This window comes from Triturus cristatus, chromosome 10, assembly GCF_964204655.1.
Source record: "Triturus cristatus chromosome 10, aTriCri1.1, whole genome shotgun sequence".
NCBI classification, from domain to species: Eukaryota; Metazoa; Chordata; class Amphibia; order Caudata; family Salamandridae; genus Triturus; species Triturus cristatus.
Genome location: NC_140593.1, coordinates 1,173,441,677 through 1,173,585,855, shown reverse-complemented (window position 1 = coordinate 1,173,585,855; position 144,179 = coordinate 1,173,441,677). Strand labels below are relative to the sequence as shown.

The 144,179-nt window shown below is 43.4% G+C and overlaps 1 protein-coding gene across 4 annotated transcripts; it reads left to right on the top strand.

The window, feature by feature from the left end:
• The first annotated feature begins 23,489 nt into the window (after nucleotides 1-23,489).
• Nucleotides 23,490-83,478, top strand: LOC146796902 (uncharacterized). 4 transcript variants are annotated; one of them, XM_085630256.1, is made up of 3 exons: nucleotides 23,490-23,512; nucleotides 80,647-80,697; nucleotides 81,785-83,478. In XM_085630256.1, the coding sequence occupies exons 2-3, from the start codon at nucleotides 80,695-80,697 to the stop codon at nucleotides 82,745-82,747; spliced, it is 966 nt and encodes a 321-aa protein (XP_085486382.1). In that variant the 5' UTR covers nucleotides 23,490-23,512; nucleotides 80,647-80,694; the 3' UTR covers nucleotides 82,748-83,478. The 4 variants fall into 4 exon arrangements, with proteins under 4 accessions (XP_085486382.1, XP_085486380.1, XP_085486381.1 ...); XM_085630254.1 differs by lacking the exon at nucleotides 23,490-23,512 and adding an exon at nucleotides 23,711-23,813; XM_085630255.1 differs by lacking the exon at nucleotides 23,490-23,512 and adding an exon at nucleotides 24,194-24,358.
• The last annotated feature ends 60,701 nt before the right edge of the window (nucleotides 83,479-144,179 follow it).

Sequence of the window (144,179 nt, the reverse complement as noted above, 5' to 3'; positions counted from 1 at the left end):
ATCGTCCTTGTCACAGTTAGTATATCCCACCCATCTACCCTCTTTTCAGTCCTTTGACTAGGCTTGTATAGTTACAGAAGGAGCTACGAGTGCCAGCCGGCTTTATGGCAGCTAGGTTGGGTAGTTGGGGTGTTGTAGGAAATGTAAACTATGAACACACCACAGAAAATGTAAAACACACCACAGACAAAGTAAAACACAAGAACATAGGGCAACAACAAACACAAGTAGAAAACAAGCAGGTGTACATGGGTAAAAAACAGTTTATGCCCAAGTCTTGGCAAGGGCAAGGTGAAAAAGTCACTTGTGGACACAATGGAATAAGTAACTTGAAAGGTTTTTAGTTAAAGACCAATTCATGTTTAGCAAGCATGACAATATTTATGGTGTAGAACATGAGATCACCTGCATGCACTTTGTGCTTCCAAACCGTTTTTAGCCTGTTTAGACAATGGGTGCAGGTAAATTAAATTAGCTTAGAACACATGGAGGTCTTAGATGCACAATGATTAAAGTGCACACTCCATTTAAATTACTTTTACTGCTGATACACATACATTCACAAGCAGGAGAATGCTTCGATTGTTAAGCATTCTTGGGAGTTTTTCATTGCCAAGAGGAGCCTGTGTCATTTTTTGATTTTGACTGTGTCAAGTGACTCTGCAACACTTGGTAAGCCAGGCTAAGATATCCCTTTTTGCCCCCACAAGACTCTGGAACCAGAAGACTGCCTACTCCCTGCACCATAGATCATTGCGCACTTTTTGGTGAGTTAAGCAGACACTGTGTTCCACTGAAGTGCTGCCTGTGCACAGGGGTTGGGGAGAATTCGGGGACTGCCGTCTTTTAAAAGTGAAGACAGAGCAGATAACGGTCCTGGTTTGTGTATTCATGTGTTACAAGATACAAGCTGCACACTCAAATTACTGCCCTGGAACTAATGTCCAGAAAGTCACTCCATAGTCTCAAAGACTCATGGTTGGAAAGGAATCTCCTTACAGGCGAGAAGGAAAGTGGCCTGGGGTTTCCGGTTGCATTTACGAAAACTAGAATAAAGATGTTGACTATTGCTTAGAACAAGTAGAAGTTTTCATCATTTTTGATGATGAGTGTATGCGTATGTTAATGAAACATGGCCACAGTATGAAGTTTGTGGTGAAATATTGTATAATTGCATAAACTGGTAGGTCAAAACTGATGTTTTTATGTGCATTGCAAAGATTTGTAAAGTAAAAATGGATATTGTGATGTGCACCACGTAGTTGATGAAGTCTAAAATTGTCATTTTTATGGTCATCACATAAATTGGTAAGACAAAACTGATGTTTTATGTGCATTGCATAAATTGGTAAAGCAACATTGGATATTGCGATGTGCACCGCATAGTTGGTGAAGTCTAAAATTTACATTTTTATGTTTACCGCATGAATTGATAAGACAAGACTGATGTTTTTTATGTGTATCGCATCACTTGGTAAAGCAAATTTAGATGTTGCAATGTGCACTGCATAGTTTGTAAAGCCTAAAATTGTTGTTTTAACTTGCATTACATAAATTGGGTACACTAAGGTTAACGTTTTAATGTACACCACATATAAGGTAAAGTCTAAAGTTGATGTTTTAGTATGCGTTGCGTAAATTGGTAAGACAAAATTGGATATTTTAATGTGCCCCTCATAATTGGTTAAATAAATAACTGATGTTTTAATGTGCATCCTATAATTTTCAACATCCCTGTTTTCTCCTGTAAATACTTGTGTAAGCTACTGAAAGAGTTATAGTGTGTGTCCAGATGGTTAAAAAATGGGGGTGCAGAAAGCATTAGAAACACAAATGATCATGGAGACTCCCTTAGCACATATGCAAAAGAATTTTCTACATGATGAGAGAAATTTACAACAAAGTAACTTAGAATGTTTAAAGCCACCCAAAAACAGACGTATCCCTGACCAAAATATGGAACATTCAATGACACAACAATCAAGCATATTACTACTTATTTTAGGAGTAAATATGCGTGAGTTAAGTTACATAAGAATGAAGCCATTTTAGCTCTTTGGCTAGTTTTTTGTGAAAAATCCAAACACTCTCCAAAAGTTAATGCCTCTAGTACCCCAACTGCTACCCCACCCCCATACGATATCATGGCACCTCCCCAACGTACCAAGTATGTACCCACTGGTACAAATACAAGAAGCTGCAGTAGGATTTGAGAACACTGAGATTGGGACTCCTCCACCATCTCCAAAAGCCACCCTAATGTCACCCCACGAATGCCAAAGACAAACCATGTGAGTACACCTAGGCAGCAAACCAGAGTAGGTGACTCCCAGTTTTCTGGACAGCTAGATGTGCAGTTTACACTGCATTTAGGCCCAGCCTCTTCCCAGAATGATAAAAGTGAAGAGCAAAGCCCATGAGATAGTGATGCCCAGTCACATGTATCAACAGCCATTTCACAGTTATTTTAGAGATGTGACACCAGAGGAAGGGTAGTTAGGAATCAAGTGTCTGCCCAACAACAGAGTGATGCAGATGATGCAAGATGGAGAGACTATGTGGGTAGGGCCACAGGTATGGCACAAAGGCCAATATTTCAAGGAAGAGAGAGGAATTAAGAAGTTCTGGAGATAGTGTACCACCTTGGCAGAAGAAGAAAGAGGACATAGTAGGTTCACCAGAAAGTGTTCAAGAATGGTCAGCGCAAAGTGAGAGTAGGAGAGATGCCAGCGAACAGAAGTGAAAGAGATTTCACTATGACTTTTCAAGACAAATTCAAGGAGGTTTTGGGAGAATGACAGATAGGAGAGAGTTTATATATGTGTGTATTGTATGAGTGAGATGCTTCAAACACCAAAAGACAGCTACCTTACCTATGATTATGATATTCAAGAAACACTTATTGATTTGGGCCACACAAGGAATGCAAGGAGATTGTCTAAACCTACTGATATTAGAGATGGAGGGCAGGATGTGCTTTGTAGAGGTGGGAATACTTGTGGACTAGAACTTAAGCAGTTGAAATTTCAAGGTACTCATCGCCAGCCAGACCCCAGGATGGGATCCTGTGAGGCCATGGGAGGATTGGCACTATAGAATAGACCAGCACACCAAATGAGTGTTCAAGGTGCCTCCAGTGTTGTCCCACTCAACCCATGCACTACCATTAGTGACCCTTCATCAGAGATAACAATCACTGAAAGACCACAGATGAAGTGGGAATGCAAAAGGCTTTGAAAGGAAGGATTTCTCAACAAATGCCTTCTGCTCTTTTTCTTTAACTCACTGGAGGCTGATCTTTCTGAAGGGCTAACATTTCTGCATTAAGACCTATTAGATATTTGGGCTTATACGTTACAGCTGATATCTCTCAATTGTTTCCTTTAAACTATGGAAAAACACTTACTATAATAAAAAACCTCTTAGAAAGACGGGCGCTTCTACCTTTGTCTATAGTAGGCCAAGTCTCCCTAGTTCAAATGTCTATTCTTCCCTTGTTGATATTTTTGTTTCTAAATCTTCCTTTAAAAATACCAATCTCATATTTTAATGAAGTGGATAAAGTTATCCGTGAGTTTGTATGGGCAAAAAAAAAAAGAACCTCAACTCTAGCAATCTATTTTACAATTAAATGTAGAGCAGGGGGGGCTTGCACAACCTCACTAATCTATTTATTATCAAGCTGCGTTAGTCAGTTTGCTAACTCACTTAGCGCCCCTTACTCGCAATTTGACCATTTTTTATTAATTCTCATGGTAATAGAAAGTGCAATTAAGTTACCAGCATTTTTACCTGCTACGAAATTACTTAAAAAGACAAGATATAAGGTTGTGAATATAATTGTAAATCATATACAACGGTTCTAAAAATCCTACAATGTTCCAGCATGCCATGCATACACCTCTCTTCAAGACTGTGAGCTATGGGGTCTCCAGCTTTCACAACAGGGACTGCAGTCCCATAACGATCTAGGCTTTCGTAAGTTAGGTGATTTCTATACCGGTACTTATCTCATAGCGTGGGAATCATTTGCATTGCAATTCGAACCCCAAAGTCGTGATCTCTGGTTAAAATGTAGGCAGATAAAATGCTTTCTTGCAAATAAGTAAAAAATAATTAATGAGAGTGAAAGAATAATCCTAAAAGCAGCCTTTGAGTTGCATCTAAGAGGTGTTGGAAATTGGTATCGATTACGCCGCCAGGGTACGAATAAGAGTCTCGTTGAGGCAATGCTTCCTAAAATTGCACAGGAGACTAATTCTTGGTTTAACAATTAGGAATGGCAACAAGTGTGTGAGTTCGGGAATAGGGCTCTGAGGACGGCCAATTTCAAAAGAATGTTCTTTCTTTCAAGGTGGTTGGTGTATTAGACTCCCCTCAGACTTCATAAATGGTTTCCATCAATCCCGGATGAATGTTTTAGATGTAATTGGCTGGGGCAGGTGACTGGATACATATATTTTTTACATGTCCTAGACAACAACACTTCTGGGAGGAGGTGTTTGGGTTTATTAGTGACTGTATGTCTATGGGTATCCTACCCTCAACGTCGCTGGCATTCTGTCTACCACTGATTCTGACCCTTCCATTGCTGGTCCCAATACTTACCCTCTAAGGAGGGAAGATACAACACCTTCTCGGCCCAGATTACTAGCAGAGTCAGCAAATAATCTGTTTGTAGTGCCAGGTCCCGTGAGCCAGCCCTTCATTCCTGTTACTGCTTCTGCCCATGTTTGTAGTCAATCTGGCTTAGACCACCCGTTTTCCAGTATCTCAAGGGGTTGCTGGTATTAACCATTCTTCCACCTCTACAAGGATGGTAACTGCAACTTCATTGACTATGCAGACTAGTGATATCAAACCCCCAGAAAGAGTGGCATCGAAAATAGTCCTCACTTGCAATTTCCCCACGGACAAGCTTGAGTTTCTAGTCTATGTCTTCAGGGGCAAGTATGATGTACTCAATAGGAGTACTATTTTGAAGCTGCTTGGGGTGGCCATTGGCATGGCCATTTAAACTGCTCACACTTGGAGTCTGTTGAATTTAGAGAGAACCCTGCTCAACGGGGGAGCAAAATTACTATCATCACTTGGAGCACCCTGGAGCTGGCTAACTCTGTTTGGAAGTTTGAGGATATTTTCTCCTCTTGGGGAATCGAGCTTACACCATCCTACCACCTTGTTACCCTATCCCATTGCTCCATAATTCAAGTGGTTCTCGTGCTTTGATAGGTGGAATTCTATGAGGTGCAATTGGGTCCAATTTCTGCAAGTCTCTGCCGGGGTCACTGTCAGTTATATATGTCGAAGTAAAGGGCCTTTGCTGGATGTTACCTCACAGTTTCAGACCTCCATTGAAAATCCCATAAGAACGACGGTTGTCCCTTGGTGTCCAGTGGCCAATGATTCAAGGATGGAACTCTGGATAGGCACTTTGTGGTGATCAGGTGTACCATTAGGCCCTTTTTTAAGAACAGTCTCAAGGTTTATGTGTGTTTTTCCAACATCTCCTTCTTCATCTCTTGACACTAGGTCTACAGATGGGAAGCAAGGCTAGGCTACTGCTATCATGCCTACTCAATTTTTTGACTGCCCGGCTTCAGAGACAGCATGGGAGGTACACGTGAGATAGCCTGGTAGTAGTGCTGGAAGAATCCCTTCCTCCAAAATGTCCTTGTTAGTGTGAAATGTGGCCAGAATCAACGACAAAACTGAAGTCCAATAGAGAACTGAATATGTATTCTCACTTGATTATATTTCCGGGAAACATGGTCTCTTTTGCCTATCCATATCAATGGGTACAGCACATTCAATTTACCGGCCACTCCACCGCCCTCAGGCTCATCTAAAGAGGTCTTGGCCATCTATATTTCTACTACGGTCAATGCAAAGCCCTTTCTCCATGCAGCAGATACTCATTTTAGATTCTGGGACTGGAATTTACCTCAGGCTCACAATTGGGCATTTGAATATCTATAATAACATTCTATTTGGGGACAGTGGAAGCATCCTGATGAAATGTGATCATGACCTGGACTCTTAATGCCAGAATAGGCAATGAGTTGAGTATGATCTGGGGAGGCAATTTCAATGTCCACAACTGCCCCGCCCCCGATCTCAAAGATGCTTGTGGAATTGTTGACTGACAGGAACCCCTCTCCTTATTTCTCTTATGATGCTCTCTGCAGCACTTTTAATGATAAAATTCAAACAGTGCTTTGCAAACGAATAAGGTTTGTTTCCCTTGACCTATGTGGGTAAAGGGTTAAGTACAGCAATTGATTTTATTTTACTATCTTCCACTTTAGCTTCCTGGGTTGGGGAGCAGTCTATTCATAATCTCACCATGAGCCATCATCTTCCCCAAAGCCTTGCCCTTGATATTAGTGACTGGCGGGCACGAGTGGATATCCCCAGGAGAGTCACTGGTATCACTGCCAACAAGACAAAGGGTTCTTGTATTAAATAAAAGTTTGCCAATCCTGACTTTTTTACATCTCAGTCAAAGACAATAGTGCCTTACTGAAGATCTACCTGGATGCAGAAGCTGACATAGACAGCATTAGAGATGCATTTACCAACCTCTTGGAAGCAGTCTCATGTGCACTACACATAGCTCCCAACATGGGCCCTGGGAGGGCAAAGGGCTAGTTTGAAGCATCTTGCTGAAAGTATCACAAAGAGTTGATGGCTGCACTCCATGTTCAACCCAGATTCGGTATTGAGGTTACACGCTGTATGAGATAGCAATTAGTGCCTGGAAAGAAATCCTCAGATTACAAGCCTGGGAGGTGATCCAGGAAGCATTGCTTAGGAATGACCAGATATCATTCTAGTCTATCATCAATCAGCCTTTTCTTAAAGATAACAATGCTCCCTTGATTGACTCTGCCATTACCTATTATGACTGGGCTGTTTTCTTAGAGGAGATTTATACCACCAAACCTGGCAAAAAAAGTGCTTCATCTGTTGTCCCGGTGGGGATGGGCTTTTGCCCAAATAACTGCTCATCACTGGAAGAGGTAACCATGGCCATCAAGGCCAGTCTGTGCTGCAAAACTCCTGGTCTGGATGGGCTCTCTTTGGACCTCTTTAAGAGCAACCTAGAATAATGGACCCCTCTCATTGCCAATGTCCTTAGAGTAGCAAGTCTATCCACCAAGCTCCCTTCTTGGTCTACCTCTCTTAATGTCCTGATCTTCAAGAAGGGTAATCGGGAGGACCCTGGCTGCTACCACCCCATCTGTCTCCTGGACTCTACTGTGAAGGTATTAGGCTGCATCATCCTAGCCTGCCTGGAAAACTGGGCGGAGGACAGGAGCGCTCTATCAGACATCCAGTATGGGCTCAGGAAAGGTATGGGAGCAGAAAACTAGTGTATCAACCCAAGTCTTTTAATGGGGAAATATACAATTTATCAAGCATGGCACTTAGTATCTGGGTTTATGGATTTGTACTGCGTGCTTGACCATGTATCCCACTCAAAACTGTGAGGGATCATGAAAGGTGTTGTTGAAAACTAAAACAGCGATATGATTAAGCATTCACTAAAGACATGAATTCTCTCCAGTTAAAACATGTTTCTTGTCTTATGTTGACTAATGTCCGGACTCCATCTTGTATTGTCGTGTCTCCACGTGCTCAGCATGAGAAGAGTCCTACCTTTTCGCTATTTGTTCTTGTAATCTGCCTAGTAACAGTCTATAAATAGCTCCTTTGTCCGTCTGGCGCATGCCCAGACTTGAGCACATCTGTTATCAGTTAGTCCTTGCTTGACCATGTTTTCGCGGGCTTAAGGACTGTGTTAACTCCACCCACATATTGGTTCTGTATCAAAAATAACCATACAAGGTAATGAATTCTGCTTCATGCTGTATCCACCCACTTATGAGCCCCTCTGTTGTGTATAAAAGGGGACTGTGTATGCAAGTTCTTTGTGCTACTCTATGCAATACTGAAGAGTGTTGTATAGGTTGTAGGACCACCCTTAAGGGTTAATAAACTCTGTCTTTGTACTTTGCAGTTTCCGTGCCAACTTCCTTCTAGTTCTTGTTACAGGAGAGCGAACCCTTGTACTCTGTGGGCCTAGCTGGGGCCTGTATTCATCAATTGGCACCCGTCACGTGGGGCTCATCGGCGACTCGGATGCTCGAAGGACTGGTCGTGACGAAGGTGAGGAATCTTGCCGGGGATGTGATCACTGCCAGTGGCGTTTTAGTCCTGGCATCCCGAGGTTTTCTTCCTTCCCTTCCGAGCTGACCTTCTGGGTGGCGCCGGTCCTCGACTGAGACCTCTTCTGTCGGTTAGCCGTGACAGCCGTTTGGGCGAATTTTGGAACTTGGCAGTTGGAACCTGGACACTCTTGATTGGTAAGAACCGTTGTACGGTACTTGCTCCGAGTTTTGATGCCTGGGTTGGCTATTTGAGTTTGATTTGTGATGACCGGTCATATTTTGTATTGATTACTGTGAGAATATATGCGTTGCAACACATATAGGCAGGTAATGTGGAGATATTTCTCCGGAGTTGTTTAAATCTGAACGGCGCAAAGTTTAAGTGCCATTTTTTTGATAATACTGCATATTTTGCATTATTTTTGAGCATGCCTGCTTTTAGCGCACTCCGTAAGTGGTGCTGCTGCTTTGGAAACCGGTTAAATCTTGAGGAATCTGCTCCAGCCCCCCCAGAGGGGACTCCTAATAGGGATATGTATGTGAAGCATGGTCTTTCCTCTATAATGTACAGCACAGTGTGGAGGAGATACACCAAAAAGGATCCTGAGTTACGATGGCCTTTGTATGGATCGTTTGATATGCGTAAGATTGAGTATGTGGAACAGTGTATGTGTAAACGGCGTGCTCGGCAAGACATGTTTGAATGTGTACGGTTATGGGTGAAGGAAGTGCGTGAGCGAGAGAAACGTGAGAAAGCGCTGTTTGATAAAGAGCAACGGAAAAATGATCATGTGCGAGCACAGGAAGCGAAGCGTCGGGAGGAAAGAGAACTGGCGGAGAGACAAGAGAAAGAGCGTAGGTTGCAAGTCTCGGGTCAATATGCTGTCCGCCAGCCACTTTATCCTGTCCTTACTAATCTTGAAGATGATTTTTATTTATTAGATCGTTCTCCGCCCCCTTATGTTGGCGCGTCCGCCCCGAGATCACAGGAGTGGTTTCGGATAAGGTAGACACGCGGTCTATGTTGTCAGTCGAGCGTATGAGTGAGCTTCGGAAAATTTCTCTTCGTGCACTTAAGGGCTGAATTGTTGGACTCTTTGGAAAAGTGGCGGGATAGAGAGAAGTTGTATTTTCTTGAAACCTTTTCTGATGAAGTGATTACTGCCTTTCGGAAATATTCAGAAGTTTTTGAGCCTGATGATGTAGTATTAGATGCTAAAGCATTGCGTAACGGTGTTTTTTCTCCCTCTAAGGCACCTGATGCGGTCCGGCGACTGTTTGCATTGCGGGACGCGGCGAGTGACCTTAAAGAGAGAGCGCGCCTAAAGGCAGGGGAGGAGGAGCAGTTGGATCCACGTATCGGCGATGATCAACCATCTACCTCCCACTCAGATAAGAGTGAACTAGTGCATACTAAACCGATGCGAGAGGCGGCACCTTTGTATGTTCCTCCTAAAGGAGCGGGAACTAGTTCAGATATTACTTCCGCCGATGCTAAGGGATATTTTGTGTATAACTGGGTCTATACTCCCTGGCATAGGGCTGATGTTATGGCATTAAAGAATGCATTGCCTGACCCCCGCAAGAATCCAGCGGCCTTTTATGAAGAGGTCGAGGGGGCCTTGAATTCTTGTACTATGACTTTAGCAGATATAGACTTGTTTTTTGGGCTCATATTACCACCGGATATGTGGAGATCTGTGCGGAAGGTGGATGATGTTCCCGCTTTTAAGGCTACGTGGTCCGAGATTGAGGATGAGGAGAGAAAACCCGCGCAAAAACCACCGCGGATTATTTTAGATCTTCCTGCTGCTATTTTGACTAAGCTGAAAACGATTATTCCCCCTAAAAAGATTGACTGGAATATGTTAGCATCGTGTAAGCAGAAGATTGATGAATCAGTCTCAGATTTCTTTACGCGCTTTGAGGAGACATTTCATGATTTCAGTGGTCAGTCACTTACGGATGATACGGGTCGCCATCTTTTTGTGGATAAATATGTGGCGAACTTATTACCGGGAATAGCAGCTCGTTTAAAAGCGAGTGAGAGTTCTTGGTCCACTTCGTCTCCGGCATCCCTCCTGACTATGGCTCAGTATTATAAGCGTCAGGAGCAAGAAGCGAAGGGGCAGGAGGAGAAGAAATCGAAAGATTTGAAAACAAAGGTGATGTTAGCGCAAGTGTATGGTCCGCCTCGTCGGGGTGTCGATAGAGGTAGGGGAGGATTCTATGGTCCCCCTTCGGGTCGGTCAGATGTCAATAGAAATCAATGTGCGTGTTGTAAACAGTCGGGTCATTGGGCCAGAGATTGTCCGGTGTTGTATGCATCTCGTCCGGGACGTGGTCAGGGACCGCCGAGAGGAAGAGGGGGCTTTTCGAATTATAGAGGGAAATCTAATGATCGTACTCGATTTGAGCCTAGCGTACAGCAACGGGATAGGCCTAATGTGTTTGATAGGCAACATCAGTATCAAATGTCTGGGAACGACCGTTCTGGGTATCATGACTCACAGCATGCATAGGATTGCGTTGGATGGGGGTTAGAATCAGTTGAAGTGCCGGTTGATCAAAAGGGTCCTTATGTTTCAGCAAATGTTTTGGGTTCTACTGATCGGTTCCTAGTTGATACAGGAGCTACCCGCAGTGCGCTGTCCAAGCAATTGGTTCCGAGGGCTCCCCCATCTGGCTTAATGGTTACATCGGTAGGGTTTGATGGTACACTCTCTCGAAGCCCTCTTTCCCGACCCCTTGCATTCCATGTTGCTCCCTTTTCTGCACCCTGTCCGTTTCTGCTTGCCCCGAACACGCCTGACAACATTATGGGTCTTGATGTGCTCAAGCATTTCAGAGCTACGATCCGCTGTTCCCCCGCTGGAGTACGGGTGATTTTAAACGATAATCACCCGATGACAGACCGGATGTGTGTGGTTGCGGAGGATACTGCATTAGCTTCCCTCCCTCGTTCTTTGTGGGCCACTTCGGATACTGATGTGGGACAGATGGTGATTCCGCCTGTCCACATTAGTGTCCAGGAGGGTGCGGTGCTACCACGCCTCCCTCAGTATCGTATTTCCCAGAGGGGGAGGAGGCACTCATACAGATTGTGCAGGATTTGATTAAGGCGGGGGTAGTGGAAGAAGTTCCCTATAATGTTTGCAACAGTCCTATCTTACCCATTTTGAAGAAAGATACGGATACCAGGGTTTATCGGTTTATCATTGATTTAAGGGAAGTGAACAAGATTGTGATACCTCAGTATCCAGTGGTTTCTGACATCACGACGTTACTCACTTTGGTCCCGCCAACGGCGACCACGTTTTCAGTTATTGATTTGAAAAATGCCTTCTTTTCGATCCCTATTCACCCTGATAGCCGATACCTTTTCGGTTTTACTCTGAATAATAGGTCTTATAGATTTTGTAGAGTCCCTCAGGGCTACACAGAAAGCCCTAGTATTTACAGTCAAGCATTGAAAAGGCAATTGGATTCCTTTGTTCTGCCCGAGGGTGTCGCCCTTATACAATATGTCGATGACATCTTGTTGGCGGCTGACACTCCTGAGCTGTGTGAGAAGAGTACGTTATCCTTGCTTTCTTTTTTGGCATCTCACAATCACAAAGTGTCGAAGAAGAAATTGCAATTCTGTAGACCAAAGGTGACTTATTTGGGTCACCTTTTGTCTAAGGAGGGGCGTGCACTCACACCAGATCGTATTAAAGCAATTTTGGACACGCCAGTGCCTTCCACACAGAAGGACGTGCGTGCATTTTTGGGTCTTGCCTCTTTTTGTAGGCAATGGATATTGGGGTTTTCACACATAGCTAAGCCATTGTTAGCACTTTTGACAAAAGACACACCAATTCCTCTTCCCTGGTCAAATGAGTGTGAAATTGCCTTTCAGCAATTACGACAAGCCCTTTGTTCAGCACCAGTGTTAGGTACCCCTGATTATACGAAGCCCTTTTCACTGTACGTGCATGAGAAAGATGGATGTGCATTATCAGTTTTAGTGCAGATGCACGGCGACAAGCAGTGCCCTTGTGCATACTTTTCGGCTGTACTTGATCCTGTTGCCCGAGCGTTGCCTGGTTGTTTTCGCTCGGTTGCGGCGACAGCTGTGTCAATACGCCAAAGCGAGGGAATTGTGCTATCTCATAAGCTATTGGTATTAGTCCCCCATGCTGTTGATGCCCTGCTTAATCAGACAAAGACGCAACATTTGACCAGTGCCCGTTTAACGGGATATGAGTTGACGCTTTTGGCTCCTCATATTACGTTAAAGAGGTGCGCAACGTTAAATCCAGCTACATTGTTGACGTTCCCGGAAACTCAGTGTGAAGCACGAAAAGCGCATGATTGTATTCTTGTGACTGAGGAACAGACAAAGGGTCGTATTGATCTCCAGGATACGCCCTTTACAGATGTAGATGAAGAACTGTGGGTGGACGGATCATGCCTGAAGCTACCAGATGGTACGACTTCAGCAGCGTATGCAATTACCACACTGCAAACAATAGTGGAGACAGCACGCATACCGCAGAAATCAGCTCAAGCAGCGGAACTGATAGCATTAACACGAGCATGTGAGCTCAGTGCAGGATTGTGTGTGAATGTCTATACAGATAGCCGCTATGCCTTTGGAGTAGCGCACGATTTCGGCCTACTTTGGAAGGAGAGAGGGTTTCTAACGTCCCATGGAGCGCAGATAATGTATGGGGAGTTAGTTCACAACCTTTTGACTGCATTAACATATCCAAAGAAGATTGCTATAATTAAATGTAGTGCCCATAAGAAAGTGGTTGATAAAGTTGGAGAAGGGAATGCTTTGGCAGACCGGGTGGCACGAGAGACTGCGGTGCAGCCTGGTGTTACTGCAATGTATGTTGTGAAGTCACAGGCAGAAAGATGGCACGATGCTAGGAGAGAAGTGTTGGAAATACAGAGGACCGCTTCCGATAAGGAACGGGAGCAATGGTCCAACGATGGAGAATTAGATGACGAGGGGTGTTGGAGAAATAAGCAGATGGATAAATGGAAGTTACCCACAGCCTTCGTACAACCTATGGTTCAGATGGCACATGGACTAGCGCATGTCGGAGCTTCCGCAATTGTTAAATTACTCACACGAGTTTGGGAGCATCCGGAGATCGCTAGTACGGCAAAGAGGGTAGTGCAGACTTGCATGATTTGCCTGAGGTATAACCCAGGAAAGGGTACACGAACTCCAGCAGGAGGATTTGCAACACCTACTGCACCCTTTGAGGTTTTGCAGATGGATTACATTCAGCTTGAGCGCTGTAACAATCTGAAGTATGTTCTAGTAGTGGTTTGTGCCTTCAGCAAATGGGTTGAGGCATACCCTACGAAAGACAATACTGCAATGACTACAGCCAAGATGCTATTGAAGGAGTTCTTCCCTCGATACGGTGTTTGCAGATTGTTATGGAGTGATAACGGACCTCATTTTATAGCAGACGTTATAAAGTATATCCTGAAGGGTCTAGGCATTACCCAGAAGTTCCATGCAGTATTTCACCCTCAGTCTGCGGGATTGGTAGAGAAGTATAACGGTACTCTGAAGCTTAAGATCGCTAAGATCCAAGCTTCGACTTCTTTGACTTGGCCAGACGCTTTACCGCTGGCATTATTGTCAATTAGATCAATACCGCATTCTCGGACCGGTCTCACACCTTATGAGATCGTCTTTGGACGCCCAATGAATATTTGGGGTCCACCAAAACCTAAATCACTGCATGATGTACCTTGTGTAATGATGAATGATTATCTGGCACAGTTAACGGATAATTTGGTTTCTATTCATCAACAGGTTCGAGAAGCGCTCCCTGATCGGTCCACAGGTGAAGGTCATAATCTCCGACCTGGGGACCAGGTGATGCTGAAGGTTTTCGAAAGGACGAACAGTCTGGAGCCGAGATGGGTTGGTCCTGAGCAAGTCTTGCTCGCAACGAGGACAGCTGTGCGGGTTTCTAATCGGAAGAACTGGATCCACTCCTTGCACTGTCGTAAAGTGCCGCCTGGATTGGTGGAGCCTGCTGTGTTGACCAACCATCGAGAAATCCTGACTGCGGAGAAAGGCCGTGCTGTGGAACCGAACGACACTGAGGAGCTCTTCCCGAACCAAACGATTCCTGGAGGAGGAAGATATCACCTCCGACCAAGAAAGTGATTGCTGTATCCAAAGTTGTCAGAACGGCCCTTAGGTTAGTGAAACGGAGAGCCAATGTGGCAAGGGGGGGGGGATCAGCCCTGCATTAGTGTAGCGACACCCGTCTTGGCCCGCTGGTGAAGAAATCAACGGCTGCCTAAGGGGAAGAGTTCTGACAACCTTTTTAGTTTCAGGAAGATATTGACTTCTTACTACAAGATGGAGAAGAAGAAGATTCTTTGTGCGACAAGCTTTATTATCATTGTGGCTATTGTTGGTATAACCACATGGTTTGTTGAGGATGTGACTCCTGCCCGTGAGTTGCTTGTTTTGACCACCCCAGTGCCTGAGGAGCACTACTTTTATACCCTTCCGTATCAAGAATTGAAGCATCGTCAGTCTTATTTGAATAACACTTTCATCCAGATGTTGCATCACACCCATGTTGCTACTAATGCTACGAACTGTTGGATATGTGGTATGATGCCAGCTCATCAGAAGAAAGGAGGAACGCCATTCATACCTCTTCCCTTTTCTCATAATGGCTCTTGTAGAGCATGGTACACTTTGCTTTTTGCCACACGGAAACCTACAGTGGGACGATTACTCTTTAGACTTAATAGGGAATGTCATCAAGATAAAGATGGTTATCCACAAGCGAATGGGACAATATGGGAATGGGAAGAATATCGACCAGACAATGAATCGATCCCCTACATTTTCACGAACACTAGAGACACTGTAGGGAGAGAACGGTTTGTGATTCAAGTGGCACAAGCTCAAGCGGACCTGTGTGTCCAGAGTGTGGGTTATATTCCTGTTGGTATTAGTGACTGTATCATTATCCTGAACATTGACGGGTTGAATAATAGTACTTTCTTAGCTTTCCATAACACATACTTCGTATGTGGGAATAAGGGTTATTATCGTTTGCCAGCCGGTTGGTCCGGAGTATGCTATGTAGCATTCCTATTACATCCTGTATTTTTGGCACCTGCATCTTATCATAAAGATTTGAAGTTGTTGAACAATGTGACTGTAAATAGGTATAAACATACTCTATCTATTGACGATGTTGACCAAACTGATACTAGTTTGCAGCAGTATATTGATTTTAATTTAGGATTGTTTTTCTTTGTTGGAGCTGCCCTAAATAGTAGGAAAGTTCGAAGATTAACAAGAGTTGTAGAGGCTGTGACAAATCAAACCGCTGCTGCTCTTGGGAATCTTACGGAAGAATTACAAATTACCAGAATCGTTGCATTACAGAATCGTATGGTATTAGATGTTATGTTAGCTGACCGAGGTGGAGCATGTAAAATTATCGGAAGTAGTTGTTGTGTGTTTATTCCTGACCATACGCCATCAGTTTATAATGCTATCAATAAATTACATAAAATTGCAGCTGAAATCCATACAGAAAATGGCACTTGGACGTTGTCTGGATGGTTTTGGGCAATGATCACCACATGGGGGTGGAAGGTTTTGACTGGTCTTTGTATTATTGTAGCAATTCTGTTTTCTTGTTGCATTTGTGTCCAATGTGGTCCTTTACTTTGTTCCCTATGTGTGTCATTCTGTATTCCTGATAAGAAAGCTATTGCCAATGTCACCTATCAGAAACATTTAACTAAAGAGGTAGAAGAGATGATGAAAATTGACATATATGATGATTATCCTAATAAGCCGAATGTCTTCAGTAAATGCTGAAAGGGTCGTCTGTTGAAAACTAAAACAGCGATATGATTAAGCATTCACTAAAGACATGAATTCTCTCCAGTTAAAACATGTTTCTTGTCTTATGTTGACTAATGTCCGGACTCCATCTTGTATTGTCGTGTCTCCAAGTGCTCAGCATGAGAAGAGTCCTACCTTTTCGCTAGTTGTTCTTGTAATCTGCCTAGTAACAGTCTATAAATAGCTCCTTTGTCCGTCTGGCGCATGCCCAGACTTGACCACATCTGTTATCAGTTAGTCCTTGCTTGACCATGTTTTCGCGGGCTTAAGGACTGTGTTAACTCCGCCCACATATTGGTTCTGTATCGAAAATAACCATAAAAGGTAATGAATTCTGCTTCATGCTGTATCCACCCACTTATGAGCCCCTCTGTTGTGTATAAAAGGGGACTGTGTATGCAAGTTCTTTGTGCTACTCTATGCAATACTGAAGAGTGTTGTATAGGTTGTAGGACCACCCTTAAGGGTTAATAAACTCTGTCTTTGTACTTTGCAGTTTCCGTGCCAACTTCCTTCTAGTTCTTGTTACAGGAGAGCGAACCCTTGTACTCTGCGGGCCTAGCTGGGGCCTGTATTCATCAGTGTGGGTATAGGTAGAGCAGTCATGAACACCTTCAGGGAAATTTACTGTGACTCCACTGCTGTTGTTAGGTTTGGGCTAGGTGAGAAGGGCTCAACATATTTTAGGTTGAGCAGAGGCATCAGACAAGGATGTGTCCATGCACCCTTCTTATTTTCCCTGTATATAAATGATCTAGCGAGGGACCAAGTACTAAGGTGCAGGGACATGTCCCAGATTGGCAGCCATCCTATGCCAGTGTTATTGTATGCAGACAACGCTCTCATCATACTTTGTTAGCTCTGCAGCCCCTTCTAAATGCCTTAGCCTCCTTCATGGATGGACTAGACATGAAGATTATTACCAGCAAGCCTTTTGTAATGTCCTGCGGTTATAGTTTGGGGCCAAGCATCCCGTGTCGCAGATGTAGCAACATTTAAATATTTTAGGGTAACTTTTAATTGCTGGTGGTCTTGATCCCCGCAGATAGTTAACAGTAATACCAGCTTGGAAGAAGTATTAATGCAGTCTTATTTTATGTATCTAAGCTAGGTAAAAGATAACTCACCCACAGGTTGACCATGTATCGAGCCAAATGTGCAGACCTAGCCACCTATGGTGCCTGGATGTGGGGATCTCGGGTGTTAAAGCCACTACAGATTACTCAAAATAAATGTACACAATGCCTTCTGGGTCTACCACCGTTTACCTCTTTGTTTATTTCACATAGGGAGCTAGAGCATACTTACCTCAAGGATATTCTAAGGACTCATCCACTGTTGTTGTGGCATGGGATTTGGGTGAGTGAGGCTCTTACCCTAAATAGAATGCTAATTAAGGATTGCCTGTCTCTCTCCCGGTCTTTGGAGATTCCCTGATTGATAGTTATTAGGGACTTGACATTGGCCCTGGGCAGGCAGGATTTTTTAATAGCCCCTCCGATTCCTGCCCTCTATCCCCAAAAAGACTTTGAGGGACACATGCTCAATGTTCTGGGAAATAAAAAGATGGGTAAGAGTGTCTGTACTCACTTCTGTTACCCAATATCTGCTCCTCAATCCCCCCAGGTATTTGCAAACTTTCCTAACATTTGATAAACAACATGCACTTTATTCCCCTTAGGTTTTGCCTTAATATATTTCACAGACTGGTTACCTTTCCTAAGTATAATGACTGTTTGTGTAACATAGTACCCTGTCCTTGTGATCAGGTGTCAGTCCAAAGCACTTTGCAAGTTATGTTTTTTGTACTTTTTATGCTGCTTACAGAGCTATGATTCTTCTTTTTTTTTTTTTATTAAGGACTCCCTGCGCCATTTAATGAAAGTCCTGCACTTCTTACAATCTGTGGGATCCTATGAGATTGCCTTCACTGTATATTCTTTCCTGAGGCTGGTGCCTAAAAAAGGAAATGGCATTGTGAACCTAGTAAATAGTAATAACACTTTAGTGCATTACCATTCATTTTAATCTACCTTTTGGGCCTTTTTACACTGCTTCAGGGTAGAATTGTTTTTAATCCCATGTATTGTTATCTTTTTATGATAGATGCTTGAATTTTGCAGAATTGTATGTGGAATTGACTACTCTTCACTCTTTTGAATAACATGATTTTTCTTAGGTGGGTGCTATTTAAATTGTTTTATTTTATTGTCTGCTCATCATGACCAGATAAAGTTAATTTGACTTGACATGAGTGTTCAATTAATTCTACCCAGTGCAGATCTCACTCCTAGTGAGATAGTCGCTGAAGGTGAGACTGGCTGGAACGAAGTTGTGCCACATGTAGATCATTTGGTGAATTGGACTGAGCAGTTAGCTTCACAAATTAGCCCACGGCATTCATTTCATGAACAAAAATGTTATATATCATAACACAGTTTGGGATAAAGCATAAACTGTACCCATGTACCAACGTCAAAGTCATGGTATTGTTGAGCGCCTGAACAGCCTCTTGAAGAGTAAGATCAGAAAGTTATGTGCTACATCGCACAAAAAATAGTTGTACACTCTTTTCCCTCAAGAATATACCCAGTTCTGACCATCATTTGACACGCCATCAAAAAGTAATAGGGAGGTCCAACAATATTAAAGTCCTTGTCACTAGATGTAGTGCACAGGGAGAAAGTTCTGCAGAGATTCTAAAGGATGAGATGCATATGTATTAGTGTGAACTAATGAAATGTAAATATTCAGCGCTACACGGGTAACAAAGGAGAAGTACACCACCGCCGAGGTCGACCTCCCAGCTGTGTACATTGGAGATACAGCATTTGTAAAGGACTTTGTTTGAAACTGGAGGGAAACACAATTCAATGGCTTCTACATGGTGACTCCCATCGCCCTCAAGGTGGATGGCAGGAAACCCTGGTTCCATTGCAGCCACGTTCCTCTAAACTCAGCACCTCTCCAAACATCATACACAATCTAAATGAAACAAGGGGGGGAAGAAGATTGACATCACAAAAAAAATCCCTCCACCACCACCTTTGCAATTTTTTCAAAAAGCAGCACAAAATATATGTAGTTTTGTTTTTATGCTTCTCATTTGTCTTTTGACTACCTTTCCGTCTTTTGCAACGTACCATTAAGTCCTAATATTCTTCATGAACAAAGAAAATTATCTAGCAATAATGTGACCCATAATGCTCATACCCACCTGTCAGACAATATGAGGTATCATCATATATCAGACATAAGTTCAGAAAACACTAATGAGTCCTGTTGTGTGTGTTCCCTAATTCCTTATGCTACTGGATCAGATAGACTGCACTCCACGAAAGAAGCAACCCCAAGTACAGCTCAATGTCTATTACATCTCTATTTGTGTAGCAGTTGAAACATGTTAGGATTAGTGTGTTTTTTAGTGAACACCACAAAATATAACTCGTTAGCGAAAGTGCTATGCATTCTCACAGATAGACAGGACCTCAGGGAGGAATATTGTTTATGAAGAAGACAGGCCGTCCTACCAATGTAGATTGGACCAGATGGTTCTAGATTTAGTGTTTTTAGGACTAAAACACCCGCCTATTCAGTGTAAGAGCAATTGTATAAACCCCTTACCCTCAGATTGTGTTCGTAGGCCAGGGTTTAAAGTCACCGGGACAGTCTTTGCCTATGATCAGGTGCAAAATCAATATTGAATTTTACTGTAGGGCTTTGTCTTTATGAAATGGCACTGATGTCAGTCAGGATGCAATACATGGACATTTTAAGGCATGGGCAAAGTAGGCTCTGGCCCAGGACCCCAGCCTTTCAGTGGGCCCCCACATAGAGCCAGCTCTGTTAGGAAGTCTTGCCCTGATGACTTTGAATATTTCTTAAACAGATTGTTTTAAATACCATTTTCCTATTATTTATTTGTTTATGTGGGTGATGTGTGAGAGTCTATAAGAAACATTTTGCAGAGAAATATGTTGGTGTTTCATGCAACTTCCATTAAAAAGAAAGTTTACTTATAGATCAGAACAGGACCTCCCATATGAGAACTGGGAGTGGCCCACAGAGATATATACTGTAATCTTAGGGAGCTCCTGCTGTGTTACAGTATTGAAAAAACACACCACTATCCCTGAATATTAGATGTAAACACATTTTTAATTTGGATGAGTGTCCCTGACCAAAGAGGGCATGAAAGAGCTGAAACCGGATCATAAATTCAAAGCTGTAACAAACAGGGGCCCCCAAAATACGTTTGGCTAAGGGCACCGAAAATCCTTAAGATGTCCCTGATGCAATAGGAAAATGTGCACATATCTGAGATGAAAACATTCCACGTTACCCTTGGGCTGATAACATAATAAGTTCTGCAGACTGTCATGAGACTAACTTCTGTTTCGTTATGTTTCAGAAGGAATGACACTGTTAATTTAGGCCAGAATTTGGCTGTAAGACCACAATTCACAAGTCTGACAGGCAGGGGGGCACCTCCAGCCTCATTGGGTTTTACAGGCAGTGCGAAGAACTGCTGTATGCCCAGTCACCACCAAACTGGGGTTGAATCTGCTTCATTGTGACCTTGCACAAGTGCTTAATTTGTAAAATAATAAGTGGCAGGGCCATGACTAAGAGGCCACTGCAGCTTGCACCACCCATCGCCCCTGTCATTGCTGCCAAAACAACTACTATCTCTCTCACCCGCAACTACAACAGCTCACATTGTTCCAGGTTCCCAAAGCTAAAAGAATGCCTGGGGAGGCAGGTATTAGTCATTTTTAATATACATGGTATTCATAAACAACCGCTGTTCAGCTCATCTCTAAATTAGGTGAACAGAACCACCATGTGGCAGACGGTCATAAGTGTGGTGTTTACAATTAGGTGCTAGTGCCGGACACCGGAGAGCAATTAAATGCCAGTGCCAAGCACTGGAAACCACTGGCTCAAATTAAGCACTGCTGTGCACACTCTGGTTTTGCTAATTCCTGGAATCAATGTAGTGGCTTTACATGAGCACCCCATGAGCCATCCAAGGACCTTGCTACACCGTAGCCGAAGAAAGAGAACTGCAGAGTACTATGGTACAAGCACTTATAGGGATGTTCCCCAAGAGTACTGCCTATTCAATGATGCACAAATATTCTTTGGAAGCATTATGTTGTTTGTTCTAGCTAAAGCATCAGCTCGATGGCACGGCGGGAACTGCTTAAAGTCATTAACACTAGAAATGACAGTTTTAACGCCATAAAGCAAGAACTGCATGCTATAAGAATGATGGTACTGCAGCACTGTTATGTACTTGCAAGGAGGAAAATGCACACAAAAAACGGAAGCAGTCACAGCACCCATATGCTCCTAGGGGTGCTGTATTGCGCTTTACAAATGCAATTTGATTGATTGATTGATTGTATGTTTGTGAAAGGGGCGGGCCCATAAGTTCTAGGGCGTTCTCAAGTCTAACTCTGATGGTTCTTTTTAGCAGCATGAAAGTGGTGAGGGGAGGAAATTCATTAGAGAAGCAACCAATTAGCCAATAGCTCTCCTGGCTACCTAATGACCCACTGACAATTACTTAAGGTTACTTAATGAATGACAAGGTAAAGAACAACTAACCGTAGAGACACCACAACACAAGAGTGCATAAGTAGATAGGAATCAGCATAGAGAGAAATCTGCGCATCCAGTTTAGACAATGCAGCAAGAACAACACAATTAATTCAAGAAGTAGAATGCAGAAAATCAGGAAGCACGAGTCCGAGTTTCCCTGAATCGAGGGTTGGTGAGTGAAAAGCATAAATGTATCCCTACTCTAGCACTAAAGTGTCATCCCTAAATTAGCATTTTCAGATAGAAGGGTAAAAGGTGTCAGCACGTGGAGTCTCCCTAAGAAACCTCTCCACGATCAGTGGGTCAAGTAGCATGAAGCTACGGAAGACAGAGCTCTTTCTAAGACGCTCTCCCTCTGAAGGCAAGAAAAGAGTGTTGCACTATCCCCACTCAACGACCTGTTACTCAGCTGGAACCTTCCCATGGTGCAGTTCGGATCACACGATCAATGGGTCAAGTAGCATGAAGCTACGGAAGACAGAGCTCTTTCTAAGATGCTCTCCCTCTGAAGGCAAGAAAAGAGTGGCGCACTATCCCCACTCAACGACCTGTTACTCAGCTGTAACCTTCCCATGGTGCAGTTCGGATCACACCATCCATTCTGGGTGATGCTCTGAAGGAATACCTTCCACGATGTCGATGGTGTACCTTCCTTGATACAGTTTGTCTTTGGTTCCCATGCTTCTCTTATGTGCCTTCCTTTATCGACCCAAGGCACACGCTTGTAACTTCTCTATTTGCCTAGCTTACTAAAACAAAGACATTACTTTTCCTAAAGAATGCATTCTCCACCTGCAATAGAAAAGTGAAAAAACAGAATCTGCAATGCAACTAATAATCGTTAAAGAGAAGTTTCCAGGGACTTGCATTTCAGGCCTAGGACTTCAGCTAACATAAGACGTGTCTCTTTTCATCAATCCGATTGCATAACCATTGGTAGCATTTCAATTAGTACATTTACGTACATGCGAAATGACATAATGAATAATCACATTCAATATACATATAAGTGTCTGTTACACAATACGAGTTCTTCGTGTTAACGTTTCCGGCTAGTTGCATTTATTTTCTACGTTAATCCTCCATGACATTGATCCATAAACTAAAGCACGTCATATAATTATGCTAATATGTTTCACAATTCTAACGCACCATGTTAACTATAATTGTATGATTATACGTAGATGCGTTCTACACGTGATCATGATGCACCCTTACAATTAAAATGAGATTTTTGCTACATCATTTGCATGGGGAGGAGGTGTAAATGTAAGGTGTAAAGTACCCCCTGCTGTAAATTATGAGGCTATTTATTGCAAGTCACCAAGAAGTTGCATAACCATATAGAGGAACGAGGCTGAAGACTTGCAATATCCCTATCATGTACACCAAGGGGTACTTTATCCCATATAATACCTGGTCACACCATCACCTTTCCCAAAAACCACTTACAATGTTGGTGCATACCTCTTTCATAACAACAGCCATACCTCCATCATTCAGTGGCTTCCACTAGCTCTGGAACAAGACCGATCTGACACCTGAGCAGAGTCTGCGTTCTCGGAAGCAGGGAGAATGGAAAGGAGGCATGCTCTCTTTAAGTGTGAGGTTCTAGCGTCACCTGGTGGGTGGTTTTCCTCATACACACAGCGATGGATTTTTTGTGTTACCTCGGCAGACGGCAGCATTGGACTGTGGGAGCTGGGCTGTTTATACTGGCAAACCCTGGGATGACTTGGAAGCACAGGCTTATCCGCGTTCACTTTCACATCCAGAAAATTCCTCCTGGACGCTCCGCGAGAATATTACTTTCAGAAGTCAACAGCAGGTCGGCATAGCTGGCGGCTGAAAGAAAGAACTGTGTTCGTGCGAACTGGGCGTGGGGTCACTAAACTAATAGCCCAGCCAACCCTCGTTTAGGAAAAAGAATATGTCTTCTAGCATTCTGTTAACCCGTGTTGCATTCTGGGACTGGTAGTGTTATGCACTTGGACGGTCTGATTGGGTACACGTGCAGGTAGACGAACCTTAATGGTCAAGAGGGAAGTGCATGGGACAAACGCAGACATACGCCCGGTGATCTGCTTGCTGAGAGAGGGGGGCTGTGTTTGTCGAGGGAGAGCGCCAGGGTGAGTGCACTTGCCACAAAAGTCGGCTTCATTTAGTTGAGTACACGAAAGCATGAGACGGGTTCGTTAAAACACGAGCGACCTGACAATATTTACTTCTCCCACTTGTTTGATTGGAAAAGTGCCTCAGATACCCGTATTTTCATTTCAACGTATTTATTGTCAGCATAAAGTGTTTTTTATAGACCCAAACCCATCACAATTCCTCCTACTTGTATTCATTTACACAACTGCTTTGCTCGGATCAACCGACGTATTTTTAGCTAGTCTTGAAAAACGTGTCGTTATATGTGTTTTTTTAGCGTTTAAGCTATGGTTTGGAAATCAGTGGCGCCGTGGACTGGATTTAAGAGGAGGGCCAAGATTGAATTGGTTGGGTCGAACTTGACCCAGTGCTTCGTTTGAGCCGGTGGTAGCCACCCTCCCTCATCTTGACTCATCAGACGTTTCTGACAGCAAGAGGGACAACCGTCACTATGGGAGAAAGCAGGAACCTGTAAGAGTGCGAAAAACGTGCAGGGGCTGTCTGGAAGTGGGTTAAAGAGGTATGAGGGGAATGTAGAACTGCGCAGCTTTTGGATTGGGTGCACCGACTTTCAATTGCACCGGCCGCGCGCTTCGAAGCCCAGTTTTGGTCACAGACAGCTGTTTTTTTTTTGGTGTGTGTGTGTGTTTCTTTTACCAATTAAACACTGCAAACGTCTATAAGTGTATTATCGTTGTGTATATTAATCAGTAAAACCAAAGTCATCCTTACCGATGTTCGTCCAGTATAGTAGCTGCCTCGTTACATTGACGCACAGAATCGTTTTTGTATACAAACTGTAAGCCATCCCTCCTCCTCCGTCTTTCCGACTTTACATTTCCACGTGTCCAGGTGGCGGGCATGTGTACCTCACCCACTCCTAATTTCTTTGTATTCTGATATAGTTTTCATTGGGAAAGGACTACAAGGCCCAGAATGCAACGGTTAAAAAGTTCTGCATCGCCTACGCGTCCCTGCAACAGAACAACTTGAGATCAACCATCAATAGAAATTATATCTGCACCAGTCTTTCTCCGCCGCTGCGTTAACTGCCCTGAGCGAACCGCGGGAACTCGGACTCGTGTGCCGCTCACTAAGGCTAAACCGACTCTTCCCAAGCACTACGTCTTGGCAGCTTATAGATGTTAAGGTGTCTCAAAACTGAGTGCAGTGCATATGTAGCGCGTAGTAAACGTGGCTCCTGTTTAATGCAGTAAAATATTTCTTGTTAGTGCACGCCCAATACACTGCTGTGCAAAACGTCTGAGGTTAGTTACTGTGTGACCTGGAGACACCACGTTCCAGTGTTGTCATTTTACATGGCGGCACATTAAACGAAGGTGGGTACATTTCTTTTAAATCTATTGTCCTAATGCAACCCTGCTATCCATACAGTCTATTAGTAAATAGTAACTTTACCGCCAAAACTAACTTCAAAAGCCACGGGCCTCCCTTCTGTGGAAAGGGCTGGTAGGTAGGGTGACCAACTGGTATGGGTGCAAATTCGGGACGGTGAGTGTCAAAATTCAGGACAAAGGGTCAAAATGCAGGACAAATTCCTCAGAGTGGCCAGCTTTATGTGTCAGATGGCTTCAAGCATTCCATTCCTGTTCAGCTGGTGATGTGTGATACCCGTAGCAGACACGTCTTGTGCGAGGGAAGAGCATTTAGCAGGAAAAGGGAGTTATTGACCAGCCTGCATGAGCTATGATTGGCTGCCCACTGCCGAGCGTTCTGGTATTATTGTGGGTCAGAGTGGTTCGATAGGAGTTGACATCACTATATAATGACCTGGCCAGTGGCTGGCCATATGTCAGCCCTCCTTATTTTACCTGTATATTGGTAATAGCATACTGCTTGGGCGGTTTCATTTCTGTGAGCTGTAAACTACGGAGGCACTGTCTTTTACATACACAACATTTTCCGTTGAATGGAAGCAAAATGCCAACACGCAGATTTACTGATAAAACCATACAGAACACAAATACTGATGTGTGGAAATGTAGTTTCTTCAAATGTATGAAGCTGGCACTGTATACACTATATCAAAGTAAGGTACAGTGTGCACAGAGTCCAGTGCAACCGCAAAGGTAGGCAGAGGTAAAAGTAGATAATACCTTACTCTCTATTTGTGGTAGTGTGGGCGAACAATAAGGCTTGATCAGAGGGTAGTGTTAAGCATTTCTTGTACACACTCAAGCAAGGAATGATGTCTCGCACTCAAAGACCAAATTCAGACCAATTTGTTTGTATACAAATATTTAGTTATTTTATTTCTAGAACCAAGCAAGGCCTGGTGCAGGTAAGTGAAATAATACTATGCAAAATGTATGCAGTGAATTACAGTTGAGTGCAGGTTCAAATGCAGTTGGTTGATTTACAGGTAAGTCAACAGTAAAAATTACTTTTCAGTTACTTTGTAGATTACACGTTTCTTCTTGAATTACTTTTTAAGTTACTTTTGCTATTCAGTGTGATATGCCTAAATATCACACTGGGACATTTCGTAGACAAAAGGTAAGTAATTCAGATTTTGTATATTTGTAATTTTTCAAGGTTTCATAAAAAGCAATTCCATACTTAGAAGTCCTATGGGAGAAAACAATGTTATCAACTTAACAGTAACTACTTGGATTTGGAAGTTGGTTTCTGGGGTTAGAACCAGGGTTCCCACAGGATTTAAGGATGCACTCTCAAAACACCCTCAGCGGCACTAGGGTGGCCGGGTGCAGTGTGCACAGGCTAAATTTTATCCAATGGAGAATAGGGGGCCTCCAGTTGGTGATGAGCAGGCCACAGGTTGTGGGATCAAAGCTCCTGGTGTTAGGCTCAGGACAAAGGGGGATCTGATTTAGCAAACAAGGTGCACCCACCGGGGCGGCCGAGTGCAGGGTACTGTGTTGGCGTTGGGTGCCCTGTTGATTTCATTGGGGATGCTCCAGTTGCAACAAACACTGCTGGCTCGGGGACAAAGATCTTCTGGCGGTGACCAGCAGTTGGAGAAGTAAGTTGGGATGCTGGGACACTGTCGGTTGGGCCACCCAAGGCCACGGGGCGTCTGGTGCAGAGGTGTCTTTTGGTTTCGGGCTTTTCTTACTGGCTTTGGTCGTGGGGTATCCTCCAGAAAGGGGCTGCAGGTGTCAATTGGAGACTTGGGACAGGTCAGCAATCACCAGATCCCAGGTCAGGATTGCTGGGGAGATCTCCTTGTGGTGTTGGGCCACTTGAACTCTGGCTCTGGGCGTCAGTTGCAGAGTGGTCAGACTTGCGGATTTGGCTGGAGCCAGAGTTTGATGGTGGGTAAATCCGGTGCTCATGGGAGACAGTCTGGGAAGGCAGGGCAGGTACTTCGGGTTCTTGGTCACTGCTGGCTGCAGGACACACCAGGATTTTGCTGTAGTCGGTCGAGGTTGGGACAGGCCGGTAGGGATGGGGCCAAGTCAGTTGGTGTCCTCCTCCTCCTTCTTCAGCACGGCTCTTCGTTACTTCTTGTTTCTTCTTTTCTGAAGAGGCAAGTTTCAGGGTTGCCCATAAATACTAAATTTAGGGGCGCTACAGGTAAGTACAGGTTGGGACCAATGGGTCCTTTCCTAGGGGGTGGGTACACCCTCTATTATGCCTTCCTCTAGTGGGAGGGGGGCATAAGCCTCCCCCTGGTTGTCTGGGTCCCCCCTCTGAAAGATGGTGGGGACTGAGCGTTGTGCTTCACCACGCCTGCCCCACCTGAGGGGTGGGGTAGGCACTCCTAACTTGGTTTTCCCATGATTCTCCCATCCAAAGTGGGGTCAGAACCGGTGGGGGCCAGTTGCTGGGAGCAGTAAATGGCTGGGGTAGCTCACAAAGGCGGCAAGCCATCGAAGCTTCCTCTTTGTAGACCCTGCCCATCCTGGGGGAAGAGGCTTGGCACCTCGTCCCAGGATGTGCTTTGTTTCAGGACCCCAGGAGTGGCAGGCTCTCGACCCAGGGGCCCAGAAACATGTCTGATGGTGACAGCTGGCAAGCATCCACTCAGCCAGGACACTAGAGTTTTTTTTTTTTTTTTAGGGGTCATCTCTAAGATGCCCTCTGAGTGCATTTTTCATTAAATCCCACACTGTGCTGAAAAGTTTGATACCAAAATTCCCAGTTTTCAGTAAAGCCATTATGGTGACGTGGAGTTAGTAATGACAAACTCCCGGACCATATACTTTTTATGCCATTACTGCACTTACAATGTCTAAGAATAAACTTAGCCTCTGTATGGCTCATGCACCTGTACCCTCACCTCTGGTATAGTGCACCCAGCTAGAGGTGGGGCTTACCTATGCCAGGGCAGTGGTGTGTTTGCATGACACACAGGAATGTGTGCCATGTCGACTCTTAACTTTGTTCTGCACCAAAACACGCAGCCTGCAATGGCTGTGTGTGCGTGTAAAGGTAGAGTGCCTCTAAGAGTGGCACGATAAGTGCTGTAGCCCTTAGAGGCCTTCCCTGGTCACAGTGCCCTTGGTACCTATGGTACCTTTTACAAGGGACTTGCATGTGGCCAGAGAGTTATCATTTGGGTTTTGCAACAGTACAGTTTAGGGAACGATCATAGGCCTTGGGCACTTGGTTGGCAGGAACCCAGGGCACACTCTGTGAAAGTACAGCATAAGTTTGGCAAAAAGCGGAGCAACCATGCAAAAAAGGGGCACTTTCCTACAGCAAACATGTATCGTTTGAACATCACCAAGTAAAGTGTCTTGATTGTTTTGATCCAGTTAAAACTGTTTCCAGCACACTTCTGAATTAGACACAAGTGGTCCATTTGTGGTTTCCTAACAGCTGATATGTTTTGAAACATCATTTGCAGATATTTAAAAGTTGTGAGTTACAAACTCACAGCCTTAGGGTGGAAAGCCTTTGGCTTCCAACCCTCAACATATTTGTCATTGTATATTAATTGTATCAGAAGCATAGTAAATTATGTCTTTACAGGTCACCAGAATACAACAATCTTTGATGGGGCTCTTTAATGATTCCCTCACTATCATCAACAGTGCCTCTCTCACATGTATTTTATTTGTTTTATAGAGCCTCTAATACCATTGTATGGTGCCAGACACTACATCACACACACAAACCAAGACAATGAATCATACATGTGTGAAGAAAAGGTTACATAAGGCAAAGGAGGCTACAAGGTGTAAGATGCACGTCACCCATACTGGTAGGCATTTTGTAAGAGTGGTTGGTCTGAAGAAGCAGGAACTCAGGATTCAGAACATACACAGTAGTTTAGCATTTACTTTAATGATAAGAATGCATTACTACCCAAACAAACCTTCTCTTTTTTAAAAAATTTTTTTTTAGCAACATCAGGATAATGAAAAACTGAGAAGAAAACATAAGTTTGTAACCTATACCAGGCAGCTCTTTGATGGCAGTTCTTAGCTCACTTTGCTAGATTACGTATGTAACTTATGAACTGCACAGTAACAAAAGAATCTCAGTGACAAAAGCAGTAACTCACTGAGCTCTCACATAAAATACTGTTTTGATATGCAGGATACACATTCTTTGCAGCAGGCATATTAACCCTCTGTGCTAACTTATGATTCAAAACTGCCACTAAACAAAACTCCTAACTCTTTCCTGCAGGTACATCAGTCACCAAAGTTATTGTGACACTTTTATTGTTGCCTGAAAACTGCTGGATAGACAAGGAACTTTAGTGCCAGCCCCCAGTAACAAAACTTCCCCCCCCACACTTCCAGCCTCACAGGGAAACGCCCGATGCGGGTATGGCCAGTCGGGCCTTGCTACCACCCTCCAATGGGGCCCCTCATCTTCACATAGACCCTCTCTCATGTGTATTTAATTTATTTTATAGTGCTACTCATCCAAAGTATGTATGCCAGTGTGTTGGAGAGCGTTACATCACACACATATTATAGAGATGATGACTCATAAATGTGAAAGTCAATGTATAGGAAATGTTACTTAAGACATTGGGTGCTACAAGGTGTAATAGTCAGATGTCATCCATACTGGTAGGCAGTGGTGTAACTTGGGCAGGGCCACAGGGGCAGTTGCCCCGGGTGCTATATTCTTAGTGGTGCACAGTTTTAAAAGAAATAAAAATTGTAGTGGAAGGGACTCTAGCAACATCGGTGCTGTTGTCTGCAAGTGCAGGTTATGTTGTCTTGCCCATCTTTCCCCACAGAAGGGTTGCAATGAGTCATGCCCTCATGCATCTCTCATGGCCTCTGTGCAGGTAGAGGACTGCTCACGCTGTTTCCTGGTGGCATCGGAACAGTGACGCCCAGCGGCACAACGTCTCTTGTGGTACCACGGTGCCATACAAGGAATTAGATTCTGATGTATGGCAGGCAGAAGGAGTATTCCAAGCCAGAATCCCATGCTTGCTGCCTGACATCAACGGGGGGTGTGGGAACTCCATTCATTCCTTCATCTATCATTCAGTCTTTACCATTCATTCTGTTCTTCCATCTGTGTGGCCAACCATATCCAAACCTATCCATCATATCATTCATCCATCCACCCTTTCACCCCATCCATCCTTTCACTTATCCACCCCTTCACTCATCCATCCAACTATTTACCCTTTCACCCATCCAGCCGACCTTTCACTTGTATATCCATCCATTCACATTTCACTCATCCATCCTTTCTTCCAGCTCTTCACCCTCCCTTTCATTAATCTATGCATTCTTTCACTCATCCATCCTTACATCCTTCTTTTCACTCATCCATACACCCTTTTGCCCATCCATCCTGTCAATCATCCATCCATACTTTCACTCATTCGTCCACCCTTTCTCTCTCATCCCCCTTTCACTTAGCCATCCCTTCACTCATCAACCCATCCATCTACTCATCCACACATTAATCCATCCATTGACCCTATCACGCATCCATCCTTTCACTCATCCATCCATCATTTTCTCTCATTCAGCCATCCTCCCTTCCACTCATCCATCCTTACATCCACCCTTTCACTCATTTGTCCATCCATTCACCCTTTTACTTATCAATTCATCCATCATTTCACTCATATAGCCACCCATTCACTCGCCCATTATCCACCCTTTCACTCTCCCATCCACCCTTTTACCCATCCATCCACCCTTTTAACCATACATCTGCCATCCACCCATACATCCACCATTCTACCCATACTTCCATTTATTTACCTGTTCTCTCATCCATTCTTCCACTCATCCATCCACCCTTTCTCTCATCATCCAGCCATTCACCCATTCCTTCACTTACTCACTCGCACACCTTTTCACATTAATTATGAGCTGAGCCTTTGTCCGCAGACTGTGACAGAAGAGGCCTATCAAGAATTTCACCCCTGCTGGAGTTCCTAAAGCAAGGGGTTGGGCAGGGTAGGGTTCACCATGCCCCTGCACATAGGCAATCTGAAAACGTGGAAGTCATGAGTCATGCATGATGCACAGTGCCAGGAGGACATGAGGTGACTGTGACATGGTGGTATTTCCAGGGCTTTAAGTGGGCTGACAAAATTTGGGGCTCTGTCCAAATGGCGTGTCCGATGTAATTAAGGGTATGGCTTAAAACACATGAGCTAAAAATATGTGCTTAGCGTAGTGTGCTGCCCGACTCGTATTCTGTTATTGCATCCAGATATATAAATACATTACACCTACAACAAGCCAGGACTATTGGCTTTGTCAATGATTGTTGCATAAAATAAAAAAGCATCAACTAGTGATTCATTGTCAATAATATTGAAAATGCTTCAGTTCTAAAATGAGACTGTGAAAGAACTATAACCACTTATTTTTAACTTCTTTCGCTGGCTACTTTTCATGAACTGGATACTGTACATCTCTTCTATCTGGTGAGGTTCAACTTTTTCTTTATGTACTGTTAAGACAGAATGCACGGCCCTAGACCAAGGCTGGAGGAGGCCAACCACATGCAATTACAGCCCAGACCATTCTATAGTCATACTGTATGTGACAATCAGCCGGCATACAGCATTACACTGAGAGCAGTGCAGCTGCCTTGTGCTCAGAGGATGAGTGCGAGGCAGCCCCATCAGGGAGCAGAGGCTACTCACAGGGGAACAGTGCTGTTTCCCAATGCCCAAAATTACAGACCAAAGGCGTCCGTAAAAGGGATCATCCTGGACGACGGAAGTGTAGTTCAAATTACGGACGGTCCGTGACATTTTCAGATGGTCTGTCACCCTACTGGTATATGTAATGACTCTCGGTGAAATGAGGCCTGCTGCAGACACTGGCCTGCCAGTCACACTCAAGTTGTGGAATTTATGGCTCCCTTTTGATCATTTTTGGAGTTTTGAAAAGTTGTGTGTGTTTTTGAGGGATTTCCTTTTGTGGGATTTTCTTTTGTGAAAATGTTTTTGCAGATATTTGTAAAGTGTCAAAAAAGGGTGTCTAAACGAGTGACCTCCGTGTGGGTGTTACCTGAGGGTAGCCGGGGTAAGCGATGCATGCTATCCTTTAGCTTGCTCTTTGGTTCCCTTCACAGGCTTTGCCCAGGGCCCCTGGCTGTAGCGGGCATCTGGCGTTTGCCCAGGTGCTAGGAAGGGCGGGGCTGGTTTTGCAGAGATGCTGCAATATCAGCCCCCAGTAACAAAAGCTGTGTGCGGGATTTTGTTCATGAGCGGGTCGGGGTGGGGGCATGTCAGAAAAAAATTGCCAAGGCGCCGCTTTGGGTTCCTGGCTTTGCCTTGGTATCCCTTCTCACTGAAGGAGAAGGCAGCGGCAGGCTGTTGGGGATTTTGGAGATTGAGGGGGGCATGGGACAAAGGTTAGGGGTGGGACGTGCGGTATAAACAACTCTAAAGTTTAAAAAGAGACAGTGATGCAGTCCCTATTTAAACTTCATTTGTTTTTCAGTCCATTAAAAGCATGGGAACAGAAAAACAAAGTGAAGTTTTAAACAGGCTGCTGACCAATTCAGCATGCCTATTTTCCCAATGCACTAAAAGGACTTCAGAGCTCCTGCCCATTGTGCTGGGCTACTTCAGCTTTGACAGTTTTCTTATCTGTTGTGAGTGCTGGGCTCTGGTAGTACACATTCATTCAAAGGCCTATCAAAGTAGAGGAGGCTTTTTTTTAATTGCTTCTTGAGAACCCCCTTCCCCCACCCTCTCTCTTCAGCCAATTTACACGATGTCAACTAAAGCCTTGGTGGGGGCAGATAAGCAGGGATGAATGGCCCCATTAGCATAGCTCTCTCCATTGACCAATACACTGCAGTAGTACCATGTCACACTTTTAACTACTACAAAGGAGAGGTTATGCAAGTTTCCTTTAAAATATAAATGAGCAAGACAGGTACATTATTATATTGGCATTTCTATAGCGGTTTCCTAACCCTTGTGAGTCCCAAGAAGCTGTAACATAAATATTTGTGACCGAATATACGTTTTATTTGTTTTTTCTTTCTTTCTTAGAGCCTTGAAACCATTCATAAGACACTATTTAAACAGAACTTTTAATGAAAAAAGTAATATTCTGTCTTCGGGTTCAATAAGTGATTTATTTAATGTCCCAGCCCTCCATGTCTAACCGCTCTTCTCATTCTCGGGTAGTTTTTGTGTTTAGAAAAGTGTACTGTGGGTGCTGCAGACCCTGTTGCACTGTAAGTGCATGTCCCATTTTCCTTCTACAGAAGCTGCTTTGAGGGCGATTGGCTGAAGTTAAGGGCCTTTTAAGTACTTGAAGCACTGGGTTTGCATCTCTGAGGCTGGTACCTTCGTTTCACACCAAAATAGTCCAAACATAGGCCACAAGGCACACACACCTCTATCTTTCCATACAATACAATCAGTCTAGAACAACCTCTCACTCCTTTTCACCTCAAACTCTTGCATAAGAGCAGCAAAACCACATGGTACATGCACAGCTGAGATCACCACATACAACATATATGCAAATTACAGACATTAAACGGGTACTAATGAGGTGAAACCTTTGCTTATACTGTTAGGATTGGTAAAATTGTCAATACAATGAAGTAATAACATCACAAAACCCATCAATTTATACAGCACAATGTGATTTTTACTGCTTCATAAGGTAGTCAATGCTGTCCCATAATTTGGTCCTACCTAATCTATGGGAAATCCATTGTTTGGAGAGTAAAACTCAGTTGATTAATATGGAGGTGGGTGAGCCAGCAAATGAACAGGGCGAGCCGAGCCAAAGGTCTGGCTTAGCTCTTAGAGTCCGTGCACGAGCCAAGCCATGAAAATCCTACACCAAGCATCACTTAAAGTATGATACTATCTCTTCAAATTTCAAACCGATGTATTTCTCTAAGATGTGGACGTTTTGACATTAACATGTGCCATTATAGCTCTGCACTGAGAAGTATTTATTAAAAGTGTTAGTTTTTAAACACGAGCTTAGAGACATTCCTGGCCAGACAATTGTCATGTGAATCCTTTATGCAACCCACAATCTTATTAATAGAGTAACATTATAGTCTGTTAAATGAAAGAAAATAGGTTGTGTACAGTTGGTACTCTGAACTCGTGTATTAGAAGATGCTTTCATATACAATAGTGAAGGTAAAGGAAGATAGGTAAAACGACATATTTGCCTAAGATAACACAATTTGGTTAAGCGGGGAAGTAATGATAAATGCAGGTTTTCTGGTTTCACGTTGTAGATATGAGCAACTACGTTGGTATTTATTGGTCTCTCATTCTTACCTCCAATATTAATGTTTTGTTTTTAGCTTTTTGTGCATGAGGGTGGCAGGCAGAAGCCACAGGAAAACTGGGCTTGAGGTTCCAACAGTACCTTGACCTGAGCCAGGGCCAGGCTTCAGGCTCTAGACCTGCTCGAGCTTTCAGTGGCTCACCCACCTCTAGGTTAATATAATTACTTCAGATATCTCTATGTATACTGGTTGATGCCCTTGGAGCTAGTGACTTGTGTTTATAGACCTACAATGTACCTTGATGCACTGTACTAGTGAAAGCAATGTGGAGGTTTGACAATTTAAAAATGTATTGCAGGCTATGCGCAGTATAAGACAGACTACAAGAAAATGTGCAGAAAAATTCAAGGAAAAATGTACTAACTTTTTTCCACCAGATTTGTGTGTAAAAAAAAAAAAAAAAAAAAAAAAAAAAAATGGAATTTACTCTCAGCACAACTCAAATTTCTTGATTTGCATTGGAAAGTTACCTAACATGCAGCAAATTACAGCTAAGCACTACTTTTCAGCAAGGGTACGTTCCATGGGTTGTACAAGGGCATTCCCAATAACCGGGAGAGCCGAGCCAAGGGTCTGGTTCTGATCTTAGCTAAGCCCTGAAAATATTTGCTATGTAAATCGTACAACAAATGTTGCATAAAATATGATAAATTCTCCTCAAAATCCCAAAATTTGTTAATGATGTGGAAGCTATCATATTAACATTGAACACTATAGCACTTCACTGAGGTGTACTTGTTAAAAGTGATCCTTTTCTACCGCTGGTCATCTTAACTCCCTCATTTCAATGGGTTTCTGTAATAATGGTCTGAATCCGCTTAAGGTTGAAGTGGTGGTTTATTCACTGGTACAGCGAGATCCATAAAACGGCACCAACCGTTCAATCCTTGTCTCTTCTCTCTTGGAATGAGTGACGCATCATACCATGCATCACTCCATTCCATTACATGGAGAAGATTCCACAGTGCACCCACAATTCCACCAGTATCAATCATAACACATCCCCTTCCCGCCCAAAGAAAAGAAATGCATAAAACATTAAAAACTATTCCAAAGAAAGCATAAAACAACCTCATAAGGAACAACTAATAAGAAAACAGCATCAAATAAACATTCAAAATAAATGTAAGCACTAGTATGGTACCCAACTAAAAAAAATAACATTAATACAATACATAGTCCTTCATCCCAACAGGCACCCACCTGCACCTGGAAGGATACTGATCAGATTCCTTTCCATCCACAATATCTTCCTCATTAGAATGATTTCCACCCAACAAGGAAGGTCCAGAACTCTCTACATTCTGGAAACCACCAGTGTGCCTGACCAGCCTAGACATACTCCACCAGCAGCCCGTGTTAACCTTTACCACATTCTTCTTGATGGCTACAATGGTAAAGGGACCCAGAAAACCCGTTCTACCCTTGAAAGTATGTCTAGGGTTCTTCACCAGCACATGGTCACCAACACACCATTTCTTGTATCTAACATTCATTCTGGAATTATAACTAGACTTGTACTTGTCCTGATAGTCAGAAATCCTAGCTCGTCTAGTTTCAGCAGACATCTTCTTACCAAAACTAGAAGGTAGCCAACCAGGATTTAATTTGGAAGAAGCTTTCCTCCCTCTCAAAACTTCAAAAGGAGACCTTAAAGTAACAGCATTAGGTGTGGTGCGATGAGCCCACCAAGTATCTCTCAAAACAGTGCTAAAAGGTATCCTCGATTCAAGGGCCCGTTGAGCACAGCCCTTGACCACTCTGTTCATCCTCTCAGCTAACCCATTGGCCTGAGGCGAATATAAGGCTGTCTTCTGATGGACAATGTTAAAGTCTTTTAGAAAGCTGCACATTTCATGGGAAACAAACTGCACTCCATTATCAGTGACTAAAAACATAGGAACCCCTTCAGACACAGACATCCTTAAGGAAATCAATAACCGTCCTAGTATTGGCCACTGACACACATTTGGTGACCACCCACTTAGAAATGTAATCCACAAGGACCAGAACAAACCTTTCATAGGAAGGTAAAAGTTCAAACGGCCCAAAAATGTCCAGGTCTAATTTCGACCACACTTTGTCAGGAACTTACACAGGGGACAAAGGAGCATTGCTAGGAATGTGAGACTTGTCATTGGAAGCACAAGACGTACAATCTTTAACCACACCCTCAATCATCCGATCAATACCAGGCCACCAATACGTTTCCCTCACCCGAGCCTTCGTCAGACTTCTGCCCAAATGCCCCTCATGAGCAAGATTGATTATTTTGTCTCTAAACACACTAGGAGGAATCACTCTATCGCCTCTCATGAGGTTATCACAACAAAACGACAACTCTTCCTTCACAGCCCAATAGGATTTCATATCTTGATCCAAATCCCTGTAATCAGGCCATCCATGACTCACCCACCTTTTAAGGAAAACAAAATCCTTGTCACTACTTACACCCTCCAACCACTCTTCAGATGAAAAGGCAGGCTCAGCTATCCAAGATATACACTCAACTTCACTGCAATCTGTGGATTGTCCAACTGGCAGACGAGAAAGGCAATCCGCAGATTTGTTGTTCATACCAGGAATATACCTAACAACAAAGTTAAATTCCTGAAGACCTTCACTCCAGCGTTTGAGTCTGGGTGTAATGTTCTCATTATGCCTGCATGAAAAAATTTGCACCAAGGGACGATGATCCGTTCGAACCATAAAAGGAATTCCCCAAAGGTAAAACTTGAAATGTTGTACAGCCCAGAACACACTCAAGGCTTCCCTCTCAATACAAGAATAGTTGGCTTCCGCATCCTTAAGAGCTCTAGAGGCAAAAGCAATTGCCCTGTCCTCCCCATCTACAACCTGTGAAAGCACAGCCCCTAACCCTTTAAGACTGGCATCAGTTGTCAGAATAGTCTTGCGATTAACATCGAAATGTCCTAGAGTAGGCATCTTACCTATTCCAGCCTTTATGCAATCAAAAGCTTTTTGACACTCGTCAGACCATGTAAACTGTGTCCCCTTTTTAAGCAGGACTCTGATCGGCTCAGCAACACTTGCAAACCCATGTATAAATTTTGAGTAAAACTCAGCGAGTCCCAAAAACAACCTCACCTGGTCCTTGTCTTGAGGAACAGGAGCTTTCACTACACTCTCTGCTAGCTCCAACTTAGGTTGTATGCCCTTTCCAGAGATTACATGACCCAAATACGATACTGAACTCACTCCTACATGGCACTTTTGTTTCTTAACTGTGAGTCCCGCATCCCTCAATTTCTCCAACACCACGTAAAGGGTTGTACAATGTTCTCTTTCATCTTTCCCATATATCAAGATATCATCTTGAAAGAACATTACATTAGGTACTTTCCCTAACACCATCTTCATGACCCTCTGGAAGCACGCTGCAGCAGACGCCAACCCAAAGGGCATTCGCAAAAAACGGTAAGCCCCCATAGGTGTCACAAAAGATGTGAGATGTTTTGAGTCCTTATGCAGCATGACCTGATGGTAAGCCGAGGATAAATCCAACACGCTAAAAATTTTAGCCCCAGAAAGAACACTAAGAGACTCGGCTATATTGGGCAATGGTTGGCGATCCACCCAAATCCATTCGTTCAACCCTCTCAAGTCCACACACATTCTGACACTTGCCCCCCCATCCTTAGGGGCAAGAACAATGGGGGCAAGCCACTCCGAATCTTCGATCTCCTCAATAACTCCTAACTTAAGCAATCTCTGTAACTCAACCTTGAGTGGTTCAACCATCATGTTTGGTACCCTCCTTACCTTGTGCACAAAAGGGATAGCTTTTTTTTTATGGACAATGCGATGTTCAAACCCCTTAAGACAACCCAGGGTATCTGAAAATACCTCGGGTAACTTCTCAAAGCATTCACAGCTTGAATCCCAAGAATCTACCAACATAACTTGATCTTCAGGATTTTTAGCACAAGGGTTAAGCATGATGCCAAGGTCACGTTGATGTCTCCATCCAAGCAAATTGTCTCTTCTTTCAGCCACATAAACTTTACCCATGGTACTTCTGTCTTTAAATTGGATAGATGCTTGAATATAACCTAGGACATTGATTTTGAAACCCCCATAGCTGACAGGATTGATATCTGGTCTCGACAAGATCACATTGTCAAGACCTACACACTCATCCCACTGCTTATTACCAATCCTGGTAAAAGGTGAACCAGAATCAGCCAAAACAGAAAAATCAAACCCATCAACCATAATTTTACACTCTGGCATTGTTATACTATCAGCATCTATTTTCCCATCATCAGCTCTAACGCTCAAAAGGATGGTGCGTACTACATCCAAATTTTTCTGAGGGTTACGAGCTTTGTCAGAAGCTCTGCAGACTCTAGCGTAATGCCCCTTAACACCACACTTGTTACACACCTCCTCCCTGGCAAAACAATGTGTGTAATTAGAGAAATGTGAAAAACTTCCACACCTCATGCATTTTGGTTTAGTACCAGTAGATGCAGCCTTGTCAAGAGAATTACTACTCCCTACAGCGGGATGAATGTCACGTTCCACCCTGCTTTGAGCCCCCCTCGAAGAAGCACGCATGCACGTGTCCTTTTCAACAGTCTTGCTATTATTAGAAACAGAAACCTTCGCCAAACTGTTGCAAGTCTCAAAGTTTTCTTCTTCCTCTATGGCATGCACCTCACTAGGTTTCTGATCTTTTTCTTCTTTGTTCTTCCTGATTTCCTTAACCCACTTGGAAGTGTTCTCCATACCCTCCACAATGGCCACAGCTTCAACTAAAGAAGGATTTTTCGATAAAAGTTTCTCCTGGACTTGAACGCTGTTAGTGCACCTCACTAATTGGTCTCTCACTAGCAAATCCGAGAGATCACCAAACTCACACGTGCGCGCGAGAGTTTTCAAGGCTGCCACATAGCTGCCTACACGTTCTACAGGACCCTGGATCCTAGTGAAAAATGTATGTCTCTCTAGGACTACATTGATACGGGGACCAAAATACTTCTCCAGCATAATCAGAGACATCTCATATACATCACCAGGAGATCCATCACCATCACCCACTGGGATGATGTCCATGCTGTCATAAGTATTTCTTCCCTCCACGCCCAAGTTATGAAGAAGGATAGCTTGTTTCCTGACAGCCGAAAACTTCTCTCCACCAATGGCCACTATATAGGAATCAAAAAGATTCTTCCACCTCTTCCAGGGAAGAATGGTATCACCCTCTTCTGACAAAAAGGGCGGAGGCTGTGACATGCTAGAGGACGAGGCTAATGCCATTTTTAAGCAACTCTAGAAAACAGTCAGAATAATGTTATGGAAAAAATGATGTGCATCTGTTCCTTATAAAACACCATCTATAAGCATGACTGCTGCAATTGTTCCTCGTGTTTTCACATGTATAATATACCAACCGTCAGTGCAAATACACAAAAGTTCGTTGTTGACATCCCCCAGCAATGTTTTACTACGTGTCCATTTCTGCTTAAAGTTTTATTTTCACAAAAAACTCTTTGTTCGTATCTCCGCTTGTGCTGTTGCTAGGGTAACACTCGACACTGGTGTTACGGAATGACGAGGCACGCAGGAGCGTTGTGGCATTGCCAGGGTAACACTTGACACTGTGGTGCTACGGAATGACGAGGCGTGCAGGAGCGTGCGTTTCAAGACATGCGTTCCAGACGATACGAACAAACAGCAGCAGCACGCGAAGACCGGCGTGTGAAGATTAACGGTTCTTTCTTTTTTTTTTTCAACCGTTACTAATACTTCAAAAAATTGTCCAGCAAACTCACAGAAAGTGGTGTGATCCTCCGCTGCCAACCACGAGTCACTGCCACTCCGATTCCAAAGGAGAGACGTTCCAATTCCTTAGAGAACGTCACCGTCGTAGGGGAATTGGTGCTTTGCCGTGTTACCTGTCCCCGATCAGGCATAGTCTCCTCATCGCCAGTGTAATAATGGTCTGAATCCGCTTAAGGTTGAAGTGGTGGTTTATTCACTGGTACAGCGAGATCCATAAAGCAGCACCAACCGTTCAATCCTTGTCTCTTCTCTCTTGGAATGAGTGACGCATCATACCATGCATCACTCCACTCCATTACATGGAGAAGATTCCACAGTGCACCCACAAATTCCACCAGTATCAATCATAACAGTTTCCAAAGGCGATGATGAAGGAAAACGTTTTGGGTAATAATATCTGCCCTAAAGCGCACATTTTGAGGAAGCCACAACTTATTCAAGTTTTCCAGTTTCACTTTGCACAAATGAGCCAGTAAATGGATATCTCTTTGTCTTTCCCTATGTTTGTACCTTTTAGTGGATTTTGTACAGTTGTTAGAATATAGTGCAAAGTCGACCCCAAGGTATTGTAGCACTTTATATGAACACCAGTTACATCACACCTGATCACCTGCATTGTTTATTGGCATAACGAGATTAAGTGATTGGCCCAGAATCACTGGGTGTTGAGCCAATGCCAAAACTCACACCTGGTTCCCCAGTCCCACAGTCTGCCCCAAAGTCTGCAGCTCTGACCATAATGCCACATCCTGAGTAGAGGGAGTGTGGCAGGCACAAGTCAACCTTCAGCTCGTTACGGGCTTGAGGTTCCAATAGTAACTTGAGCTGAGCCAGGCTTGAAGCTCGAGCCTGGCTCCTACTTTCAGTGACTCTCCAACCTCTAATTCTCATACAATGATCCATGTTTTTTTGATGCAAAGCCTTATTTACTAAAAGAGAAGGTAGATAGGACTTGTACCAAAAAGTTACACCACCTTGAGACTGGCATAAAGAATGAGCACAGTTTCTTTTCTCTAATACTTTTACAAATTTGTGCATGTACAGAACTTTACAGCATACATAAAGTGTGAAAAATATTGAACTCCATTAAAGCATAGTTTTTGGCGAGAAAGGTACCTTTCCAAAACAAAAACATATTCTTGACTTGACATCACACACACACACACACCCGTGTAATAAAGTGTATGGCTGTGAGCCTTGGCACATTGCACCTAAATGTTCGACGGCGCTGGGAGCGACAAAACTTGCATCATACCTTAGTAGATAAGGTGCTGTTCTATTCTTGCTTACCACTTTGGTTACTGTACTAAGTTGTATCAAAAGTTAAAAATTTGCCCCTCAGAGGATGTGGCCTAACAGCTAGACTGTTTGACCTCAAAGCTGGGGAACTGGGTTCTATTCTCGGCGGGGATGCTAAACTGCTAAACAGCCTGTGATTCTGGACAAATCACTTAATCTCCCCGTGCCTAACAAAATGAATGCGTCCACCCGTAAATGCAATTGGTACTCCTGTAAAGCGCTCTGATAACTTTGGGTCCAGTTCACGCTATACCAACCCCCCCCCCCCCCCCGCCCCCAATTGCTTAAAGTTCTTTGAAAAGCAATTTCTTTAGTACAACTCATTCGGACTGTACCAAGTGCAAACCTTTCCGGGACCGGTAAACTTTGAGGTGCATTAAAAAAAAAAATAGCTCTCTGACACTAGGAAGGCACAAATGATTCTATGAGTTAAAGCCTGTACTGGCTCCAAAGAAGACCATAGATTGGGTAGGTAGCCAAGCATCACCCAAACTCATTTCATTCTGCAAATTTCACTATATTGATTTTCACTGAGCATTTCGCAATCCGCTACCACATTTCTCTTTGTTTCAGACATAGCACGACGTAGGATACGATGCGGCTCGCACAGCAAGCTTCATGCATTTGTATGACCACTCATCCTCTATCGCACACATGCGCGCACACACACAAACCGCGTTTTGTTTTCGAAGGCATCTCATATATCACGCTTTATGTATCGGTTTATTTTACATCAGGTTTTTCACATTCTTAAAGCATCTATCTCAAATACACACACGCCGTGCATCTTTTTTTGTGAGCATATTATACGGAAGGCATATTTAATGACCTGTTTATCAGCTTCAGTTTTTGAGCACTATACACATGTTTTCCATCTGAAGTAATTCTTCCTGCAGATTAGACAGCAAAAGGTCAAAGTTTATTTTTCAAAAATTTTTTTAATTGTGTTTTGTAATATGAGCTGCTCTGAGTGCATACAGTAACTCTGTCTCCAGCTTCCAGCCACAGGAGAGCTAGCAATACACTTCAACTCTATGGTAGTATCCCCACTCACCCCCCCCCCCCATGCAATACTAAAGCAAATGGCAGCAGAGTTATATGTTGAAAATATGTTTGACCCTGAGCATACACATTTTCAACAGGCATGCTGGGAATAAAAAGGTTTCCTGGTTCCACATTGCCCACAGCACTGCATTCATAATGGGGTAGGTTCTGATGAAAATGCCCTCCTCAAGCAACAACCACATTTATGATCGCGTTGAACCACAAAAGTCCCTAAATTAACCTGTGCTGAACCCTGTAGTAGCTTGGAACTAAAGAAGTCAGGCTTAATTTAGAAGCCTGGGTTAAGTGTTTATGCAGCACACAAACAGTAATAAAGTGAAAACAAAACGCACGATACCCCCACACCAATTCCCAAAATGGAGCAAGTATTAGTAAACGAAATGAGAACAAAATGACAAAAATCCATTCTGTAGACTTAAAGAAATACAATTGGAAAAGTTTAAGTGAAAATTGTACCAAGAAACAAAGCTCTAAATGTTGGTATCTGGTCGCTAGACTTAGACCAAGTAATAAATTAAGACCGACCACAAGAGTTTGGGCCAGATACAGGGACCATGTCAGTCCTGCCGAAAAAAGGTTACAGTCTCTAAGTCCTGGGCGCAGACTAATTGGGCAGGGTGTGGCAGAGGGATGATCCTTGTGAAACTCCATGAATGAAGTTGACAGTGTGTGAGGTAACGGGGGCCAAGCTGATCGACTGGGTGTGGCCTGTCTGGAAGGAGCAAATATAGCAAACAGCAGGTCATTTATTGTCCGCTTCATACAGTAGTTGGAAAAGTATGGGGTGGGAGACAGTGTCGAAGGCTGCAGAAAGGTCAATTAGGGTGAGGGCTGTGGTGTCAATTCTGCCCATGATCAGGATGTGGTCGCAAGTGGCAAAGAGGGTTGTCACTGTACGGTGGTGGAGACAGAATCTGGGCTGAGTGGTATCAAGGACGTGGTTCTTGTCAAGGTGGGTAGTTTATCATCTTTCCAGTCACTTTTGCTGGGTAGGGTTTTAGTAAGAAGATAGGCCAGTAGCAGTCTAGCGTTAGGTCTGTCATGGGTTTCTTTGGGAGTGGAGTACTGTGGCATATTCCCAGGGTCCCGGGTAGGTGGCTATGATAGTCATTTGGGTTTGGAGCCAGGGTTGAGCTGATGGGGTGCAGTCCTTTTGATGAAGACATGGCGAGTGCAGGGAGAGCATAGACTGCAGAATCAACACTGTGGATGATGCCAGCTCATACTTGTGCTCTCAAATAAGAGACTTGGATCAATTTCTCCACCTGCATTGCTAGATGGATCTAAATCAACTGCCTCAAGCTCAACACTGACGAGATGGAAGGAGTAATGTTTGGCAAATATACCTCACTCTCTTAATCCACCTGGTGGCCTGACTAATTCCGACCAACACCCCTTGTAGCAACCTATGACAAGAATCTCAAGATAGTAATTGACAAACAACTCCCCATGACTGGCTAAGTGAACACATTTTTCGTCACTGATTTCCACACACTCAAAATGATAAAGAACATATTCAAATAGCTCCCAACCAATACTCTCAGAACCCTCAGCAAAGCCCTCCTCACCAGCAAGCTGGACTACAGCAGCATACTCGTACCACAAAACTCCAGACCATACAAAATTTAGCTACCGGGATGCACCTCTCAACCTGCTCTCATTCTCCCCACACCTCAAAGAGCTCTACAGGCTCCCAATCCATAAACAAGCACTTGACTTCTCACACAAGGAGCCTTACACAATATTTGCCTCCTGTCCCTCAACAGCTGTATAAACGTCCACAAACCTGCCAGATGCCCGAGCTCATGGGGACTACCTATTCCCCCCCCCCCCCTCCCCGTCTGGTCCCCATTGAGAACCGGGTCTGATGGCCATGCATTGCTCTTAAAGTGTGGAACTCCCCTTTCCTGCACAGCAGAGCTGCCTCCTCAGTTTTGAATTCTGCAAGTAATTGAAGACCTAACTCTTTTCACCTAGCCCTTGCTTGACCCATGCAGCTCCTGCTTCAGTACCAGAATCCCTCCCGGTGTGCCATACACATAACATTAAGTAAATGGTGTTAGAGATTGGATTTGAAAACTTGAAGTGAGTAACCTCAAGGGATTGAACTGGGAGGACAAATTGGGAACAACATTCCTGAGCTTTTTATTAATTTTCTCAAAGACTTGTAATGCCAATCAAAATGTGCTTCGGATTCAAATGGAAGATGGGGATCTTGTCTCCCATGAATGGAAAGGAAGCACAAACAGCTAAAAAGAGCCAAGCTGCTCAACAGGGCGCCTGCAACCTGGAAGAAATATACATTGGTTAATCCAAAAATCTAAAGTCTGCTCGGGGGCTGGAATAGGTGTTAACTGATAGAATAATTCGATCCTTCAAATGACACAGTAGCTGAGGGGTACTGTAAGAGTGTTTTCAGCTCCAGAATGTGTCATTTTAATGGAAAACTATGAAGAAAGGTTTGCAGTAGGTGCAGTCTGATTGTGTATTTATTAATATAGTTTGAAAGCAGTGTAAGCAATTGCATACTGAGACTTTTTTTCAAATGTTGTTTAAGCCAATCTAATGTACTATCTATCTTGTACTGTGCATTGTGTGTGTGTGTATATATAATATAATTTTAACAAAAGACTTGCACATTCATGCTTATTCACAGGCGAGGACCTCCTAGCATTGTAAATGCACGTCACTATTCACCAGCGCACTACTCTGACATCAGATTGGTGACCCTTCAGGGAGATACACAGACATCCGAAGGGATCGTATTAACCAACTGAGCATTTATAAAAAAAGGTTTTCCACAGATTAGTTTAACTCATCTGTTTATCATTAATGGGGAGTGCATTATATATAATACACCATTACCTTTTGCTGAAAGGACAGAAAATAGGCTCAGCAAACTTTCTATTTGGCTACCCCTCCCCCATTGTACTCCGGATCAGGACCAGACAGGTCTTTTTATCCACCAAGCATTTCCCCTCAGAGCTGAAGTCCTCGGAGGCTAATTTTGAATACCCGGGGCCACTCCTGGCACCTCTGTCGCTTTTCACAGCTCCCACAGGTAAATTGCATTAGGCACCGAGAGGCTTCGAGGGACGGCAATCAGATCGAGAAGAGAGAGGAGGGAAGAGGAATTGATGTTACTTAAATTTTAAAAAACCCGTCTCAATCCCTGGTTACATGGTAGAAAGTGGTCAGACAAATCAAAAGGCAATGTGTAGTTTTTACGTAGTGCATGGACAGTAGAAATATTCACACACAACACTATAAAAGTTCACAACAAATTTTAACATGAAGAGAGAAAAAATTCTGTGAAAGATAAGACAAAGTGCCAAAAATCCCAAACTGAGTTGGAAACCTAGGAAGAAAATGTAAATGGAAAAAGTGTCAGAAATCCAAAAAGGTGATCTGGAGATATAGAGTTTTGTAAGATTTAAGTGAAAATGATACCAGAGCGTCAATGATAGTTTATAGAAATGGTAGACAGGGACCTAGGCATGATTCAAGGCCAACAGCAATGGTTGGCTACAGCAAGTGGATTGGTCCCGGTGCAAGTCCAAAAGTTAAGCAATAAACGTCCTAATCCAAACAGTAGTTGTCCAATGGGACTGATCTGAAATTGTAGTCCCCACCATTGAATTGCTGGTCATACACCTGCTGCAGATTGGCCCCTCTAAAGCTCTGTAACATTTGAGGTTTTCACTAGGAAAAGTTCTAAGTCATCTAAAAAAAAGAAAACATAGTACATTACATAATTGTAGAATAATGCAGTTAATTCATATAGGAATGGGAAAAGGAAAAAATGAAAGGATAAGAAAGGGGGATAGTAAGGAGGAAGAGGGGATATCACTCTATATTGACTCTTATAAATGTTACATAACAATTATGTAACAATAATTGCTACTGTAATCACTTAGTATTTGACCATAAGATAAAATATGTTAGAAAAATATTTAACTATTAAATTAAGGAGGCTTGGGTATTTCTTCATTGCGTGGATTATGCAAGGGTAGGGTTTGAGCTGACACATTTAGGAAATTAATGATAGGTAATCACAGTATGTCTCGTTTAATAGCAAGTGTGATTAGGTGAACATAAGCCCTATCCAGTCTATGATTGTAGCAAATTCCATACCACCATGCTTGAAATGAAACATTTGAAGTATTTTTCCATGACTTGGTAATTTGTTGAAATGCTACAGCTATAAGTAAATCAGTAATGCTGACACTAGTATCATGAGAGGCCCACACATCTGATATGCTGCCTAGAAAAATATCTGAAAGAGAGAAAGGGATATGAGTATGGAAAATAGTAATAATTTGTTGCAACACTCTGATCCAGAAATTGTGAATAGATGGGCAATCAAAAAGCATATGTTTAAGATCCGCTGATTGGGCAGGACAAGGCCAACAGGTAGAGGGGATGGTAGGATCTATATTATGTAATTTATCCGGAGTAATCAGAAGTCTATTATTTATGAAAAATAATGTTTTGGGAAGTGTTTGCTGCTCTAGAAGTCTTCCTTATGTTATTCCAGATTTTGTTCCATATTAGAATAGGAAAAGATTCACCCAAGTCAGATTCCCAACTACATTCTACCGTAGATTTATAACGAGTGATAGGGATATCCATTAAGTTCTTATATGTTTGAGATGCTGAAGGGAGGGCGTGTAAAAATGATGCTGTGATAGGGGAGGAAATAGTAAGTGTGTGAGAGGGTACAAAAGCATTATAAGAAGCTTGAGCAGCTGTAATCAAAGACATCTATTTGGAGTAGTATGAGGGAGGAAGAGAAACTGGATTGAATAACGGAAAAGGGGATACAGATACCATCTTGAAAGAGTTGATGAGTCCATTTAAGTCCAAAATCTAACCAATCTTTCCATAAGATTCCTATTTTTAGGTTTAATATGTTTATTATACCAGATTGGAGATTTTAGAAATAGAGTACGTTTGTCTAGGCCACCCAAGAAGAGAGGTTGACATTTTTACGGGCATTTTTAAGAATAGGAAGGTATAATGCTACTGGAACATGGGATAAAGAAATGTATTCTTCAAAGGTAAACGGGTGAAAATAGGAATTTTCGACCTCTTACCCACAAAGGTTGAAGATTACTCATTTACATTATCAGATATCAAAAAAAGAAGAATGTTTAAGAAACAATGAGGTCTGATCAGAAGAGAAACTGGAAAATTAACTCCACCCATGTGTTTAGGTTTTTTAAGTTTGCAAGAGGAATCCTAGCTGTTTTTTTCTGCCATAAAAATTTTGAGAGAATTATGTAAATATTCTTATAACAGGATTTAGGAATATTGATTTGAATATTGGATAAATAAAATTATTGGAACCAGCATCATTTTTATAGAGGCTAATCTACCCCACCAGGATAAAAATAAGGGATGCCAACGTGTTGTGGAAGTAGTTAAGATTCATTGTAAGTTCTTCAAATCCAATGCAACTGTTTCTTTAATAGAAGGGGTGACCCATAATCCCAGATATTTGATCTTAGTAGGATTCCAGTGGAAAGAAGAAGGTAAGAAATCTGCATGAAAGCAATGTTTGTTTAAAGGAAGGATTTCACGTTTGTCAACATTGATTTTGTAACCTGAAACTAACGCAAAATCTTATAAGCATGCCGGTAAGGAATTTTGTGGCTTGAAAATAAATAGGAGAATGTTGTCTGCATATACAGAAAGTTTTAAATGTTTATCACCATATGGGAAACCTGTAATTTCATTATTCAAACAAATGTTTACCAAAAAGGGTTCCAGGGCAAGAATAAATAAAAGTGGACAGCCTTGTCGAACTCCTCTGTGAAGAGGAAAATAGGGAGATATAAGACAATTAGCTAGAATAAAAGGCCTGGGAGAAGAATAGAGTAAGGAAACAGAAGCAATAAATTTGGGACCAAAAGCAAACTAAACAAGTGCTGAAAAAATAAACTGCCAATTGACTGTATTGAACGCTTTTTCAGCATTTAACACAATAGCTGCAAATGATTGTTTATGTGACTTAGATTTGCTAAGAAGATTAAAAAAGAGTTGAGTATTGTCAGATAGGTGTCGTCCCTTAATGAAACCACATTGCTCTTTTCCAATTAATTGTGGTAGGATACCATCTAGACGAAAGGCAAGAATTTTCGCAAATATCTTATTATCCAAATTAATTAAAGAAATGGGTCTATAATTTTTACACAATGTGTGATCTTTGTTTTCCTTAGGGAGAAGACAGATCAAAGCTTCAGGAAAAGAACCTTCTGATTTCTGGGTTGATATAAAAAATAACTGATGTAATTTGGGAAGAAGATGATGAGAAAAATGTGTGTAAACCTCAATTGTAAAGCCATCGGTGAATGGCATTAAGAATGTCCTTAATTTGTATATCTTCTTCTAAACAAGAAAAATCCACTCGTGAGAAGAGGGTGGAGGAATGGAAGATAAATATTGTGAAATAGCAGTCGGTTGAGAAGGGGATTCAGGGGTATGAAGCGTTTGAAAATGTTTTGCAAATTCTAGCAGAATATCTTCATTTTTATGAACTGTAGTGTTAAATGAGGTTAAGATAGATTCAATTTTAGTGTGCTCTTTTTTTTAATCTTGAGATAATTAGCAAGAAGGTTACCAGATTTATTTTGTTCTCTAATACTTCACGATAGATTTAAGTAAGTATAAATTCACGGATTCAGTTGAAAGTTTATTAAAAGTAAGCTTGGCTTTGATAAGTTAATTAATTCAAATCAAACTGAATTTTGTAGAATAGTAGGAATGTTCCAGTTGTTTAATTTGTGCATCAAGTAGCTGTATGCCTTGAGAGGATGTTATCTGCTGTTAGGCTACAAAAGAAATAATGAAGTCTCTAGAGGCAGCTTTAAAAGTATCCCAAATAAGTTGAGAAGATGTTTGAGGGGTTTCATTTTCTGTAAAGAACGTGGTGGCAAAATCTTGAAAAGCGAGGTGTAAATTTTGAGTCTAATAGAAGGGGATTTTTAAATCGGCATCTCCCAGTTACTTCGATGGGAGGGAGTAAATCCAGACCTAAGGAGACCGGGGCATGATCAGAAATTAAAATAGACCCTATATCAGAATGGGAAATGTGTTGAGTAAGGGCTTTGGAAATAATATAGTCTATCCGGGATTGAGAGGAGTGTATTGGTGAGAAATAAGAGTATTCTTGAAGAGTAGGGGACGTAGTCTCCAAGAATCAACAAGAGATCTTTGAGTTATAGTAGTTATAGTAGAAGTCAATGGGTTGTGTGTTTAAGAAGGAGAAAATCTAGAATTGGAACGTCCATCTATGAAAGGATCCACAACCATGTTACAATCACCACCAAAGATTAAATGATAATCAGTACAAGTCAACAATGTAGAGAGCATTTGAGGCCAGAAAAGCTTATCATGATTAGTGGGTGCTTATACATTAAAAATGGTTAAATTAATTTTGTTAATTAGTAAAGACACTGAAACCCATCTACCTTCAGAATCATTATCTTGTTGTATAAATTGAATATCTAACACTTTATGGCAAAGAATAGCTAGACCATTTCCCTTCCCTGAACCTGGGGATGCAAAAACATGACCTACCCATTGGCGGTGCAATTTGGCTATCTCAATATCCGTCACATGAATCGCCTGCAATATAACAATATCACCCTTTAAACCGGCAATATGCGATAAAACATGTTGACGTTTGATGGGAGAACCCAAACCCTTAACATTCCAAGATATAATTTTTAACGACATCTAAATGTATAGAATAAATGGTAAACTCTGATATGAACAGTTACAAGTATGTAAATATAATGACACATCATATGTCAGATTATCAACTAGAAGGAATTCGGTAGAGAAATTATAAATATAGAAAAAGAAGGTTATAAAGTAGGAAGAAAAGTTACAGGGAATCAAAAAATGAGATGCTGAAAAGAAAGAAGAGACCAGCAAATGGAATAAGAAAGGAAAGTAGGAATATGAAGAGCAGAAATGATAAAGCAAGTAGGAAAGGTAATGGAGGAAACATGAGTTAAAAAAGTACAGAGCAAAAAGAAATGAAAATACAATAAAAAAAAAAATACACGGAAACACATATGGAAAACAGCACGATCAAGCGGGAAAACTCCAAGACGAAAAACAGGAAATGGAGACATCATTCAGGCGACAAAATGGGATGACATAACCGAGGACCATGGTAAACCGCACCTGACAGTAGAAAAGAAAAATGGTTACAGGAAATATAATAACAATAAAAGATATCAAGATAAATAGAATACAGAAGACATTCAAAACCACGATGAACACGGAATTTCCATGCTTTCTTCTTTGCAGGTGTCGAAGAAATGTTGTAGACGAGCCGGATCTTCATAGGCCGTAGTTTTGTTGGTAAAAGTCACCTTCATAAGACAAGAATGGAACAACCCATATCTAGCATTCAAACTGCGTCTCATGTCCAAAAACTTTTTCTGTGGGTCTGCAGTCGCTTTGGCATAGTCCTGAGCGAAGAAGAGGTTGGAACCTTGCCCGGAGATTTTCCCTTTACTTCTGGCAGCATGTAGGACTTTAAGCAAATCTGTATATTCTAAAAAGTATAGAATAACGCCACTTGGTTTAAGTGGTGGAAGATGCCAATTTTGGGATTTGCCCCAAGCGATGAGCTCTTTGGATGTTCAATTTTGGAGCTTCAGGAAGACCCAGAAGAGTCTGGAGAAAGGATTGAAAAAAGGAAAGAGAATCTGAACCTTCAAGTCCTTCCACAAGACCATAAATGCATAAATTATTACGCCTACCGCGGTTTTCCAAATGTTCTACTTGTTGTTTAAGGTGTGAAATCTCCAAATGCAAAGGAGGAATTTGACTAGTAACAGCTTGAACAGAGTCAACACGTTGTTCGAGGTGTATCATTTTTTTGTTCCATGTGGGACCATTTATCCTCAAGACCTTGTAGACGGATATTTGTTTCCTCCATGTAAGGCTTGAGAGAACGTATTTCTTCAAAAAGTAATTTCATAGATAATGATGTGGAAGAATTAGAAGGCGAAGGTGGATCCTTCTTTACACGTTTAGTTGAAACAGTGGCTGAGGCAGAGGGAATCTTAGATGACTGCTTAGAAATGTTACGAGGCATAGTAGGCATCACACTACCAGTGTGAGGAAGACTAGAATCTATACCTTCCATGCATTCTTGTAAGACACTGAAAGGGTTATAGTCTTCCACTGAATTGCTGTCCATAGAATTAGCACAATTGTGTGTAGAGCGCGCTATTGCCATAGAACAATCGTATCAGCAGTTCCTGTGTGAAATCGGTGAAATGAGTAATTCACCTTTGCCACAGGAGGTCAGAAAGTAAAGTGAAGTGAAGGCAGCGATTTAGATGCATACATTGCTATGTTAGCATAAGCGCGTTAGATGTTAGAAAGCCATCTTGCCGCTTTTGCACATGACACTGCAGAGACATGTTGTTATTTGAGAACTGCTTGCTTGCCTTTTCTTCACATGAGAACTGTCTGTTGTTCACATCCCTAGACGTGCAAGGCGACCTTGGTCTGAACATTGTGTGCAAAACACTCTGAGCCGCCAGACAATGTATGTTTTTGAGTCCAGGTTGATCGGCCCACTCGCTAGTCATAATATGCACACAGCTGCAAATACCTGAATGTCGAGAGCCTTTACTATTACAGTTTGCATGCGTTAGAAACAAATTCTGGAGAAGAACATTTCCAGGCGCAGAGCAAAGCTGATCCTGTGATGTGATTCACCTAAGCTGATCTTTACGGTATGGGGTTCCCCATTCAAGCCTAGAGACCTTCTATTAGTATAATAATACTGGCCTACTAGCTAAGGGAAGGTGGTTGTATTCCACTGTCATTTGTAATATGATTTCTCCCTTCATTTTCTATGGTATTGTAACAATGCTGATGGTTTTAATTATAATCATTTGTCTGCGTATGTTAGCCAAAGTACTGCATCTTAGGACACTTAGTTTATAAAATAAACCTTTTAAACTTTACAGTGTCTCTGATTACTCTTGTTGTGGACTGATATGAAAATAACAAACCGGTATTTCTGATTCCCACCATTCCTGAGAGTACTCTAAGTCGCTTGTTCTGGGTTGTCTATACATTGGGACCTCCGAGAATACGGATAACGAATGGGACACTGATGCTGGCCGGATAGGGGTTCTGGGTACTGAGGTGAGTTTTTGGTACACCACAATTCACTGAGGTCCTGGTTTCCTGCGCATAGTTCTGTGCATGAGCAGAATCACTGCATCATGGCGCACCTAACCTTTTGGTCTTTTGATTTCAAACGCCTTAGTAGTGCTTATATTAATCCACAACACCCTCACTCTTGTTTCCGGATAACGGGAGTGACGGATTTCACCTACCTGTTAGTAACCAAATAGGTTCATAGAAGCTTGTAAATTAAAAAGGTGTTTTATATTTCTGAACCCTTGTGCTACTGTAAAATCCATTGTTGTTCTTTTCTGTGTCCTTATGGCGGTCGAAATTGCAGCACATAGTCGTACGCCTTTGCGGCGTCATTTGACGCAGTATGGGGTACCGGACGATGGGATGGCTGTAATTTTTGTGGTGAGTGCCGACGCGTCCCACTCTTATGAGTTGTTTTACTCTTGGGTGACACTGCCGGCAGTGAATGCGGATTTTAAGATGTTTCGCTCGTATACTCACACACGGGTCCCAGCAAATAATACGCCATACAGGACACTGGAGATTCCCCTTTCAGCCTGGCAGCATAGCATTTGGTTTAATGGCACCCTTCCCCATGCGGTTGCACCGGCTAGACTCTGCCCTTTGTCGATTCCAGGGGCCACGTTGCCGGTTCTGGCCGGATTTACGCCTCACCCCCGCTATTTGACTATTGCGGTGGATGAATTGCGTACACTCCATACAGCCCTTATTTCAGTATATAGGGCTTTGGTGCAATACGTTTCACGCAATGTGCAGGTGGGGGCACCTGCTGTTGCGGGACTACCAGCTGGTCAACCTGCGGTTGTTATTAGCCCTGTCATAGTTAATTCGGTGATGGGCAAGTGCCCCCAGAATAAGGACGATTTGCCTTATTGGCTTGACGAGAAATTTGACCAAATGGAAGCAGTGTTTCCACACTCTACCTCTGTGGAGAAACACAGAATACTCACCATTAGTTTGCCAAAAGGCTTGGTCCCAGAAGTGTCCGATTGTGACAACTGGGGTAAGGTTTTTGCCGCGATCTACTCGAAGTGCTTTGGCACTATGTCTATGGCTGTGCTTCCCACCGTTATTAAACGTGTTCAAGATAACCACAGTCCGGAGGCGGCTGTAGAGTTAGGAATGCGTCTTGTCGGAGTATTCAACGTAGTTGCCTCTCTCGTCCTTGGTAATTTCAAGGGAGATGCAGTGCAATTCCAAGTGGCTAATGGCTTAGCCCGCGTCGATGAACTCGATAAGCCCAAAGAGTTGCCTAAAATTATTGCGGAGGCTTCTAGAACTATTGGCCACAGTAGTTTAGGGATTAAACTAACTATAGACATTCCTGACTTGATACAACAAACTAAAGTGAGCTCGTCTGTTAAAGACGATCGTCCAACTTTTCCAAAGCAGAATTGGCGGACAAAGAAACAGGGAAAGCATCAACAGAAACAGGGGTCTCGTCCTGCATCTCCCGTACAGCCGACTAGTGAACGCACATACAATTTGTGCGATCGCACTAGTATTAAGTCACCTGATAGATTTCAGGTCACTGAACAAAATTCTCCTCGTTCTTCACAGGAAACATCGGCCTCGCAGTCCGGTGGCGGTGAATGTGGCAAAGGTCGGGGTGCCCAACAAGGACGTGAGCAAGCCCGTCAGGCTGACGGTAAAGGCAAGCAAGACGAGTTTGCACGTCAACGTCCCCCGTTTCAGAAGAAGGTTGCTACGCTAACAGCGAGGTATGCCACAGATAGTGCCGACGCAGCTTTGGAAATTGACATGGGCACTAACGCTGCTCGACAGCGCAGCGGAGGTTACAGTAGTGCGGCAAGCACTACGTCCATTTCTGGAGGCGACAGCAACTGACACATTCATTACTGTAGAAACTGTGGACACTAGAGTGGCTCCCCCTGACAGACTATATGACATAGTCCTCTTAATTGAAGGTGACATACAACGCACAATACAAGGCATTTTTTGGGATAATCTGACCTCTTCCTATGACATTCTCTTGGCAGAGGCAGACTGGCCCCAGACTTTCATTTTAGATGCTCCTAGAGGGGAGGAGGTAATCTTCCCATCCTTGGCGCATACAGTGCCAAAGGAGCATGCTGAAAGGTTTGCCGAAGAGTGGGCTCAGGTGCTTGCACCGGCTTTGTGTTGTACTCAGGAGGGCTGGGATAAATTGTCCCCCAGCCATGAGATTCCTTTGTGGTCTATGCCTCAACCTCAACCACAACCCCAATATCCCATGCGTCGCAAAGCTAGATCTCACGTGGCGGACATCCTTGAGCAATTGGAATATCATGGAGTTATTGAAACATGTGTGTCACCAATGAATAATCCTTTATTCACTGTAACGAAGCCTGATGGGTCGTACCACCTAGTTTTGGATTACTGGCATTTAAACTCTCATTGCCGGACGTGCACGGTACAGAATACCCACAGTTCTGCCCTAGTTGATAGTCTTGTGCGTAATAGGTTTAAAACCACACTTGACATATCCAATGGCTTTTACAGCCATAACCTGTCCTCTTTTAGTAGTCAGTGGACAGCGTTTACTTCTGGCGGCAAGCAAAAACAATTTAAAAGATTGGCCATGGGCTATAAAAACAGCCCTGGCGTCTTTGCCACACGTGTAGTCTCTCTGTTAGAGAGCATTGACCCAGATGCGTACTCGTATGTTGATGATATCTATCTCACGGACGACGAGTTGGGGCCGCATCTGTGTCACGTTGATCGCATTATTGTTATGTTTGCAGACTTCGGTTACAAATTGAATTTTGTGAAGTCTCATATTGCAGAGTATACAGTGTTGTTTTTGGGCTATGAGCTCAACAATGAGGGTCGAGGATTAGCTCCTCACTCGCTGGAGAAGTGAGCATGTCTGCGTGCTCCAACAACACTGAAAAAATTACAATCTTTGCTGGGCTTTCTGAATTTCGGTCGTACGTACATTCCCGATTATGCCCAGCGTATCAAGCCGCTATATACCTTGGTACAACCAACTTTTTCCAAATCGAGCTGGCTGCCAGAGCATTCAGCTATTTTGCAATCTTTGCAGGCTGATCTTCTTGCTTTAAAATACTTACTGACACGTGATAACCACACAAACCTGGTAATATGTGCCAAGCGCAGTGGGTTTCACGTCCGTAGCGTTCAATGAGGGCGACACCGTCCCCATTGCATACAAATCACACCTGTACACTTCGGCTGAACTGCGTTTTTCCTCTGTTGAAAAAGTTTTGACTGCGGTGCAGATGGCGATTCTTGAAGAACGAGCGCTCTCGCAAGGAAAACGCATGTTGGTGGTCACTCCCTATCCTGCCCTAGAAGCAGTGACGAAAGCTAGTGTACCCAATTCAAAAGCTTTGCATCCACGTTGGATACAATGGGCCACCTCTCTGACATCGCCAGATGTCACTTATATCTTTGATGCCTCATTACAGACGCAGGAGTACTTGCAATATGAATTCGTTCATCCGGCTCCTCCGTCTTTGCGCCCGCTCGAAGATTACCATTGTGTCATTTATACTGACGGTTCGGCGCAACCGGCGATGGGATCGAAGCACGCCTATTCAGCGGCTTGCGCTACCGTGGCAGGTACTTTAGTTCATGGTGAATTCCAATCTGATGTCGTGCATACGCAGTCATTGGATGATTGTACCGCGCAGTTAGCGGAGCTTCGTGCTATGGTGCTTGCACTGGAGTTTGCTGATCCTCGAGTCACTACTCTTATAGTAAGTGACTCGTTTTACTGTGTTCAGTCTTTTAACAACAATCTCTTCTTTTGGTCTCAAAATGAATATCGTGATTCCAAAGGTAGCACAATTAAGCATAAAATGCTTTGGGTTCGAGTGGCAGAACTTAAAGACCGTCTGCCACTCGTGAATGTAATTCACACTCTTGGGCACCAGTGAGTTGGTGTCCACGCTGTCGGTAACAGCTTAGCTGACGAAGCAGCAAAAACAGCAGTGGCGACATATCTAGTAGCAGCAGTTACAACATCCAAAAGTAAGATTGATGATGACATTTTGGCAGCTATCGCTGCAACAGAGAAGTGAAGTAATTACCCGAGAGGTTTCCCTTCTCGTTCCCATTATCACTTAAGTCCTGATAACGTCCCATTAGTGAGAATTAACGCCGTAGTTGAGAGATTGATTCCCAACATGGAATGCAGACCATCGTTGATATCAGCAGCTCACGAGGGTATGGCGTCTGCCCATGCCGGCATTGCAGCAACTGTTTCTCTGTTACAACCACGTTACTGGTGGCACGGGTTATATAAACAGGCTCGCACTTATGTTCTTGATTGTGACATTTGCCAGCAGAGTAAACCTTCAACTGCTGCGCGTCCACCACAAACTCAGTTGTACATATCCAATAAACCACTTGGGTGTGTTTATCTGGATCATTGCGGTCCATTCTCCTCTGATACTGCGTACAAATATATCTTAGTTGCAGTGGATTCGTGCACACGTTTTCTGTGGGTATGGCCACAAAGGAGTGCTGACGCCCGTACTGTCATCAGGGATTTGCGTGTCTTTGTGGTAAGTTTTGCGTGTGGTACCTTTCATTCTGATCAGGGCCCTGCGTTCACCTCTAAGGCGTACAAAGAAGCCATGAAAAATTTGGGGGTCCAAGTCAAATTTTCGTTTCCATACCGACCTGAGGGTAATAGTGTAGTGGATGAACCGTGACTTAAAGTAATCCTTGACAGCTAGGGTTTTAGGCACTGGCTGGAACTGGTTAGGCCATTTGTATAACGTCCAACGTGAACTTAATAATCTCCCTAGAAGGTCTCTGGTTGGGCGGACCCCATACATGATGCTCTTTGGCATAAACATGTTTGTCCCGGACCTAGTTGGTCTAGACATGGCGGCGTCTGCCGCACACTTTGACGTAGGTGATCACTGTGCTGTGTTACAGAGTCTACAAGAGACTAGAGATAGTCTTGCGAAGGAACACTTGCCCTCCACATCTGATGCTGAACTTCAGATTCCGGTAGTCGGCTGGCTACCTCCAGTTGGTGACCTGGTCCGTGAGAAGGTGGAGAACAAGAAGTAGTTCGGCCCCTCTTATCGTGCCCCGGTTCCAGTGCTTGGCGTGCAGGGTACAAGAACAGTCATTTTACCTCCACTTCCTGGTCGCAAGGATAACAGGTACATCTCCATTGACAATGTCAAACTACCGCGAGTGGCCGATTCTTCTTAGTATGACTCCAGCAGTCTCTTGCCCTGCGATGCTGAGAAATTCTGTTTTGGCTCCGGCTCCTACCACCATGCCTGATGTTGCCATCGAGATGCATACAGTTACTGATCCTTTGTTGCTACCACCGGCTGTTGGTCTACCTGAAGATACTGAGTATGCTTATCCTGCAGATGTAACGTTACATATTTTACAATCAACCGCAGTTACCCAGCCACGTTTCTCCTTTGATACTAACTCCATGACTTCCAGGGCCCCATCAAAAGTTTCTATTTTTGCTGTTTGATTTTACAAGACATTTTTTGATTTCCCCCTTGGACTTACATTTGGCTAATGCTCATATGTATTTTTTTTATTTGTCGATCGGATTTGTAGTGGTATTTTTTCGTCTTGTGAATGCTAATTGATGGAACTTTGGCCCCCCACTCCTCATCACACATCATGAAGAGAGACCAGACTTTTGTGAATATTACTGCCTGGCCTGTGTTAGATGGGATTGCGTGGGATGCTGTTAAATTTCAAATTCATGGACCCACTGAGGTTATTAATGTTCCAAATGTATTTCGTGTTTCTATGGGTGATGTGGTTAAAAAAAAATCCGCTCTGATGATTGGGACGTTCAGGCAATAAAAGCACTGTTCTCTGATTTGAAATATTATGCCGCTTTTGATGCTGAAGATTTGTATTTAGACACTGCTAATTACGGAGATTTGTTTTGCTAACAACATTATGGCATTCATTTCCTACATAAAGCTAATACGTTTCGTGATTTTGTAAATTATACACAATGGGAACATTGTCCTATGCCAATGTTGGGCAGCTCAAGCACATTGGTGAACAAATTTGCCTATTTTAGTGTTTCAAAACCTGCCGCCTATTATTTTAAAATGGCAGCGGAGTCTGCCTCGAAGGTTAGGCTGATGCACACTAAATTATTGTATTCCAAATTCTTTATGGATGATTTAGCGGTCAGGGGTTATGATCTGTGGAAAGGTACTATTGATCTTAAATCTGTTTGGGGTACTAAACCATGGCGGGTACAGGGAACAGAAGCTTTGCATCGTGCCTGCCTCATCCCGAACCACTTGTTTTTTAATTCAACTATTTTTCAGACGACCTGTTTTGGATTGGCTACTTCTAAAAAGCTGAATTCCCCCTCTATTCCAGATCTGGGTGCTTATCCACATTGGGATAATCCTACCGATCTGTCCCTTGATGCGTTGCAGTCATACATTACTAACACATCATTCAATATTTCCAAATTAAATTCGGAAGGATGGTTGACTTGGCAGACAAGCTCAGATTCCTGTCAACATCTTTTTTTGGGTCTGCTGCCTGGGTATGCGCAGGTTCGCGTAGACCCCCGCTTTGAATCTTCTCATTCTGTTACTACCTACTCAGTTGGGAAGTTATGCCATTCTTGGCTGCAACACTCCACCTTGGCATCTGTTAAAGTTCATTTATCTAAATTACATGACAAAATAGATTTGAATGATTTTGTTAAGGGTCCTGTGGGTGGCAGGTCCAAAGGATGGGTGTATGATATTTATAACGAGGTTTGGAAATTATCACAAATTGAAGCTGCTTCCAGATTGAGAGCTATTGATCAAGCCAATATGGAAAAAGTGCTAGCTGTTATAGATAATAGCATTAACGCCCTTTCTTCCAGAATTTACATATTAGATAATATTATCTCATCTGTTGTTGATATCGTGCAGGATGATGTGTCTGTTTTGTATCATGGTCAGAATCAATTGCGTTCTATAATGCAGTTTGCATGGACATTGCAAACGTTAAAAGCTGGGAAAGTCCCCTGGGACTACATGAATACTTCATCGTTATTCCTTCCTTTTAATCTAACTGCGAAACAACAATTCATGTCCATGAAAGATGCAACATACTCATTACTGCATATTGAAAAGTTAGAACCTTTGCCTTTCTCAGTGGCCGAATTCAACTCAGCTGTGTGGCTTATCCACGGGTTAATCACATTGCCATTTACTTTGTTTCAATTCAGTTCGTGCATGAAACATTATGCCCTAGGCAGATATGAACCATTGGGCACTGATTTCCTGCATGAAGTATGGTCACTCCCATTTACATACAGGTGCATGAGAGAAGGTAAAGAAGTTTATTGAAGCATGAGGAATGCTCTTCCACACCTGATCACTCTGTAGTCTGTAGGCGCATCCAATTGCATGGCGCGTGCAATGTGCAAGCGCCTAATTTAGCATGTGTCCTGAAAGGGATTCCAGTGCCAGCTATTACACCTTCTTTCACGTTGCTAGCTAACTGTAGTTATTTGCTTTTGAATAACGAGGCTTGCTGCGGGATGTTAGTGGGAATTCCCTAAATTGTGACTGTATCACAGAGAGTAGTCTGCTGTAAAAATGTCCTTTTCCCACCCCCGCATGGGCGGCTGGATGTATCCATCTGGCCTTCCATTCCAACCTTGAAAGCAGAGTTCAACAAGATGAGTAGAATAAGGGCTCTATTGTCTCAAAAAGAAGTCGCTCTGACTTTGTCCCGTGAAACATTTGTCCTTCACGTAGCCAACACCCGTACCGAGGTGTAGGCGCTTTTAAATACTGATCTCCCACTTCATTTTGGTGCCCTGATTCAAACTATATTTAACGCCTCGTCAACAACTGGCTTGGCGCATTTTTTCAAAATTGTGGGCTCCGGCCTCGTGACCTCCTTCCAAACTATTTTTGGTGTGATACCGGCCTTTTTACATTCTATCATTTCCAGCGTCTTTGGAGGGCTCCCGTTGATTCTCGCCCTCGCGGCTGGTGTGCTGCTGTTGGTCTGTATATTGCGCAATGGCTGCCCACTTTGTGTCACACGACAGCCTATCCCGGCTGCTCCATCTTTGTAACCGGATGCTTGAATATTATGGAACTTTACCACTGGCAACCCTGAGCATAGCCTATGGATTATCCTTCCGGTTTGCCTACTTTACATGCATACAACCTGTTTTTCATTGCCTAGATTGTCCTTTCGAATGGGCTCTGGATTTTTGCTTGTCAAACTCTGTGTCTCCTGCCCCGGATTATGATCGACTGATGAGTCCATTAGTGGCTCATGAGTTGGACTGTTCTGGTGTTAGGATTATGGCCTGTGGAGCGGCACATGGAGTCCTAGGGATTTGGGACATCGGAACGGCAGCGTAAGACTTCTTGGCACAAAGTTATTTGGAAGAACACGCCAGTTGTCCTCTGAATGTTCTGGAGGCTCCAGTGGTCGAAGAACATGTTTGTTCGTTTACCTTATTAGACTGGATGGCGGACACTTTTGCAACTTGTTCCAATGACTTACTTTTGGAAGCTGTTGCTACCTACTGTGCTTACACATTGATGGATTAACTTGATTATCGTCCAGCTTCCCTTGCACAAACCGCACATTTTTCGTGTGTGTTCCTACATACAGGCTCGTTGAGGCTTTACATGATGTATTGACTTGCCATTTTCTTTTTTTCCCCTTCATTTTTGGTTTTGCAATACATGCACTTGGTTACGCTCTAAAGAACTTGAACTCTGCGTTCCCTTTTGTATCCCTTTTTGTTCATGGTCCGATCAAGGGGGGGTGAAGTGAAGGCAGCAATTTAGATGCATATATTGCTATGTTAGCATAAGCGCGTTAGATGTTAGAAAGCCATCTTGCCACTTTTGCTGCTTTTTGCACACAACACTGCAGAGACATGTTATTTGAAAACTGCTTGCTTGCCTTTTCTTCACATGAGAACTGTCTGTTGTTCACATCCCTAGACGTGCACTGCGACCTTGGTCTGCACTGCGACCTTGGTCTGAACATTGTGTGCAAAACACTCTGAGCCGCCAGACAATGTATGTTTTTGAGTCCAGGTTGATCGGCCCACTGTCTAGTCATAATATGCACACAGCTGCAAATACCTGAATGTCGAGAGCCTTTAATATTACAGTTTGCATACGTTGGAAACACATTCTGGAGAAGAACATTTCCAGGCGCATAGCAAAGCTGATCCTGTGATGTGATTCACCTAAGCTGATCTTTACGGTATGGGGTTCCCCATTCAAGCCTAGAGACCTTCTCTTAGTTTAATAATACTGGCCTACTAGCTAAGGGAAGGTAGTTGTATTCCACTGTCATTTGTAATATTTCGCCCTTCATTTTGTATGGTATTGTAACAATGCTGATGGTTTTAATTATAATCATTTGTCTGCTTATGTTAGCCAAAGTACTGCATCTTAGGACACACAGTTTATAAAATAAACCTTTTAAACTCTACTGTGTCTCTGATTACTCTTGTTGTGGACTGATATGAGAATAATAACGAACAGGTATTTCTGATTCCCACCATTCCTGGGAGTACTCTAAGTCACTTGTTCTGGGTCGCCTATACATTGGGACCTCCGAGATAATACGGATAGCGAATGGGACACTGATGCTGGTCGGATAGGGGTTCTGGGTACTGAGGTGAGTTTTTGGTACACCACAATTCACTGAGGTCCTGATTTCCTGCGCATAGTTCTGTGCATGAGCAGAATCCCTGCAACAAAAGACAAGGAAAATAGTGCTGCCGTTAATTTTCTTCAAAAACATATAAAGAGCCAAGACGGAGGAAGATTTACATCATTGGAAAATAATTACATATGAGCACTCCCCAAATGGCATGAATAGGGTTAAGATTTAATAAAGGCGTTAAAAAGTATTCAGGCAGCATGAAAACGAGCGCGTCTGAAAATGAGGAGTAAAATGGAGAAAGTGCTCACCCTGGGCTTTTAAAGGCAGGTCAAATTGTAGCGCTGGGCTTAATGTAGGATTGCCAGCATTTGTGGAGTCCAACTAGGTGGAAGATACACCGGGAGGAGATCCGACCCCGTCAAAGAGCTCCGCGCAAGAGCGGTCATCTTCTTTGGCTCCGAAGCCACGCCACATGTTCAAACATTTTCTTGGTGCCCAAATGATAGCATTAGTACACGTCTAAGCCCCCTGGGACTATGGGGCAGGGGCACCTGGAGACTCTCTTGGTGTCTGGCAAAGGCTAACATTTAAATCCAGTCCAAGTTCCAGTTGTCACTGGTCTGTGGGGAATTGTATGAAAATGTCTCTTGCAGCTTTTTGTGACTCTTACACTACACAGGTGGTCGGCCAACTGAGCCTTGGAATCCACTTCTTTGCCCTGGATACATAGGGGGAGCAGGTATAAATGTTCAGAGCTCCACACAACTCAGACAGCAGGTCAAAACCTCTTCTGTAGGTCCAGAAAAAGTTCAGAAGAGGGTTCTTTGGATGCCACATATATGAGCCTTTCAGCTTGTGGTGGAAGTGAGTACTGGGCACTGCCTAACCAATGGAGCATAAATTCCCGGGGGCAAGCCTACCCACTTTTTCAGTAGTTCCGGTTTACTTTACTGTAAGCAAACCCAAAATGCCATTTGTCAGGGAATTTTTAAGAGGGCAAAATTATTCTGCCTCGCTAAACTTGGGCTATGAGGGTTGCAGGGTGTGTAGGGCAGCACTCTATAGTACTCACTTGTCTTTCTATATCTTATATTAATATCTAGATTGAAGCAGGAACTGTACCCACAAATAATCCAGAGACTGGTAGGACAAAAAAGAATGGGGCTTCAGCAAGAGACCGGGGAAATGCAAGAATTGTGCTGGCATCCTGTTCTCTCTCATTAAAGTATGCCAAAGTGTTACATGTGACTCAACAGATCTATCAGGACGGTTTTGACACTGGTGTTGACCGAATGCCCGTAGCCCCCATCCTGCATATTCTTCTGAGTTGAGTGAAGTGTCCTCTACCCAGTCAGGGTAGCCCATTGTGTTCTTTTATGAGGAATTTCACGCCTTTACCCGGGGTCGACACTGGCTCAGATTTACAGGAGAATTATTGCAAATTTGCCTCCAGGAACTTCAGTTGGGAAAATAGTCACTTTTTTAAAAGTTACTTTTCCTTAACATTTATTAAAAATCTGATTACTCCCATTAAATTGAATTTTTAATAACTATTAAAAATCCAGTTCAATTGAGAAGTCAGTGACTTTATAGCAACAGCTGCTAGAAACGGGCCCTTTGTATTATAATCTCTCCCAATTAATCTCTCAATGGGTAACTTGAGGTTCTGCATTTGAACTCTTCTGTGCTCTCCTTCCCACTTTTGAAATGGATGCGGTGGGGTGAGCACCTTTACAAAGTGTCCACAATCGGCAGAAGCAAAAGGAAACCATTCAACTGGGGGCAAATAAGGAGGGACAAATATGACCTCTGTTTCTTGGGAACCACGTCTGCTGTTGTGCGTGCAATAATGAGCTGGGTCGTTAGGAAGGATGAATATGTATAGTATTTTCAGCCAGCTTCTACAGACTGTGTGCCTGGTCTCTGCTTTAGAAAGCTGGACCTGAATCAAAGCAGTGATCTGGTTTTCTAGATAATAATGGGTGCTAGTACAGAGTTCTTCATCTACCTCTCGGATACTAAATATCAGTGCTCATGGTTGTCTACATATCACAGTACATTGTGGCAATATTGACAGAAGATCCTTCACTCTTCTTTAATCCAGAAAAAAATTCTTTTTTTTTTCTCTCCTTTTAATTTTCTGCCATTGCACTTAGACAGGGAGAGGATTGATGTCCATGAACCTCTGCAGAAACTATTGATTGAATGGAACAATACAGTAAGTTCTTAACAATTTCATGACTCCTACCTTAAAGGGAAAAGCAACCATTTACTTTCATAATCCTCTATAATTGTTCACCATACTATTCCTCTTATAATGAATGGAGATGACCACTTGTGGCCAGGGATCCAGAGGAGCCACTTTGAGTCGGCAGGATGGCTGCATACACCAATACTGATGGTTCAGGAAGATTTAGGATATAAATATTGACTTTTAGCTCACTTAATTCAACAGGCCACTCTTTTTCCAGAGTAGATTTTAGTGAACATAGATGCCATGTGCCCAAAATGACACCTCCTCCTCTGGCATTTTCATGCTTCCAGCATGAGTGGCTTTCCAGCTTGTCAACCAATCTGCTGTAGAGTCTGCTAGCAACTTTATAAAGACCTATATTTTGTTGGATCTTAGTACGACTTGCTCTAACTCAGGAGGTGCCTTTGGTTGACTGAGGTCCTGCATATTATATTAAGAAAAGCAGACACTTTCTCTCTTGTCACTGCTTTTATTTTTCAGTATTTTGGGCCCACATGCCTATTGGAGCAGTGGATTTCTGTAGAATTTACATTTAGAAACACCAGCGCCTGACGTACTCTGGTCAAATTTGGTATTAGTCAGCAGACGATCTTCTCCTTAATTAACAAGAACATAAATACCACCACAGATCTTGCTCTCATGGGCACACAAAACACAAGCTTGTTATTTAAGTTTGAATTCCATACTGTAGCAGAGATCTATTAGCTATATTTTCAGGGCTAGTTAAATGTATGGTTACCAAACAGTGAGGCAATCGCCTGTTTATGTGGTATCACTATATTATTAGGACCCATCAGTCTGGAATAGATCTGTGCCAGCGAACAAGCAATCCTCACTCCATCCTTGCAAACCATTCATTATCGCCTTAATTGCTTGCCTTGCTGAGCCAGGGAAATTGACTGTTTTTGCCTAGGGCTGCTTACTTACCATTCACTTTAGCTATAATAGGATGTCTGGTGTGTGCATTGTTTCCCCTTGTGTCCTGAAAAACTAGCTTTATATGTTGATAAACTGTGTGGCTTATCGCAGAGTGCCCCAGCACACTTCTCTCTTTGAAATCTCCATTTTCTGTTTAATCTACTTAGGACATCAGTCCTTCAAAGTCATCCCACAAATCACATATAGCTAGAAAGTGGCTCAACTAATTGCTATTTCATTCTTATGACTCCTCAATGTCCTCTAATGCAAACATGTTGCTAGGTATATAATTACTAGTTTCTTTATTTTTGGGTATCTAGACTGGTTTTGAACAAAATTCACTACTCTCGATTCATCTTAACCGGTTTCTGTCTACCATTGAAACTTTCTGATTTAATGCACTGTGGATCAGTCGCTTAGCACAATAACTAACCGTAAGTCACTAACTTCTTTCGGGCATCAATCGATGCATACTGAAGCTGGAGGTGCTTTCTTACTAAGTGATAATCAAAAGCACAAACTCTCAGATCCTCCTTTGGCCGAGAAGACATCATGTAAATCCAATAGCCATGCTGTGACTCGTATGTCATAGAAGTACCAGAGTTAGGTGACTACTTTTTCTACACTGGATTCCTTAAATAAATGGTCAAGTTTAGATGATGAAGGCAGTCTGCGTGGCCAAGATGGTGGCTGGGACAGAAAGTGTTTTGAGCTCTGGCTAACAGCCCCACGTGACTTTTCCTGCAGTGCATCCTGATTTCACCCCCTGCCTAGCACTGGACACTGAGACTCCCCTGCCCCATCTGAAATCACCCCAGCTTCTGATGCAGGCTTTAAACACTTTTCTGGCCCATGGGTGTGGCCTGGCAGTGCTTGGAGACCACACCCTCCAGTGCGGCATCTCCTGCCACTCGTCTACCATCTAGATTTTCCAGCATCCCCTACACCTCAGTCTCTCCAGGCAGAAACCAGCAGCACAGGCTGTTCGATCGGTGCAGTTCTCTGCCTGGTACTGCGGCTATCTTGGCTCCAGCAGCCGTGGTACTGGTGGCACTGTGTGTGCAGCCTGCTCTGGGGGACGGGGGGGGCTATTGGAGGCAAATCTTCCTTCCTTGTCTATGCTCCTTGACCCTCTGTGCCCCAGCTCACATGACTAACTTACTGCTGGTTTGGTGTGTTTGCAGGGGTGCAATTTGTCTGCTGTAGACCCCAGATCAGTGCACCTTGCAGCCATGTCCCTCTGCCCTCACCCTCACATAAAAGGAGATCAGATAGTTGCAACAAGGGCCACACAATGTACGATGGGGAAACCAAAGAGTGTTGGGGAGTGGAGGGGCAATGCATGTCATGGTGGGAGAGACAGTATCTTGGTCGATGAGGCCTAAGGGTCCTACACAACCACAACAGTAGAGAAGATGCTCCAAGAATACACTGGAAAGTTTGCATAGATCCAGGGCATTAAACCCTTGCTGGAACCCTAGCTGGATGCTCTCATCATAGCTCCTGGAATCTTGCGTGCAGACCATAAAAAGCTGAAAGGGGTTTACTGAAAGTGAATCTACCATGGCCACCCTATGTCCCTCTTCTAAAGATGCACAGTCACAAATAAAGGCCCTTCATATCTAGGTTCATCAACTGTGCATGAGGTTTGAAGACTTGGAGCGACGTTTGCATTTGATTGACATTCACATTGTTAGACTGCCCTAACATGCTCCTCTTCCTGGAGGAATGACTGGTTCACACATTGCTGGCAGGTCAAATGCTCTAACTTCTTCATGGAGCAATCGATGAAAGAAGCAGACACGCATACCCTACAGGTCACTTCAGTGTGGCATGCTTATACCACTTCCCAGTTAACATGGGTGCAGCTGAACTGTAAACCCTCCTTGACTGGGTTATGTGCACTAGACTATGGGGTTGATTACGATTGTTCGAAGTGCTCTGAATCTGATTCAGCTTTGCGGAATCCGATTTAGAACCCTTGTTTCTGACTGAATTTTACACAGTTCCCAATGACTGATTACGATGCTTTTAAACCGGTAGGGCTGTCCGAATTTGTTCCGAAAGGCATTCGGACAGCTTGCGTCTTTCGGAGACGAATCATACAGCTCTATGGACTCGGTTTCCGAGCGAGCAATTACAATGATGGATTCGGACAGCCTACCGATTTTGGTTTCTCTGGAACAAATCAGCTGCTGGAATCTGTCTTTGGAGTCCCGTAGCAGGCCCCCCCCTTTCCAACCATGCACAGTGTGGCAGGCATCATGGAGTGCCTGCCACAGGGTGCAAGGTTTTCCCCAGCCACCCTTTTCTTCAATGGGAGCCTGTGTTCTTGTTTGGAACATGGGAGCCTGTGTTCTTGTTTGGAACACAGGCTCCCATTGAAGTCGATGGGAGTCTGACCAAATTGTATGCAGATATATCCAAATAGCTCAGTCCAACTCACCCGATCAGAGTCGCCCGGAAAGCATTCCTAGACTAATTCGGTAGGCATGCTTTCCGGACGAGATCGTAATCGGCCCCTTAATAGGGAATGCGTGCCCTGACGAAATTCCGAGGCAGGGTGTTTTCTTGCCTTGCATTTATGATCAGAGACCCCATAGAAGCAGTGGTGACCCTGAGGGGAGAGCTAGTGAAATCTTAGATTGAGATCAGCAAGACGTTTTGCTTGCACTTTAGTGAGATTTTGGAGCTGTTGGAAAAACAGTCCCAAATCTATAATGACTCTGGGTACATGATGATACATAGGGACTGATTCACAATGGTAATTTAGACTTTTGGGTACTTTATACTTTTGAGTGAGTAGTCCAGCCCCATGCAGGGCCAACCACTGGCACTGGTATACTCTCCATCGAAACAATGGATGTAAAGAATCAAAATAAAATCCCATAGGAAATATTAAATTAGTGGTGGGCATAATTTACAGTAGTGCATTTACGGCAAAAGTATGTGAGATTACACAGGATTACGTGAAGAGTGTAACCCAGCGCTTTGCACCATTTATTCGCACAAAATGCACCCTTGTGTCCAAAATAGACCAGAACTTGCAAAATAGTGTCAAATGTAACAGAACACAAACCACTGCAGCAGCTGCAACCTCTTGCCGAGTTAATTATTCCTGCTGTAGGATTTTTGTGCCTTATTACTTATAATCATGTGAACCGGCTTTGAACAACACACAATTACTGCAATTGCTCCTGCGTAGTTAAAATTTCACCCAGGCCTAGTTAAACTAGTTAAAAATATAAATATAATTTCATGTGAATTTGTTTTAAAAAGAACTCCTTATTTGTACAAAAAAATATTTTGACGGTCGTTTTTAATATTTTAAAGTAACTTTGTGTAAATGCAGGTTAACATTTTTCCCATTTAAAGGATTTTTTTTAAATTTAAGATTATTTCTCCTTAATATTTTCCTTTCAATACATTTTTAATTAACAATTAAATACGTTAACCCCTTGTATGCCAATGATGAGCTGGACTCGTCATGGAGCACAGTCGCGCTGTGCCCATGACGAGTCCAGCTCGTCATGAGGCATTCCCTAGGGAATCCCTCTGGTGCGGGCACCAGGGGATTCCCTTTCTGCCAAAATAGCCTCGGGAGCTGGGGAAGAGCTTCCCCAGCTCCCGAGGGCCCCCCCCCCCCCCTTTCACTGTAATGACGACCGGCGCGCACGTCGCGCCGACGTCATTACAGTTAAAGTGATACTGAAATGAGCCAAGAGGCTCATTTCAGTTTCACTTTCTACGTGCTCAGGGGGCTATCTCAGCCCCCTGAGCACATATAAAGACGGGAGAGGTATCGTTGGAAAGGGGAGAATCTCCCCTTACCAATGGTACCCCTCCCCAGTGGATCCCTGCTTGGGGATCGCCACAGGAGGGCGATCCCCAAGCAGGGATCCACCCACTAGACACCAGGGAGGGGGGAGCGGCCCCTTGGGCAAGGGCCTTTGCTCCCCCCATTTTATTTTGGGCATTATTTAGTCTTTTTGCCCCCCCGGGGGGGCAAAAAGCCCACTAGACACCAGGGAAATGTATTTAAAAAAAACAATAGGGGTGGGGGCTGCCCAAAACAGGCAGGCCCATGCCCCCACCCCACCCCCCAATGATGAGTCTTTCTGCCCCCCCTGGGGGGCAGATGGGGCATTGGCCCATAATCTGCCCCTTCGGGGGGGCAGAAAGCCCACTAGACTCCAGGGATTTCTTTTCTTTTTTTTAGGGTGGGGGCTGCCCGAAACGGGCACACCAATGCCCCCACCCACCCACCACCATTACAGCCTTTCTGCCCCCCCTGGGGGCAGATGGGGCATTGGCCCCCAATCTGCCACCCCCGGGGGGCAAAAAGACCACTAGACACCAGGGAATTGTAAAAAAAAGAAAAATAGAGTTGGGGGCTGCCCAAATTGGGCAGGCCCATGCCCCCACCCCACCCCCCCAATTATTAGTCTTTCTGCCCCCCCGGGGGGAAAATGGGGCATTGGCCCCTAATCTGCCCCTTCGGGGGGGGGCAGAAAGCCCACTAAACACCAGGAATTTTTTTTGCGCAATTGTTTTTAGGGTGTGGGCTGCCCGTAACGGGCACACCAATGCCCCCACTCCCCCCCCCCCCCCCCCCCACAAAAATGACAGTCTTTCTGCCCCCAGGAGGCAGATGGGAGCTGTAGCCCCCAATCTGGCCCCCCCGGGGGCGCAGAATGCCCACTAGAAACCATTGATTTTTTTGTTTTGTTGGGTTAGGGGCTCCCCAAAATGGGCATGACAATACCCCACCCCACCCCCAGAGAAATTCCAGTCTTTCTGCCCCCCGGGAGGGAAGATGGTGGCAGTGGCCCCTGATCTGCCCCCTGGAGGGGCAGAAAGCACAGTAGGTGCCAGCGAGTACGCAGGCTTTTTTTATGCGTGGGGGTGGGTGCTGCCCAAAATGGTCATACCAATGCCCCCACCCCCATAAAAAATAGCCACAGTCTTTCTGCCCCTTTAGGGGCATATCAGGATGAAACCCCCTTCCCCGATTTCCCCCCCCAGGGCGGCAGAAAGCCCACTGGGCTCCGAATTTATTTTCGCAATGTGCATACCTGTGGATTTTGGGCCCTAGCGCAGTTGACAAGTAGGCAAACCTAGCAAACCTGTACATTCTTTAAAACTAGACACCGAGGGGAATCCTGGATGGGGTGACCTTACTGGCTTTCACCAGGTTCTGTTACCCAGAATCCATTGCAAACCTAAAAATGTGTTCAAAATAACACATTTTCCTCACATTTCTTTGTCGGAAAGTTCTGGAATCTGCGTGGGTCCACAAAATTCCACCCACCCTGCGTTCACCAAAGTCTTCATAGAAAAATGGTACCTCACTTGCTTGGGTAGGCCTAGTGCCCGCGTCAGGCAAGGGCCCAAAACCTATTGAGGAGACATCAAAATTACCTATCACAAAACAACCTGGTTTTGCAAAGGGGGTCCTATGAGTTTTTGGCCCCGGGCTTGGCGGCCACCTAGGGAAACCTACCAAACCCACACATTTCTGAAAACTAGACACCCGGGGGATTCCAGGGAGGTATGGTTTGCGTGGATCCCCCAACGTTTCCTTACCCAGAATGCCCTGCAAACCTCACATTTAGCTGAAAAAATCACCTTTTTCACACATTTTTGTGTGGGAAAGTTGTGGCATCACCGGGCTGACACAAATTTCCTACCACCCAGCGTTCCCCCGGGTCTCCCGATTTTAAAAACGGTGCCTCACTCGTGTGGGAGGCCCAAGAACCCGCGACAGGCAAGGGCCCAAAATGTATTGAGGCGACATGAAAATTGCCTACATCAAAACGACCTGGTTTTGCAAGGGGGGGTCACCTGGGTTTTCGAACGGTGCTCGGCGGCCACCTAGGGGAACCTACCAAACCCACACATGTCTGAAAACTAGACACCCGGGGAATTCCAGGGAGGTATGGCTTGCATGGATCCCCCAACGTTTCCTTACCCATAATGCCCTGCAAACCTCATATTTAGCTGAAAAAATCACCTTTTTCACACATTTTTGTGTGGGAAAGTTGTGGCATCAGCGGGCTGACACAAATTTCCTACTACCCAGCGTTCCCCTGGGTCTCCCGATAAAAACGGTGCCTCACTCGTGTGGGAGCCCCAAGTACCCGCGACAGGCAAGGGTCCAAAACGTAGTGCACCTCAACAGGCAAGGGTCCTAAACGTAGTGCGCCTCACTACGTTTTGGGCCCTTGCCTGTCACGGGTACTTGGGCCTCCCACACGAGTGAGGCACCGTTTTTATCGGGAGACCCGGGGGAACGCTGAGTGGTAAGAAATTTGTGTCAGCCCAGTGATGCCACAACTTTCCCTCACAAAAATGTGTGAAAAAGGTGATTTTTTTTTCCAGCAAAATTTGAGGATTGCAGTAGGCCTGGGCAAAGCACTACGCTCGCGAAGTTTGCGAAGTTCGCGCTACTTCGCACTACGCGAATTGCACGTAGCACAGTGCGAACACGCGTAGCGTAGTCTTGCGGTCATTTTTTGCTTGCTCGCGGTCCTCAACGTCAAGTTGGCGACCGCGAGCAAGCAAAATGACATCCCGGCGAGATTCCCAATGCGAGGAGGTCAGGTTTCTCATTGCGAGGTGTCTCGTATGCTCGCGACCGCTCGCGATGAGAAACTACCAGTTCGCCTTGAGAAAGCTGCCGCTCGAGTAAAAATCTCCTCGAGCAGCAGAAAACTACAGCTCGCACTGTGCAAGATGCCATTTTCAATGATTGCACAGTGCCGGTTGCTTGTCCGCACTGTGCAATCATTGAAAACAACATCTTGCACAGTGCGAACATGTTACTACGCAGTTCGCGAAGTGCTACGCGAAGCTCGCGTAGTGCGAACTGCACTTTGCGTAGCTTCGCGAAGTGCTACTTCGCGAACTACGCCCACCCTTAGTTTGCAGGGGATTCTGGGTAAGGAAACGTTGGGGGATCCACGCAAGCCATACCTCCCTGGAAGCCCTAGGGTGTCTAGTTTTCAGAAATTTATGGGTGTTGTAGGTTTCCCTAGATGGCCGCCGAGCACCGGGCCAAAAACCCAAGTGATCCCCCTTGCAAAACCAGGTGGTTTTGAGATAGGCAATTTTGATGTCACCTCACTGCGTTTTGGGCCCTTGCCTGTCGCGGGTACTTGGGCCTCCCACACAAGTGAGACACCATTTTTATTGGGAGACCCAGGGGGACGCTGGGTGGTGGGAAATTTGAGTGAGCCCGGTGATGCCACAACTTTCCCACACAAAAATGTGTGAAAAATGTGATATTTGTTTCAGCTAAAATTGAGGTTTGCAGGGGCTTCTGGGTAAGGAAACGTTGGGAGATCCACGCAAGCCATGCCTCCCTGGAAGCACACGGGTGTCTAGTTTTCAAAAATGTATAGGTTTGCTAGGTTTCCCAAGGTGCCCGCAGAGCTAGGGTTCAAAAACTACAGCTAGACATTTTGCCAAAAAAGGGTCATTTTTCACTGCGAAATTGAGGTGTGACCACGTTGCGTTTTGCGCCGTTTCCTGTCGCGGGCACTATGCTTACCCACACAAGTGAGGTACCATTTTTATCGGGAGACTTAGGGTAATTCAGATTTGTAAAGGAACTGTTATTATCTATTGACTTTCGATGCATTTCTGCCTTCCAAATGAAAGATATTGTGTAAAAAAGAAGTCATTCTAAAAAATGACTGATAATTCTCATGCTAGTATGAGTATTCCCAATTTCAGAAATGTGCAAATATCTACTGTTTCTAAACTCTATATTTTGTTCCCATTTCAGAAATACATAGGTGTCTTTCATACCGATTTTTCCATGTACACATTTTTACAGAATATTTACTATATACCCGGTACATAATAAAAAAACCATTGTAAGTTGCTGCTCAGTTTTTGGCTCTGGGTTCGTCGGGTTCTTGGTGAACCTACAAGTCCTATATATTCCCACAACCAATAATGTTCAGCGGATGTAATGGTATATTGCTTTCAAAGAGCTGTCATAATTAGAAGAAGTTACAGGTGAAAACGTTGACACGAAAGGCTGTTTTTTTCAAATAATTGTCAATTTATCCTATATTTAACTGTTAGTTTCTATAAAAAAACCTTTATGGATCTACACAAATGACCCCTTGCTGAATTCAGAATTTTGTCTTCTTCTCGAAAATGTATAGCTTTCCAGGATCCGTAATTGCTTTTGTACCCATTTCTGCCATTAACTGGAAGGAGGTCAAAAGCACAAAAAATAGCAACATTTTGCTATGTCCCAGAAAAATGCCAAAACTGTGTAAAAAAATGTTGGGTTTCTGACAAAAGTCTTGTATCCCCGAAAAGCTGGGAAAATTGTGATTTCAACCCCACAAACCCTTTTTTGATAACATTTGCAGGGAAAAACCCAGATGCTTTCATTTGCAGCCTGTTTTTCCGAAAAAAAACAAAATTTTGTTGTATTTTGGCTAATTTCTGTGACCCCTCTAGGAGAATCCACAAACCCTGAGTACCTTTAGAATCCCCATGATGCTGGAAGAAAAGGACGCAAATTTGGCGTGGATACCTTATGTGGTCAAAAAGTTACAGGGGCCTCAGCGTGCACTACCCCAAATAGCCAAAAAAGGGCTTGGCACATGAGGGGAAAAGGCCTGGCAGCGAAGGGGTTAATAGTGTTCTAGTATATATATATATTATTTTTGTTCTGCAATTAAAATATGTTAAATATTAACATTCTTTTTGAGTTAAAGAATTGTTAACTTTTTTCCTATACTTTACCATTGGGAGACTCTGCAGTCTTGGCATGAGATCATTGTTGTAAAGTATTAGAAAATTAAGGTTATTTAACTAGAAAAGAAATATTACAATTATTAATTTCAGTATGAATTTACTCATTTTATAATTTTACAATGTAGACCAAACAAAAGCTACAGCTCTTTTTGAATTAAAACTAATGAATGGAAAAATATTAGAATTATTTTATTTGTTTAAATTAAATAATTCCCACCTATAGAATTCATTTTTTAAGATGCATTAATTATTTAGAATTGATGGATAAACTATTTTAATACAAAATATAACATTACTTTTTAAAACTCCAAATATGTTGTTAATTTTTTTTTAAATTAGTATAACTGTTTAAATATAATTAAATAAATTCAAAATAGAATATTTATTAGTTACTACAGCATATTGAAAGATTCTTATTTAGATGGGCTATTTATTATTATTTAGAAAAATGACATTTTTGTACATAAATAGTTTTTTTCAAGATAAAGGTAATCGTTCTGTTGCATTTTTTTCTTTTGACATTTAAATTATGTGGAATATTACATTGATATTAAACATTTATAATATTGTAGGATTTTTTTTTCTTTACAATTTTCCCCAATACCTTACCAAAAAGAGATTCCTCAGTTGGGTTGGAGTTCTCCACATTTTTCTGCGTGTGAAATCCTAGAGGGAAAATAAGTTTAGTTGATTTGAGAAATTCAGTTGATTTTAAAAATTCTTTAATTGACATCAATCAATCCTGTGTTTAAGCGAGAGTACTCACCCGTAAGGGTCTCAAGGTGCTGGGGGGGGGGGTTTACAGGTTCCAGACCATCAAGGAGGGGGGTCTGTCAAAGAGCCAGGTTTTGAGGTTTCTTGCGAAGATGGGGAGCAATGTTGTCTGTCTGAGGTGGAGCGGAAGGTCGTTCCAGGCTCTGGTCGCGCGGAAGGAGAAGGAGTGGCCTCCTGATCTGGTCATTCTGGTGCGGGGGACCACAGCGTAGGAGAGCTGGGCTGATCGTAGGGTCCTTTGGGGTGCGTGGAATTTGAGTCGGCTGTTCAGGTATGCTGGTCTGGTGTCGTGGAGGGCATTGTGAGCGTGGGTTATCATCTTGAAGGTGACTATCTTCGATGGGGAGCCAGTGGAGTGAGCGCAGGTGCTGGTAGATGTGGCAGTGTCTTGGTAGGTTGAGGACCAGTCTTTTGCTGCGGCGTTTTGGATGTTCTGTAGCTTCCGGGCGAGGTTTTTGTTTATTCCGGCATAGTGCGTTGCTGTAGTCGAGCCTGCTGGTGACCAGAACGTGAGTGACGGTCCTCCTGTGTTCGAGGGGGATCCATTTGAAAGGTGTTACGTAGGAGGCGGAGGGTGTGGAAGCACGAGGACGAGACAGAGTTGATCTGGCGGTTCATTTTGAGCTCTGAGTTGAGGAGGATTCCCAGGTTGCGTGCATGGTCCATGGAGGTGGGCAGACTTCCGAGGGCGGGTGGGGCCACCAGGTGTCGTTCCGGCGTTGGGGTTTGGGCCCATGATGAGTTTTTATTATTATTAGTATTATTATTATTATTATGTTTCTTATATAGCGCCTGAATCGACCCCCGAAGGGGTATCTCCGCGCTTGCCTTGGGAACCCGTCCTGGCTTTTTCCCTGTGAGATAGCCCCTACAGGGCATCCCCAAGGTGAAAGTCAGGCATCCCGCCGCAGGGGGCCGTTGTGGAGATTAAGCAAGCTTAATGCCCAGAGTTGCAGAGTGTGAACCCATGATTAGGTCAGGCACCGAAGCGAGAATTATCGAGTCCATGGACATTTTGAGCTCAAGACCCTGCCGCGTCGGGAATTGAACCCTGGTCCCGGGTCTGACCTCTGCTTCAGGGTCTGCCTGCTCTAACCAGTGAGCCACACTTCTCCACTATAGGGTCCAAGAGGGAAGGGGGGGAGTCTGACCCACTGCGTTCTGCCAGAGAGGAAGGAGCGGATCCATTAGAGGGCCTTGTCTTGGATCCCTGCGTCGTGGAGTCTGTGCAATAGGGTGCGGTGAGAGACTGTGTCGAACGCCGCTGAGAGGTCGAAGAGAATGAGGGCTGCTGTTTCTCCTTTTGTCCAGTAAGGTGCAGATGTCGTCTGTTGCGGCGAGGAGGGCGGTTTCCGTACTGTTTTTTTCTGAAGCTGGATTGGGATGAGTCGAGGATGTTGTGCTCTTCAATGAATGTGGCGAGTTGGCTGTTGATGGCTTTCTCGGTGACCTTCGCTCGGAACGGGAGCAGGGAGATGGGTCTGTAGTTTTCGAGGTCGGTGGGGTCCGCCGAGGGTTTCTTCAGGAGGGGGTTGATCTCAGTATGTTTCCAGTCATCGGGGAATGAGGTGGTTGCCAGGGTGCGGTTGATGGTGTGGCAGATCATGGATGCGATGGTGGTGGCGGCTCTGTTGAAAATGTGGTGGGGGCAGGGGTCTGCGGGGGCCCCGGAGTGGATTGACTTCATCATCTTTGGTGGTGAGGGCTGTCCAGTTGTCAATCGCTGGCTTAAAGGTGTCGGGGGTGGTTGCTGAGGGTTCAGTTTTGTTGGTTGTCTTTGTCAAAGTTTTTGTAGATGCTCTTGATTTTGTGGTGGAAAAAGGTGCTGAGTTTGTCGCAGAGGTCTTGTGAGGGAGGGATGTCGGTGAACTCGCTGGTGGCTTGGGTGAACTCCTTGATGATGTTGAAGAGTCCTTTGCTGTTGTGTGCATGAGTGGAGATTCTGTCTTCAATCGTTTTTTTTCCTCGTTTTTCTGATGAGTTGGTGGTGGGCGTTGGTGGCAGCTCTGAAATTTTTGTGGGATTCTGTGTATTTGGTGTTCCTCCAGGCCTTTTCGAGGCGGTGGCAAGTGCGTCTGGACTCTCGAAGTTCGGTGGTGAACCATCTAGCTTTGTTGGCGTGGGTGTTGTTTTTTTTCTTGAGGGGGCGCTATGGTGTTAGCGCCATCGGAGATCCATCTGTGCAGGGTTCGGGCTGCGGTGTTGGGGTTGTCGTTTTCCGCGATGGTTGCGGTGGAGTTGAGTGATGAGGTTAGCTGGTCATCTGTGATTCTGGTCCAGTTTCTTTGTGGAAGCAGGTGCTGGTGTCTGTGGATGGTGGGTGTTCTAAAGGTGGAGTGGACGTATCGATGGTCAATCCATGGGAGTTTGATGGTGTGGCTGAAGGTGATGGGAGTTTCCTGTTGTGAAGAGGGGGTCGAGGGTGTGTCCTGCTGAGTGCATGAGTTCGGTTACGATCTGGCGGAGTCCAATGTTGTCGGATGATGTCCAGGAGGGATGTGGTGCTGGGGTCCAGTTGGTTATCGAGGTGGAAGTTGAGGCCTCCCAGTAGGGTGTAGTTGGTGGATGCGATGGCATACGGGGAGATGATGTCAGTTATGGAGTTGGCGAAAAGTCCCCGGGGTCCAGGGGGTCGGTTGATGAGGGTTCCTTTGAGGGTGGAGGTAGGGCTGGCCAGTATATTGAAGTGAAGGTGTTCCATCAGGTCTGTGGGCTCGTCGGGGAGTGTGCTCAGGCGGATGGTGGATTAGTAGACAATGGTGATTCTTCCTCCCGGGCGGGTGGTGCGGTCCTTTCTGGAGATCTAGTTTCCATGGGGAATGGCGATGTCCGGTCCCGAGGTGGTGTTGGTCCGGGGTGGTGCCGTTGAGGAGGTCGCAGATTTTGGTGGTGTTTGTGGAGGGATCGGACATTGAGAACGATGCTTTGCAGGGTCTTCGGTTCGGTTGTGTTCTTGTGGGTGGGTTGTGATGGGTCCGTGGTCTTGGCGGTGCTGCAGGTGTGCCGGCAACGGTGACAGCAAAAGGGTTCGTGGGTGTCAGCTGGTGATGCTAGCTTGCAGTTGTTGTTGCGGCCTGGGTTGAGAGCATGGAGTGCTGCTGGGTCGTAGCTTTGGCGGTGCAGAGATCCAGGGTTCCTGGTGCTGGTCACAGTCGGGTCGCAGACAGCAGCTGATGGGCTTTCCTTTTGCGCGCCGGCAGCGCAGCCGTGCAGCGACCATCATTAAGTAGGGGTCGGGGAGGGCTGGACAGCTGGGAGGCGGGAGCGGGGAGGGGAGCTGGATTGGGAAGCGGTTGCACTGGTCTTTCTGGGGGAGAGTGGCTGCTGGGGCAGCAGTGGCGGGGGAAAACAGGCTGAAAAAGGCAAAAGGAAACGGGCAAGAAGAGAGAGAAAAGTGCAAATATGGCAGCAAAAGTGCAAGAAAGAGTGGAGGAAAGACAGAGGACACAGAAGGAGAGTGAAAGGGGGAGATTGAGATAGAAGAAGAGTGAAGGGGGGAGCTTGAAATGAGGGGAAAACAGAAAACGGAGGAAATACCCAGAAGAAGAGAAAGGGGAGATAGACGTGAGGGGAAAAAAACGAGTGAAAAAGGAGAGACATAAACTTATAATTGAATTTCCCCCATAAGGAGAGATATTTGAATATGCTTTGATACCTATTCAAGTGATCGATAGAATTAGAAGTAAGTTAATTGTATTTTTTAAATTACATAAATTAAACTTTTACATAAACAACATTGTTAATTAAATGTGTTTATATATTTTTTAACATGTTAAAATAAATACCAATATTCTTAACTATTTTTAAATTTCATTTCATTTTATTATCTCCCCCCCCCTCCCCCCCCCCCCCCCCCCCCCCCCCCCATGGGATGGTGTTGCAGTCCCAGTGGCTGTGTGTGGGGCTGGACTAACCACTAATTTAGCAGTAGTAACAGGCACTCATATATTGAACCCCACCGCTTATTTCACTTTTGAATAACTTTACACTCTGATTTGGTCAATAGTCAAAGTGATAAGCTTACTCAAATGTGCAAATTACTGAACTGTAACTTACCTTAGTGAATCAACTTTTTTACTCACCCTGACTAGCTATGAAGAAAGTGCCACATATACAGACAACTAGCTGAAAGGTGTGTATGTATGTATGTGTATGTGTGTTATTAGTTTTATTGGTTGGTATGAGCATTTGTGTCTGCCTGCATTCTCTCTCTGGTCACAATGAAACTTCAGAGTTCTGCCATTAAGTGGTGTCTGATTGCCCACTCTTAATTTTTAGGTTGCATTTCTGATTGATAGCCAATCCTGCAAATATAGTTTAAATTCTTTGGCAGAGGAACCTGGCTCATTGCACTTTTTTAAATTTTATTTTTATTTGACTTGTTGGAGTTAGATCAGTGAGACTAAAGTGGGTGGAGTAATTTGATGTTTTTTTCCAGGCATTGATGAACATGCATCCAGTTTGGGCATTAATTGTGTCTTGAGTCTTTTTTCTTTTTTCTTATGGTTTAACATTCAGTGTGGGTATTACGTCAGACTGAGCAAGAAAACATATCGGGGTAAGTAAAATTATATAATGAACACTGGATTTAGGCTGTTTTGGGTGGGGAGCGGATCATTGCCCGATGGTTTCCAGTGATCAGCACCACTCTAAAGACAGTCACCACACAGTGACGCTGTTTTTCCAATTTTGAGCTAAGTACAACAATGTTTAATAATTCAATATACATTAAAAGTGAATAATTCCTATTGTCCATGCCATTGTTATGGTATTAGGTGGCCTGGAATATTCTCTGGGCTGTACTTGTCGTAGCAGGTATCGGGCGTTTGCTTGGGAGTCTGGAAGGGTCGGGCCAGTTTTGGAGAGGTGGGGGCCAGTTTTGTGGCGATGCTGCAATATCTACCCCAGTAACAAAAGCAGCACTACTGGTGGTGGCGGTTTCGTTAATGAGCAGTGCTTCATGCTTGTACACCCTCTCCACCCCCCCACTCTTCTCCCTCAGGGTGGGGGCCTGCCCATAAAAAATTGCCAGGGCAGCTTAGACTTGGCAGTCCACCCCGGAATAATCTGAATTTCTACTCTTGTAGGGGTGCAATGGTTAGTAGTGGTGTTGGTACCGTCATTCATTGGCAGTGCTGGCTGGGACAATGGGTGGTAAGAGACTGATGAATCTAGGTATTGGAGCATTTTCTAAATCACTGACAGACTCCTGATTATCAGTGCAGTTTCTCAATAATGATTGTATTGTTAAATGTCTTAGCGATAATTTATGAAAGGTGTGAGAATTAATGTTTGATGTAGTTGGTGGTCCAGATTTTGAGGAGAAAATCTGGTTGATGAATCTTGAATTTGTTCCACAGGGCTCTGCAAAGGGGGCTTGCTGTTAAGCGACGCCGTCGAACATCAAAATGGTATGTTTCAATTCTCTCTGCCTGTAATGATCATCTCTCCTCCTTTTTCCTCCCCATCTCCCACACTTCCCGCTTCAAGCCAGAAAACAAAATCATGAGCTTATTTGTTGTGCAGCTCATCACAAAGTGCATGTAGCGAATGGCTTATGGTTCATATTGCCGCCTTTTTTTTTTTTTCTAAGGTGGGCATTTACAGCTTAAATGTTTGCACGATTCAAATGTTTTGACTACCTTCATATGTGTTTCCATGGGATTTGCCACTTTCCTTCTCAACCGCCCCTCCTACTCCCAACTTGCCAGACCTTATTTTGACTAGTATTCTATACCCTACAAATGGTGTAGTTGTCTTTGTGTCCGCATTTCTTGCTCTGCAAGCACCATAATCTCATCACCATGTGGGATCATTGAACGCTCGAACACAGCATCCCTCAGAGCTGGTACCTTGCAAATACCAGAATCTTGTTTTCTTACACCTGGGACATCCCTTAATTCATTCAGTGTACATTCTGAAAGATCTGGTAACACCTGTTCAGTTTTTTATTGTTTGTGTTGATACAACTTCGGGGTCTCTAGGTGTGACTCTTTTTGGGAGGGAGGGGATGAAGCAAACACTGGGCCACAGATGCAATTGGGGGAGCCATCTGCGAAGGTCAAATGCAAAGTGTGTAGATATGTGTGCGTGTGTATATATAACTAGTGTGTGTGTGCGTGTGTGTATATATAGCTGCACATTTACACACACACACACACTCCTGGGGCGGAAGTAAACATTTAAAGCAAACATTGGCTTCTGGTTGCCTCAAACATTACTTTGCATTGAAGCTTGATGGTCAAATACATTTGTTTGGCAAGGTGTTGTCTGTTTTTTGTTTTCAGTATTGCCTCCTTGCTCCTTCAGCATCTGCATTGGTGCACCCCTTCTTCTACCCCTTGCACCCAAACCGAAGCCACTACTATGGGTGTATGCTGTTTCTCACAAATGCAATTTTAACTCTCTGCCATTCGTAGCCTTTGGGAATAGGACAGTAGGGAAGTGGCCTTAAAGTATTGAAACAAAATGTAATCTGATTTTATAATTATTTTTCAGGTAATGACAAGGGGTCTAGGAGCTCTGGAAGTATTCCTCGATACTGAGGAAGGGGCAGCCTTCATAACTGACAATGACATGTATATGAGCTGCAATGGAGATTTATCCTGTAGTGTTATCCATACAGTGGAGCAGAAAGACCCCTCTTGCAAGTTCCAACTGTCCCTGGTGCCCTCCGGCAAGGTTCTTTTGCAGGACTACAGAGGCTTGTATCTGAGCTCTGTCCCACCCAATGGTGTCTGCTTTCTGGAGCCAGACTGCCCTGCTGCTGATGCATTGTGTGAATTTGAGCCCTACTATGAAGATGAGAAAGTAGCCCTCAAGGCTGCTAATGGTATGTTCCTCTGCCGCGTGTTCCATCGATACCATTATATTGAGCCTTCACGACTGAACCCAGATGAGTGCTGCCGCTTCAGGCTTGTGCTTGGAGATCTGCTGTGCCCAGCATTTGAAATTACTGAAGTGGACCTTGGCAGCCTTTCCAAAGTCAAATGTCAAACATGCATTGTAAAGAAGGAAACCTTTGTCAACCGAACAGAGATGCCCCAGAACCATGTCTTCAACTTGACGTGGGAGATGAAAACTGTGGACACGACCACCTGGTCCAGGGCCTGGGGTATGGATTCCAAGAGTACCTTCAACTTTACACTGCTGGGAATTGAAGGCACCGTTTCCTACAATGGCACATACCAGAAGACTGCTCCTTTCAGAAGAAACATCCGAGAGGAAAGGTCTTCCACCGTCAATGTGCTTCCAAACAGGAGAGCCACCGCCCACTTGGTGGTGTCCAAGCAAGAGAATGCAGAGGTGCCATTCACGGCCACTGTGAAAAAGGTGAGGGCAGATGGCAACTCTGTAATCACACATGAGAATGGCAAGTGGAAGGGTCTGGTGTATGACAATGTTACCCTGGAGGTCAAGCAAGAAGATCTACGGGATGAAAACCCCTGTAACATCCTGTAACACCAAAGAGCTGCACTAAGCCTTCTCTCGCATCACATTCCATCATGGCGGACTGCCATTCTTAATTATCTATGTAACATGTTAAGTACTGTAACCAAGATGAAAAAGCATCATTTTATGTCAACCTGTTTTCTACTGTAACCAATAAAGCTGGACAAAACTATCCAATGCCTCTTGGGCTGTGTGAGACTGGCCCTAGACCCCAGCCATCCTCTACACAGAATCCTGAATTGTAGGTCAGATGGCATTTGTAGTACATAAATATTTGTTAACACTCACTCTCCTTTATTTACATTAATGTTCAAAACTTGAGTGTCTGTATGTGGAAGGAATGCACTAGATTGTGGATTACTACAATTTGGACAACACATTATTTTTACTATTCTCGCTCATCCACTATTACCTTTTAAAAGGAATGTGTTCTCTTCTTACAGGTACAAGTATCGCAGAGCCTCATTTGTTCTTGAGCTTCTGCCTCAGATGTTCTCTATCTTTTACCCCCTTGACAAGGACAATGAAATGGGTTTAGAACAACATGCACAGTTTAAGAAAGGAGGTTTGAGGTTCTACAAAGTGGTTACCGTTATGACAATTCTTCGCGGGTCTTGCATCTTATTTGATTTATGTAAGATGAGAGGGTTGTAATTGGGGACTAGGCATGGATGTTATTAATGGTTGTTGGGATGTTTTTTAGAGACTTATAAATTCTGTAAGTAAACCTTAAAAAATGACTTGATAATTGAATGTCTTATTTTGTTTCTTAACCTCATGTGGACATCTGCTGAACCAGTTTTTGTTGGCCTTTAGCACCCTGTGCACTTTTTCCCTGCTAATCGGTGGTAAAGTATTTCTGCTGTTGCTTGAAAACATGGTAAAGTTGGTTTACATCTTAGTGCTATATTAAATTTACTTGTAAGTCCCAAGTACATGGTATTCAATGTACCCAGGGCCTGTAAATTAAATGCAACTAGTGGGCTGCAGCATGTATTGTACCACCCACTAAAGTAGTTCTGTCAACGTGTCAGGCCTGCCACTGCAACCTGTAGCACGGTTTTACTATACCATTTTGATCTGGTACAATTATCCTTTTGCCAGGCCTAAATCTTTTTTTCAATACTTATGTGTCCACTAAAATATTACCTAAATGCTCATAGGGCACGGTGCCTTGTCCTTTAAAAAACAAACTGGATTTTAAGCTACTATTCAGGAAATGGCTTTTTTATTGTTAGAAAGTTTGCCTTTTTCTGCCAAAACCAAATGTGTTTTAAGGTCTTCATCCTGTGTCATATAACAGTGAATAGCCCACCTGTTTTAGGATTGTGTGTTTCTCCAGACACAGAGACAAAAGAGACCTATGTTTGAGGGGAGATGGCCTTCTGACAAGTTGTTGTGGCAGGAGATGTGCCTAGCCCCGATTACGCTTGAAAGGTCCCTGCAGCACACACAAGGGAACCTGACACCACAGTTTGGAGCCAGACCAAGGAGAAGGGGGAAGAACTGAGCAGAACCAGTTTTGGGGTTGGTCAGGGAGTTCTCCCACACAAAGGCTTGCACCAGGTATGTAAGTGGAACATTTAGAATCTCTCACCAGAACACTCCTGGACCTGTCTAAGTGACGATTGGCTCTTCGTGCGACAGCAACACCATCAGCATTGCTCATAGAACCTCCACCCCAAAGGCCCCTTATAGTGGTCAGGCTTGCTGTGTACTGTATGGGGCTGGGCTCCCAAAATTTTCCAAGGCTGCTTCGAGTTCCCAGTTTGGCTTTGGTTTGTCCAAGGGCTATCTAATGACATGGAGCCTTCTTCAACCACAACCTGCTTCCTTGCTCTACTGAGGATTTTTGACTTCTATCACAGGGACTAAATCTATAGGTAAAAGTTCTCACAGGCTAGAACCGGGATCCTGTACATGACCCATGCTGCATTGTGGTCGAACTTAACTTGGTTGTCATTTAATGCTTTTTGGTGCTATTGTTGAATTTAAACCTTAAAAATTCCTACCATTTCTATGGATTACATTTATCATATTTATTTTTTAAACTTACTCTTTGTCTAAATTGGTTTGGGATTTTTCTTGTGTTGTATTTTGACGCTATTACTGTTTGAGTATTGTATCAATCATTTATACATTGCCTCTAAGTCAAACCTCTCTACTGTGTGCCATAGCTACTATGGAATTGAGCTCAGGTTAATTTAGAGACTTTAAGTGGTCACCTAGACTCTGATTGTGGTGATTTGAGGTAGTTACTTTCTTCATAGCAAAAGACCCTGTCATTAATAGTGACCGTACACTGCCAAATGCTGGGACCCTTTAAATAGATGCAAATGTAAATCAGAGTAACTACGCACTACCACTATGTGTAAAAGTTATATAGCAATTGGGTAACCCGATAGACCACTGGACTCGGGGAAAATATGGTACAAAAGTTAATGTCACAGTAGAAAACAGTCAAACCACATACAAATACAGAAACATTCTTTGTTAACAGATCAAATTTAGAAATCACCATTAAATTATACCAACTAAGGTTGTGATTGTATTTCATCACAAAACAGGAGATAAACAATTTATAAAGCACAATGTAGTTAATGTTTAGGCAATTCTTGAAAGAACAGGTGCACAAAGGATAGGGTGGCAAGTGCATGGGAGGGATTTGTGATGCTGATGTGAAGAGGGAAGGTAGTGCTCAAATATACACCAGCAATCAATATTTAAAACCTAACCAACCAGATGACTGGCCTGCACACGTGACAAATCATAACATAGTTGATGCAGATATCAAATCTCTGTAATCCATGTTTGACAATAAAGCAAACAACTATCAACGTTTCGACCGCTATAGAGAACAGGAAACTGTGCACCTTGGGGGTGGGGTCTTCATCAGGACTGAGGTGAGGGAAAATGGGAGGCACCTACGGACAATGGGATGAGGTTAGTGAGGTGATGTATCCATGGTGAGCATATCGATAGGTTATCATTTGTAAGATTATATACCAATAAGCAGCAAGATCACTTCAGGCTGAAGTTATGGAAGCTGGGCCTCATGGGCTCCTACAGAAGGAAAGGGAGACCGAGACAAAACCACTAGGATATGAATTACATACTAGCAGAAGGAGGAGTATATAAGCAGAGCCAAGGCTCACTCGAACTTACTCAGAATGTTTGTTGGTGTTCGTGGATTAGATTGCAAAGGCCACGGTTGATTAGTAACCTGTGGCTAAAAGGAAATGAAAGTCTCAACAGAAAAATCTTTGTAACTCAACATACCTACAGACAAAAATGTTACACGTGCCACAAAATGACTAGGGTTGTGTAAAACTATGAGGTACTGTCAATGGGGGGTGCTAACCACCGTTTTACTGAGCTAACTTAATTAGTGTGCGAAAAAAGCTCTGTACCTTTTGCAGCAGATACTGTTAAGTTACCAATAAATCAGATGTTTATATTCAATTGTAAAGGTCAGGCGTGTCAAAAGCATAAAATTAAAATGTCTAAGGGCAATGTGAAGCTTTGAATGGCCTTAAAAATAACCTTTATGGTTGTGATCAAACCTGCCGATAAGGGCGGGGCCATTGTGGTCCGCGACATTGATGCATACAAATGAGAGATTTACTCAAAACTGCGAGATCAGGTCAGCTATGCTAAATTGAATTACAACCTGACAAAGATGATCAGTACTATGATCTTACGGACTACTGAAATAGGCAAGGAGGCCGTTTTTTTTATTGGCTCTGGAATTTCAATACCTAAGCCAAAAACAGCCCTGTTTGCCTACTGTCTACACCTTACCCCAGGTCCACAAAAATTTGGAACAACGCCACTACCGGAAAAGACCGAGTCCTACCTTCGTGACACCATGCAGGTGATCAATTTGGTTGATGGCATGCCTTAAGATCCTGAATCCCAAATCTTGGTTACATTGGATATCGTCTTGTTGTATACGAGTATCCCCCAATGCCATGCCCTTGAGGTCATTCAAAAATCTTTGAACAGAAGACCGCTACCTGCTTTAGTCCCAAAGGAATTTATTCTATGTAGTGATCAAGTCCATTCAGTTCAGATGATTCAAGGAGGTTTTATTGAAGATGGTACAAGATCACAGTGATACCATAAGTAGATGAGATCAAGACTAGCAAGACCCCACCAGGAGCAGCCAGCAGGCAGCTCAGCCCAGTCAACCGTCTTTACTCCCTACAGATTCCCAACATTCTGACAGCATCATCACATCAACATTCCACTGGTGGTAGAATGGCATTGCATTAGCAGGATATAACATATCCCCCTTTCTTATACGGGAAAACAAAAGGAAGATGAGGGAAAAATAAGGCTGATTCCCCATCTAAACACCATTATCGTTATGCAATGACAAAAATGTAATGCAAAGATAACCGTGCAACAATAGCAATAAAAATACAATATAACCGGAACATACTTGGCAATGAAAGCTGAAAATCCACTCAAATATGGTAAAAACGTAAGCTAAATATGTGAACTAGAATGCATGGGTGAGAATCCATGACTAATCTCTTGGGAAAGAGATGCGTTGTCCACAAAACTGGGAACACTCCCCATACACATTCTAAGTGTAAGGACAAACTTTGTGTGGAAAACCCACACTGTGCACTGTAGAAATGTAACTGTTAAACAGCACATATGAGTAGGTACTCATGACATATTCCAAACAATAAACTGAATATTTGGGTAAGAACCTGTGCTAATGCAAAAGGACTGTGACCTTTGCATGAGAACTGACAGTCTATGGGTGGGAACCCATTTACTTAATGCAAAGGGGCTACACCCTTGCATAGCTCCCAGGAGGGAGGTAGAACAGAGTTGTGTACAAAAGAAATACACACCCTATGTAGGGTAAACGGTTTAAAACGAGAGGTGTCCGTGTATGGACAACTTGTGTGGAGCTTTCACACTGTGCACTAAAACAACGTGAACGTTAGCTTTTCGTGTAGGAACCCAAAATAAATGGGTAGAAACCCAAGACTTATGTCTTAGGAAAGAGATGCATAAAAGATGCAAGAAGACTGGAACCTATGCATAATTGCCTTGAAACAACACAATTAAACATAGAACAAAGGGCAAGAGTACTAAGATAATGCATCAAAAGTGACATACCAGTATGCATAAAATTCAAAATAAACAGACATTGTTACATTTTAAACATACTCCTAGCTTGCGTAAGTCAGGTGTATACAGAGATAACATTGCTGCCAACGTAGATGTGACTGTGTGCGAGAAAATGGTACCAATAAACATTTGAATGCCAACAAACTGCACCGTAAAAGAAGTAAAATGTTATAGTCACTTGTGTGCCTGTCACTGGGAAATGTATAGGCAGGCAGGTGTAACACAAGGAGCCCCCCCTCCCCCCCCTCCAAATAACAAGGCTGCAGGCAGGAGGCAGTAAATATGGTCACCGTACATTTGTTCCAGAATACACCGTTCCAGGAGACTTGAGGCAAACTGATGCAATAAGGCAGGAGGTCTATTGTACCATTGAGATGCAGTGGAGAAATATGTTAAACTGAAGAGGCACTACACACGTCGAGTGCAATAAAGTTCATTTCTGAGGGGAAAAAACGTGACTGGCAAAGGACGCAAAGGAGGAACAGAGTGACTCCAGAGAAGAAATTCTGCCTCCAACCGCAAGATAGCAGTAAGTAACGTGGTATTGTTCTGGATGGCTCTAGGCACGTAGAAGCTCGCAGGCATCCAGAGAAGGCAATGTAGAACGATAGACGTCACAAGGACATGAAGGCAGCAAGAAGACAAAGAGCACACGCAGGATATGTGTGCATATGAGTAAATATTTAAAATTTGATAATGACGATTCAACTGTTTTTAAGGTTAAAAATGGCAATGGCACATAAAAACCCCTTCAAATTCAATATAGGAAACTACCAAAACAGAAATTTATAAATTACTCACGGCCATCTGTACAATTCATCAAATTTGGCATGCTGGCCCTTTCTGTCCCATAATCTGTGAAGCGCAACTTGAGCTATTACATTTCAAGCCCGTTGTGATCAGGTATCCTTTTTAAAAAAAAATATTGAACCATCACGGACACGTTAAATTTAACGGTGATAGATTCCTGGCACCATGCAGATAAAAGAACTGACGATCGTATGTGCCGATGACTTTGATGACTCTCGGGTGCAAATAAAGTAACCTCCAGTAGGTGGCAGCAACCAACCACTAATTTCCGCTGATAAAATCAGTCAGGGCAAACCAGCGCAGAGAAACTGCTCACCCAAGCTTATGAAAAGCTCTGTTGTGCCTGAGAGGGTTGTCGCTCGGGAGACTGCCGGACAGAAACTGCAATCCAAGTGACAGCGAAAGACAGCAGAGTCTTTGGTAGTGGTATAAAGTACACACGCAGGATGTCCAAAGAAAATAACATTGCTAGTCTAAAAGCACAGCATACAGCACTCTTCCTCAAGAGCATAGGACAGAGACATTGGGAGGCTTGGAGAGCGTCCGGCTTACCTTCAGTGAAAGCACAGCACAGGACACCGGGAATGAAGAATGACAGGCTTACCCCCCACCATACTGAAGGCACAGCACAGCACAGGACGCAGACACAGCACAAGATGCAGTAGTTGATAGACCCAGATGTTGGCAGGCTTGAAGAGTGCCAGGCTTACCCTCCCTGAAGGCACAGCACAAGATGCGCAGAGATAGTGGGGAGTAGACGTCCAAGTGTGAATGGGTAGCTCCTGTAGTAGCACTTCCCCAGACTCAAATGGCAGGTTGCAGTGGGCGACCAATGGGAGGTCCCTGGTGGGGTCGAGGATGCCAGTTGAAGGTAGATGTTAAGCTTGAGAGACTGTAGAATCTGTAGATTGAGTTGCTTGAAGTTTGATTAGGTGAAAGATGTAGGTTCTTTTGAACATCGTCACCAAAATTCTGTAGTGATCAAGTCCATTCAGTTCAGATGATTCAAGGAAGAGTTATTGAAGATGGTACAAGATCACCGGGAGAAAATAAGTAGGTAAGATCAAGACTAGACCCCACCAGGAGCAGGCAGCTCAGCCCAGTCAACTGTCATTACTCTCTACAGATTCCCAACATTCTGACAGCATCCTCACATTAACATTCCACTGGTGGTAGAATGGCATTGCATTAGCAGGATATAACATTCTACAACAGCTTGAAATAGCTATGACACAAAACTTCTTCTATTTCCAGGGGCACCACTTCATGCAGACTAAGGGAGTTGCGATGGGGGCAAGCTTCGCCCCAGATTTGGCTATCCTGTACAGGGATAATTTTGAAGAATATTTTGTTTACAACAATCTGAACCCCTATCGACACCAGGTAACATATTGGAAGCATTACATAGATGAAATCTTCATGATTTGGACTGGCAATGACTGAACTCCGATCTTTCTTTGGCTGGTAAATCACCGGACATCCAGTTTACCATTCACATGGATAAACGGACCGTTGACTGGATATATCAATCAAAGCTGCTCGCCTTTGCCTGTACATCACGTTATTCCAGAAACCTACAGAGCGGAACACCCTACTAAGATATGGTAGCCACCATCCACGGGAATTACGTGACCATTTGCCTCTCGGGCAATTCCTGAGGATCAGACGGAATTGTACATGAAAGGAAGACTTCTTCGCAGAATCAGATGACCTTATCAACAGACTGATAGAATGAGGATACACCAGGCGAATGGTCCAGCGAGCCAGAAAACTGCCTTGGCACAACCAGAGGGAATCACTCCTAACACTGAAAGAACGTCCTAGTGACCATCTAGACAGATTGATTTGTGTGACAACCTTCAACACAAGGAGTAATGAAATCAGGCAAATTGTTAACAAACACTGGCAATTGGTTGCAGACTATCTGCAGTTACCAACCCCCCATGCATTCTTTTAAGAAGGGTAAGAATGTCCGTGACCATGTGGTCAGGTCATTCCTTGAGCCCACGCCCTAACCAACCATTCAATCTATGTGGCAACGGGTCATCACAAATGTGGTAACTGTAAGGCATGTGGCATGACAATTGAGACGAAACAGTTTAACTGCAACAACTGCTCAACTGATCTGAAATAGCTGTAACACAACCAATGTAATTTATGCCATTCTGTGTCCCTGTGACAAAGTCTATTTAGGCCAAACGACTCAGAAGGTAAACGCACGTATACTGCACGTATACTGCACATATACAACATTCACAGGCTCAACTACGAAGACACCTCTGGTAGAAACAGAAGATCCTAAGATTGGAAAAAGCATGTTGCCACATTTTTATGATTTTACCCCAGTCACTGTCTCAGATACTTTTAACCTTCTGATGAAAGCAAAATGGGGGTCACCCTCTGATCCGTGCCCACCCTCTATATTAATGCTAGCACCTGAACCAGTCACTATATCTCCGACGTCCATCATTAATGCTATGTTTGTGGAAGGTTATTTCCCCAAAGTATGGAAAAGTGCATCGCAGAAACAATAATGAATACCCAACTCAGTTGGTTTTTGGAGGAAGGGCAGGTGCTGGATCCCACCCAGTATCGTTTCCGGGGGGAACACAGCACGGAGTCCGCACTTCTTAAATCCACTGAAGAAATCAGGACCACATTGGACCAGGGAGGAAAAGCTGCTATGATTATGCTGGACCTCTCTGCTGCCTTTGATATGGTCCACCATGTTTTACTGATAGACCGGCTATAAGAGATTGGAGTAAAGGGCACGACCTGGTATTTAGTCAAATCTTTCCTATCCAATAGAGTACAGACAGTCTCCCTCGGAGATTTCACTTCCAAACCCTTCTCACTGCCTTGTGGAGTCCCTCAGGGGTCTCTTTTTAACATTTATGTGTCGCAGTTGGCTCCCCTGATTGAATCCTTCGGGTTCAATCTAACTTCTTACGCTAATGACACCCAAATCGTAGTGTCACTGCAACCAGCTGGAGTACAGGAAATGGTGTCCCTCTTCCATGACTGTATGACAGCTGTAGGTAACTGGATGGCCCAAAATTGCCTGAAACTTAACTCCAGTAAAACGGAGGTGGTACTTTTCGGTAATGATCTAAATTTCTGGACCCCGGCATGGTGGCCGGATTCACTAGATTCCGTTCCATCTCCCACTAGGAAGGTAAAAAACTTAGGAGTCTATATAGACAACAAACCCAGTTTTAAGGATCAAGTGAACGCAGTGGTCTCCGCTACATCCTTCACTCTGAGATCCTGCAAAGAAATTCTGCCGTTCCTGCCGAAAGACAGCCAACAAACATTGATCATGGCTTTAGCCATGTCCAGAGTAGATTACTGTAACAGTTTATATCTAAATATCCAGGAGGGGCTCATGAAAAAACTTGAACTCCTGCAGAATGCAGCTGCCAGACTTCTCACTGGCACCCCAAAATATGCCTCAATTTCGGTTGAAATTAAAAAGCTCCACTGGTTGCCTGTTAAAAAGCGTGTTCTGTTTAAAGCTTTGTGCGTGGTCCACAAAACCCTTCAAGGAAATGGACCCTTTCACTTTAAACAATGTTCCCGCTGGTATGCACCTAGATCACTGTGATCCTCAGAAGCTAAATTAGTCTGAGTGCCCTTTGTAAAAAAAAAAAAAGTTAACTGGGGTGGCAGAAGCTTTGTGGTAGGTGCAGCCAAAGCATGGAATGACATCCCTTTGCCTCTTGGATGCATGACCAATCCTCTGGACTTCAGGGAGGCCTTGAAAACTTGGATTTTGACTGCATAATGACTATTCACTTCTCCTTCAGCGTTCAGGCCACTGCAGGACATCAAGCAGAATAGCATTTGCATTTATTTACCTTTATTGAATAATCAAAATGTTTCAGCATGACTTCTCGAAGTCATCACCCCCCAAGCGATAAGTCGTACAACCTTCCTTTCAGAAAAAAACGTGCCTGAGGTGCACGCCACTTCCTGAGTATTTAACTAGTGAGTCAGACATGGCCACGTTTTTAGCTGCCAAACCGGTTCCTGTCAGCAGCCCTCGGGTATATTCCCACGCCTGGTGTTTGTGCCTCATTTAGCGATTTGACCCTGTGAAGCACAGAGCTTCCTGTAACACGCATTTCATAGCTGTTACTTTTTTGATCCTCGAAAGCAGTCTGCTTTTAACCTTTGTTTGAAACGCGCTGTAAATCTTAAGCTAACTCCCACAGGATCAAGATTATGCCTGGTGTTTATTATTGCTTTAGCCCTGGGCGCTACCTATTGAACGTTCCCTTTAGACTTTATTTCATTTTTTGACACTTTCCTGACCTTTACAACTGAATATAAACATCTGATGTATTGGTATCTTAACAGCATCTGCTTCAGACGCGCGGAGCTTTTTTCACACTCTAATTAATTTAGCTTAGTAAAACGGTGGTTAGCACACCCCCATTGACAGTACCTCGTAGTTTTACACAACCCTAGTCATTTTGTGGCACGTGTAACATTTTTGTCTGTAGGTATGTTACGTTACAAAGGTTTTTCTGACGTGGCTTTCATTTCCTTTTAGCCACAGGTTACTAATCAACCGTGGCCTTCGTAATCTAACCCACGAACACTGACGAACATTCTGAGTAAGTTCGTGTGAGCCTTGGCTCTGCTTATATACTCCTCCTTCTGCTAGTATGAAATTCATATCCTAGTGGTTCCGTCTCTGTCTCCCTTTCGTTCTGTAGGAGCCCATGAGGCCCTGCATCCATATCTTCAGCCTGAAGTGATCTTGCTGCTTATTGGTAAACAAATCATACAAATGATAACCTTTTGATATTCTCACCTTGGATACATCACCTCACTAACCTCATCCCATTGTCCATAGGTGCCTCCCATTCTCCCTCACCTCAGTTCTGATGAATATCCCACCCCCAATGCGTAAAGTTTCCTTTTCTCTATAGGGGTGGAAAAGTTTTTGCTTTATTGTCAAACATGGATGACGGAGATTTAATTTCTGCATCAACTATCTTATGATTTGTCATATGTGTACAGGCCAGTCATCTGGCTGGTTAGGTTGTAAATATTGATTGCGGATGTATATATGCGTACTACCTTCCCTCTTCACATCACTATCACAAATCCCTCCCCTGCACTTGCCACCCTATCCTTTGTGCACCTGTTCTTTCACAAATTGTCTAAACATGAAATACATTGTGCTTTATGAATTGATTATCTCTTGGTTTGTGATGAAATAAAATCACAACCTTATTTGATATAATTTAATGATGTCTAAATTTGATTAGTTAAAGATTTTTTCTGTATTTGCATGTGGTTTGACTGTTTTCAACTGGAACATTAACTTTTGTACCACACCACAATGTGTAGGCTATTGGGGAGATGGTACTTTAAAACAGAGAAGCCATTTCTTCCAATGGTGTCAGCCAATTGGGCAGATTCCACAGTAAAGCAGAATGATGATAATGTTGCATAGTCGGTGGTTACTTAGGGTAATCCCACTGTAAAACTAAGTACCACAGGGTGTCGTCGTTGCCTTGTAGCACGATACCACTGTAAATCTGAGTGAATGGAGGCTACATTGCTTTTGTGTGTAATAAAAGAGCCCATGGGACAATACAACACCATTGACTTGACCCTCTATAGAAATATCCCTATAATAAGTAATGAACAGCAGTAGCATGAGGCCCTAATTGAACTGAGGAATATACCACATCACACAGTTTGGTATGAAAAGCCAACCATAATTTGGGTGCTGTGGGCTGCTCGTCCCCGTTGACCCACATTCCAGTGCACCTTTTTCATGGCTGCACCCCTGGAGAACACACGTGGACTTGTACTAGGACATGTTATGGTAATGAGGAATAAACACAAGATGTCCTGGCCGAAGCTCCTCAAATGAGTCACCAGTGCAGTATAATAAGACCATAGTCTGGGGGAACTTAAGACCGTCTTGTAGGACAGACTGACCACACATCTCCATGGTCTGGAGACATGTATGTAGATGAAACTGTAACTGTAACACAGAGTGACAACAAGTTCCATAATCTGTTTCCCTATAAATAGTTATTATATAGGAGCATGGGCTATATAACCCCCAACCGAATTTGTGCAATCAAACTATAGTAAACACAATTGTCCAATGAGATTCATTTTCAGGTACACTTCTATAGTTCATGCCTGCAGTTATGTGTTTTCTAATCATATAATGCTTTGATAAAACAAATCACAGGGCCACTCTATTTGATGCATGCTCAATGTATTCAAAACTCAAAGTGCAGTGCTCATTGTGACTTGAAGTTCATACAATCTCATAAAAATACATAACCAGCAGCTGATGTATCTACAATTGAAAGTGGTACAACCCTATGGTTATGACAATGACCCCAGTGGAAACTGTACTGTGACAACCATTGATGAGCATTGGCACTTGAAAAAGATAGGGCTTTCTCAAATGGACGCGCGTATATATATATATATATATATAGAGAGAGAGAGAGAGAGATAGAGAGATATATACATACACACAGTTACAAATGTGAGTTATGATTCTGGCTCAAACTCGTCAAACCATTGAAATGTATCAGTTATGGTTAGCAATGCATACAATACACTAGAACTCGCGCCACCTACTATTCTTGGAACATTGATTCGCCAAAGAAAATCAACAAGAGTGAGCAGCAGAACACCATGGTGATGGCGTACATTACGGCGTGTGTTGTGAGAGTTGTTAACCAAAATTGGGGAATTTCCAGTGGTTTGCAGAGTTTGAGCCAGAACTGCAACTCTTTTAACCAGTTTCATTATTAGTGACTTTCATTTTTTTTTTTTTATTATTATTGTTTACAACCCCTGCTGTAAACAACCTTTGGCTCTGAACAGTGTGGCTTGTGGCCACGCCCTGCTCGCTTTGCCTGCTCAACCTACGATCTGGATGGCCTTTGGCTCTGTGCTGCCAGGGTTAGCTTCAGGCCCAGTTTAGGCCCTTTGCCCATTCTCTTATGTCTATCCAACCCTCACTGTGCACACCCTGCCATGTATTTTTTCTGTGCTGTGCGTAGCCTTCAGGCAGGCCCTATGGTAAACTAGCTTTGGCCTTGTGTAGTGGGTTTTGGCTGCAGGGCAATTTGCTAGCTGCCAAGTTTCATGCTAATTAATTGAACAGCACCAACGTCATTACTGAATAAAACTCTTATTGCTCTATTCTTTTCACCCTTGATGGGTCTGCTAAAAACGTTACATCAATACCAGCCAGCTTAACCTGCTAAACATCTGCCACACTTTGTGTAGCTTCAACAAACTGTGCGAGATTTATTAGCAATTGAATGCATCTCTCCCCCCACCCCCCCCACCGGTGTTGAAGTCTCCGCCCCCTTGATGGTCCTGCATGAAATTGAGAAAACCAAGAGTAGGCTAAACATACTGTCTACGTCTATGCCACATTTTGTGCAGATCCATCCGCCAGTGCCAAAGTTGACAGTAAATCTAAACCGTTTGGACCATCTATTTATCTCCTCTCAACTATGGAACTGCACAAAACCTGTAACATATGAACTGGATGTAACTAACTAACTGACTCCCATTCTTGATGGAGATTTATCAAAGTGTTAAAGTTATATAGAATTGAGACCTTTATTGCCCCCTCTAACTTTGACCCCCTCGATGGATAAGCACAACACTTGAAAGCCCAAAGAAAAACCAACCTTCTGCCAAATTTTACTCAGATTTGTCATACAGTGCCAATGTAATTAGCAACGTTTTTTCACTCCCCCGCCCCACCCCTTTTTTTTTTTTAGGTCTTGCCTGACCCAGCGCATGCGCTGGTCTGGCGAGACTGTTTGTGAGGGCTCCAAAAAGTGCCACCGTGGCCAGCCTAGAGCTACAGTGCATGTGCGCGGGTGCCGTGCTTGGTCACTATTACTTTCACTTTCACGGCTGCTTTGATGTTCTCCGTGAGCCATTATGTTTATTACTTCTATGTAGTAACGGCGGCACCCGTGCTTTAGCGTAAACATCTTAGGCTAAAGTCGGGTGCTGAGATTGCTTCAAAAGTAAAGAAATAGACAATTCTTTACTTTTGAAGCTATCGGGTGCCGCCATTACTACAGAGCAGTAATAAACCGAAACAAGCATTGGCATAGCCAATAGGTCTCGCTTTTGGGACCTTATAAGTATTTAGTTATGCAACTGTTGCATGGCTAAACACTTGTAAGGTTCCAAAGGCGAGACCTATTGGCTATGCCAATGCTTGTTTTTCTTTCCTCCGCCGCTCCTTGGTGGAAATGCACAAGTTTAAAAATACTAAACGAAGGTTAAATGTGGCAAGTCCCTGCCACGTTTCATGCAGATCAGAAAATGATGCCAAAGTTATGAGTAAATCAAAAATATTTTTTATCACCCACCTCCTTAACTTTCATTTTCCCCCTTTGGCTCTTCACAAAACTTAATAAAACCTGCCCCGGATATCACTTTTCAACTACTTCTGACTGATTGGTCAAACACCAACACAATGATATGTAAATTAAAATAGACCCCCTTTAAACATACCCCCTTTTATAGATTGGCACAAAACTTGACAACCAATAGAAACACATCCTTTCCAGCTTCTACCAACAATTGTGTGCAGATTCATCACCTACTTCCACACTTATTAGCAAATTAAAACAATTGTTGCCCATGACCCTATGTATCTACCCCCCACCCCTCCCGGGGCCCATATGCCCGTTCACAAATGTGAAAATACCAGTAGTAATCTGAACATAATAAGTGTCTGCCAAATTTCAGTGATATTCGTCCGTGTCAAAGAAGTAAGCAAATTAACAAATGGCTTTTGAACTGAAAAGATGTACAAAAATATTGATATGCCATTCCCCCCCCCTGTGGCTATCTCAAATATTATTGAACTGATTTATTCCAAAACCTGTGTGGACACACACACACACCACACCACACCACACACGTTGAGTAAAGTTCTTGCTAAGTTTGGTGTAACTCGCACAGTAGTTTCTCCTCCTGTTTTAGGGACATTCCTTTTGGGAGCTAAAATGGGTGCAGGTACTTCTCCCTCCAGTAACTTTCTTTACCATGGACTGCTCGTCAAGAACCTTCACAGGTCAGAAGGTAGCTGATTTCACAGCCAGCACCGGGGTGAAAAGGTAGAAGCCGATCCAGCCTTTTCTTTCAATGGCGAGTAACTATCCAGTGATGACACTGTGTCGCTGTGTCCTCTATCATGCATGCCAGCTTTTTAGAACAGGAAGTGGGGGATTTGGAGAAACAAATCGGGGAAATGTATTTTGCCCTTTTTACTTTTATTCAAGCGGAAGCAATTTCAGGCGGGGGTGCAGCTAAAATAAAGATATTGTTTGGCTAAAAACAATGGGAGTCTCTCTCCTGAATCATGGTCTTTTGGTGTGTGTGACACATATTTAGTTGTTGTGTATTTTCTTTATTATATGATTAATTAAAATCTTTTACAAAAGCGATAGCATAAAAAAGACACTGGGTATAAAAGACGGCATGAATTGTGCCATATAAAATAGTTGTGCGGTCAAAGGTGAATTGTGTGGGAGTACGGGGTGAGACAACAGGGCGCGACATTGAGGCGTGCAAGCATGCATCCATCTATATGACATATATTTATACTTTTAGTGCAGCGTTGCAATCTTCCTAGTGTGTTGGGCAAGTTATGTTTTTGTTTACTGGACAGGGCTACACAATGGTTGTAAAGGCATGTGCCAGCCCCCGAGAAGGCAACACAGGTGGCAGAACTGGTGTGTTTGGACCAATTGACTCAGTCAATGGAAGTGTACGTCCGGAGTTGGGATTTCAGTTAAGAACCAGTGTTTGTTTATTTCATTTGATCGAATTTCCTAATATTAAAATATATGGAAGGAGAGCGTGGGGCTGCCAGGTGTCTTGCCCGCGTGGCGGTGCGGTGATCCCAAGTGTACATCACTCGAATGGTTTGATTTAAACAACACGGGTGCCAATTAAAGAGGCACAACACACAATTTTGATTAAGAAAAGTATGTGTCCTTATTAACGTAGATGGATTGTAAAAATCAGACCGGGAGACAAGCGTCCCCTGCTGTTAATCAGCTGCCCCTGCGCGCGGCTCCCCGGAGCCCCCGCCCGTAAACAAGGCTCCGTCTAACGAGCCCCGCCGAGGGCGCTAACGAGGAGACACTGTTGTTTATTTTAATAAAGCCCAGAGCAACTCTGGTCTCAAACTGTAACCATTATCAGGGGTCTCGAGGGGCCCGCGTCGCGCCAGCATCACGAACTAATCTCAACAAAGTCCTGCGCTCCGGAGGGAGAGGCAAGGAGCCGGGTGACGGGAGGAAGGAACAGCGCGTCCTCTGCGCCCGTGGCTCTCTGAGGCACGTGCGAATCTCTAACCATCATTAGCGTCGCCACTCTCGCGTGCTCCGCGCCTCGAGGGTTTCTGTGCAGTTTCCAAAGCATTGCCTTTGCACATTGGATGGCACCAGAATGGAAAACCATTGCAATGACCTTTGACCTCGCAGATGATCTAGCTAGCTAGCTCTGCTCTCCCCACACCTCAGTTGTGACCTCCCCATGCGAGCTTTGAACAAGGCACTGATTAGTTTACAACATGAGCTTCCAAGGCCTTGTAATGTCGCCCTTCAGTGCCCACTGGTGTTACAGTACAATATGTGCACCCACCCTCAATTCACAGGGTCCATGTCTAGGTGCTGCAGTGACTTATAAAGTGGATAATCTGTCATTAAAATTACAACAAGCATTATCATAAATGCGAGACCGATTGCCTTAATCGGTCTCGCATTTATGATAATTTGAGCTATTGGCATTGCAAATGACAATGCCTTTTATGTATGTGTTGTTTTTAAAACAGATAAATAAAAGGCATTGTTATTTACAATGCCAATAGCTTAACTCTCGCAAATGAGAGACCTTTTGTATTAGAAATGAGTGCGATAAAAATAAAAAATAACGTTAGGCGAGACCATGAACAATGCTTTTTTTAGAAAATAGTGCTCGGAGGCTGTAATTAAAGCCTACAGAGCAACAGCACACGTAATGGGCGGTGTCGCCATGGGAGGTTACAAAATGAGACAAGGCGGTACTAAGGAGGGACTACTAACCCTATTGACCAATGAACAGCCACAGTTTACAATAGACAATGACACAAACCAATGAAAAATGTGGGCAGAGCTTCAAGTCCCGACCTCAATACAACATGCATCGCGCTGCCCAGGCTCGACCAAAAAATACTTGGCTAAACAAGAGGTATGCTCCCGTAATAAGAAGACAAAACTAAAATGTAAACTTTGAAATTCCCTTTAGAACCAGTTGAAGGGAGAACACAATTGTCATTTAAAATGGAAAAGGCACAGAAAATCACAAATTATAGCAAGCAACACAACCATAACAAGCAAGAGTAGTGGGGGTGCGGCTATTAGTGTTATGTCAGTGCTTCAAATGGAAATATAGAAGTGCAGGAACTCTCTCAAATTAGAGTACCTGTATGTTCCTAAGAAGTGCTGGGACTCTTCCATTGTAATGTATTTATTCCCTTCAAATCAAATAAGGGCAGGTTTTCAGTACCGGACAGTACCTGCCCACTTAAAGCACTGTGTTATGACACCGAAGGCACAGGGTTTGTGAAGTCAAAGCGCTACTTTAACCTCTTCTATGCCCATGACGAGATAGTCTCGTCATGGAGCACGGTTGCGCTGTGCCCATGACGAGACTATCTCGTCATGAACCCCGCCCGCTAATGCAACGCCCGGCACAGGGCGGGGAAAGGGCGGGGCACTGAAGGGGTTAAGGATAGGTGTAGCACTGCACCACCGCCATTCAGCAAGAGGATGGTGGGCGTGTAATATGCGTTCTGTGGTGCATTTTGAACAGGGTTACCACCTGACTGATTTTCTACCAGCATACTTTTCGAATTTACAAAAATGTTCACCTGTGTCCCATCAATGATGACAGCTTTGTGAGGCAGCTGAAGACACCGCGGCCATCCACAGCATGGGGGCACCAGGCTGAGTTAACCAATGAAGCCCAGGAGGAGGAGACACATGGGAGACACACCTTGGAGTCTACTGATAGTGTGTATGAGCAGCGACCACTGATTGGTCTCCGTAGTTTACCCTCAGCTCCTATTCAACAACAGACTAGATAATAGTCTTCAAAGCACTTGTAATGCAGGGTGAGGTGATCTCCATTGGTATGAGGGAGAGCAGGGCATAGTTGTGCTTTAGGAGGTTGTAAGAAATTGGGTTAATGGTTGACCTTGTGAGAGCCCTGGTCAAGCTGCACTCCCAATCCTAGTCAGGGTAAGGCACCAGCAAACCCCAAATTAGCCAGTGCTCACTCTCTTGTAGTTTGGCACAGAGCAGTCAGGGTTAAATTAGAGTCAATGTGTAAAGTATTTGTGCAACACTTCAAACAGTAAAACTGTGAAAATACCATAATAAAAGATCACACACCAGGTAACAAAATTGATGTGACCTTAATAAATAAAATAAGACCAAAAATCCCATTAGTAGAATCGGAGATATTGAAGTTTAAAGTTTATAGTGAAAAATAGCATCAAAACGAACTAAGTACTATTGGGGATATCTAGTTGCGCGGGACAGGACAAAGTAACAAATTCAGTCCAAACGCGATGGAGCATGGGGCAGCCTCAGGTACCCAATTAGGCCAGTTGAACAGAGTACCTTAAATCTTGGTTGCAGAGCGTTGCGTGGATCTGCCTCAAAGATGCATCGTGCAGCCGAAGCAATGCATTGGTCCTTAGGTCATGTGGGGAGGCTGAGGTGCGAGGCCCTGTTGCATTGACATCGAGGATCCCTTCGATGGGGCTTGTGATGCAAAGTCCAGTGTCGGGGATGGGATGTGCAGTCAAGACAATGTGTCGATTTCAATGTGTGGTTAAGATGCAATGAGGAGGTTTGTCGTTATAGCTGCTGTCGACGGGAGGAAAGCCTCACACAACAGTGGTCTGAAAGCGATGCATCAGTCCCAAGATGCGGGTTGTGCCAGGGATGTAAGTTTTTAACGACAGGTCCAACCCATGGTTCTGCTCGGGGATGTGCCGCTCAGCAGAGAATATACATTGGGTCTGTTTGTGGATGCATCGCTCAGCATAGAGGATGCATCAGTTTAGTTGACAAGCACTTCAGGCCTGCTTCCAAGGGTCCAGGACTAGGGTGGCACCCCTTGGAATGGTAGACCCACAGATGGCTAAGTCCAGGTGGAGGGCCAAGGAGGTTGGAAGCCTGTAATGTCCCTGTGACTTTAGATCAGGAGGCTAGCCAACAAGCCCTTGGAGGCACTCTGGGTTCTGGGTTCAAGAGATGCAATTCCAGTCCTTCTCATCCAGGTACGAGAGCAGCAGGCAGCAGATCAGCTCAGCAAAGCAGGAGTCCAGCAGAGTGGCAGTCCTTCAGCAGCACTGCTGCTCTGCTTCCTGGCAGAGTATCTACACGTCCGGAAGTGTACTGAAGTGGTGGTGTCTGAGGTCCAGTATTTATACCCAGTGATGCCTTTGATGTGGGGGAGACTTCAAAATACAGGCCTTTGAGGTGCACAGATGTCCTGCAATCCCTGCTCTTGCTCCAGATTAACTGTAACTGTATACAGCCCTTTGTGTGGGGACAGAACACAGCCTATTCAGGTGTAAGTGAGGCTGTGCCCAGCTCCTCACTCCCATCCTGCCATTGAGACACACCTAAGCTCCCATTGTGTGTTGCTGTCAAGGAGGAATACACAAAGCCCAATTTCCACCTACAACCAGTCTTGTGACCAGAGACAGGATGCAGGCATCAAATGACTAAAGCAAGAAAATGCCAACCTTCAAAGAGTGGCATTTTCAGAATTACACTTTAAAATCCGACTTCACCATGAGTTAAGATTTTAAATTGTGATTCCAGAGACACCAAACTTGAAGGAGTGATATTTTCGGCAACTCCGATGTTATCATATGGGAGAGATAGCTCTTGTAGTTGTGAAAAACGAATTAAAGAGCTTTTCACTACCAAGACATGTAAAACCTAATAATATATATCCTTCTTTTTAAATGCATTGAATCCTGCCTTCTGGGCTGACCGGGCCAACCTTAGGGGTGACTTATATTTATTAAAAAGGAAGGTTTGGGCCCGGCGAAAGGTTTATTTTGCGAGGTCAAAATGGCAGTTTAAAACTACTCACAAAGGCTCTGCAGTGACCGGCCTGAGACATGTTTAAAGGGCTACTTAAGTGGGTGAACAATCAGTGCTGCAAGCTCAGTAGTAGCATTTAATTTACAGGCCCTGGTCACATGCAGTGCACTCAACTAGGGACTTGTAAGTAAATGCCACAATGGGGATAAGCCAATATTATCATGGTTATAGGAAAGATCACATTGGTTAGCAGTAATAAAGTGCACAGAGTCCTCATAGCAGCAAAAACAATGTAAGAAAAAGTGGAGGAGGAAGGCAAAAATGTTTTTAGGGGAAGACCAGCCTAAGGCTGACAGGTTTAACAGCGGTGTAATGACTCAGAGTAGTGGTGCACAGCTTGCATCTCACTGCAGATAGCCATGGAAGTTGTGAAGAGGGAGGGAGGGAGTTGAAAACAAGAAACAAGCACCATGCATGCACTTTCTACTGGTGCTCAACAATGTATTACAACACAGGCTAAATGCACAAGGTTATAGACCTGTAGTGCATTAGCAGAACCCAGCAACAAGGCAGGTAAAGAGCACCAAGAAAATCAATGCATACATAGATAACTACCACAGATCAAGGACCCTGCAACTGTGTTTCCGCACACTTAAGCATAGACAAAATGTTTTTATAGAAGAGATGACCAGTCATGCACCAATATGAATACAACTGACTCAAACTAAGGTGAACAGGAACAATTGGAAAGTGAACACGTGCCCTTGAGCAGAAAGAGAGGTATGTCTCTGCCTAGCGCTATGTTGTATCTTTCATTTTGTTCCCTTTGGTTTTTCCCTCACCCCTCCTCCCTTTGGACTGTCCCTAGAATCTTCAGAGAATTCTTACCTGCACTCACTGTACCAACGGTGACTGACCAACGGTGTTTCCTCTCTGGGGTTATGGATGTAATTTGTTAATGCTGATTCAATAAATCGGATACTTGTACTATGTTTACTTAATTATTTCATTGGCGACGAGTGTCGGGCGGAGGACGACGAACTGACATCCCCTCCGTGAGTTACCAGAAGCGTAGAGGAATTTTGAATTTCTAGTGGAAACAAGGATTTCCTCAGGAAGCACGTTAAGGAAGTCATCGGTGTTGAAAGCGAGAAGAGGTTGCTGAGGAGCACTTCGCTTGACGGGAAGTGAAACGCTAAGCCGAGACAAGACGGAGATAAGGATCAGCGCACAGTGGCGGAGAATATCTTACATTTGTTGTTGCCGTAAATCTCTTCTCATCGAGAGTGTGTGCTTCAGATTGTAAGGAATCCTTCTCATCTATGCTGGTCGAGTGTTCATTTCGGGGACAGCGTGGTGATTCTTGCAAAACCCAACTTGAAATATGGTATTGAGCCATCATCTTCCGGACCGGAGAGTGTTTTTCTAACGCTCATGTGCAGGAAGTGTGAGGAGAATAATACCGGCTCACATGTTTTTCCGGTTTGCGGCAGCAGTTGAAGGCACAGTTATTTTTTTGGCATCGCGGTGGTGTGGAGCCATCGGGAGAATTTCTGACTGAGGAGAAAGTAGATTTTGTTGGAACTTGTGTAACAGTTTGAAGGAGCTGAAGATTGTGCAGCACATCTTCAAGGCATCGGCAGTAAGTCTAGTGACTCATGTACAGGCGTACAGCATCCTGATTCCAGTCCAAGATCATAAGACTGCCTGTGTGTAACGCTAGTGAGACCACATTCTTCAGGTTCTGTGAGGAATTATTAAAGCGGCAGTACCATTTTACGTGCTCCAGTGAAAGAATGCTTTAAGGAATAACCCGAGGAATCAATCTGAAATTATATACCTTAGACGTGTGTACAATCAGGCTAGGAAGTCACGTAAATGCGCAATTAAGAATGATGCTTGGGAACGTTTATATAACGCGTCCTTGGAAAAGGATTGCTCTGCCTTCTGGTTAGCTGTCAAGGCACCTTTCTTTACTACAGGGGAAATTGATAGGATGGAAGTGGCTATCACAGAAGATTCCTGGATAGATTTCTTCGCCGAGGTTTATAACCCAGGAGGGAAAGATAAATTGGTTGATATGATGGTTGTTACCCAGGGTCAAAAGGTGGGCGATTTTACTCCGATCAAGTTAGATGTTACCGTAAATGAAATCTCAGATGCAATCACCCAGAGCAAAGGTAACAAAGCGCCAGGCGCAGATGGTGTCCCCATAGATCTATTCAAATATCAGCCTGAGCTCTGGTCGCCCTTACTCACGCGTGTATTGGAGGCTAGTTGTGCGCGGGGCTTTATTGACACCTGGGCAGACTCCATAATCATACCTATATTTAAAAAAGGGGACCGGGATAAACCCTCTTGTTATCGACCCGTATCCCTCCTGGATTCCTTTATGAAAGTCACCGGGCGAGTTAGCTTGAATCGCTTACAATTATGGGCTGCTGAGGCCAATATTTTGTCGCCGGTTCAATATGGCTTTCGTAAGGGCTGCGGCACCGTGGAACAGGTCCTTAATTTTACATCACTATTGGGTAAATATACCCAGGCTAAAGAAGGTAAACTTTTTGTAGTTTTTGTTGACCTAAGCGCTGCTTTCGATTGTGTTATTCACAATCGATTGTGGCAGATCCTGAGTGACTTGAAGGTAGATGAAGTACTTATTTCCTTCCTAAGACAGTTGTACGCCGGTGCCAGGGCGAAAGTTAGGTACGGCATCAATGGCGAATGCACCAAGCCTTTTTATGTAAAGAGGGGAGTGAGACAAGGGTGCGTACTCGCCCCACTTTTGTTCAACTTGTACATTAATGACCTAGAAAAAGTTCTAGTTGCTGCAGCACGCGACTCCCCTCAGGTCAATCAGCACCAAATTGCGTCCCTCTTATATGCTGATGATGCAGTGATCATGTCCCGGACTCAAAGAGGTCTCCAAATTGCTCTGGACACTTACTTAAACTTTATGGACAACAGGGGGTTAAAACTCAACGTATCCAAGTCATTTGTAATGTCCTGTGGTAGTAGTAAGAAAAGAGTGTGCCGCCTGTTTGTTGGGATGGAGGAATTGGCCACAACAAAAGGTTTCTCATACCTGGGTATAGTCCTTGAGGAAAAGGGGTCCTGGGGGCCAGCCATCAGAAACAGGACATTGTCATTCAAGAAAGCCACTGCTGCACTTATGACTTTCTCAAAAAAGCTGGGGAAGAGACCACCTGTGATTCTGCTAAAAATTTATCAAGCCAAGTGCATCAGTATAGCCACATATGGGGCAGGTATTTGGGGGATTTGTAATTCTTCCTCTATACAAAAAGTTGAGAATGCATTTTTGAGATTTATTCTGGCAACCCCTGTTAGTTCCCCTGTCTTTAACTGTCATGCTGAGATAGGCGTGCGTTATGTGAGTGACCTGATCAGCATACAACCAGTTTTGCTATGGTATAGAGTATGGACCTCGCCGGACCTAACGTTAAATAGAAATATCCTCAAGGATTGCATGGGCTTGGATAGGGCCCTCAGGATACCCTGGTTGCAGTATATTTGCAATTTCACTAGGGATCTTGGCAGACCCGAGTTTTATCATCAACCAGAGTCATTGCGCAGGATAACAAGAACGGACTTGAAGGAGCTATGTTGGTCTCACGTTGATTCACTTAGACTAGGCGTTGAATTTAATAAGAATCTTGTTTTGCAACACCAACGTACACTGGTCTCCTATAATATTCAGCCTTACTTAACCTGGTGTCAGGTGGCCTTTGACCGATTTTTATTAACTAGACTTAGGTTCGATGTCTTTTTCCGTTTAGTCTCCTTTCCCGCAGTTAATGATTGGGCGAGAAATCTTTGTAATTGTCCGTGTGATAATCTTTCTACCCAATCAACCCTGCATGTAATTTGTTTTTGTAAATTTTACTCGAAGGAAAGATCAAGATGGATCAAGCCATTTTTAAAAAAACATGGTTCATGGAGACATTGTCGCCCTGTTTTATTGTTTTTAGTCTCTTTACAGGATGAATATTGTGTGTCGATTATGCTGGGCTTTTTAAAAAGTATTTTAAGGAAAAGGAAAAGTTTAATTAATTTTTAGGTAATCATTGTATGTCCTATTTAACAATTTTTTATTGTGGTTTACTTTTGTCTTTGTATGAACCTGTTGCTTTTATGACTTCATGAATTTTGAATTCGAATAAAGTATTAACTAACTAACGTGCTCCAGTGAAGTTTGTATGATAACATATTGTAACTTTGAATTTGAGAGACTGACATTATAGTAATTCTGGTGGTATTCCGTGTGGCATTCATTTTGGGGGACATATTTAGTCTTGAAAGTTGTTACATTTTAGCAAATTTTAATAGCTTGCTATATATAGTGGAGAATCAGAAATGTATTGTACTCTTTGTGCTAATCATCTACGCAGAAACATTGATATTGTCATGTGTTTTAGTGCTTATTGGTAGCAGTGTTCCCTATAACCTTTATTTGTTACAACATTTTGCAAACTGGTTTGTACATTTCCAACTCTAGTATGGGAGCGGCTAGTATGATTCAACACACACCATTCCTGTCCGAGGCAGGGGAACCAATGGTACCATGGAAAGATTGGAGGAAAGCCTTTGAATCTTACCTTATTGCCATTGGTGCTAGTGGTTTCTCAGCACATTTTATTACACAACCTGGGTGTGGAAGGGAGGAAAACTTTTGATAGCCTTCCAGAATTGGAAGAAGAAGAAGTAGGAGAAGAAGGTAGAGATGTGTATGATTACAGTATTAGAAAATTAGAACTCCAATTTGCAGATAAAATTAATGTCGTATTAGACAGACATACATTTTTTGGAAGAGTTCAAGGTAAAAATGAAAAGGTGGGAAATTACATGGCCAGTCTAAGGGGACTTGCAAATATATGTGAATTTGACTAACTTACTGAATCTTTGATCCGTGATTAGTACGATGTACCAACAACAAAAAGATTCAAGGGAAATTGTTGGTTGGAAATCCAGATTTAAAAACCGCACTTGGACATTGCGAAGAGTGTGGAACACACTGCAGACTGTATGAAAGAAATGAATACACAAGGAGATAACAGTGTAAATGAAGTTTGTGAAGAATTAAAGAATGTGTGTGCCATCAAAAGTACAAAGAGGAAAGAAACAACAAAAGAGTTCAACAAGGAGAAAATGTTTACAGAAAACAGAGTAAGGTGTTTCAGATGCGGTAGTAGTGGGCATTTAGCAAACAATGTTAACTGTCTAGTGAGAACAGCCACGTGCAGAAATTATAATCGTAAGGGTCATTTTGCACGTGCTTGCAAGGATATGTCTGGTAAAACTGTGAATGCAATAGAGACTAGTGAAGACTACAGAAGCAAATATGTGTTGCAAGTAGATGTTAAGAACATTGCAATGTGTATAAAATTGATTTACCTAAATGTGAAATTGGGTTGGATGGGCACAAACTAGAAGTGTATGCAGACTCATGTTCACTAGTTACGTTTATTAATAGTGAGACTTACCATACAAGCTTCAAGGAGGAGGAGTTATCTCTTGCAAGACCTGATGTAGTCCCTGTAGGATACAATAAGGATCCTATTCCTTTAGAAGGCATTGCTACCATGAAGATTACATTTAAAGACAGGGGTACTGTAGGCAAGGTTTATATAGCAAAGAATGGTGCAAATTTGCTAGGATGGGCCCATCAGAGAGAATTAGGGATGAAACTCGACCCCACAGCGGAAATTCCTGTAATGCTTGTAGAGAGAACTGTATGTGGGATGGAAGTATTTGGAGAGTTCGCTGAAGTGTTCACAGACAAACTTGGTTCCTTAAAGGAGTATCAGCATAGAATTAAGTTGAAGGATGGAGCCAAACCAGTGGCACATAAATGCAGGAACATTCCCCTAATGATGAAAGAACCTTTAAAAATGGAACTAGACAAATTGTTAAACCAGGGAGTTATAGAACCAGTGGAGTGTGCGGAATGGGTTGCACCCATTGTAATTACTTCTAAGGCCAATACTAATAACATCAGGCTATGTATTGACTTGAGAGAATTGAACAGTAACATATGGATTGATAGGCATCCTCTGCCTAACTTAAATGAAATGCTTAACCAAATTTGTGGGGTGAGTTTTTCATGGTGATAGTTATCCTCCGCATACCACCAGGTAAGACTTCAAATTTCGAGCAAAGCTCTAACCACTTTTATCATGCCGTTTGGAGCTTTTAGATTCTGCAGGATGCCCTTTGGGTTAGCCTCCGCTGCGGAGGTTTTCCAGAGGGCTATGCAAAACATCTTGGAAGGGATGGAACATGTACTGTGTTTCCAAGATGATCTGTTAATTTATGGAAAGGATGAAAGTGAGCACAATCCTAACTTACGCACGGTATTGACCCAGTTGAGAGATGCTGGACTTACGCTAAGGAAAGAAAAATGTCAAATAGGGGTCCGTTCGGTAACTTATTTAAGGCATGTTATTTTCAAAAAAGGAATTAAGCCAAAAGTCAATTTAGTGGATGCCATTAAGTTAGCTCCTAAACCAAGCACCAAGGAAGAGGTAACATCTTTTTTGGGATTGTCAGAGTACTATTCTAAGTTCATCAAAAAATTTGCAGACATTACTTATCCTTTGAGGAATTTACTGAAAAAAGGGGTTAAGTTTGAGTGGGATGAACAGTGTTCTGAAGCATTTGGGACACTGAAGCATCATATAATCAATGCACCATTTTTGGGATGTTTCAATACCAGCAAGCGTACTATAATTACAACTGATGCTAGCACGAAAGGTATTGGAGCCACTCTCAGTCAAGTGTCAGAAGGGGAAGAGAGGGTTGTGGCTTTCGCTTCTAGTGCCTTGACGGAAGCCAAATCTCACTATTCTGTTGTAGAAAGAGAGGCGCTTGCGTGCTATTGGGCAGTTTTGCATTTTCGCACATTTATATGGGGCATACCTTTCACAATTAGGACAGATCATAAGCCCTTGGTAAGTATGTTCTCCTCAAAGAACATAGAAAGAACTACACCTAGAATATCTAAATGTTTGCTAGGTCTGGAAGGGTACAATTTCAAGGAGGTATACATACCTGGAGAATTTAATCTGATTGTTTGTCTAGATTACCCCTGGAAAATATTGAACCAGAAAGCAATTTAAGTGATGAAGTAGTGGTGGCGAATGTATCTGAAGGGATAAGCAAACAGGAATGGGAGGAAGCCTTGTCCAGTGAGGCAACTTATATTGAATGGATGGCCTACTAAGTCCTCTGAACTACAGAATGGTGAGGATGTGTTCTGGGAAGTCAGGAATGAACTATACTTCAGTGAGCAGAACTTATATAGGGGGAGTAAACTAGTACCTCCCTAGAGTTTGAGAGAGACAATTGTAAGTTTAGCTCACGAAGGCAACTTAGGATGCAGCATAACTAAGAGCAAGATTTGTCTACATTACTGGTGGCCAACCATGGACACTATGGTTGAATGGAAAGTAAGACAGTGTGTGCCATGTGCGGTAAGCGACAAAATTAAAATTGTGAGTAAGGGCCAAATTTCAGCGGTAGAAGTCCCATCTGTCCCTTGGAACAAAGTAGCTATGGATATTATTGAACCTTTAAATGTAAAGGGACTAAGGGGAAGATTCATATTTACACTGGTGGATTACCATTCTAAATGGATCATCATTAAGGTAGTAGATAATATCACTACCAACACTGTAATTCTTTTCCTTCAAGAAGTTTTCCATACTGAAGGTGTACCACAAATCTTAGTAATGGACAATGCTGTCCAATTTACCTCTACACTATTGAAAGAGTTTTTACACCAATTCTCTGTTGACCATCCACAAACGGCCGTATATTGTCCTAGGGCAAATGGGTTGGTGGAACGCATCAATCGCATGATTAAGGATTGTATTCAACTTAATGTTTGCAGCGGAAATAATGTTGAAAAAGCACTTGACGAAATGGTCTGGTCCTGCCTTGTCACTCCTCACTCCATCACGGAGTGTCACCATTCAAGTCCATCAAGGGAAGGGAACCTGGGACCAAGTTATGCCCCATGTGGCTGGTTGGTAACAGGATGGAGGAGGTTAATAGAAACAAGATCATGGAGAAAATACATGCTCATCAAAAGAAATATGTGGAGAGGTACAATTGAGGATGTACAAAAACCTACTAAAACATTGGAAGGAGATGTGGTAAGAATAACGCTACCTAGATTTGTAGAGTCTGGTTGTTCGAAGTTCTCAGACAGGAAGGTGGTAAGCAAAGTACTCAAAAATGTTGGGCAATTAAATGATGGACAATATTGGAGTGTTGACAGGATTGTCCAAGACAACAGTGATGGTGTTCCTGATAAGAATTGTATTCTAAGAGACAATGCAAACAACAAAATCGTCACTCCCAACACTAGGGAGTATTTGAGAAATGTTCATTCTAAACCAAGTTGGCAATAGAGGCTATGTCATGTATTAACCTTTCAGCATAGTCTTTCAATTCTGTTCCTTTTCACCTGGAAAAGGAGATGTGTTGTATCTTTCATTTTGTTCCCTTTGGTTTTTCCCTCACCCTTCCTCCCTTTGGACTGTCCCTAGAATGTTCAGAGAATTCTTACCTGCACTCCCTGCACCAACAGTGACTGACCAACGGTGTTTCCTCTCTGTGGTTATGGATGTCAGTTGTTAATGCTGATGCAATAAATCGGATACTTGTACTATGTTTACTTAATTATTTCATGCTACAACATCAATGCTTGAACTAGTAGAAGTATATGTAAAGTATGTTAGTGCCAAAAGAGCCAGAACCAGACTTCAGATTGCTAGAAAAAGCATAAGAATCACATAAAAATCAGTAAACCACCTGCAAAAGAACATTTATGTTGAGGCATGAGAAGCAAACGTTCTCCATTTATCAGCCTTTCTGACTCATCAGAATATGACAATAGTGCTTTAAGACATGACAGCAATAAATGCTTTACTGTTAAAGGAAGAGCTGTAGTCCAGACTTACCAAGGTGACCTTAAAAAGACCTCAAGAAATCTTTATCAGAGGTCCTGGAATAGCAGAATTGGGAGCAGACATCTTGGAGATCAAAAGTTACATGCAAAATCTCAGAGGGAAAACAGAAGATGCAGAACAAACACTAGTCACTCTCAGACACCGACAAGTAGCAACAACATTCATTGTTTCCCTAGAAAACCAAGTCAAACAGTTGTCATTGAAATGTGACGGTGTCGAAAATATGTCCCTGGGTGTCGTGGGATCTGTTTTTCTAATTTGTAGTGTTTAACATATGAGAAATCAAGTTCACGCTAACTTAAGGTAACTTTGTGCTTTCTTCCATTTCGGATGTGACACTGTAACCTATCATGTGATCACTGTTGTCGGTTTGTCCCGCTAAAAGTCTTTCACAGTCACACTGAATACAATGTACCTAATCAGTGACAGCCTAACTTGCTCAGAGCAATTACATACTATGTAGCAAATCATGCAATACAAAATAGACTCTGATAGTGCCCAAGTCTCATGAAGTAGGATTGGAGTGGGTATCATTGAATATATTGTAGAGTAAAATGTTTCCACTTGCTTGTTCTTCATTGGTGCATGCCCTGTGAACCATGTAAATGTATGAAATCCTTTGTCTAAAGTCCTGTAACAGAAATTTCTCTATGTTAGGGGATTCCCCTTCCCCTTTCTTAGAAGGTGAATCTGTGCTGAATTTTAGTATAACTTTGTGAATACTTCTTGTACTTTATGATAAATATACTTATATTCTTAATTGATTGGTCCAGCTTATGTACTTGTGTGCTTACATTCTTTATTTTTTTTAGACAAACTTTATTTCATTTTTACATACAAACATGTACCACCGTAAGGTGATGTAAAGAAATACACAATTACCAATCTTTGAACCATGGAAGCAAAAGCAGGGATTGTCGGTAATTACAGTAAAGGTAGCAAAAATGTTATGGAAATCAAATCTGTCACACATACGGCACACTGAACTATAATCAGAATGATCGTCAAACATAAGTAACCAACCACAGCCCTGCCCACCCCCAAACTTGACATTGTCATGGTATTCATATATATATATATATATATATTTACATCGTGCAACTGGGTGGAGACATCCTTAGGGGACATGATTAGTGGGACCAGAGGTAACATGGATTGATAGCAGAGGGTATCATGAGCAAGAATTCAAGCCAAAAGACTGCTTAGAGAAACGTAGCAGGGTAGCTAGGGGTGTTACATCCTAGAGTAGAGCAATGGCACTAGACCATGGAGGATAGAGCATACAATAGAGAAAGCACACACCAATTAAAATTATTCAGAAGCAGGTTCCTGAGCCTTGAAGGATTCAAGGACTGTATCCAACTCCATAGCTCAGCGAGCCCCAGTACTGCTCCATACGCAAGGTGCCATGTTCAGCCGTTCCCCCACCTCTGCATCTCCTCCCACTACTGGGAGACATTGGGTGCCACCGGGGACATGCAGCACCTCATTATGAGGTGCTTTGCCAGTAAAAGTGCTAAATCTTCAAATGAGTCATCACTCTGGAGCCCTTAGGCCTGGGATATAATTCTAGAATACAGTGTTCTACCATCTGCTAGTGATCCAACTCAGTCAACTCCGACTAAGGAATTCGGAAAGCAGTGCAATAAGAGTATAACGAGGGACAGACTCAGAACATATGCACAAAATCTGCATGCGGAGTGCAGCAACAAGGGCAGACAGAAGATACAGTGGGGAATATAGTGTGGAGTCTGCGTGGCATAGGATAGGCACAATGTAAGATGGAAAACTGTATGAATTTGAAGCGAGAGATGCAAGAACTTTTACTGGGTTATTCGAGAAGGAAGGCCCGTTCCGTATCATGGAGACCTGTGCGGGGTCCTCCTCTCACTTGGTCCACAGGGGAGCTAGGGAAACCATCAGATGTGTACGCAGACCGCAGTACAGCCAGCGAATCAGGGAGCTACCATGACACATAGCATACATGGTCTGTATAAAGTCAAGAGTAACCGGTTCAGAACCGCACGGAGCCCAATGTTGATGGATGTAACTAATATTCCTAGTGTGTGTTAAGAAGAGTGTTTCTGGCAGACCATGAGCACAGACGAAATTGGAAGGAGTCATGAGAGTGCCACCTCCAAAGAGCTCACCGACTGTTATCACTCCAGCCTGCTCCCAGGGATGCAGCCTCCTCACCATCAGGGTACCTAAGACATAGGGAGACCTTGCAAAGAAATATTTGGAGCATAATGAGCACATGGGGCAGTATAACATAGGGCCACTTTTCAGTATGCAATAACTATACACAGTGTGAAAGGACAAGATGAGTTTGAACTAGTGTCAGGGCAGATCAGACTGTATAGTTTACCCTGGTTAAGTATAATGTTCGTATACTGAGTCTCAGTCAGATTATATCCCACCAGCCAATAGGATAGCCATTGTAGCTGTCCAGCCAGGCAGTAAGCTTTACAATCCAGAGCACCCATCCCACCCTTATCGGGGGGCAGCTGCATCTTAGTCATGCTAACCCTGCGCCATCTAGTGCCCCACACCAATCAATCAATACTGTATTCAACGACTTGAAAACCTGATCCTAGGCCGAGCAGACTGCTCTTCCAGTATTAGTATGAGTTGGCCACCTCCACAGGCAAGAGGTCATCTTGCAGGTGTGGCCTGTGCAAGCACGTGACTCAGTCAATGGGCCAATTACAAGTGAATTTAGTCGACCATGCAGAGAGACTGCACCTTGCCTCTGCATCCACAATCTCTGATGATTTCTCAGATCCGTGGCTCAGACGAGCAGAATAAGGGGAGTGGCTGCATCTGGCACATTACCACAAATAACTTTTCGGCCCTTGGCTCGAAGTCACTGCACAGCTGATCGCCAATTCTCAGAGCTGTCAGCGCCCTTGGTTCCAGCGCAGCACTATGCAGGAGGCAGGTTCTCTCGCCCTCTCAGAGTACACCAGTTGGCTGGGGGGGGGCAGCACCACATGCATGAACACTATGCCACCACAGTAAGTGGGACGAGCGTGGCTGTAGGCCACAACAGCATGGCAGTGTTCCTCGCAGTGGGACTCAGGTATCACCGGGTCTCCCAGCTGCCATCTAGCACCCGCCAACACCAAAATCAGGCTCTCTGATGGTTGGAGGTTCCCACAGCACACTTCTCCAACTGGGATGCCCTTAGAAATGGCAAATAAGGGCGGATTCCGGGGCCCAGTTCGGGCGCTCACAAATCAGGTAGCCGCCATCTTCGGTGTTTAGCCACGCCCCTGTGTAAACTTTTAAACTTTACCCCTACTCTGTCATTCTTATCAAGATTGTTTACAGCTCCATTCTAATGTATGAGATTTAATCAAGTAGAGATGGATCCATCTGGCCACACCAAGGTCCAATAGGGACTACACTGTTCCCAGTCCAACCCCTTGGCGAGCATTTGGCAAGCAAATAAGACACAGGTTTGCACACAGACAGAGTTGATATAGTAAGAAATAGAAACATATTGGAAAGCGATTTAAATCCTACATTCATAACCTCTTTTGAAAGATCCTGCAAAATGAAGGTGACTTCAAGATTGGAATAGAGAGAGTATACAGAGTGGCAAAAGCCAGGAGATATGAAAGCAAGACAAAGAGACATTGTCATAAAATGACATCAGATGTTGATCCAATGAGAGAAAAATTCTGAGGATGTAGCGATCTCAGAATTTTGCACCATGGAGAGATGGTAAGGGCACCCCCTTCCAGGACCTGACCTTGAGCACTTTGGCCAATGGGAGACAATATCATTTGATCAATGAGAAAATTGGCTACAAGTGGATATTACCAGTGGGCATCACATTCAGGTGCAAGGGCAAATTCATAATGGCCAAAATTACCTTTGAGGACAAAGGAATTTTGGACATCCAGGAGAAAGTCAACATACTTTTCGAAAAAGAATATGGGGTGGAAAAAACTTGAAAAATTCAAGGAAAGGCATGACCTCCAAACCTAAATGGCCATGAAAGGAGTAGATATATGATGGTCCAGCACGTCCAAAATTACTTGTCCCAGAAACAACAAAGTCAATGCAAGAAGCCAATGGGTAAAATCTTCTGCTGTCCTTTGGGATTGTAGCAATGTTAAATAATGGATAGAAAACGTGACTGATACAAGAAAAATACAGATGATATTGCTTTACTATTATTAAGGGGCCATCTCAATACTGTCTCGTTCCTCTTCATCAGCCCTGCTTGGGAAAAATCCCAAATTAGGAGGACCAACAAACCTATAGACAGCGATCTACCCGCTGCTCAGCATACCAAAGGTCAGGAACACAGTCAGAAGAAGAGACCATTGAAGCCTCGGATACACCCTGGAAAGATTTGGGAATGAAAATGATCAGGCTTAATTATCAGTGACATCTCAAAGATTATGGTCAATGTTTAAAACATTGTGGATGAAGGTGATGGGCCTTAACTCACCCAATAAAGGGTGAAGACTGTGGTGACATTTGAAGCTGCAGTAGGGAGATGTCGTACTACTGCAGGAAACCCATCTAGTAAGGTACTGTCAGAATAGTCTCACTAACAAAAAGTATCTGTATCAAGCCCACTCCTCTGCACCTAATAGAACAATTTTAATTAGATGGGATACTAAAATAAAGATCACACTCCCAAAGTGGAACAATGCTGGGAGATTAAAATTCTACCTACCTAACTTTGGAATACCATGCACCCAGCCTTAAGGTCAGTAACACCTACTTAGGAGTGAGTTACAAATATTTAATGGGAAGCTTTAGAAGTCATAATGTCTTGTCTTGACAGGTTGAATTTGCAGTTTAAAGTTGCACTGCCATTCTACATTTCGCTGGTCTTCATTTATAGTTACACTGTCAGTGTAGTGGATGGTACAATTGGGGCAAAATTTTCGTATGTTGAAATGAAAAGCACTGGCACTTTACCCATTGTTAGCAGGGGTAAAGCGAGGAGTTCTAAAACCAGCAAGAACACTCAAGGCACAAATCTGAGGTGGCAACATACAAAAGATGTTCATTTCCAACACATATATAAACCAGTGCCTATAGTCCATAGAACAGCTGCTAAAAGAAGAAACAGTGGTGGAGGAGACTTTAACCTTGTGTGGGATGATAGCCTACACCATTCTAACAATTATGCCCTAGTTTATAAAGCAACTAGCAAAGCATTAAATAACCTATCAGACAACATAGGCATGGTGGGCACATAGAGCTATATGCATGAAATAGAGAGGACTTCTCTTCCTTTTTAGATTATATCTTTGGGACAAAAGGAAACTGGGCAATGTGTGAGAAGTAGGGATGTGAACATCGCTCATTTCAGAGCCATAATGCATTGGTGCGATCCATATAAATATATGCACTTTCCACTCTGCTACTCTGTAGTTATAGTTAGGATTCCCAGAGAAAAGAATTTCCTCAGATGTTTGCTGATTAATGACTTTCCACCTGACTGGCGAATCTCCACAAAACATTCCAGACCCTTAGCATTTTCTATATATTGTGTTGATGGAAACTTTTGTGGTGAATCATTAATGGGATGCTAAGATAAAAGGGGGAGTCCCAAAACAGATCTATTCCCCAAATTATTTGGCTTAGATTTTTGTATTGAACATAGCGCAGAAAACGCTAAATCAATTTTGAATACATATGCTACAAATAAACATCATAGTGTTTAGATGATACTTTTTGATAATGTAAGTGATGTTCTAAAGTGGTTCTGAAATTATCAGGACCAGAAAAGTAGTGATCTGTTGTTGATGTAGTACTGTAGTACTAACTGGGAACATGGCAATGGCAAGTCATTATGTAATTGGCTAATTACTGCCTTTACAAAAGTTAAAGATAGCCATGTTCTTTTTAGGTACCTGTGGTCTGGTTTTCGCCCTTAGATGCAGGTAAGTATTAGGTTTGATATTTTTCCCTAACAATTACCACTTTATTAAAGTAATAATAGTTAGGGGAAAATATGTATGTGTCTATATATTTTTTTTTAAAATGTACAGTGTACCGCAGTACTGCCTCAGGAGCACCATAATGCAAAACAAAATGTAAAAAATGTTAAAAAGTAAAAATACTCTGTAATACACTATATTTCATAAATAGAGTGTACTACAGTGTATTTTCTAATTTTGACATAATTCAATCATTAGGAAATATTCTGCGGAGTACCACAGTAATATCTACAAGTCACCATGCTACATAAATATATTTGTAGAAATGTGCAGTTCTCCCTAAACTGCTGTAAAAATATACAGAAAATAATAAGTACTCTTCTCTACCTATTAACACTTTTAAAAAAAGTGGTAATAGATATGTAACAACAATAAAACCTACTACTATCTGAAATCCTAATCCAGAACTCAGTGAATCGCAAAACACATACAAAAGGTGTTGAAAACAACATGGCTGCCTTTTACCTTTGGAAAACACAGCCATTAGCCAATCTCATACTGATATATCATGCTCATTTACCATGGTAAGCAATGAACTAACCACAGTATGCCACTGCACAATAAATAACTATTTTAAAAACTATAACTATAAATCTACTTACACTATTCACACTTACTACCAAAAATTACCATTTGCACCAAATTATATATTTTCCTGTCACATTAGATCTACAAACGTTAACACACTTTAATGCTATATCGGTTTCAATTACCACACTCCGCTTTATGCCCCTCCACTTTACACTATTGCGTTCTACGCCACTCCACTCTAAGTCACTCCACTATACACCACTCCACTCTATGCTAATAAACTGTACGCCACCCTACTTTCCGCCACTCCAGTCTACACCATTACAGTGTTTGCTTTTACATTCTAAGCCACTCCATTTTACAACACACAAGTGTATGCAAATGCACGTTGCGCCCTTTCACTCAATGCTACTCCACTATACACTATTCCACATTAGCAACTTGATTCTATGACAATACACGCTACTCTATTCTAGTCAATGCCACTCCACTGTATGCCACTTCAGTGTATCCCCCTGCACCATATGCTATTTCTCTATATGCCACTTCACTTTTACACCACTCCAGTGTATGCCACTCCACTATATGCCACTCCACTCTACCACAATCCACTGTACGCTATTACACTGTACATCACGCCATTCTGCGGCACTACACTGTATGCCACTCTACTGTACACCAATTAACTTTACTGTATCTACCCTCTGTGCTATTCCCCTGAATGACACTCCATGCTTTGCCACTCTACTATGCACTATTTCACTATATGCCACTACTCTCTGTATGCCAGTTATTCCACTCTAATGTTTGTAACTCCACTGTTTGCCACTCCCCTCTATGCAACTACACTCTACGCTTTCCACTGTATGCCACTCCACTCTGCAAACGTCCACTCTATGCCAGTCCATTGTACGCTATTACACTGTACCCCACTACACTGTACCCTACTCTACTCTACGCCACGCTACTCTACACCAATCCACTATACACTCTCTGCCTCTCCACTGTATGACATACCTGTCTAGCCTACTCCAGTGTATGCTATTCCACTCTATGCCACTTCGGTACATGTCACTCCAGTCTATGCCACGCCACTCCATGCTATTGCAATGAACACCACTACACTGTACCTCACTCCACTCTACACCAGTCCACTCTACATGAAACCGCTGTACACCACTCCACTCTATGCTGCTCCACTGTACATCGCTCTACTCTATGCTATTCCACTGTACACCACTGCACTCTAAAACACTGCAGTGCATGCCACTGAACTGTACACCACACAGTGGGTTTGCTGAGAGGTTTTTGGTGACCATGACCCCTTTCTCAACCACTTTGCAAATGCACCTCCTGGCACACTACTTGCTTGGAGAGGAAGTCCCCTTGGCTCCTGAGAGTCCATGGGGGCCAACTAGCCCTTCTGTTGTCTTCAGTAAGACCCAGCTAGATTGCTGAGAGGTCGTCAGAGGATACGGACATTTTCTTCACCACTCTTTAAATGCACCTTCTGGCACACTGCTGGTTGGGGAAAGAAATCCGCTTTAGTCCTGAAGCCCTGAGGAGACAAGGGGACCTCAATCTCCACCAGCAGTGTGACGAGAGGCGTGTTTGCAGAGTGGTAGTTAAAGAGGGCCTGGCCTTTGATCACCTCTCAGCAATCCCACTGTGTGGAGCTTAATGGAGGTAAGAGGAGGTCTTGTTGGCCCCTAAGGACTCTCAGTATCCGAGGGAACTTCATCAACCAACCAGCAACACACCAGGAGGCACGTTTGCAGATTGGTGGAGAAAGGGGGTGGAGCCTCCAGCGAGATGCCAGATTTTTTCATCTTTTTGAGGAAGGGCCTCCCCCTTTTGAATCTTTCAGAGGGCCCAGCCTTTTTTTTTTTATTGAATGGGACATCCCTGGGGCCTATCTTATTTTTTTTAAAAGGGAGGGGCACTGCAGAATCCAACCACCAGGGCTCAGCCTGGAGTGTGGGTGCCCTGGTCCTACCCAGGTCTCCCACTTTTGGAATGTTGGGGACAAAGGGGGAGCCGCAAGGCCCCCATGGTCCCTGCTGGCTCCTGCATGCTTTGAGACCCAGGGAGCTGCTGAACCTGCAACTTCCTGGATCTCAAAGCAATGTCTGTTTTCCTGCTCACTTGACAGAGGGCAGGGAAACAGACATGCTCTGCTTTCAGAAAGAAATGTTTGTTGTGGCTTGGTGGAAGCGGTGCTCTCACCAAGCCATAGCAAACAGTAATGTCCCAGGGGCGGGCACCTATGGGACATTGTTGGAGCCAGCCCTGGTGGGTCCCCCTTTGCAGGCTGATTTCAGCCCTGAGATCCCCATCCCCGAGGCCTGGCAGGTTTTTTTTAAAAGGGAGGGGGCCTGAGGATCCCACCCCCTATGGCCTAGCCTCTATACTTGGTGCCCTGGTCCCACCCAGGGCACCCAGTCATTGTCATTGGGAACCACGCCATACCTCCTGGCTCCCCATGTCCTGCGGGAGCTGGCATTGCTTTTGGAAGCTGCTGAACATGCAGCTCTTGCTCTCTAAAAGCAATTCAGCTCTCCTTTATGTAAACTAGAGCATTTTACATGGTCTCGCTAATTCGAAGCATGACCATGTCGTGAATGATGTAATATGGGAGGTCATAAGCAGTGCATTGCGGGGCGTAAGTTATAATTAGCTCAGGTGACTATAAGTGACAAATTTCACTGGTTTTCTATGAGTGAAATCTAAGTCTAATTATAACGTCCATGTAACCTTTTGTTTTTTCAGTATATATATATATATATATATATATATATATCCACAGTTTTCATCCCTTGCTTGGAGACGCACTCAGTAGTCAAGCAGGACCCCATTATTCATTACAGAGTCCTTTATTTAAGCAAAACCGGCATTCCTGTCCAAATCTCTTTTAAAATGCCCTACGCGTTTCAGTGCACCTGCACCTTGTTCACAGGCTTGCGTGCTTCTTTCTGGCAGATTCACAAGGGCGCCAAGTCAGCTGCTTTGAATATCAGTTACCTGCCCCCTGGTGGGCTGCTTCGGTGCGGACAATTGAAAGGCATTCTGGAACTTGGAGTACTTTCGCCCCGCAGTGAGTTCTGTCGTCCGTAGCACATTTATGCAAACATTTGTGATACCCTCCAGTGGGTCGTTTGTAAGGAATCCAATTAAAAATCACGCATTTAATCTTGACACTCTGCTAGTAGCTGAGACTCCGGTGCCTCGCTGCAGCCCATTATTCTTTAGTGGCGGTGCAGTCTCCACGACCGAGAAATGGCCGTCATATGTCTCTCCACAGTTTTCATCCCTTGCTTGGAGACGCACTCAGTAGTCAAGCAGGACCCCATTATTCATTACAGAGTCCTTTATTTAAGCAAAACCGGCATTCCTGTCCAAATCTCTTTTAAAATGCCCTACCCATTTCAGTGCACCTGCACCTTGTTCACGGGCTTGCGTGCTCCTTTCTGGCAGATTCACAAGGGCGCCAAGTCAGCTGCTTTAAATATCAGTTACCTGCCCCCTGGTGGGCTGCTTCTGTGCGGACAATTGAAAGGCATTCTGGAACTTGGAGTACTTTCGCCCCGCAGTGAGTTCTGTCGTCCGTAGCACATTTATGCAAACATTTGTGATACCCTCCAGTGGGTCGTTTGTAAGGAATCCAATTCAAAATCACGCATTTAAACTTGACACTCTGCTAGTAGCTGAGACTCCGGTGCCTCGCTGCAGCTCATTATTCTATAGTGGCGGTGCAGTCTCCACGACCGAGAAATGGCCGTCATATGTCTCTCCACAGTTTTCATCCCTTGCTTGGAGACGCACTCAGTAGTCAAGCAGGACCCCATTATTCATTACAGAGTCCTTTATTTAAGCAAAACCGGCATTCCTGTCCAAATCTCTTTTAAAATGCCCTACGCGTTTCAGTGCACCTGCACCTTGTTCACGGGCTTGCGTGCTCCTTTCTGGCAGATTCACAAGGGCGCCAAGTCAGCTGCTTTAAATATCAGTTATATATATATAGACCATCCTCTACCATTTGTATTTGCACTACGGTTTAATAAAAGCACTTTTGGAATACCTTTCTGGTCGTGGTGCTGTGATCCTTTGCCGAATTCAGCAGTGTAACGGAAGAACGGGGGAATTCTGAAAATATATATATATATATATATATGCTCGCTCGCTCACTCTTTTCTCTCTTCTGGCATAAGGAAAGCACTCACAGGGGTTTTCTTTCGTATTTCTTTTTATTTTATCCGCTTTGAAACATGACGCGTTTTGGCTGACGCCTTAATCTAATGTTTTCAAGTTTCGCGCCTAGAAACGGCTAACATTTAAAAGTACGTCAATGGTCACGTGATACACTTTCCTATGGAAAACAAAAAGGGACCACCATTCTCTCATATACAAGCGCCATATTGGAGTGTATAATTCTCCATTAGGTCGATATGTAAGGACAAACATAGCTGAATTATTTGCAGCATAAAGTATGTACATTTCACAAAAACGTGTGAATCACATTATTTGTAAACAAAATTGTAAAAAATGTTGCATACAATTAACAATTTCTGTTTGTAGCGGTCAATATAATCACGCCGTGTATCGGCTATAAATCCTAAGTTGTGTTCACTTGTATTATGCCGTGTATCGGCTTAACCATTATATTTCCACATTTCACTGTAGACCATATTGTACGAATAAACATAAAGAGTACATGAATCTGACTTCACCATTATTATACTGTCAAACAATCATAGAATCATTGGTTCACACTAAAATTGAAATTGAGATTAATCACCCAGATGCACTGCCAGTTCTTCCCCTACGTTCATTCCTTTGGGTATCTTCATGCCTAGGTCTATGATGTACCTCGATTCCAGTCTACGTAACTGTTTAATTCTGTCCCCTCCCCTGATGTTCATGGGGATCTAATCTAGCCCATAAAAACGCAGCAGCTCCCTGTTGCTTTTGTGTTTCTCAGCGAAATGTCTTGTCACTGAATAAGTAGCGTTGTTCTTTGCTATTGCTCTCATGTGTTCTAAGATTCTTACTTTTACTAGATGGATAGTACTGCCAATATAACGCAGACCACATGGGCATTCAAGGCAATAAACCACATAGGCGCTGTTACATGTTAGAAACGTGTTTATAGATTTGGGCTTCTTAAGGCCAATTATCCCATACGTGAGTGTCCTTCTACTGCTCACACAGGCCTTACATTTCCCACAAGGGAAAAAACCCTTAAGCTCCCTTAAGGTCCCCCCTGTGTGAAGTTTAGGATAAAATTGGCTTTGGACAAGACTATCTTTTAGTGATCTGGCCTTTCTAAAGGTTAACAAAGGAGTTGGTGGAATGTCTGAGCCAATAACGTTATCCGTTTTCAAGATGTGCCAGTTTTTTCTCATAATTGTTCTTAATTCATTGGCATCACTTAAAAAAGTGGTTATCATTCTGAATGTATTCATTCCCATTCCCTCCTTCCTGACTTTCTCCTTGGTAAAGAGGTCTTCTCTGGGCATATTCCTAACCTTATTAAGGGTTATGTCCAGAAGATCCCTACTGTAACCTCTGATCAGAAATCTGATAACACTGGCTTGTGCAGCTTCTTCAAAATCCACTTCCCTAGTGCTATTCCGTTTCAATCTTAAAAACTCCCCATAGGGGATACTCTTGACCAATCCTGATGGATGGTTACTTGCCGCATGTAATAACGAGTTTCCGGCCGTGGGTTTACGGTACAATGACACATATATGCTGTTGTTATCAATGCTCACTTTAAGATCCAAAAAATTCACTGTTTCTGAACTGATTTTCCCACTGAACTCCAAATTCACTGCATTCCTGTTTAAGTCATCAATAAATTCCCTGGCTAGTTGCTCTGATCCATCCCAGATTATACAAAGATCGTCTATATAACGATACCAGGAGATCACCCTTTCCATATTGGTACCGTCAGGTGTTCTGGACACTTGCTCCTCCCACCAGCCCATGAATAAATTTGCGTAGCTGGGAGCGAAGCAGGTGCCCATCGCCGTACCAGAGATCTGACGATAAAAATCCTCACCAAAGACAAAAATAATATTTTTCAAACAGAATTCTGTGAATTGAAGAATCATTTCATTGTGTTCAGTGAATTTTAATGGCTTCTTTTTCAAAAAATGTGCCACTGCTTCGAGGCCATGTTCATGTTGGATCCGAGTATATAGACTTGTTATATCTAATACAATTAATTTGTATTCTGGATTCCATTGTTGTTTTTCAATATGCATGAGGAAGTCCCGTGAGTCTTTAATGTATGCAGGCAATGTCTTAACCAAAGGAAAAAGGAAAAAATCACTGAAAGTTGACAAATGTTCCGTAAGTCCACCCTGTGAAGAAACAATGGGTCTTCCTGGTGGTTGTGTACTGTTTTTGTGTATTTTGGGGATGTGATAGAAGGTAGGCACCACTGGATTCAAACATCGGAGAAATAAATATTCTTCCATGTCAAGCATAGATTTATCCAACCACATCTTGATCATGTCGTGGTATCTTTGTATGCTGTCCAAGTATACTTCTTTGGAGACTTTCTGATAACAGCTAGTATCAGACAGTTGCCTTAATGCTTCAGTTTTGTAATTCTCTCTGGTTTGTAGAACTATATTGCCACTTGCAAATGATCATGCTATCCTTGCTCAGACTTACAATGGCCTCTCGTTGTTCTTTAGTTATATTTTGGATATTTTTCAAACCAGATTGTTTACTTCGCAGTCGTATAAGATCTTTATTGACTGCCTCTGACTCCAATATGGCGCTTGTATATGAGAGAATGGTGGTCCCTTTTTGTTTTCCATAGGAAAGTGTATCACATGACCATTGACGTACTTTTAAATGTTAGCCGTTTCTTGGCGCGAAACTTGAAAACATTAGATTAAGGCGTCAGCCGAAACGCGTCATGTTTCAAAGCGGATAAAATAAAAAGAAATACGAAAGAAAACCCCTGTGAGTGCTTTCCTTATGCCAGAAGGGAGAAAGGAGTGAGCGAGCGAGCATTTTAACGCGGATGCACCTCCGCGCTACGAAGCACCCGTCCGAGAGTGCGCTGGTCTAAGGTGCAGTTGGAGCCATTATTGTTATTACCAGCGACACCGCCTGTGGAAACGCCGGATCCGTAGAAGCGGCAGTATCGGAGTGTCGGAGGACGCCCGAGACGGAGCGACGAGGACTGGTAAGCGGGTTTAATTATTCAACTCGCAGTTTCGTTACACAATTGTAGCAGGACGAAGGGGTTCTATGAAGACTTAATGCAAACCCGCTTTTGAACCATGTTCAATGTATCGGAGCGCCGCGAGGCGGGGGAAGGCATGTTTAAGAGGAGTACATCAACTGACCCACAACAAGGTGGTAGTAAAGGAGTATTGACAAATACGAATTTAACATCGAAGTTTACAGCACTAGAGAGACTGTATGAGCGAGAACAAAGGAAGTGGTGGGAGGCAACCTCATTACAAAGTTATATTGATATCAATCGGATACCTAGAGGTTTGCGTATTTATACCATCCCGGCCTATGAAAACCCGGATCCTAAACTTCTGGATGAATGGGCAGCCCACGGAGCTGAGTCAAGCAAAGGGATGCTGCTCATACTAGTTAAATTTGCCTGGAGTGATAGGGACAAAACACTACTGGAGATTGAGAAGATGGAGACAGAAATTGAGAAAGAGGAGGATAAGAAGAAAATTGAGGAATTAAAGGAACAGATGAAGAAAAGACTTGTCAAATATGAAGCTAAAATTAAACAAAGGAAGCAGGAGAAGTTTGAACGGGATGAGCGTGATTATGCCCAGGGAAGAGTACTCACGTTTGTGAAGAAATTTGAAGGCCCACGCAAGGAATTAAGAGCAAATGCAAACAGACCTATAACAGTAAGAATCGACACCTCGGAGTCTGAGGTTACAGGAGGCGAATCTTCGGATGATGGTGGGAATAATCAGACGATGGTGAAGACTCCTTTTCAGGAGGAATTCTGAATTATGAGGCACACGTGGCTGAGAGGGGGCAAAAGCAGACCGCCAGAGGCGGAAAAAGAAAAACATGGAGGGGCGGCTGGAGCAGGAGGCTCAAACGCTCCAACCAGATCAACCCGCAACAGGAAGGGGAAGAAATGGATGTAGATAACTTACTATCATCAATTTGACACCAAAAACCCTTACGGACACGGAACAACAAGTATTAAGATTGGGTCTTACTTTTTGCCCCTCTAATAGATGGGAATATGCTCAAACCCGTATTGATCTCTTTAAATTGACTCGCAAGTTAAACCTTCATAAGTACTTTAAATCCAAACCTAACTTTCTCAAACAAGGGAGACATCAGAACAAATCACGAACAACGGATGCACTAACTGGGGAAGACTTGGCGGCCTTAGAAGTTATGGAATCACTGAGAGTAGACAATCAAGTCGACAACACTCTGGGAAAAGGGGATCAATTACAGAGAACATTACAACTAGGATTTGACCAAGAAAAAGACACAAGTGGTTTCAAGCCAACTTCACAATTTCTGCCTCAGTTACCCCCGGATGCAATCGATGTCTTCGCAGAGGCAGTCAATAAAGATCTTATACGACTGCGAAGTAAACAATCTGGTTTGAAAAATATCCAAAATATAACTAAAGAACAACGAGAGGCCATTGAAAGTCTGAGCAAGGATAGCATGATCATTTGCAAACCCTCCGACAAAGGTGGCAATATAGTTCTACAAACCAGAGAGAATTACAAAACTGAAGCATTAAGGCAACTGTCTGATACTAGCTGTTATCAGAAAGTCTCCAAAGAAGTATACTTGGACAGCATACAAAGATACCACGACATGATCAAGATGTGGTTGGATAAATCTATGCTTGACATGGAAGAATATTTATTTCTCCGATGTTTGAATCCAGTGGTGCCTACCTTCTATCACATCCCCAAAATACACAAAAACAGTACACAACCACCAGGAAGAACCATTGTTTCTTCACACGGTGGACTTACGGAACATTTGTCAACTTTCATTGATTTTTTCCTTTTTCCTTTGGTTAAGACATTGCCTGCATAAATTAAAGACTCACGGGACTTCCTCATGCATATTGAAAAACAACAATGGAATCCAGAATACAAATTAATTGTATTAGATATAACAAGTCTATATACTCGGATCCAACATGAACATGGCCTCAAAGCAGTGGCACATTTTTTGAAAAAGAAGCTATTAAGATTCACTGAACACAATGAAATGATTCTTCAATTCACAGAATTCTGTTTGAAAAATAATATTTTTGTCTTTGGTGAGGATTTTTATCGTCAGATCTCTGGTATGGCGATGGGCACCTGCTTCGCTCCCAGCTACGCAAATTTATTCGTGGGCTGGTGGGAGGAGCAGGTGTCCAGAACACCCGACGGTACCAATATGGAAAGGGTGATCTCCTGGTATCGTTATATAGACGATCTTTGTATAATCTGGGATGGATCAGAGCAACTAGCCAGGGAATTTATTGATGACTTAAACAGGAATGCAGTGAATTTGGAGTTCAGTGGGGAAATCAGTTCAGAAACAGTGAATTTTTTGGATCTTAAAGTGAGCATTGATAACAACAGCATATATGTGTCATTGTACCGTAAACCCATGGCCGGAAACTCGTTATTACATGCGGCAAGTAACCATCCATCAGGATTGGTCAAGAGTAACCCCTATGGGGAGTTTTTAAGATTGAAACGGAATAGCACTAGGGAAGTGGATTTTGAAGAAGCTGCACAAGCCAGTGTTATCAGATTTCTGATCAGAGGTTACAGTAGGGATCTTCTGGACATAACCTTTAATAAGGTTAGGAATATGCCCAGAGAAGACCTCTTTACCAAGGAGAAAGTCAGGAAGGAGGGAATGGGAATGAATAAATTCAGAATGATAACCACTTTTTCAAGTGAAGCCAATGAATTAAGAACAATTATGAGAAAAAACTGGCACATCTTGAAAACGGATAACGTTATTGGCTCAGACATTCCACCAACTCCTTTGTTAACCTATAGGAAGGCCAGATCACTAAAAGATAGTCTTGTCCAAAGCCAATTTTATCCTAAACTTCACACAGGGGGGACCTTAAGGGAGCTTAAGGGTTTTTTCCCTTGTGGGAAATGTAAGGCCTGTGTGAGCAGTAGAAGGACACTCATGTATGGGATAATTGGCCTTTAGAAGCCCAAATCTATAAACAAGTTTCAAACATGTAATAGCGCCTATGTGGTTTATTGCCTTGAATGCACATGTGGTCTGCGTTATATTGGCAGTACTATCCATCCAGTAAAAGTAAGAATCTTAGAACACATGAGAGCAATAGCAAAGAACGACGCTACTTATTCAGTGGCAAGACATTTCGCTGAGAAACACGAAAGCAACAGGGAGCTGCTGCGTTTTTATGGGCTAGATCAGATCCCCATGAACATCAGGGGAGGGGACAGAATTAAACAGTTACGTAGACTGGAATCGAGGTACATCATAGACCTAGGCACGAAGATACCCAAAGGAATGAATGTAGGGGAAGAACTGGCAGTGCATCTGGGTGATTAATCTCAATTTCAATTTTAGTGTGAACCAATGATTCTATGATTGTTTGACAGTATAATAATGGTGAAGTCAGATTCATGTACTCTTTATGTTTATTCGGGCTGCTCTACTCCTGGCTTGGAGGCAAGATGGCGGCTGACCCGTTAGCCGAGTGAGCTGGGCTGTACTCCTCGTGGCGTTTTCCCCTATTGACAATGATTATGACTATGACTATGCTGCGATAAACATTTGGATATCGCAAATCATAGAAGATGGGAAAATAACGTCAATGCACTCAGTTGCTGCCCATTCTGGCAATGAAAATACTCACAGTGGCGTTTACACTTACCTTGCTTCGTGGAGGGTTTTGGCGTCTTCATCCATTATACCGGGACTGCTTCTTCTCTAGATTTGCGTCTTGCAGTATCTCCCGGAACAGCACTGCAATGCCTCCGAAAGCTGCCCTAAAAGTCTCGGCGAAAAACCCGAAGCCCCGCGGAACCACCAAACTGACAGGGATTACCGACTCCATCTCTGGCGGACAAGCATCGGCGGTAAGCGCAGGATCGAACAATCCCTCCAATCCCGGTCTCTCACCCCGTATGAAAACCTCGGCGTCCGGGAGCTCTTTGCCTGTTACCTCACCATCCGGTGTCAGAAACACGGCCCCGTTGTTCGCTAAACGTGCAACGAAGGTGGTAACACAACCCTTGGATAAAATAGTAAATAACGGGGGTCAACAGACTTCAGACGCCATCCTTCGCCCCATGGAAGCAGTTAACTCGCTGGACATAGCAGAAGCTGGTCACGGTAAGTCTGTTAGAAATGTATCAGATGCTGGGGCTGAGACTGTAAACGTGGTGGATGGTTTATCAGGATGCATTTTGGGTCCTGTAGTTCTCTCTCCCAAATCCAACGTAGTCTCCCAATCATTGGCTGTTCAAGATGGGTCAAGCATGGCTCAGACTGGTCATATCACAGATAATGAATTATTTGATAATTTCTTTTCACTATCAGACGGATCTACCACTTCCGATGAAGAAGGGATCAGTAGAGATTGGGCAGAGTTTGCGATCGGAGGAGAAGATGAGGCTCGATCCATGCATAAGACTCCCGGGACTATTCGCAGAAATAATAAAAACGGGGTAGGGAGGAATATAGGCGATACTCCGTCAGATAACAATCTTGATACTTTGGGAGAGAATCTGGGGGAGAATCTCGTATGGGATTATTCTTTCTCTGCAGTGAATCCTACCTCCAACAGTCAAGGAGCAGACCTTGTGAGTTCTACTATATCTAAACCATCGGACACTTCTAAACCTATAACACTGGAAATGATTTATGAGACTATGATCTCACACAGAGCGGAGACTCGGCTTGAGAATGCCAGAACCCAAAATGCCTGTCGTAAACTTCAAAATGCTATCAGACGCATTAATAAGTCAACTGCTGAGATAGGTATTAGAGTTAATGAGACTGAGAATCGTATCTCTACTCTGGAAGATGCATTATCTACGCAGACAGATATGGTGATTGCTCTCAAAAAGCAAAAAGATGATGTCACTTGGAAGTTATCTGAGCTCGAAAACCAAATGCGACGGAATAATCTACGCGTGCTGGGTGTTCCGGAGGATGATGCGAGACAATTTATAATTCAATTGTTCACTGAGGCTTTTCCGGAGCTCTCCCAATGGGACTGGGGGACTCAGATTCAGAGAGCTCATCGATTCCCTTTCCGTCAAAAACAGCAAACTACCCAGGCAGGCTCAGATCCCAAATACCCCCGTGCCATTTTGATCTCTATGAATAACTTCCTAGCAAGAGATGCTGTTTTTGATCTAGCTCGCCCCAACCGTAAGCGCCTGGCTAAGGGGATCCACTTCTTTGTTAGACCTGACTTCTCCCATGAAACAGTTTCTCGCCGATGGCATTTGCGCCAATTAATACCTATGTTTCATGCAAAGGGGGCACAGGCGTTTTTAATGAACCCTGCTAAATTAAGGGTGGTGGCGCAGGGTCGAAATCAATTCTTTCTGTCTGAAATAGCCGCAGAGGAATTTTTGCAACAACTGGCGCCTCTGGGCTGAAGATAGCATACTGATTAAGATTAAGATTGCAATTTACACTATGTAGTTACGTAGTCATTTTTTGTCTTCGCTTTAGCCTATGGGGAACCGCGGGTGAGTCCATCCAGCTCTCCATCACCAGGACCACGGTCCTAATGCCTCATCATTGGGTGGGTAGGCTGGGAGGGGGGAGGTTAGAGGTTGGGTCGGGGGGGCACAGTAGAGGGGGGGAAGACTGGGTTGAGGGTGTAGGGAGAAATGGGGGGAAAAAGTAATTTGTTCCGCAACCGTCTTTTTCATTTTTATGTTTTGTCACTTGGGCTGTTTATGATTGGCTTGATTAAAGGGCTCTTAGGTCTCCAACCGAATGGCTAGTTTGAATTTATTAATCGCCACGTATAATGTTTGTGGTCTTAATCGATATGAAAAACGTAGGAAGATGCAAAGGGAGCTGAAACTTATCAATCCTGACATTGTATGTATCCAGGAAACACATATTTTGTGGGCGGTACGACAGAAGTTAGATGAATTGGGGTACGTTTTGTGAGTTGCCTCTAAACAATCGGACACAATGCGGGGAGTGGCTATTCTGGCTCGCTCTTCTATAATTAAAACTGAGCGTATTTCAGCAGACACACAGGGCAGATGGGCTATTCTTGATTGTATAGTTGGAAATAACCGGTTCACTCTTTGTACAATTTATGGTTCTAATGTGGATGATGCAAAGGTCTTTAATTTCCTAAATGGTGAGCTCGCTTTATGGCCTTCACCAGTTGTGTGTTGTGGGGACCTTAACATCCATCTAGATAGTAATTGGGCAGGCCCTTCTTCGACTCCATATCGGGGTCGTAAACCCAAGGTTTTTCAGGCATTAAAGAATCTGATGGCGGACCACGGCCTGGTTGATGGATGGAATTTCTTACATCCACAGACACCCGGCTATACTTTTTTCTCCTCTCCACACACCAAGTTTTTTCGGTTGGATTATTTTCTTATCCCCGCTGCTTGGGCCTCCCGCTGTCAAATCCAAATTCACCCTAGATTGCTATCCGACCATGCCCCTGTAACCATCTCCTTTCCTATTGTTGCTATCACACGACTTAATAAAACCTTCACCTTTGATAGGAAGCTTTTGCTTGACACTTCCTTCGTGTCGTATATGAAAAAGTGGATCCCAGATTTCTTTCAGCGTAACCGTGGCGCAGCAGAACCCGCTGTAGTTTGGGACTCCTTTAAGGCTTGCTTCAGAGGTGAGGTCCTTAGCTTTGCGCTTCATTTGCAAAAATTGCGGAAACAAAATCTGATGCAGTTATACACTCATTTACGGAAAGCGGAATTGGATCTTATAACTAATCTACAGGCAGCCATAGATCCCAAGGATAGCCTTGATAAATTAGCTCACTGCAAGGCTGAGATTAATCTTGTCTGGGCCCAAGAGATTGCGCTTAAATATCAGCTTTACCGGAAACAGATGTATGAATATGGTGAAACAGTCGGGAGATGTTTAGCTCAAAGGATTCGGGCGAAAAAGCAAATATCCAACATCAAAGCTATTTATAATGACCAACAGGTACTAGTCCAAGATCCCGGGGCTATCATGAAAGTCTTTCATCAATTCTATTCTGAACTGTACAGCCAGTTGGATGTGGATGATATTCCACCTGACCTTGGGCTTCCTATTCTAGAATGGGACAGACTTGACCCTGCCGCCGCAGAAAGATTGGATCTTCCATTTTCTGATGATGAGATTGAGCGTGCAGTGTTTAATCTACCCTCTGGTAAGGCAGCGGGCCCCGATTCCCTTCCATCAGAGATTTATAAGACTTTTTTTCAGGAACTTCGTCCTGATTTGCTGAACACTTTTCAGGCAGCTAGGTTGGGTACTCCACCTGAATCTTGGGCCGCTGCTCATATAGTCATATTCCCGAAGAAGGGGAAATCCCCTGATCAACCTGGGTCATACCGTCCGATATCATTGCTCAACTGTGATGGCAAACTTTATGCGAAATTATTAGCAAACCGCATGGCCCCTCTCGTTGCGGGACTGGTTTCATTACAACAACATGGTTTTGTGCCAGGGCGTGGGACGGTAGATCATGTTAATAGGGTCATCGCACTTCTCGACGCCGCGCAGGCTGAGTCCAGATTTCTGGGTCTTGCCCTGCTCGACGCCGAGAAGGCGTTTGACCGCGTTTCCTGGAGGTTTTTGTGGGAGGTCTTGACTCGCTTGGGATTTAGTTCTAACTTTCTCCGGGCTCTCCAGATATTTTATCAGTCCCCAACTGCAAAGATTTGTGCCATGGGCTTTAAATCTGAGGACGTTCAGATCAGTAGAGGGACCCGACAAGGCTGTCCTTGTTCTTCAATTCTTTTTGCTTTTTATATTAATCCCTTTGTTAAAATGCTCGAGCTTAGCCTACAGATTCCCCCTTTCATAGATCACGACGTGAAGTACAATGTTCTCGCGTATGCGGACGATATTGCCGTTATTACATCTGATTTGAATATGGCTTTACCCTCTATAGAATTGTTAGCGGAATCTTTCGGGAAATATTCTGGGTATAAACTTAACAAATCCAAAACACAATGTTTGTCTACAGATCAAACTCTTGCACTTGATAATAGGGTTATGGAAGAAGTTGTTTATTTGGGCATTAAGATCAGGCCTAACTTGGAGGAACTCGTTAATACCAACTGGACTAAGATATTGGATAAATCGAAACATGCATTGGAATCTTGGCAGAGTTTACACCTTACTCTGGTCGGCAGAGTTAATTTAAATGATTATATTACCCAGAGTACTTTATTTTTTTCGTGGTGTCCCCTTATTAATCCCCAGGTCCCAAATTCGCCAGTTACAATCAATTTGTGAAAAATATTTATGGGCCCCAGGAAAAATCCGCAGAGCTTCACGCTATATGATGCTCCCCCTTGTTCGTGGGGGTTGGGGAGTACCGGACTTTGCCCTCTATCAGATGTCATGTTTACTTTTAAGAATGCGTACCCTCCTGACCGGAGAGGAAATATCCAATATGGCAGAAAACCCATCGATCTACCATATAACTCTTGGTTCATTTGCAAAAAGCTGTCTGATTTCTAACTTTGACAGTAGCTATTACAAACACACACGGTTCAAAACTATTATATCTGCCTTTAACACATGGAAAAGTGTCAGGAAAATGTGTAATATACCTAAATTTACAATATATACTCCATTTAGGGCTTCACACTTATTGCCGTCAATTTTTGGCGACGCAGTCGCACGATACTGGTATTCCAAAGGTATTACATGTCTTGGCGACTTTGTTTCTGCTGAAGGTTTCCTTCTTTCTTTCGATACACTTAGAGTACAATTCGATTTAGATAACAATCAATTCTTTAAATATTTACAGATTCGGGATTTTCTATATAAACGCACCATGCCGTTGTCTTCAAATGACGTTATCGATGCTATCAGACTACAACCACCCATTGGAACTATCTATAAACATTTACTAGCATATCGTACAGATGACATTGACAAAACTAATGAGAAATGGTTAGGCAAGCTAACATCTGCCTCCATCAATATTCAAGAATCTATTAAAATGCCCCATATGATTTTCTTCTCCGTGTCATTAAAAACACAATTATATAAAACCATTTTTAATTTATATTACACTCCGGCTGTGATGATGAAATGGGGTAATTCACCTTTATATTCTAACTCTGGTGAATGTTTTCGTTGTAAAGCCGGTGAAGCCGACTTAGTGCATGTCTTTTATGCATGTCCGTCTTTAACATCTTTTTTTAATCAAACTTTAAACTTTCTCGGCTGTGTGCTTAGGAAACCTGTAGTATTTTCACCAAAGCTAATCCTACTGGGTATAGGGGATGAAATTATTGTGGGGCATCCTCTATTTGAGTTTCGTTTTTTTCTTTTCATTATTGCTGCTACAATTCGCTTATCCATAGCAACAGCCTGGCTGCAACCTCAAGCCCCGAGTTTTGATATATGGCGATCTAAGCTATTTAATTTGTATAATATTGAAACTAGTATATATTTGTTAAAAAAACCTCGCAAAAGACTTTTAGGTCTTACAATTTGGCGCCCTTTAAAAGATTATCTTGATGTTTAACTTATACAGTTGATATGACAGAATGAGATATATGTGATTTAATCTGTTTTATGTTTGTGATACATTGTAATGGTCGGTTTGTGGAACATTAATAAAAAATAAAAAAAATTAAAAAAAAAAAAAACATATCGACCTGATGGAGAATTATGCACTCCAATATGGCGCTTGTATATGAGAGAATGGTGGTCCCTTTTTGTTTTCCATAGGAAAGTGTATCACGTGACCATTGACGTACTTTTAAATGTTAGCCGTTTCTTGGCGCGAAACTTGAAAACATTAGATTAAGGCGTCAGCCGAAACGCGTCATGTTTCAAAGCGGATAAAATAAAAAGAAATACGAAAGAAAACCCCTGTGAGTGCTTTCCTTATGCCAGAAGGATGAAAGGAGTGAGCATTTTAACGCGGATGCACCTCCGCGCTACGAAGCACCCGTCCGAGAGTGCGCTGGTCTAAGGTGCAGTTGGAGCCATCATATATATATATATATATATTCACTGAAAAAAACATAGGTTTCAGGGGTGTTATAGTTAGCTGGACTTTTCACTTGTACAAAACCATTGAAATTCCCCCGTTATAGTTAGTTCAGCTAACTATAACTCGTGCGCCCGCAATGCACTGCTGATGACATCACATATTACATCACTCATGACATGGTCAGTGACATCACTGATGACATCACTGATGACATCTCAAATGACATCACTGATGACATCAACCAGTGAATGTGTGTTTTTCTGAAAATTAAATATGTTTTATATATGTATATCTCAAGGTCGATGGAAGAATAAATGGGTATATAAGTGTCTAAATGGATGATTTGTTTTTGAAAAATTGATTGTGTAACTGACTGATTAAGTGTATCATAGTGAATACATGGCTTAGTGAGTAATGTTTAAATATGTAAATATCTGTATCAGTCTCTCACTTTGTGTATAAGTGGCTGCATGGGTTGGTGAGTAGCTACATGGGTGTCTATATAGGTTATTAGTTGATTTTTTGAGTATCAGTCTGAGTGTCTGCATGGTTCGGTGGGGGGTATTACGTAGTGCATAGGTGCATGAATGAGTGACTCACTGTTTGTATGTGTTGAAGACAGCATGTGTGCAGGACTGTATGGGTGGATGAGTGTGTGTAAGGGTGTGTTAGTGAGTGAATGACTGTCTCAAAAGTATCTTTATGAGTAACTACATATGTTTTAAACTAGTATATGTGACTATTGGTGTATATAAGTGAGTATATGTGAGAGTGAGAGATTGAAAGAGTTCCTGTATGAATAAGTATGTGTTTCTATAAGTGATTGTTTAAAAGACTAAGTATGTGTACGTTTCCGTAGAAGTAAGTGTGGTGGTGTGTGTATAACTGTATATGCAAGTAAATGTATGTTTGATTCTTTATTAGCATGAGTGACTATGTGTGTGAGTAACTCTATGGATGAGTGGCATTGTGTAACAGGATGTATAGGTGTATGAGTACATATGATGAGTGAGTACATGTATGAGTGACTGTATAGGACTGTTGGTGAATGAGTGAATGTGTATGTGGATCTTAGAATTACTGAAGAGGTTGTTGTAACTGGTATTGGTATGTCCATTGTTTTGAAAATTTTCGTCTCTATTTTTGAATGTGTGTATCAAAGGTTATATTAGGGTGAGAGGAGGTCTGCCACTCTATCACAAGGATGATGTCATCAGTGATGTCATCAGTGATGTCATTTGAGATGTCATCAGTGATGTCATGAGTGATGTCACTGACCATGTCATGAGTGAATTAATATGTGACGTCATCAGCAGTGCATTGCGGGCGCGCGAGTTATAGTTAGCTGAACTAACCATAACGGGGGAATTTCAATGGTTTTGTACAAGTGAAAAGTCCAGCTAACTATAACACCCCTGAAACCTATGGTTTTTTCAGTGAATTTCTGAGGTTTTTTAACTGCTAATTCCTAACTATAACGTGCCTGAAACCTATGGTTTTTTCTGTGAATTTCAAAGGTTTTTTAAATGCTAATTTCTAACTATGCCTACAGAGATAGGACATGTGAAGAAAGAAGAAAAAATGCACAGAAAGAAAAAAAAGAAGTGCAGAAAGAAGTAACCGAAGTCCTCAAAGACGAAGAAAAGTGCAGGAAGAAGGATAACGTGCAGAAAGAACAAAAAGAAGAGCAGAAAGAAGCCTTGTTGCAAAATCATCCTGTACCCTCAACTTTTTCAGACAGATACTGGTGGTAACTGAGTCTGACTAACCAGTCCTAGAGCCAGTGCTATGTTAAAACACACTTAGAATACAGTGAAAACACCTACATACACAAGGGAACATTATGCGTTGGGGTCCCCCTGTGATTAGCATGACCTCCTCTGTAAGCCCCTAGTATATAATAGGGCAGGGGGATTAAAACTACCTCTTAAAACAGGCCACAGGGCGTTTTTGCACACGTTAACTCAGGCCCCGTCCCCTCCCTCCACCACTGTGTAAACACGCCCTGTGTCCGTTTTTAGTTGGGAGATTACAATCATTTGAATCCTGAGGGTCCCTAGGGTCCAACTAGCCCACTAGGTACCTCCTGTAAGTGCCACAGAGCTGCGTTGCAGAGAGGTGTAAAAAGTGGCACGGCCTGGACCACCTCTCTGCAATGCAGCTCAGTGGCGCTTACTGGAAGCACTTGGTGGGTTAGTTAGCCCCCAGGGGCCCTCAGTGTTGAAGGGAAATTATATCCCCAATTTAAAACGTGCCATAGAGCGTGTTTGCACAAGTCACCTCAGGCCCCGACCCCTCCCTTCACCACTGTGTAAACGCGCCCTGTGGCTGTTCTAAGTTGAGGAATTAAGTGCTCTTGAATCCTAAGGGTCCCTAGGGTCAAACTAGACCACTAGGTACCTCTAGTAAGCGCCACAGAGCTGCGTTGCAGAGAGGTGTAAAAAGGGGCTTGGCCTCAGAACACCTGTCTGCAGCGCAGCTCCCTGGCGCATACTGGAGATGCCTGTTGGGCTAGTTGGCCCTCAGGGACCCTCAGTATTGAAGAGGAATTAATTCCCCAACTTACAACTCGCCAGGGGGCGCGTTTGCAGAGTGCTGCAAGGAGGGGGCGTGGCCTCCGGCGCGATGCCAGTCTTTTATTTATTTTAATTTTTTAAGAAGGGGGGCTGTGTGGTTCCCCTTCTTATTCTAATTTATTGGCCCTGATGACCCCATCCCCCAGGGCCTGTCTCCTAATTATATTTTTTTAACCCCAATCCCCAGGGCCGGCCACTGTTTTTTTATTATTTTAAAAAATATATATTTATAGACACACCTAGGACATGCTGGACAAACCGTACGTACCTATCACCATGACGATTTGCGTGATATTCATTAAAAGGCGACTATGCATACAATGAATCCACGCGGAATGTATTTACTAGGGGTGGGCGGAATTTGCGGAATTAACCTTCGCAAATTATCGCGAGAATGTTTAAAATTATCGCAAACAAGCAGAAATATCGCGAAGATGCGGAAGTTTTTTTCCGGCATGTTCGCGCGATTTTCTGCATGGTTGCGGGTCGCCAACTTACCCATGTGGCTGCTTGCGGGCGCGGCCATCTTGTTTTGAGTTGTTCTCGCGGTGCATGATCGCGAGAAGAAAGACGTGATCGCGCGACGCATGACGTCACTGCGGGCGCGAACTGTCGCGAGACAGCGCAAATGGCTAAAAACAATACAACATCTCATGGAGAACGCGACCGGATCAAGAAAACTTGTCGGCGAACGCAGGGATTCAGGTAAGGCGATCGCGCGCGCGCGAGAATGTATCATTTTACAGCGCGAGCAAGAAACAAATTATCGCCAAGCTGCGGAAACCGGAATTTTTGACATTTTCGCGCTCTCCGCGGAACGCAAAAATGTCAAATTATCGCAATTTCCGCGAACGGAACGAAATTTTTGCCCAGGCCTAGTATTTACACCACTAGTGAAGCTCTGACATGTCTGATGCCCTACCGTGCCTAATCCCGGTAGACACCCTTGTCGTTTATTTATACAAACATGGGTAGCTATTGACGGGCACATTTAATACACATGCACACCAAGCCATTCAAAGGGGATTTAACAAGAATTCGACCAAAACTATGCAAGAAACCCCCCTCACGATTAATAAAACACACATCCACTGCCGGATGTGTAATACTTTTTATTTTACTCTCTGGAAAGGGGACGAACATCACTTGAGAGTCACTGCGCGCTCCTGGCAGAGCCCAATGCTGTGTTACACCCACCATTGCCTGCTGAGTGCCACACACCTCTGTGTTGTATTCCACTAGCTAGTGCATATGCTATGACACTCTCTAGCCCATGTGCACTGTAACACCACCACGTGAATATGTCATGCCACACTTGTCTTCGCACGGGTTATATTGCCCCATCTAACGTGCCTTCCTCGATGCCTATGTTATAACGCACAGTGCTATGCCATACATATTATAATCTGGGATCCATATCTGTGTCACAGTGCATATGCAACGTTACACTCCCCAGCACATATTTTATATTACAACTTTAGAGACTAGTTAGGTTACACAACACTGCCCTGTGCATATTACACTCCAAGGCGCATATCGCATAGCACGCGCCAGTGCCTGTGCTATCTCGCGCTCTCCAATGAATCTGTCATTGCGCACAATGTATTGCATATTATATTTCACGCCCGGTTCATCTTATATCACACTTTTTGGTGCATAGTTTATACCATACACTATATCTAGTTTTCATTCTCAATCGTGCTCTCAGGACTATGTTCTATATAACACTGTGTTCACCTACCCTTTTCACGGGCATTACATTTTGCGATAGGGGTGGAGGGTCAGGGGGTGTTTCTGCCAAGTGAGCCCAGAGTCACAGTCACAAACGTCCTCTTCTTCCTGAATAAAAGTGAGATTATGCTGCATACTTGTTCATATTTTAAGTAGTTCGCACAGACACACGTTTTAAAAACAATAAAGTTCCTAATACCCGCCTTCTCTGAACAGTTAGCTTGCTGCCCCATCCCCCTCCTCCCTATCCTCTGTTGTGTGAATCCATGGACTAGCCTTCTCCCTCCTGCCATGCATGGTCTAATGTGCTGCCACTGCCCTCAATTTAGTATGATGTACCAGTCCACTCCTCCTGCCCTCCATTGCCCAATTCTATGCCCCATCATTGACCTCCTGCTTAAACTCTGTGCTTAGCTTGCTGCCCCTATTCTCCTTCCCCCTGCCCTCCGATGTCTTTGTGCATCTCCCTGCTCCATCCTTTTTGCCCACCATGTTCCATGGACCTGCCACTCCTATCTACTCTGAGTGTTCTGTTGAGCTGTCACTCCCCTCCCACCTGCCTTGCATTGTCAGATGACTGTAACCTGTCCCTGCCACCTCCACCCTGCCTGTCCACATGCCATGCCCCATCCTCTTCCTCCTGTCCTACATGGTCCATTGTACTGCCACACCCTTCTGCCCTCCCTGGTCTATTGTGCTGCAACTGCTCCTCCTGCCTGCCCCGTGCGGTCTGTTGTGAGGCCCCTTCCCCTGAACTTTCTTGTCTGTGCACAGGTCCTGACCCTCCCTTCTATCCTCCATCATCCTTTGTGCATGCCCTTGCACCCTCCTTCTTGCCCATCATAGCCATTGTGCTGCCACTAACCCTCCCACTTGCCATGCATGATCTTTTGTGCTGCCATTGCCCCTTCCACTTTCCCTGTGTGGTCAATTAGCTGCCCCTGACCCCCTCCCACCTTCCCTCCATGGTCTGTGTGTATGCCATCACAGTCTCACTGTTGCTCTTCATGGTGTGTCTTGCTTCTAGTGCCCATCCTGCCTGACCTCCATGGTTATCTTGCTGCTCCTGCACTGCCCCCTTGCCCCCAGCCCTCTGTTTACATGTGCAGACCCCTACTCCCTCCCTCCTGGCTTGTCTGTTCCATTGTAATGCCCCTGATCCATCCCTCCTGCCCTTTATGGTCTGTTATGCTGCAGCTTTCTCCCCTGTCTGTCCATTATGGTCAGCTAGCTACCATTGCCTCTTGCCCCTCTGTTCTCTGTTGTCCATGTGCATGGTCCTGTCCCCTCCCTCTTGCTTTCTATGGATTGTTGTGCTGCACTCCCGTCCCACATGCCTTGTGTGGTGTATTGTGCTGCTGCAACCCCTGATGCCTGCCCTGCAGGGTCAGTTTGGTGCACCTCTCCATGTCCCTCCTGTCCTCTGTTATCCAAGTCCATGTCCCTACCCCATTTCCTTCCATGATCCAATGTACCATACTTGCGAACATTTTGAACTTGGTAAGAGGGAGATTTTGAAAAAAAAACTAGGGTATTGATTTTCCCCTTTGAGTTACATTGAAAAAGAGGAGATTGTAGACAGGAGACAGATCAAATAAAGCCCATTTGAGCTTAAAGACATTGGACGTTTCCTGCCTGAATCGGGTCTGTTGGCATGTATGGTTGTACTACCATTGCCTCTTCCTTCTGCCCACAATGGTCTATTACATTGCCACAGCCTCTCTTGCAAGTCCTGTATTGTTGGTTTGTTGCCCCTTCCCCCCTTTCCACTGCCCTCCATAGTCTGTTGTGCTGCCACGGCCCTTCCTGCCTGCTCAGTGTGGTTAAATTGTTGCCTTTGCACCCTCCTACCTGCCTTCAATTTTCAGAGTCCGTGCCCCTGGCCTCTGCCTCTCAACAGAATCCTAATGAACAACTAGATTGCTAACATTCTATATTTATTACAAAAGTGTGGAACGCCTGACGTCATCTTGATGTAATCAAAACTGTAATACCTAGAGCATTTCCTTTAGAAATTACATATATGAGAGGGTCTTATTGGCATCAAAATTTCAAAATTATGGTTAGTGCTCTAAAATACTAAAATAAGGACATATTTTCTGAGTTTTCAAGTAGCGACAAAGCACTTTTAAATTATTTGTTATCTTTATGTTTTTTTATCCAGTTGACCACTTGATTAAATGTTGCACTTAGGGGAGAGGATGTGGTGTTACTTCCAGAACTGCAGACTTTGCAACTGGGGAACCAGGTTGGAGTTTCTGCTTCAGCTCGACATTCTGTGATTCTGGTCAAATCACGTAGTCTCCCCATGTCTACAACCAAAATGAATTTGTTCTTGTGTGATGTAACCAATGCTCATGTAAAGCACTACAATACCTGACAAGTCTGCACTATATAACACTGCAAAAACACAAAATAATAAGTGTTTTGCACACTTCTGTCATTGGGCTATATTTGGGCTACATCTGGGTGATTTTGGGCTACATTTGGGCTCTTTTGTCTCCGGTGGCCATCTTGGGAGATTTATTTGTTATGAAGTTTCCTAATTTCCTCATGTACTGCAGTCTCCCCAGTAGGAAATGCTTTCAGTTTTTTACTTTGATTCCATCATGAAGGTATTCAGATATGTCACACATTTGCCATAGATTCTGAATGTTAGCACTCTAGTTGCTCATTAGATCACTGTAGTAAAACTACTGTTCACCATGGAAGTCTGCTCCTGGTATTAAAAGTGCATGTTTCAGTCTGCATGTCAGAATTTTTTAATGAAATAGAAGAGGATTTGAGAAGTCACTCAAAATGTGCCCTCATTTTCTTTCTTCAGCATTAATCATAATTTCTATGGCAAAATGAACGCCCTCATTGTGTTCCTTTTTAAATTAAATGTTTTAAGTGTTACCAGTTTATTCCAACCAAGATGGCTTCAGGTGTGCCATACTTTTGTCATAATGAAGACAGTAAGCGCTCTAGTTGTTTTTAAGAACACTCTGGGACATTCTGTCATTGGGCTATACTTGGGCTACATCTGGGTGATATTTGGGCTACATTTGGGCTCTTTTGTCTCTGGTGGCCATCTTGGGAGGCTTATTTGTTATGAAGTTTCCTAATTTCCTCATTTACTGCAGTCTCCTCAGTAGGAAATACTTTCAGTTTTTTACTTTGATTCCATCAAGAAGGCATTCAGATGTGTCACACATTTGCCATAAATTCAGAATGTTAGCACTCTTTTTGCTCATTAGATCACTGTAGTAAAGCTACTGCTCACCAGGGAAAACTGCTGCTGGTATTGAAAGTGCATGTTTCAGTCTGCATGTCAGAATTTTTTTATGAAATAGAAGAGGATTTGAGAAGTCACTCAAAATGTGCCCTAATTTTTCTTTCTGCAGCACTAATCATACTTTGTATGGAAAAATGAACCCCCTCATTTTGTTCCTTTTTAAATTAAATGTTTTAAGAGTTACCACTTTAATCCAAGCAAGATGGCTTCAGGTGTGCCATACGTTTATCATAAGTAGGACTGTTAGTGCTCTAGTTGTTCTTTGGAACACTCTGGGAAGCTGCAGTAGAACAAAAAGGAATCAACTGACAGTCTCTGCCCTTGTTGGATGTACATGTTTTACTGAGAATGTCAGACTTCATTCTCACATGACTGAGAAAGATAATGTGAATTTACAGAAAATAAGCTCTCAGTTTAGCTTATAGATCACCTTCCAAACCTCTGTGGGAAAAGCATGAGAAAATATTTTTCTCTCAATCATGATATCCCAGCAGAAGGCTTTTTCACATGGTGAAATCACCTTAGAACATACCACAATTCCTAAAATGAGTATGGTACCATCAACAAATGATTTATAATGTAACTAAAGTCTTAAAACCTTCTATTAAGTGCAATGCTTTTTAATGAGGTGCTATCATTTATATTGGTCCCAAGATGGCTGCCAACACTTCTTGGATGAAGTGCTGACAGCCAATCATATCTCAGGATGAGATGTGTGGTTAGGCTCCGCCCACATATATATATGATTTTACTTTTGATTTCCTCAGGACCTACTGAACAGATTGACTCCATATATGCAAAAGGCACATCCCTGAGCTGAGGACTACCTCTCTGCCAAATTTCAAGTAATTCTGTTCAGCCGTTCGGGCTGTACCTTGGACTAAAGGTCCCTATGGAAAATTGCATGGGGAAAACATGTTTTGGGACCCCCCTTTTTTCTCAGCCCCCGCTTGACAAATCCCCCTGAGACTTTCAGGGTAGGATTGGAGCGGAGCGCCCCACCTATTTTGAAAATTTCGCGAGGATTCGTCAACTGGCGCCAAA